The sequence below is a fragment of the Salvelinus fontinalis genome, chromosome 18 (assembly GCF_029448725.1).
Source record: "Salvelinus fontinalis isolate EN_2023a chromosome 18, ASM2944872v1, whole genome shotgun sequence".
NCBI classification, from domain to species: Eukaryota; Metazoa; Chordata; class Actinopteri; order Salmoniformes; family Salmonidae; genus Salvelinus; species Salvelinus fontinalis.
The window spans coordinates 47,063,146-47,207,324 of NC_074682.1; the positions used below are offsets into that span (position 1 = coordinate 47,063,146).

Sequence of the window (144,179 nt, forward strand, 5' to 3'; positions counted from 1 at the left end):
TACACTCGATCAGTTTGTCCTGGCACAAACAGATCTGTGACTAGACTATATCAGCACTTCATTACTTGCATATCATAAACCATAAGTAGGTGTATTGGGAGGGGGAAATGTGTATATTGTCCCAATTGGTCTTCAACCTGTATTCTTGAACTTGTACATTTCAGAAATATTATATTGAAACATTTGAACTGAGGTACATTTTTAGGAAAACCAATATTCTGTTTGCTGAGAACTGTTTTTCAGTACAAGGTGGGTGTGCTGTTTTCATAGTGATGAGATTATTTGAATCCTCTTCATTCGTCGTCCACATCGGTACAGTCGATCAAACCACGTTGAAGTGGGCTCCCATTCATTTCCCTATATATCAGACAAGGACGTTTTGAAAAATGTATAATGGGGTATTTCCGTTCAGATTTGTGTATCAATTGCTATGGTCTATTCATCCAGTTAGTGGCGGTCATGATCAAAAGAGCCTGGACTGGTGTGAAGCTTTTGTTGGGTTTAGTGGTTCTGTTTTTCGCTTTGGGTGTGTAAACGGTGTCACCTGCACATGCTGCCATGACAACTCTGGTCTTTGAATTTTAATTAACTTTATAGTCCCTCAGTTGAATTGAAAAGCAATCTACCGGAGATATGATTCAATTATTTTGTCTGTTTATCATTGAGAGCTCTTCAAACAAACACTGAGCTCCATCCCTCTGTTAATCAACCTGTTCCCAGAGTTTATTTAAGGTGATAGAGTAATTCATGTCAGTTACTAGAAATCTGTGGCAACATACCTGAATAGTCCAAAGGGGTTGAATAAATTCGTAAGTAAACTTTTCTAGTCCTGTTCTATCTTTTTGAGATCAGGGCCCATATTTATAAAGAACAAGGCCTGTTCCTCTCACTGAGAATTAAGTTGTCAAGGATTGCAAACATACTGTACAAAGACCCAAAAACCACTTAACATTTGGTCTCCTATTGATTTTCTCCCATACCTTTATGGTACAGAAGGAAATGTACCTAAGGCGGGCTAGATAAAGTGACCTCGAACTTTGCGTGCTCTGTGATTGTTACCAGAAAACAGCCGACAACTTCTGTGACTCACAATGACAAGTCATGTTATTCCTGCCTCACTGCAAATAATACCCTAACCACCTCTGTTGTAATGGAGTCTTGTGTTGAAACATGTTGGACTATTAGTACAGGTTTCATGTGGCCTTTTGTTAATCTTAGACTCAAACAATCATCAGTCATTAACTTGATTACATTCAATGGACATATACAGTATGCTTAGTACTTTGCATTGAAAACTGAACAGGTAATGCCGTTTGGTTTATTACAAGTAGAACTAAATGTTTTTAAGACTTCCTTGAGCTGTCACCGACTCATCCTGCATCAGTGACTCAGGAACTAAACTCGGCAAAAAAAGAAACGTCCCTTTTTCAGGACCCTGTCTTTCAAAATAATTCGTAAAAATCCAAATAACTTCACAGATCTGCATTGTAAAGGGTTTAAACACTGTTTCCCATGCTTGTTCAATGAACCATAAACAATTAATGAACATGCATCTGTGTAACGGTCGTTAAGACACTATCAGCTTACAAACGTTTGGCAATTAAGGTCACAGTTATGAAAACTTAGGACAGTAAAGAGGCCTTTCTACTGACTCTGAAAAACACCAAAAGAAAGATGCCCAGGGTCCCTGCTCATCTGTGTAAACATGCCTTAGGCATGCTGCAAGGAGGCATGAGGACTGCAGATGTGGCCAGGGCAATAAATTGCAATGTCCGTACTGTGAGACGCCCAAGACAGAGCTACAGGGAGACAGGACGGACAGCGCTACAGGGAGACAGGATGGACAGCTGATCTTCCTCGCAGTGGCAGACCACGTGAAACAACACCTGCACAGGATCGGTACATCCGAGCATCACACCTGCGAGATAGGAGTTACACCAGGAACGCACAATCCCTCCATCAGTGCTCACACTGTCCGCAATAGGCTGAGAAAGGCTGGACTGAGGGCTTGTAGGCCTGTTGTAAGGCAGGTCCTCACCAGATATCACTGGCAACAACGTTGTCTATGGGCACAAACCCACCGTCGCTGAACCAGACAGGACTGGCAAAAAGTGCTCTTCACTGACGAGTCATGGTTTTGTCACACCAGGGGTGATGGTCGGATTTGCGTTTATCGTCGAAGGAATGAGCGTTACACCGAGGCCTCTGGAGCGGTTTGGAGGTGGAGGGTCCGTCATGGTCTGGGGCGGTGTGTCACAGCATCATCGGACTGAGCTTGTTGTCATTGCAGGCAATCTCCTGACATGACCCTCCAGCATGACAACGCCACCAGCCATATTGCTAGTTCTGTGCGGCATTTCCTGCAAGACAGGAATGTCAGTGTTCTGCCATGGCCAGCAAAGAGCCCGGATCTCAATCCCATTGAGCACATCTGGGACCTGTTGGATCAGAGGGTGAGGGCTAGGGCCATTCCCCCTAGAAATGTCTGGGAACTTGCAAGTGCCTTGGTGGATGAGTAGGGTAACATCTCACAGCAAGAACTGGCAAATCTGGTCCTGTCCATGAGGAGGAGACTTTTGATTTTGACACCCCCTTTGTTCAGGGACACATTATTCCATTTCGGTTAGTCACATGTCTGTGGATCTTTTTCAGTTGTTGATTCTTGTTATGTTCATACACATATTTACACATGTTAAGTTTGCTGAAAATAAACACAATAAACACATAAACACAAGATGGCGAGAGGACATTTATTTTTATGCTGAGTTTATATCTAGTATGAGTGGAGTGATCATTTCTTATTTCTGCGTAATGTACCTCTTCCTGTGATTCTCTCTATGGTTCGAACAATGACAGGGTGCGGTGTATGGACTCAAGCGTCCTCTGCTGGTGCTTTCAAACTTGCTCATGAAAAGTCAAGGTTCTATATAGAGTGATGCATTTTACATAGGCCTAATAAAGATCTTACGAATGCTTCCTTGAGTCTTTATAAGATGCATTTATACGCTAGTTTTAAAGAGCAATATTCATAAATCGCTCTGCCATTTCCCGGTTGATCAAATTCTATTTTTTCAGTTTGTGGCAAAACAAGCAATGTGTAGAGAATCATTGTGCAAACTGCTGTGAAATGTATTTTCAGTAACCAAAAATATTTTCAGTTGTTTGAAGCTGGTGCACAAAGCCGGGAATCATAGAAATAGTGCAGATCTACTGATTTCTTTAGACTTGCGTTCAATGAGAGTGACAGATCTATAATTCCAGTTTCTAATGTAATTTGGTTGGGTGGCACAAAAAGTTGCACATTACAGCTTTAAAGTGTGACCATTCTACCGACCATTCTATGTGAGCGTTAGATGACTAATAGCAAATAAGTACAGATGTAAAATGAGTAACAATTTCAGCTACAAACTCGTTTTCTGTCATCTCAATGTTTCACCGTTTTATCATTGTTGTCCAGTAGGGGACAGTACAATTTCACTAGTACCTGGTGTCCACGAAGAGCTGAAAAATTCTTTGCATAGAGACCAAACCATCCCCATATTTGTAATCCTACTGAGTTTGTTTTTAATTTACCCATATTATGTGGAGCCATTCACTCAGTTTGTTGTACTGTCTGGGAACATGTTACCCATAAACAAATGGACCCTTCACCTCATCTGGACAAAAATGTGTTTGCAATGAATCCTGGGACAGAGTGTAATTTTTTAGAGGAGGAGGAGGGATGGCTTGATGGAGGAGGAGGTGGGGAGGAGGACGAGGTGGGGAGGGAAGAAGAGAGGGGAGTGAGTGAGCTCTTACGCCCCGACAATATCACAAGGGTGCTCAGCCTCAGATCTGTGTCAAGCACAGAGCGAGAGACCATGCCAGGGAGCGCGATCTCTCTCTGGGTCTCTCTCTCTCTCTGTGTGTGTATGTGTGTCACTTTCTCCTTTGACCTACTATTGCCACAGCAGATGCTGTCCTTCTTGTCATTTGAGTGACAGTTACACCTTACCATCATGGCCTTCGTTTTCAAATACAAGCTTGCAGGGTTAAAGGGATGATTGGGCCATATGTGAAATGTCTATGGACAAAGAGAGAGTGCAATCCATGCTTTGGTTTAGTTAAACTAGCCACTGCCACCAACTGCTAAAATGACAATTTTGTAACCAAAGGCCAGTACTAGTCAATGTCCCCCAATTAGCAAACTTCATATTTCATGCCCAAATCATCTCTAAAAGGGATGTTGTAGCTGACTTTGAGATGATGACTAAAATACTGCTTGCTCTGCAGTAAAGATGGCAAAAACAGTATTAATGATTGACGTATTTTTTTCTCTGTGTATTTGAAACTGGTTTGCAGTTGTCTTTTCTCCTCATCCCTGCTCTCCCGCCGCTTCCAGTTCTCTGACAGATGTGGTCTGACACAGCAGAATGAAGCACTGACAATAAGTATTATGGTGGAATGCAGACACTGCCCTGGCTTGCTAGTCTATCATGCCAATAACCAAAACAATGTTAGAGATTTACATTCCCAAGAACAAAAATGGCAAATATCGAAGACGCTTATCATTTTTTTTGTCTCTCTTGTGTTATGTAACAGGTCGACTTTGGAGGCAGGGCAAAGGTAAAGATATGTTAGAAACGTTTGTATGCTCCAACTATGTGATGTTTAGTGTCTATAACAGTCAAATCATTGAATCTCTGGGAGGGAAAGCTACACGAAGGGTAGTCCAAATCAACAAGCGCATTACTTTTTAAAGCACATAATGTACAGTATGGTGTGGTTTTGCTTTTATTTCATAAGTCTTGTTTTGTTTTAAATAGCCAAACGGATTATTGATTGTGGAGCAAGAACATTTCAACACCTTTCCTAAAGGCCTTGTTTACAGTTTTTTGAGAATCTATCATGGCTTTATTACTCTGTCCTCCCACCAACCATGTTTATTGGTTAAGAAATGTAACCTTGTATTTAATAATCTCTCCCATTACAATTACACTTTCCCTTAAGTTCCTCACAGCAGTGTTTTCCAAAATGATGGGTCCAGACGTACTGGTGGGTTATTTTTCGGTCGCAGCTTTCTCTCCTGGGCCATAGACTACTTTCAGAGTAAGTGGAAAAAAGTGGTTGTTTGATCACTCACTTGGTTCCTAACCCACACTGGCTCCTTTCAGGACCTTCTGCCCTGAGACCCAGGGGGAAGCGAACATACCAAATGTCTGGATGGTCATTTGATCAGCAAACACAAATGATTCAGTCTGTCTAACAGCCGCATGTCCATGTAATGTGTCTCCCTAATATATGTACATTGACTGGTATGCTGTAACTACAGCTAGATGGTTGTATATATATCCACACCATTGGTAAGAGGGTTATATATATATATACACATGCTGCAGGTATGTGAGATGTAAGTATGCTAATAACCATGTCTACACTGTAATTACATTATACTTGCTTATGTAGCTTACATGTAATAAGTGCTACATCATTATCTTCCTTTATTACTGATGTTTAGTCAGCCACTAGAGGTAGCTGCAGAAAAATAAACCCATGCCAAATACTGATACATTTCTAAAAGGCCTATACATATTGAAAGGCTGGTCATGGCTCAGATCAAGACCATTATAACAGAAACCCTAGACCCACTCCAATTTGCATACCGCCCCAACAGATCCACAGATGACACAATCTCTATTGCACTCCACACTGTCCCTTTCCCTACCTGGACAAAATAATGCTATTCATTGACTACAGCTCACGGTTCAACACCATAGTGCCCTTAAAGCTCATCACTAAGCTAAGGACCCTGGGACTAAACACCTTCCTCAGCAACTGGATCCTGGACTTCCTGACAGGCCGCCCCCAGGTGGTAAGGGTAGGTAACAACACATCTGCCACGCTGATCCTCCAAACGGGGGCCCCTCAGGTGTGCGTGCTCAGTCCCATCCTGTACTCCCTGTTCACTGCATGGCCAAGCACGACTCCAACACCGTCATTAAGTTTGAAGATGACACAACAGTGGTAGGCCTGATCACCGACAACGACGAGACAGCCTATAGGGAGGAGGTCAGAGACCTGGCCGGGTGGTGCCAGGATAACAACCTCTCCCTCAACGTGATCAAGACAAAGGAGATGATTGTGGACTACAGGAAAAGGAGGGCCGAGCACGCCCCCATTCTCATTGACGGGGCTGTAGTGGAGCAGGTTGAGAACTGTGTGTCCACATCACCAACATGTGGACACACGGTGTCCACATCACCAACAAACTATCATGGTCCAAACACACCAAGACAGTCATGAAGAAGGCACGACAAAACTTATTCCCTCTCAGGAGACTGAAAAGATTTGGCATGGGTCCTTAGATCTTCAAAAGGTTCTAGAGCTGAACCATCGAGAGCATCCTGACTGGTTGCATCCCCGCCTGGTATGGCAACTGCTCAGCCTCCGACTGCAAGGCACTACAGAGGTTAGTGCATACGGCCCATTACATCACTGGTGCCAGGACCTCTATACCAGTGGTAGAAGAGGAAAGCCCTAAAAATGCCAAAGACTCCAGCCACCCTAGTCATAGACTGTTCTCTCTGCTACCGCACGGCAAGCTGTACCGGAGCGCCAAGTCTAGGTCCAAGAGGCTTCTTAACAGATTCTATCCCCAAGCCATAAGATTCCTGAACAGCTAATCAAATGGCTACCGGAACTATTTGCATTGACCCCCCCCCCCCCCCCCCCCCCCTCCCTGCTGCTGCTACTCTCTGATTATTATCTATGCATAGTCACTCTTACCTCTACTAAGTATGTATATTACCTCGACTAACCGGTGCCCCCGCACATTGACTCTGTACCGGTACCCCCTGTATATAGCCTTGTTGTCACGCCCTGGCCTTTATATCTTTGTTTTCATTATTATTTTAGTTAGGTCAGGGTGTGACATGGGTAAGTTTGTGTGTTTTTTGTATTGTCTAGGGTGTTGTATGGTTTAGAGGGTTAAGGTGTATAGATGGTTTAATGTTGTATGTAGTTGTCTAGGAAAGTCTATGGTTGCCTGAATGGGTTCCCAATTAGAGACAGCTGATTTCTGTTGTCTCTGATTGGGAGCCATATTTAAGGTAGCCATAGGCTTTAGCTGTTTGTGGGTAATTGTCTATGTCGATGTTCTATGTTGCATGTATGCACTAGTTCATTCTTAGCTTCACGGTCGTCAGTTTTGTTATTTTTGTTAAAGTGGTTTCGTTTTGTCTTTGTTCTCTTCTAAATAAAAGAAGATGTTCTTTTCACGTGCTGCGCCTTGGTCCTCACTCTCTACCTTTGACGGTCGTGACAGAATTACCCACCAATGCGGGATCAAGCGGCATGTCAAGCGGCAACAGGATCCACCTACACAGGATTCATGGACATGGGAGGAGATACTGGATGGTAAGGGGCCTTGGGCACAACCGGGAGAATATCGCCTTCCTCGTGAAGAGCTGGAGGCAGCTAAAGCCGAGAGGAGGCGATATGAGGAAGCAGCACAGAAACAAGGCTGGAAGCCCGTGAGTACAACCCAAAAATTTCTTGGGGGGGGGCCTTAAAGGGAGTGTGGCGAAGTCAGGTAGGAAACCTGCGCCTACTCCCTGTACTTACCGTGGAGAGCGAGAGTACGGGCAGACACCGTGTTACGCAGTAGAGCGCATGGTGTCTCCTGTATGCGTGCATAGCCCGGTTCGGTACATTCCAGCTCCACGTATCGGCAGGGCTAGATTGAGCGTTGAGCCATATGTCATGAAGCCGGCCCAACGCATCTGATCACCAGTGCGTTGGGCCGGTGTCTCCTCGGGCCGGCATACATGGCACCAGCCTTACGCATGGTGTCCCCGGTTCGCCTACATAGCCCGGTGCGGGTTATTCCACCTCCCCGCACTGGTCGGGGACGGGGAGCATACAACCAGGTAAGGTTGGGCAGGCTCAGTGCTCAAGGGAGCCAGTACGCATGCACGGTCCGGTATTTCCGGCGCCACCTCCCCGCCCCTACCCAGTACCACCAGTGCCTCCTCCACGCACTAGCCCTATGGTGCGTGTCTCCAGCCCTTTACCACCGGTGCCTACACCACGCACCAAGCCTCCTGTGTGTCCCCAGAGTCCTGTGCGTCCTGTTGCTGCTCCCCGCACTAGCCCTGAGGTGCGTGTCCCCAGCCCGGTACCACCAGTTCCGGCACCACGCACTAGGCCTAATGTGCGTCCCCAGGGTCCAGTATGCCCTGTTCCTTCTCCCCGCACTAGCCCTGAGATGCGTGTCCCCAGCCCGGTAACACCAGTTCCGGCACCACGCACCAGGCCTACAGTGCGCCTCAGCCGGCCAGAGTCTGCCGTCTGCACAGCGATGCCTGAACTGCCCGTCTGCCAAGCGCCATCTGAGCCATCAGTCTACCCAGCGCCATCTGAGCCATCCGTCTACCCAGCGCCATCCGTCTACCCAGTGCCATCTGAGCCATCCGTCTACCCAGCGCCATCTGAGCCATCCGTCTACCCAGCGCCATCTGAGCCATCCGTCTACCCAGCGCCATCTGAGCCATCCGTCTACCCAGCGCCATCTGAGCCATCCGTCTACCCAGCGCCATCTGAGCCATCCGTCTACCCAGCGCCATCTGAGCCATCCGTCTACCCAGCGCCATCTGAGCCATCCGTCTACCCAGCGCCATCTGAGCCATCCGTCTACCCAGCGCCATCTGAGCCATCCGTCTACCCAGCGCCATCAGAGCCATCCGTCTACCCAGCGCCATTAGAGCCGCCCGTCTGTCCCGAGCCATTAGAGCCGCCCGTCTGTCCCGAGCCGTCAGAGCCGTTCGTCAGTCAGGAGCCGCTAGAGCCATTCGTCAGTCAGGATCTGCCAGAGCCGCCAACCAGACAGGATCTGCCAGAGCCGCCAACCAGACAGGATCTGCCAGAGCCGCCAACCAGACAGGATCTGCCAGAGCCGCCAACCAGACAGGATCTGCCAGAGCCGTCAACCAGACAGGATCTGCCAGAGCCGCCAACCAGACAGGATCTGCCAGAGCCGTCAGCCAGCCATGAGCAGCCAGATCCGTCAGCCAGCCATGAGCAGCCAGATCCGTCAGCAAGCCATGAGCAGCCAGATCCGTCAGCCAGCCATGAGCAGCCAGATCCGTCAGCCAGCCATGAGCAGCCAGATCCGTCAGCCAGCCATGAGCAGCCAGATCCGTCAGCCAGCCATGAGCAGCCAGATCCGTCAGCCAACCATGAGCCGTCCAGCCAGGATCCACCAGAGCCGTCCAGCCAGGTTCCGCCAGAGCCGTCATCCAGCCAGGATCCGTTCCTCAGTCCGGAGCTGCCGTCCCTCAGTCCGGAGCTGCCGTCCCTCAGTCCGGAGCTGCCGTCCCTCAGTCCGGAGCTGCCGTCCCTCAGTCCGGAGCTGCCGTCCCTCAGTCCGGAGCTGCCGTCCCTCAGTCCGGAGCTGCCGTCCCTCAGTCCGGAGCTGCCGTCCCTCAGTCCGGAGCTGCCCCTTATCCTGGTGCTACCCCTTATCCTGGTGCTTCTCCTTAGTACGGAGCTGCCCCTTGGTACGGAGCTGCCCCTTGGTACGGAGCTGCCCCTTGGTACGGAGCTGCCCCTTCATCCAGTGGGGTTAATGTGGAGGGTGGCCATTTGGAGGAAGCTACGGAGGCGGGTAGTGACTGTGGTGGGGTGGGGACCACGACCAGTGCCGGAGCCGCCACCGTGGACGGAAGCCCACCCAGACCCTCCCCTAGACTGTGTGCTGGTGCGCCCGGAGTTCGCACCTTAAGGGGGGGGGGGTTATGTCACGCCCTGGCCTTTATATCTTTGTTTTCATTATTATTTTAGTTAGGTCAGGGTGTGACATGGGGAAGTTTGTGTGTTTTTTGTATTGTCTAGGGTGTTGTATGATTTAGAGGGTTAAGGTGTATAGATGGTTTAATGTTGTATGTAGTTGTCTAGGAAAGTCTATGGTTGCCTGAATGGGTTCCCAATTAGAAACAGCTAATTTCTGTTGTCTCTGATTGGGAGCCATATTTAAGGTAGCCATAGGCTTTAGCTGTTTGTGGGTAATTGTCTGTGTCGATGTTCTATGTTGCATGTATGCACTAGTTCATTCTTAGCTTCACGGTCGTCAGTTTTGTTATTTTTGTTAAAGTGGTTTCGTTTTGTGTTTGTTCTCTTCTAAATAAAAGATGTTCATTTCACGCGCTGCGCCTTGGTCCTCACTCTCTACCTTTGACGTTCGTGACACTTGTTACTGTTATTTTTTTGTTGCTCTTTAATTATTTGTTATTTAAATGTTTTTACTTCAGTTTATTTAGTAAATACTTTCTTGGCTTGTAAGTAAGCATTTCACTGTAAGGTGTGTACACGTGTTGTATTCGGCGCATGTGACATAAAATGTTAATTGAAATATCACTGTAGTAGTGAACGGTGGTGTATTGCCCAGAACTGATTGTTACCTGGGTATATGTAACAATGTCTACACTGTAATTACCCTACTTGCTTATGTAGCTTGCGTGCAATAGGTGCTAGATCATTAACATCTAGCTGCAGAAAAAATAAACCCAGGCCTATTCAAATATCACTGTAGTCATTCATTTTATACCAGGAATTAATTTGCATTGGTTCATTGAATATGCTTCATATTTCTTTCCCAATTTCACCAACTAAACTTTTGTGGGTGTAAGTATATTGAACAAAAATATAAACGCAACATGCAACAATTTCAGAGATTTTACTGAGTTAAGGAAATCAGTCAATTTAAATGAATGCATTAGGCCCTAATCTATGGATTTCACATGACTGGGCAGGGGAGCAGGGGTCCAGCCAATCAGAATTAATTTCCCCCCACAAAATGGCTTTATTACAGACAGAGACACTCCTCTGTCTGAAGTTTTTATTTCTGCTCATGTTGCTATATTTTTGTTCAGTATAACATATGATTACCCATGCCACGTGCCAGCCATGTTTCTGGAAAGTAAAGAGTTAACAAAAAAGCAAACGTTTGGAAAGAAGCTTCAACGGGCATATAAAACCCTTCATCATAAAAATACATGTATGTTTTTCCCCTGGCCAGTTGTGTCTGCAACTAATTATTTGCCTGCTTCACATACGGTAAAGTGTCGCTTCTTTTGTTGCAACTTTTCAACGGCGCAGAACATGCGTGGATGTACATCAAAATGACGAATTGCACAAGTAACAACCAGCAATTTTACTTGAAGAAGAGGCTGTTCTATATGTACCCGGGCAATGTTCTCAAATGTCCAAATCCCTAACATTACTTGAGCGTGGAACGGTCATTTTTTCGCATGAATTACAAACGGATTTGGGTCGGCTTTGTCGTTCCTTAAGATTCAGGATGAGAAAACCCAAAGTTAATCGGATGGTTCTTGCGATGTGCTTGGGGTGTTTTATAATGGTTATACTCTATTTTCAGAGCAACTTGAAACCAGGTGAGTCGAAAACCCTGCACGAACGTTTTATATGTCGACGTTAATATGGGTTCATAGTTTCACCATGTGTTGTGCATACAGAGTACCGTTAGAACATACACTATGTATATTTAAAGCTCTCAAATGGCATGCCCTACATTGGGATTTTTTTTCTTCTTCATATTAATAAGTATCCTAATTGTACAGTAATAGGCACTCAATATTTCCCAACATCAATTCATTCCTGCCATCCGTATTCTCATAGTGTTCCTGAATGGTCCAGTCTCAGCCCTGACTTCAATCTGCTTAAACTACTGAAGAGAATGTTTGAATATTGCTGTTCATGAATGATTCCCAAACAAATGTACTGAGCTTGAGCAATGTTTACTAAAACAAATGTTGCCCTACGAGAGTAAAGGTTGGTAGAATCGTATTCAAAATGATTCACAGCTGTCTGTAATGGCTGCCAAAGGTGCTGCCACCAAGTATTTAGCAGGCAGCTCTTTTTACATTTTTTAATTACATTATACATTATTATATATATATATATATATTAGGTAGCCTAGTGGAACTAGCGTTGGATTAGTAACCGAAAGGTTGCAAGATCGAATCCCAGAGCTGACAAGGTAAAAATCTCATTCTCCCACTGAACAAGGCAGTTAACCCACTGTTCCTAGGCCGTGATTGAAAATAAGAATTTGTTCTTAACAGACTTTCCTAGTGAAATAAAGGTAGAATGAAAAATAATGCCATTTGGTAAAATGATCATGTGGTTTTCATTATTGGACTCCCATATTCAAAGATCGTTCAAAACCAGTAAGTGAACATGAGAAAAACCTAACCTAATTTACCACGTTTTTTGTACTAATTGTGTATAAAATGGGAAAATACGTTGTAAAATGTTTAAGATTGATTAAATTACATAATTTAAGATTGATTCAATTACTTAATGTTGTTTTACAATTAAGGAACTTTTGAAAAATATGCTCTCCTGAGTGGTTGAGTTGCCCGTTAAATGAATGCTATTAAAGGTGCTCTATGCAGAAATTGCTCCACCATTTCCTGGTTGCAAAAATTCGCCTAAAAGTTCGCCTAATTTTAGTTTGTGACAAAACAAGTAAATATAGAGTAGGGAATCATTGTACCTTCTAAACCACTGTAAAATATATTTTCCATAACCAAAAATATCGTTTTTTCAGCTCTTTGAAGCTGGTTGTAACGTCCTGACCAGAGTTCTTATGTGTTTTGCTTGTTTAGTGTTGGTCAGGACGTGAGCTGGGTGGGAATTCTACGTTGTGTGTCTAGTTCGTCTGTTTCTGTGTCCAGCCTAATATGGTTCTCAATCAGAGGCAGCTGTCAATCGTTGTCCCTGATTGAGAATCATATATAGGTGGCTTGTTTTGTGTTGGGGATTGTGGGTGGTTGTTTCCTGTCTCTGTGTTTGTGTTCTGCACCAGATAGGACTCTTTCGGTTTGCCACACTTTGTTATTTTGTTCGTTGTAAGTGTTCACTGTTTTTGTTTAATTAAACATGTTGAGCACTGGCTACGCTGCGTGTTGGTCCGATCCCTGTTTCACCCCCTCTTCTAGTGAAAAGAGGGAAGGCTGCCGTTACACTGGTGTATAAAACCAGAAGTAAAAGGCTTAAAAAACTAAACATAAGAAGAGGAAGCATAGAAATTAGGCACATAGAACAGATGTACAGTGTCTTAGACTTGCTTTCAATGAGAATGACAGATCTATAAATTATATTGTCACGTTCCTGACCTATTGTTACTTTTTCTTTTATTTATTTAGTTGGTCAGGGCGTGAGTTGGGGTGGGTTGTCTTTGTGTGTTTTTGTATTGTCTAGGGTGTTGTATGGTTTAGGGGGTTAAGTAGAGTAGATGGGTTAGTGTTTAGTATAGGTGTCTAGGAAAGTCTATGGTTGCCTGAATTGGTTCTCAATCAGAGACAGCTGGTTATTATTGTCTCTGATTGGGAGCCATATTTAAGGCAGTCATAGGCTTTAGCTGTTTGTGGGTAATTGTCTATGTTGAACGTTTGTTGCTTGTCTGTGCACTTACGTTATTTAGCTTCACGGTCGTTTTTTGTTTAGTTTGTATTCAGTGTTCGTTTCGTGTTTTTTCCTTTCTCTCAATAAAAGAGAAATGTATTTTGCACACGCTGCGCCTTGGTCCTCTCTCTCTCACGAAGACGATCGTGACATATATTTACATGTGAATTTGGTCGGGTCGCTCAAAAACGTACATATTGCAGCTTTGAGTTAAATCTAGTGATAATGGCGAAATATTGTAATTAGATTTTGTTTGTGCAAATACAAAAAACCTTTCAAATCCATATCATTATCTTATCTTCAATATGTTTCACAATATCCTTCAGGACATGTCATTTTATTGGTATTCTAAGCATATAAAATGTAAACACATTCATTTACATGCTTTCTAATATTTATATTTTGACAGAAATGTATAATTTTATTACTTGAAGTCTGTCCTCATTTACTAGGCCTACATGAAGCAGACATACTGTAAATGAATGTGTCATATTTGAGATGATTTAATGCAAATTCCAATACAACATTCTGTTTACTCTAATTGGGCAACTCAGCCGGCTGGTTGAGATGTTTGAGATGCATTATTTATCAATGTTTAAGTCATGCAAACAAAAAGTCTTAATTTATGATCTATACTGAGGCTAAATACACACTTTACAGAAAAAATATTTGTCAGATATTTTTTTTCTTGGTGTGCCAGTTAAAGGGTTTATTCTGGGGTGTAAAGACACTCAATCAAGGCATCCTCATTTTGTATTTATTAGTAATTTGGAAAATGTTCTATAATTTTTATTTTCCTTTGAAAATGTGAAGTAGGTTGTGTCGATCTATAGGGAAAAAATCAAATGTAATCCCTTTTTTAGATTACATTTTAAGGCAGCAAAATGTGAAGACTGCAACGTTTGTGTAGACTTTAAATAGCGACTGTATGCCCATTTACTTAGTAATTTGACTTAAGTGAGAAAGTTTGTCATTTTGCAGACTTGGCCTACACCACACTACAGATATAAACACATCTTCCAATGCCTTGCTGTTAGTGAGTAAACCACAGAGATGGTGTGTTTATAGTGTGTGTTAGTTATTGTTGTATTGCGTCTCCACCCCACTCTCAACAGCTTTCATTAATGTTTTACCTCCTGGCAAAACCTGTCCCCATTTCCCTTTGGGATGTGGACCAGAATGGAGGAAAACTTTGATTACTAGTCTGATTGGTTCAGTGTTTCCTCTGCTATGTGGAATAATGTGGTGAGAGTTTCCAGCTGTTTCTGCATTTATTTTACTGCGAGGCCTATCCCACTTTGGTCCTTCTTTGCCAATACAATTGCCATATTCAGACATGCCCAGCCATACTGAGACCAAGTAAGCTTTAAAGAGTACATTTTTGGGCTTTTTATCAAACTTTTGAAAAGAATGGTCACCTCTGCCTGTTGCTCTACTTGTTACAACATTGTTTTTAAGAACTTTTCCCATTTATTAGTGAAAATGGTGCCGGAGAAGAAGGCAGACGTTTTACGTGTCCCCAACCGATTGTGTTTTTTGTTTGTTTATTTGCGTTGTTCGTAACGTATTTTTAAAATGTTGCCGCTACCGTCTCTTATGACCTAAAATAACTTCTGGATATCAGGACTGTGATTACTCACCACGGACTGGCAGAATCCTTTTTTTACTTTAACGAGTCTGACGAGCCCTACGCGAACGATATACTGCTTTCACGGGAACAAGCCCAGATCCCTGCTATTTGCGTGAATAGGAGGCAGAGAAAAAGGGGCCAGAGGGCGGGCTGCCTTCTGAGAATTTGTAGGCGATCGAATAAACCCCCACTTCCTTCCATTCTACTAGCAAACGTGCAATCTTTGGAGAATAAAATGAATTACCTCCGCGCAAGAGTAAACTACCAACAGGACATTCAAAACTGTAATATCTTGTGCTTCACGGAGTCGTGGCTGAACGACGACACTATCAACATACAGGTACAGCTGGCTGGTTATACGCTGTACCGTCAGGATAGAACAGCGGCGTCTGGTAAGACAATGGGCTATGTATTTTTGTAAATAACAGCTGGTGCACAATATCTATGGAAGTCTCGAGCTATTGCTTGCCTGAGGTAGAGTATCTCATGATAAGCTGTAGACCACACTATCTACCTAGAGAGTTTTCATCTGTATTTTTCGTAGCTGTTTACATACCACTACAGTCAGAGGCTGGCATTTAGACAACATTGAATGAGCTGTTATCCGCCATAAGCAAAGAAGAAAACGCTCACTCAGAGGCGGCGCTCCTAGTAGCCGGGGACTTTAATGCAGGGAAACTTAAATCCGTTTTACCAAATTTCTATCAGCATGTTAAATGTGCAACCAGAGGGAGAAAAAAAATCTGGACAACCTTTACTCCACACACAGAGACGCATATAAAGCTCTCCCTCGCCCTCCATTTGGAAAATCTGACCATAATTCCATCCTCCCGATTCCTACTTACAAGTAAAAATCAAAGCAGGAAGCACCAGTGACTAGATCAATAAAAAAGTGGTCAGAGGGGGCCTCCCGGGTGGCGCAGTGGTCTAGAGCACTGCATCGCAGTGCTAACTGCGCCACCAGAGTCTCTGGGTTCGCCCCCAGGCTCTGTCGCAGCCGGCCGCGACCGGGAGGTCCGCGGGGCGACGCACAATTGGGCTAGCGTCGTCCGGGTAAGGGAGGGTTTGGCCGGTAGGGATTTCCTTGTCTCATCGCGCTCCAGCGACTCCTGTGGCGGGCTGGGCGCAGTGCGTGCTAACCAAGGGGGCCAGGTGCACGGTGTTTCCTCCGACACATTGGTGCGGCTGGCTTCCGGGTTGGAGGCGCGCTGTGTTAAAGAAGCAGTGCGGCTTGGTTGGGTTGTGCTTCGGAGGACGCATGACTTTCGACCTTCGTCTCTCCCGAGCCCGTACGGGAGTTGTAGCGATGAGACAAGATAGTAATTACTAGCGATTGGATACCACGAAAATTGGGGAGAAAAGGGGATAAAAAATAAAAAAAATAAAATAAAAAAAGTGGTCAGAGGAAGCAGACGCTAAGCTACAGGTCTGTTTTGCTAGCACAGACTGGAATATATTCCGGGATTCCTCCGATGGCATTGAGGAGTACACCACATCAGTCATTGGCTTTATCAATGAGTGCATCGATGACGTTGTCCCCACAGTGACCGTACGTGCATACCCCAACCAGAAGCCATGGATTACAGGCAACATCCGCACTGAGCTAAAGGCTAGAGCTGCTGCTTTCAAGGAGCGGGACTCTAACCCGGAAGCTTATAAGAAATCCCGCTATGCACTCCGACGAACCATCAAACAGGCAAAGCGCCAATACAGGACTAAGATCGAATCGTACTACGCCGGCTCTGACGCTCGTCGGATTTGGCAGGGCTTGCAAACTATTACAGACTACAAAGGGAAGCACAGCCGAGAGCTGCCCAGTGACACGAGCCTACCAGACAAGTTAAACTACTTCTATCATTGCTTCGAGGCAAATAACACTGAAACATGCATGAGAGCACCAGCTGTTCCAGACGACTGTGTGATCACGCTCCACGCAGACCTTTAAACAGGTCAACATTCACAAGGCCGCAGGGCCAGATGGATTACCAGGACGTGTACTGTGAGCATGCGCTGACCAACTGGTAAGTGTCTTCACTGACAATTTCAACCTCTCCCTGTCCGAGTCTGTAATGCCAACATGTTTTAAGCAGACCACCATAGTGCCTGTGCCCAAGAACTCCAAGGTAACCTGCCTAAATGACTACCGACCCGTAACACTCACGTCCATAGCCATGAAGTGCTTTGAAAGGCTGGTCATGGCTCACATCAACACCATTATCCCAGAAATCCTAGACCCACTCCAATTTGCATACCATCCCAACAGATCCACAGATAATACAATCTCTATTGCACTCCACACTGCCCTTTCCCACCTGGACAAAAGAAACACCTATGTGAGAATGCAATTCATAGACTACAGCTCAGCGTTCAACACCATAGTGCCCTCAAAGCTCATCAATAAGCTAAGGACCCTGGGACTAAACACCTCCCTCTGCAACTGGATCCTGGACTTCCTGACGGGCCGCCCCCAGGTGGTAAGGGTAGGTAACAACCCATACGCCTCGCTGATCCTCAACACAGGGGCCCCTCAGGGGTGTGTGCTCAGTCTCCTCCTGTACTTCCTGTTCACTCATGACTGCACGGCCAGGCACGACTCCAACACCATCATTAAGTTTGCAGATGACACAACAGTGGTAGGCCTGATCACCGACAACAACGAGACAGCTTATAAGGAGGAGGTCAGAGACCTGGCCGTGTGGTACCAGGACAACAACCTCTCCCTCAATGTGATCAAGACGAAGGCGATGATTGTGGACTACAGGAAGAAGAGGACCGAGCACACCCCCATTCTCATCGGGGCTGCAGTGGAGCAGGTTGAGAGCTTCAAGTTCCTTGGTATCCACATCACCAACAAACTAACATGGTCCAAGCACACCAAGACAGTCGTGAAGAGGGCATAACAAAACCTATTCCCCCTCAGGAGACTGAAAGGATTTGGCATGGGTCCTCAAACATCACCACAAAATCTACGGGAATAGCTTGAAAATTCAAGACCCTTGGGTGTTGCCTTAGATTTACGTTAGAAGTGCACATCCCAAGAAGGCTCAAGGTCATTGGCCACAGATAAAATGATGTCAAATCATATATCTACTGTAGCTTTAATTGGACTGATCATGTCAACATCATACTTTCAAAATCTTAGTTAGCAAGCTAGACAAGCAGTTATCATCATGAGTCAAGTCGACAATCTCCTGGCAAATCCTTTTCAACCCTTGTCATATGAAGAGAAATTCTCGATGAAACGTATCGGTGCTTATCGGCCATTGGACATAAACATTACACAACAAGTTGGAAATCGAGTGGTTTGGAAGGAATCAGTGGCTAACTGCAAGTGTTGCAAAGCAATCACTAGCCTGCTATTCAGTGGAGAGGGTGTGTGGTCCAAGTCTGGTTTTAAGGGTGTCTTTTCCAAACTTAAAAAGGATAAACATTCACATGCAACACCATGGACCAGAAGAGGTTGAATACATTGGCCATTCTGTCAAACCAGCATGACTTCTGCCACGTTCAAAACAACTGGGAATTCTCAGACTTCAAGTGAGATCAAGACAACTGGGAACTCTGTCACGTCCTGATCATAGTGCTTATGTGTTTTGCTTGTTTTAGTTTTGGTCAGGACATGAGCTGGGTGGGCATTCTATGTTGTGTGTCTAGTTTGTCTGTTTCTGTGTTCGGCCTAATATGGTTCTCAATCAGAGGCAGCTGTCAATCGTTGTCCCTGATTGAGAATCATATATAGGTGGCTTGTTTTGTGTTGGGATTTTGTGGGTGGTTGTTTCCTGTCTTTGTGTTGTCTCTGCACCAGATAGGGCTGTATCGGTTTGCCACATTTGTTATTTTGTATTTGTAAGTGTTCACGGTTTATTCGTCTAAACATGTTGAGCACTGGCTACGCTGCGTGTTGGTCCGATCTCTGCTACACCTCCTCTTCTCTTGAAGAGAAGGAAGGCTGCCGTTACAAACTCGGGGAAAAAATCTAGCTCCGGCTTGGAAAATATGTTTTGAATTGTCATCCAACTCGGAATTCCATGTCGTGAACTCTGGCCTCTTTCTAGAGCTCTGACCTGAAGATCACTGACGTCATGATTCAACTTTGTTTTTTTCCAAGTTTTCAGTTCTCTTGAAAGCACCGTAAATCCAGAGAATGCCAGACTTTGACAAAGTTTGATGACAAAATTTGCCCACAATATGGACCACCTTCCACCTTCCTGTTAAAGTGATTACAGCACAACAAGGGGAGTCCAAACATGTGTTGTATGCTGCTGCGTAAATTATGTGATATTGTAGCTAAGAAAGTAATAGGTATGTGTTGTGTAGTAAGCTGTTAGTAGCCCATGTGTCTCACCATAATAATTTTGTCCCTTTCCCCTCATAAGTTAGCCTACTGTTCTGACTTGGTGGTGCACATGTAGCTCATAACCTGTTTTAGAGAAATGTAATCATTGATTATTGTAAGAGCTTTCATTGTCTGCTTATATGCCCCCTTTATTTATCCTACGGTTCTGACTTGGTGTACAGGGATAATACTGTAAGAACAGCCCATGTTCTGAATTCTGTTGTTATACAGTACAAAAGTGCTGAACAAATAGTTATATTGACTACATCCATCTTAGCTCACTCATTAATATCTTAATCGAAATTACTGACTGCCTCTTATCCACTCATCTTATGCCATAGTATGTACTATGTACATTTCAATTTTCTGTAGAAACCACATTTGTTTAAGCAAGTCAGCCCTGTCAGCTATGTCTTTTTCAAAAGCAGTAAATGAGGCTGAATTAACTTTTTCGCTGCCAGACAAGGCTCTGCCAGACAAGGCTTTTTCGCTGCCAAATAGCTAGGTGTAGCGGTGGTAAGGATTCATTCCATTGTGCTGGAAAGAAAACTCTGCTGTTGGAACAGCTTTATGTAGGCCCGAACAGTTTGTGGGCACCATTTGTCACAGTTATAGTGCAATTAATGTGTTGTTTAGTGTTGTGTAGTGGCTTTCCTGGGATTTTTGGGGGGGTTCTATCTTACACAATGAAGCTGGTCCCCACCTCATACATGCCTTGCCTGGGCTTGACTCAAGGGCATTACGGTTATATAAGATGTACCTGCTCGACACGCGAGTGTCACGAACAACTGCAGCACCACAGACTATTAAAAATCCCCTTAGGGACAAATCTGTACATTCTGTTTCCTGTCAGAAGAGTAGGAGCACAGTCTTGAAATATGTTCCAGTTTTTTAAGTGTTTGGCATTGTTTGACTTCAGTCTAGAATGTAGTGTCCCACAAGCGATAACGACTGACTGTCTCTCATTAAGTCTCGATGGCACTCAGTGTCCCAGGTGAAATCAGTACTGCCTGGGATTTCCGTCAGATCTGTAGCCATCTTGGAATATTGATGACAGCTCGATTAAGCCCCACTGTTCTTTCCCCCTGCCAGCTGCATATTCATGATGACCAAGCACTCCAGGATTAGATTATTTTGTGATTCCAGAAGACTTATTTCTTCACTCACTCTAGGCTTGGTTCATAGTTGGCCTCCATTACTTCCAGCTGCTCTCACCAAGGCACAAACCCCACGTAGGATTTGATTATCTTCTCACACACAGAGGACTACTGGGAATGCCAATCGGAATTCTCTCCAGATTTTTGTCTTGCATAATTTGTATGTGCTTCGTAAGCTTTTTATTTTGATCTACGGTCAGTCTTGCACTGTCACCCAAATGTTAGTTTTGACGTTAAAAATGTTTCAAGATCTGTGGTCACCTTATCTGCCCATGCTGACTTAACCTTGATCTGGGAAATTGCTGAGTGCGTTAATTAGATGTAAATTCCCCTGTTTTGGGCACCTGTGATGTTCTGGTACAGGTTCTGACTGACATTTTCACTTTTTCACTCGGAATGGCCGATTAATTAGGGACGATTTCAAGTTTTCATAACAATCGGAAATCGATATTTAAATATATATATATATATATATATATATTTTTTTTTTACACCTTTATTTAACTAGGCAAGTCAGTTAAGAACACGTTCTTATTTTCAATGACGGACTAGGAACGGTGGGTTAACTGCCTTGTTCAGGGGCAGAACCACAGATTTTTACCTTGTCAGCTCAGGGATGCAATCTTGCAACCTTACAGTTAACTAGTCCAATGCTCTAACCACCTGCCTCTCATTGCACTCCACGAGGAGACTGCCTGTTACGCGAATGCAGTAAGAAGCCAAGGTAAGTTGCTAGCTAGCATTAAACTTATCTTATAAAAAGAATCAATCAATCATAATCACTAGTTAACTACACATGGTTGATGATATTACTAGTTTATCTAGCGTGTCCTGCTTTGCATATAATCGATGCGGTGCGCATTCGCGGAAAAAGGACTGTCGTTGCTCCAACATGTTCCTAACCATAAACATCAATGCCTTTCTTAAAATCAATACACAGAAGTATATATTTGTCTACCTGCATATTTAGCTAAAAGAAATCCAGGTTAGCAGGCAATATTAACCAGGTGAAATTGTGTCACTTCTCTTGCGTTCATTGCACGCAGAGTCAGGGTATATACGATAATAATAAACGTTTTGTTTTCGAAATGATAGTTTCCGGATTCTACCATATTAATGACCAAAGGCTCGTATTTCTGTGTGTTATTATGTTAAAATTAAGTCTATGATTTGATATTTGATAGATCAGTCTGACTGAGCGATAGTAGGCAGCAGCAGGCTCGTAAGCATTCATTCAAACAGCACTTTCTTGCGTTTTGCCAGCAGCTCTTCACAGGTGCTTCAAGCATTGCGCTGTTTATGACTTCAAGCCTATCAACTCCCGAGATTAGGCTGGTGTAACCAATGTGAAATGGCTAGCTAGTTAGCGGGGTGCGTGCTAATAGCGTTTCAAACGTCACTCGCTCTGAGACTTGGAGTAGTTGTTCCCCTTGCTCTGCATGGGTAACGCTGCTTCGAGGGTGGCTGTTGTCGATGTGTTCCTCGTTCGAGCCCAGGTAGGAGCGAGGAGAGGGGCGGAAGCTATACACTGGCAATACTAAAGTGCCTATAAGAACATCCAATAGTCAAAGGTATATGGAATTCAAATGGTATAGAGAGAAATAGTCCTATAAATACTATATTAACTACAACCTAAAACCTCTTACCTTGGAATATTGAAGTCTCATGTTAAAAGGAACCACCAGCTTTCATATGTTCTCATGTTCTGAGCAAGGAACTTAAAAGTTTTTTTACATGGCACATATTGCACTTTTACTTTCTCCTCCAACACTTTGTTTTTGCATTATTTAAACCAAATTGAACATGTTTCATTATTTATTTGAGGCTAAATTGATTTTTATTGATGTATTATATTAAGTTAAAATAAGTGTTCATTCAGTATTGTTGTAATTGTCATTATTACAGATACATTTTAAAAATCGTCCGATTAATCGGTATCGGCTTTTTTGGTCCTCCAATAATCGGTATCGGTATCGGCGTTGAAAAATCATAATCGGTCGACCTATAGTATAAATCGATATGTGGAAACCATAGATTCTCATGGACACAACACAGTATGTCTTTTCTGCACTTGTGAAGCAGGATGGGAAATCTGACACCACTTGAAGCTGGGATGTCCCTCCTATAATTTCATTCACTCTTCCAACTGTCCTTCAACCCTTGGCTGGACCTTACGTTACAGCCACCAACAACGCATATGCCTGGAATCCTTACATCATAACGCAACAGGAGATAGTGGTTTTGTCGCGGTAGCACATTCAGAGATCGATTTATAGCCATTCATCTAAAATAATTCATACACTCTGCATAGAAGGACAATGTAAATATGAGATGAAATGCGTGTTCCTAACGAGTTCAGGAAGCCAAGCTAAAGCTCTGTGTGACATTCACAGCGGTGGGAGCAGACGTTTTGATCGAGAGACCTTTAGAAAATATGCACATTTTCTCTAACACTAAATATAGAAATATGTATTTTACAGTTATATGGAAGGTGAAATTGTATAGTTAGTCGTTTATAAATTGATTGTTGTATTTAGAAAAATTATGTAATTTCAAGCCTTATTTTTACAGCTTTGTTAAAAAGGCTATACATCATAAAATGTTATTTTCATATTTTTTTTAATCATATTTGTACTGTGTACTTGAGCTTGTGTCCTCAAAAGTGACTACATCGCAGCAATTTATTTAAAAAAAATTCCAGGAAGTTGAGATTTTAACCTTTCTTGGAGTTTGTAGCATTACTAGTTATTGTTTATAGACCTCTCATGATGAATAATTACTTTTGGGGATTACATTATATTTTCGATTACATTTGGATACATTTTAAGACTTAAGAGCCTTGTTCTCCTCACTTGGCGAAACACTTGACTCCTGATCAGCACATGACAGGCATAGCACACAAGGTGTTCCCAGGACAGCCTTGCGAGCAATCAATCCATGAATTAAAGACTTAAACCTTGGTGATCACCCAATCACCACCTGGAAGACCCTCCTTGTGGAACACCATGGCCTGATTTGCTTTTTGGGCCTCTTCCTGCCTAGCAGCTTTGCTACTCTTTTTACCCCTGCGGATTTGCTTATAGGAAAACAGCCCCCACATGTTCTGTAATCCACACAATGTGTCTCTAGGACCAAGACCAAGAAGATACCTGTACCACATCTGCTAACACTCTGTTTTAAGACTCTCACTCTTGTTAAACAGATACCACACACGTGCCCGTGCATACGCACGAACACCCTTCACACACATTGCGGCAACAGCAGGGATCGGCCTCCACACAGCACAGTGTGTCTCTCACTAAAGCGCACTCTCTTTGGCAGACCTGGAGAGCCTGTGGAGGGGGAGGGGGGCCCCTGCTTCCCGAGGGACTTCCACACAGAGCAGTGTTCATGGCAGGGACAGGAGTAACGCACATTGGCCTTTCTATATTCTGCATCTACTAAGCCATTGCTAATGTACCAGAGAGGGAAAGAGGGAATCAGCATGGGGCCTAGTCAAGAGGAAACCAATAGCACTTAACAGATGGCATTAAATAGGTTTAGGGGGAGTGCTATAAACCCCTTTGTAGGGTAGACGGGTGTCTACTTGGCTTTCACTGTTTACATTTTTCTCACTTAGCTAGTAGATGATCTTATTCTGAGTGATAGTCCATGAATTAGATCTTCAGCAGTTCGGATTGCAATGCTTGACAATGAAACGACATAGAAACAGGTGTAAGTGCTAGGCTCTAATGTGTACCTACTCTGTAATTAGCTGATGCATCAGAGGAATAGCTACAAACAGTGATTAGATTTTTTTGTGTGTAATTTTCAATGGTTGTTGAATGATAATATCAGGAAGGTAAGGTACAAAGAGCACTTATTGGTTCAATGTGTCGTCTCTGCTTGTTCCTGGAGTACAGTAGCTAAAGTCACTTTCTGCCAGGTTATTTAGACTGACAGTACATTCAAAAATAGTACTGACGTTGCCTGTACTTCTGGCATTTTAATTAGAAAAAGTAAATAAAAGGTTTGGGAGTGGTCATATTTAAAATGTCTGCTGCCTGGACTCACAGCCGCAGTTTCCATAAGGAAGTGTTAATGTGTTTAGAAAACACGATAAAAAATGTATGTACAGTAACACTTCACCACAAAATGTATGTACAGTAACACTTCACCACAAAATGTATGTACAGTAACACTTCACCACAAAATGTATGTACAGTAACACTTCACCACAAAATGTATGTACAGTAACACTTCACCACAAAATGCCCCACACTTTCGCAAATGCTGAGCAAGGGCCAGGCTGAAGTGACAAAGCCCCTTCCATTGACAATGAGGCAACATGTTTTTGTGATTAGCCAACAAATAAAGCCAACAAGTAAACCCATGTCTGTTGAGAAAGTAACCTTTAAACGGTCGTCTGCATGGAAATAGTTGTTTCTCTACACAAATAACATTTGTACAATCTGTACAATGAGAAAGTTAAAATTGGCATGCAGTTATTCAGATCTAGTTTGCCAAATTAGCAGCTGTTGGGTTGAATGCAGATGGCAAATCTAGAGACTTGGTTTAATATGTATCGTTCCATCTATTTCTTCTCACACTCTCCCCTCTCCCTCATGGTGGTGCATAGCTCAGGTTATCCCCAGGTACAGTGGGTTACAGTTTACAGTATATATATTTCATGCATGCCTTGCTGTGGCATGGAGCGTGTCAGTGGGTTCACTGTTTACATGCAGCTTGACACTCAGACTTGCCAAGTCTCACACGAGTGTGGAGAGGGAGAGACACACACATCGCCTGTCTGCAATTTTCCTTGCCACACACACTACATTTTCCCTCCATACTCTCTATTGATCTTACAAATAGTATTACGTTACATTTATACATGGTGGAACTACCACAAGAGGCTTAAACAGCCTTGTAGACCACGGTGTCTGTCACATTAAACTAAACAATGCATTCAAATTCAAATCAAATCAAGTTTATTTTATATAGCCCTTCGTACATCAGCTAATATCTCGAAGTGCTGTACAGAAACCCAGCCTAAAACCCCAAACAGCAAGCAATGCAGGTGTAGAAGCACGGTGGCTAGGAAAAACTCCCTAGAAAGGCCAAAACCTAGGAAGAAACCTAGAGAGGAACCAGGCTATGAGGGGAGGCCAGTCCTCTTCTGGCTGTGCCGGGTGGAGATTATAACAGAACATGGCCAAGATGTTCAAAATGTTCATAAGTGACAAGCATGGTCAAATAATAATCAGGAATACATGTCAGTTGGCTTTTCATAGCCGATCATTAAGAGTTGAAAACAGCAGGTCTGGGACAGGTAGGGGTTCCATAACCGCAGGCAGAACAGTTGAAACTGGAATAGCAGCAAGGCCAGGTGGACTGGGGACAGCAAAGAGTCATCATGCCCGGTAGTCCTGACGTATGGTCCTAGGGCTCAGGTCCTCCGAGAGAGAGAAAGAAAGAGAGAAGGAGAGAATTAGAGAGAGCCAAGATTTTCAAAATGTTCATAAATGACAAGCATGGTCAAATAATAATCAGGAATAAATGTCAGTTGGCTTTTCATAGCCGATCATTAAGAGTTGAAAGCAGCAGGTCTGGGACAGGTAGGGGTTCCATAACCGCAGGCAGAACAGTTGAAACTGGAACAGCAGCAAGGCCAGGTGGACTGGGGACAGCAAGGAGTCATCATGCCCGGTAGTCCTGACGTATGGTCCTAGGGCTCAGGTTCTCCGAGAGAGAGAAGGAGAGAATTAGAGAGAGCATACTTAAATTCACACAGGACACTGGATAAGACAGGAGAAGTACTCCAGATATAACCAACTGACCCTAGCCCCCCGACACATAAACTACTGCAGCATAAATACTGGAGGCTGAGACAGGAGGGGTCAGGAGACACTGTGGCCCCATCCGATGATACCCCCGGACAGGGCCAAACAGGAAGGATATAACCCCACCCACTTTGCCAAAGCACAGCCCCCGCACCACTAGAGGGATATCTTCAACCACCAACTTACAATCCTGAGACAAGGCCGAGTATAGCCCACAAAGATCTCCACCACAGCACAAACCAAGGGGGGGTGCCAACCCAGACAGGAAGATCACGTCAGTAACTCAACCCACTCAAGTGACGCACCCCTCCTAGGGACGGCATGAAAGAGCACCAGTAAGCCAGTGACTCAGCCCCTGTAATAGGGTTAGAGGCAGAGAATCCCAGTGGAGAGAGGGGAACCGGCCAGGCAGAGACAGCAAGGGCGGTTCGTTGCTCCAGAGCCTTTCCGTTCACCTTCACACTCCTGGGCCAGACTACACTCAATCATATGACCTACTGAAGAGATAAGTCTTCAGTAAAGACTTAAAGGTTGAGACCGAGTCTGCGTCTCTCACATGGGTAGGCAGACCGTTCCATAAAAATTGAGATCTATAGGAGAAAGCCCTCCCTCCAGCTGTTTGCTTAGAAATTCTAGGGACAATTAGGAGGCCTGTGTCTTGTGACCGTAGCGTACGTGTAGGTATGTACGGCAGGACCAACTCGGAAAGATAGGTAGGAGCAAGCCCATATAACGCTTTATAGGTTAACAGTAAAGCCTTGAAATCAGCCCTTGCCTTAACAGGAAGTCAGTGTAGGGAAGCTAGCACTGGAGTAATATGATCAAATTTCTTGGTTCTAGTCAGGATTCTAGCAGCCGTATTTAGCACTAACTGAAGTTTATTTAGTGCTTTATCCGGGTAGCCGGAAAGTAGAGCATTGCAGTAGTCTAACCTAGAAGTAACAAATGCATGGATACATTTTTCTGCATCATTTTTGGACAGAAAATTTCAGATTTTTGCAATGTTACGTAGATGGAAAAAAGCTGTCCTTGAAACAGTCTTGATATGTTCGTCAAAAGAGAGATCAGGGTCAAGAGTAACGCCGAGGTCCTTCACAGTTTTATTTGAGACGACTTTACAACCATCAAGATTAATTGTCAGATTTAACAGAAGATCTCTTTGTTTCTTGGGACCTAGAACAAGCATCTCTGTTTTGTCCGAGTTTAAAAGTAGAACTTTTTCAGCCATCCACTTCCTTATGTCTGAAACACAGGCTTCTAGCGAGGGCAATTTTGGGGCTTCACCATGTTTCATTGAAATGTACAGCTGTGTGTCATCCGCATAGCAGTGAAAGTTAACATTCATGTTTTCGAATAACATCCCCAAGAGATAAAATATATAGGGAAAACAATAGTGGTCCTAAAACGGAACCTTGAGGAACACCGAAATGTACAGTTGATTTGTCAGAGGACAAACCATTCACAGAGACAAACTGATATCTTTCCGACAGATAAGATCTAAACCAGGCCAGAACTTGTCCGTGTAGGCCAATTTGGGTTTCCTGTCTCTCCAAAAGAATGTGGTGATCGACGGTGTCAAAGGCAGCACTAAGGTCTAGTAGCACGAGGACAGATGCAGAGCCTCGGTCTGACGCCAATTAAAGGTCATTTACCACCTTCACAAGTGCAGTCTCAGTGCTATGATGGGGTCTAAAACCAGACTGAAGCATTTCGTATACATTGTTTGTCTTCAGGAAGGCAGTGAGTTGCTGCGCAACAGCTTTTTCTAAAACTTTTGAAAGGAATGGAAGATTCGATATAGGCCAGTAGTTTTTTATAAGGTTTGGCTTTTTCAAGAGAGGCTTTATTACTGCCACTTTTAGTGAGTTTGGTACACATCCGGTGGATAGAGAGCCGTTTATTATGTTCAACATAGGAGGGCCAAGCACATGAAGCAGCTCTTTCAGTAGTTTAGTTGGAATAGGATCCAGTATGCAGCTTGAAGGTTTAGAGGCCATGATTATTTTCATCATTGTGTCAAAAGATATAGTACTAAAACACTTAAGTGTCTCTCCCGATCCCAGGCCCTGGCAGAGCTGTGCAGATCCAGGACAGCTAAGCCCTGGAGGAATACGCAGATTTAAAGAGGAGTCCGTAATTTGCTTTCTAATGATCATGATCTTTTCCTCAAAGAAGTTCATGAACTTATTACTGCTGAAGTGAAAGCCATCCTCTCTTGGGGAATGCTGCTTTTTAGTTTGCTTTGCAACAGTATCAAAAATAAATTTTGGATTGTTCTTATTTTCCTCAATTAAGTTGGAAAAGTAGGATGATCGAGCAGCAGTGAGGGCTCTTCGATACTGCACGGTACTGTCTTTCCAAGCTAATCGGAAGAATTCCAGTTTGGTGTGGCGCCATTTCCGTTCCAATTTTCTGGAAGCTTGCTTCAGAGCTCGGGTATTTTCTGTATACCAGGGAGCTAGTTTCTTATGACAAATGTTTTTCGTTTTTAGGGGTTCAACTGCATCTAGGGTATTGCGCAAGGTTAAATTGAGTTCCTCAGTTAGGTGGTTGACTGATGTTTGTCCTCTGACGTCCTTGGGTAGGCAGAAGGAGTCTGGAAGGGCATCAAGGAATTTTTGTGTTGTCTGAGAATTTATAGCACAACTTTTGATGCTCCTTGGTTGGGGTCTGAGCAGATTATTTGTTGCGATTGCAAACGTAATAAAATGGTGGTCCGATAGTCCAGGATTATGAGGAAAAACATTAAGATCTACAACATTTATTCCATGGGACAAAACTAGGTCCAGAGTATGACTGTGGCAGTGAGTAGGTCCAGAGACATGTTGGACAAAACCCACTGAGTCAATGATGGCTCCGAAAGCCTTTTGGAGTGGGTCTGTGGACTTCTCCATATGAATATTAAAATCACCAAAAATTAGAATATGATCTGCTATGACTACAAGGTCCGATAGGAATTCAGGGAACTCAGAGAGGAATGCTGTATATGGCCCAGGAGGCCTGTAAACAGTAGCTATAAAAAGTGATTGAGTAGGCTGCATAGATTTCATGACTAGAAGCTCAAAAGACGAAAACGTCATTGTTTTTTTGTAAATTGAAATTTGCTATCGTAAATGTTAGCAACACCTCCGCCTTTGCGGGATGCACGGGGGATATGGTCACTAGTATAACCAGGAGGAGAGACCTCATTTAACACAGTAAATTCATCAGGCTTAAGCCATGTTTCAGTCAGGCCAATCACATCAAGATTGTGATCAGTGATTAGTTCATTGACTATAACTGCCTTTGAAGTGAGGGATCTAACATTAAGTAACCCTATTTTGAGATGTGAGGTATCACGATCTCTTTCAATAATGGCAGGAATGGAGGAGGTCTTTATCCTAATGAGATTGCTAAGGCGAACACCGCTATGTTTAGTTTTGCCCAACCTAGGTCGAGGCACAGACACAGTCTCAATGGGGATGGCTGAGCTGACTACACTGACTGTGCTAGTGGCAGACTCCACTTAGCTGGCAGGCTGGCTAACAGCCTGCTGCCTGGCCTGCACCCTATTTCATTGTGGAGCTAGAGGAGTTAGAGCCCTGTCTATGTTGGTAGATAAGATGAGAGCACCCCTCCAGCTAGGATGGAGTCCGTCACTCCTCAGCAGGTCAGACTTGGTCCTGTTTGTGGGTGAGTCCCAGAAAGAGGGCCAATTATCTACAAATTCTATCTAGGAGGGGCAGAAAACAGTTTTGAACCAGCGATTGAGTTGTGAGACTCTGCTGTAGAGCTCGTCACTCCCCCTAACTGGGAGGGGGCCAGAGACAATTACTCAATGCCGACACATCTTTCTAGCTGATTTACACGCTGAAGCTATGTTGCGCTTGGTGACCTCTGACTGTTTCATCCTAACATCGTTGGTGCCGACGTGGATAACAATATCTCTATACTCTCTACACTCGCCAGTTTTAGCTTTAGCCAGCACCATCTTCAGATTAGCCTTAACGTCGGTAGCCCTGCCCCCTGGTAAACAGTGTATGATCGCTGGGTGATTCGTTTTAAGTCTAATACTGCGGGTAATGGAGTCGCCAATGATTAGGCTTTTCAATTTGTCAGAGCTAATGGTGGGAGCCTTCGGCGTCTCAGACCCCGTAACGGGAGGAGTAGAGACAAGAGAAGACTCGGCCTCAGACTCCGACTCGCTACTTAATGGGGAAAACCGGTTGAAAGTTTCTGTCGGCTGAATGAGCGACACCAGTTGAGCATTCCTACAGCATTTCCCTCCAGAAGCCATGAGAAAGTTGTCCGGCTGCGGGGACTGTGCGGGGGGATTTATACTAACGTTACTATCTGTACTTACTGGTGGCACAGACGCTGTTTCATCCTTTCATACACTGAAATTACCCTTGCCTAACGATTGCGTCTGAAGCTGGGCTTGCAGCACAGCTATCCTCGCCATAAGGCGATCGTTCTCCTGTATATTATGAGTACAGCGACTGCAATTAGAAGACATCATGTTAATGTTACTACTTAGCTTCGGCTGTTGAAAGTGCTGACGAACCATGTCCAGATAAAGCGTCCGGAGTGAAAAAGTTGAATGAGGGAAAAAACTAAAAACAAACAAAAAAAATAATATATATATATATATATATATATATATATATATATATATATATATATATATATATAAACGGTAATTAAAAAGAAAAAAAACAAACGTAAAGTTGTCAGCTAGTAAAGTAAGGTTGGCAACAAAACGCACAGCAACACGTCTGCAAATTCAAGAGGAAGTTGATAAATTGATAAATTGCCATTGTGTTCGTTGTCCGTAGCTTATGCCTGCCGATACCATAACCCCACCGGCACCATGGAGCACTCTGTTCACAACGTTGACATCAGTAAACCACTTGCCCACACGATGCCATACTGCCGGGTACAGTTGAAACCGGGATTTATCCGTGAAGAGCACACTTCTCCAGCGTGCCAGTGGCCATCGAAGGTGAGCATTTGCCTACTGAAGTCAGTTATGATACCGAATTGCAGTCAGTTCAAGACCCTGGTGAGGACGACGAGCACGCTGATGACAGTCGACAGTTTTTGACAGTTTGTGCAGAAATTCTTCGGTTGTCCAAACCCACAGTTTCATCATCTGTCCGATGTGGAGGTCCTGGGCTGGCGTTGTTACAGTTGTGAGGCCAGTTTAGGGTAGCGAAATGAACATTAAATTCTCTGCCAACAGCTCTGATGGGCATTCCTGCAGTCAGCATGCCAATTGCACGCTCCCTCAAATGTTCCCTCAACTTGAGACATATGTGTCATTATTTTGTGTGACAAAACTGCACATTTTAGATTTGAATTTTATTGTCCCCAGCACAAGGTGCACCTGTGTAATAATCATGCTGTTTAATCAGCTTCTTGATATACCACACCTGTCAGGTAGATGGATTATATTGGCATGGGAGAAATGCTGACTAACAGGGATGTAAACAAATTTGTGCACAACATTTGAAATAAATAAGCTTTTTTTGTGTATGGAACATTTTTGTGAGCTTTTATTTTAGCTCATGAAACATGGGACCAACACTTTACATGTTGCGTTTATATTTTTGTTCAGTGAATATACATTATTTTAATAGGACACTGTAAAGTCCATTATTTCTCTGAATTAGGCTGTTTGAGAAGATCTGAATCCTAAGCAACCTGCATACACATTATTTCAAGTACACTAGACCAACATAGCTACTGTATTACGTAAAAGCTGTGTGCTGGAAAACCTTGGTAGAGCATGGGTGGAGTAGGCATTGTGGCGCTTGTGAATTTCTTTTAGTTTTTGGCATTAAACCAATGCCTACTTCTCACTTAAAATGTCTATTTTTTAATTTCCATGTTTTTTACACCGGAAGGAGATTTTCTGTTAAAGGGTCATTATACAACATTTCCATATGCCAAGCCATATTTGTAATTTTTTTACAAACAAAAGTATCATTGGCAGTGCTATTGTAACTTTTAATTTGGCCTCTGCCAAAAGGTGGTGTGTGTGCATAACTGCAAGTTTTGTGGGTTTAAACCCTGGTCTGCTGGATGTTACCCTCTAATAACTAAAATCAGTTTTGAACTAACTGTTATAGTATGTTTAGCATTTACCAGGGATAGTCCAAAGTAATTGTCTGCAGTTTTCAGAAGGCAAATAGCTCAATTGATTGTGACAGTTTTACATTGTAAAATATGACTCAATTCCCATTGAAAAGAGAAGTGTTTAAGTCATTGACTTTTTTCATGCCACAGCAGCATCATCCAATTGGATATAATGATACTTAACCTGATGGGTATTTAAAGAGCTTGGAGTTCAACTGTGTTGTAAATATTGTGATGGCATGCGAATGGTTGATTGGATTGGGCTCGGGCAAGATTATGGTTGCTATCAGAGCCGGGCAATTCGATGTGATAGCATGAATGCTAACAAGACTAACATTGTCCTTAGCTCTTTTTTATCTACATTTAATTTCACATTGTTCCAGGGGCACTGTACTACTATGGCATACCCTGTAAAACAACACATATCACTGCACCTATCCGGTGTATGTGACAATAAAACATCTATATGAATTATTGATGCACCCAGCCCTTCCTCTTCTGTCTGTGTGTGTTTAACTTAATCCACACAGCAGTTAGGTGTCACTTTCCTCCCTCTCTCTGAATGTATGCCTTTTGGGTTAATCCGTCTATAGCACATTAAGTTGCGTTGTTTACAGAACTGTTGAGGTAAAAAGTCCATTTGAGAAATCCTTGGGGCTTTGCGGGTTTATCTTGTCCGAAAGTAATTTTTCCAGAATAAACACAACAGTCACCATGAAATCATACCCTGACTCATGCAATAACTGCCTTCCAATAACTTTTATGTGAAAGTTAAAGCAAGGCTCATAAAGTTTGCTCTTAATACGGGTAAATTGCATAGTCATTTGCGTCGCAGTACCATACTCACAAGCGTGGAATCAAGGCTAGCGTTGGGTCCACATACAGATGCCACTTAATTAAAAATGGGAGAATCTTTCCTTTATCCTTTTTGTGCATCTCTGAGCGATTACTGTTCTAGGAGGCAGAAATATAGCCACTATGATGAGTTTTGCATCATATCATAGGTCTCTAAAGCCCTGCTTACATTGGCAGTGACTCAATTTTTATTTTTTTTGCACGTCCAATTCTAATCCGTTTTTTTTTCTGGCAGTCTGAACAGCCAAAAAGCACATGGAATCAGATATTTCAAGCCACATTTCAAACCACCTATGAATAGAAATCTGATTCCTTGCCATGCGACTCAAATCTGATTTATTTGCCCTCAAGTGGTTTTTAGACTTATTTGGCATATCTTATTGGTTAGCTAGCTACTCTGTTGACAGTTTCAGAAGAACATATGGTATTTAACTACCTTGTAAATTGTTTAGTTAACGAACAAATTAGTGAATGTGCTAGATAGCTAAACAGCTACCTAGCTAGCTGACTGCTGTGGCTAGCCAAAAAGGACTCATTCTGAAAGTAGGATGCTTTTATCCTTTGAGGGTTTAAAAGTGTTCTTACACTATGATTTTAAACATTCAAAGCAACTGGGAAGCATCCATGCAGTGGTGGAAAAATGACCCAATTGTAATACTTGAGTAAAGGTATTTGGTTTTAAATATACTTAAGTATCAAAAGTACATTTAATTGCTAACATATACTTAAGTATTAAATCATTTCAAATTCTTTATATAAAGCAAACCAGACAGCATCCATTTTCTTTTTTCTTTTTTTATGGATAGGGAAAGGGGGATACCTAGTTAGTTTTACAGTTGAATGCATTCAACTGAAATGTTTCTTTCCGCATTGAATCCAACCCCTCTGAGTCAGAGATTTGTGGGGGGGCTGCCTTAATTGACATCTACGTCATCGGCGCCCGGGGAACAGTGGGTGTCGTACTGCCTTGCTCAGGGGCAGTACGACAGACTTTTACCTTGTCAGCTTGGGGATTACTGGCCCAACGCTCCTACCCACCAGGCTACCTGCTGCCCCCGCCAGGCTACCTGCCGATAGCAAGGGGTATCCTCAGACATAATTTACAAATGAAGCACGTGTGTTTAGTAAGTCCGCCAGATCAGAGGCAGTAGGGATGACCGTGGATGTTCTCTTGATAAGTGTGAATTAGACAATTTCCTATCCTGCTAATCATTCAAAGTATTTTTTTGTGTCAGGGAAATGTTATGGAGTCAAAAGTACTTCATTTCCTTTAGGAATGTAGTGAAGTCAAAGTTGTCAAATATAAATTGTTATTTACCCCAAAAGCCTACTAAAGTAGTACTTTCAAGTATTTTTACTTAAGTAGTTTACACCACTGCATCCATGACAGGTATTGTTGTCACCATAGCTTGCTACATTACTTTTGAGGGATCATAAATAGTAGCACCACCACCAATCAGCCTACCCCATTGTGCCACACCCATTGTTATTATGGCAACTAGCATTAGTCACTTCTAACTTGCTGTTTGGACAGTGAGTATACCAAAAGTGATTTAAAAAACTAAACTGATTTGAGCATTAAGGCTTGCACTGTGAACAAGGCTTAAGTGCCTCCGTATAGCTTTACTCTAGAGTAAACATGGCAGGTTTGAGAAGCGCCTCTGTATAGCTTTACTCTAGAGTAAACATGGCAGGTTTGAGAAGCGCCTCTGTATAGCTTTACTCTAGAGTAAACATGGCAGGTTTGAGAAGCGCCTCTGTATAGCGTTCCTCTAGAGTAAACATGGCAGGTTTGAGAAGCGCCTCTGTATAGCGTTCCTCTAGAGTTTAAACTCTTTGCCTTTGAACTTGAGACTGACTGCTTTTAAAGTCTTAACAGGACTGAGTTGGTACCAGTCATATTGACAGGAACAGTGCAGGTCATTAAAGCAGGTGAGAAGATATTAAAAGCAAGCGAGCTGGGAATGATTTGACTTTGCTGCTTCTAAGAATCATTTAGGAATTTTCAATTGTGAAGCCTATGCTTAAGCATACGGTCCGAGGAGGTTTGGTATATGGCCAATATACCACGGCTAAGGGCTGTTCTTATGCATGACGCATCGCGGATTGCCTGGACACAGCCCTTAGCCGAGGTATATTGGTCATATATCACAAACCCCCGAGGTGCCTTATTGCTATTATAAACTGGTTACCAACATACTTAGAGGAGTAAAAAGAAATGTTTTGTCATACCTGTGGTATATGGTCTGATACACCACGGCTGTCAGCCAATCAGCACTCAGGCTCGAACCACCCAGTTTATAAAAGGTTTATATAGACCACACCATATGTCCTTCGTACTGCTAGATTTCATGGTCTGGTTACAGTATGTGCTTCCGCTGTTTGCAATGCCCCTCAAACTTAACATAAACATGAACTGTCTTGCTTTTGCCAAATGAGCCAAACATATAGGAACATATGGGATGACTATATAAACATATTTTCTGAATGTTGATGTCCTCTTGTGCTGATAGATCTCGGGTGTGATGTGAGTAGACTACACATGCAATACTGGTTGAATCAAGCACTAGTGATAACGTTTCATTTTAGACCAATCTACCATGGTTGGGTCAGAGGACAGTTGGGTATGTAGGAAGACCTTGTGCAATCAGTAGCAGGCTCTTCAGTCTAAATCTCTCCACCAGACTGGTGCATGAGTTGGAAATGTTGTTCTCTGTTTGATCTTGTACAGTGTGTGTGTGTGTGGCGCCAGTGACACATCAGTCTGTTTTGCCCAGTCGCAGAAGAATGGTGGTGTCACGTTCCTGACCTGTTTTCTTTTGTCTTGTATTTATTTAGTTGGTCAGGGCGTGAGTTGGGTGGGTTTGTCTATGTTTGATTTTCTATGTTGGGATGTTTGTGTTCGGCCGGGTATGATTCTCAATCAGAGGCAGCTGTCAATCGTTGTCCCTGATTGAGAATCATACTAAGGCAGCCAGGGTTTCACGTGTGTTTTGTGAGTGTTTGTGCCACACAGGACTGTTTCGGTTTTGTCACGTTTGTTGGTTGTTTTGTATTTTGAAGTGTTTTGTTGACTTTAATTAAATAATGAACACTAACCACTCTGCGTTTTGGTCCTCTCCTGTCAGCGAGGACAGCCGTTACAGGTGGAATCTGTCCATTTCAACAAGACCCATTTTTCATGAGCTGAAATAAAAAAATCTCAGATGTTTCATTCACTCAAAAACCTTATTTGTTTACATCCCTGTTAGTGAGCTTTTCTCCTTTTCCAAGATAATTCATCCACCTGACAGGTGTAGTATATCCAGAAGCTTGTGCTGGGGACAATAAAAGGCCACTCTAAAATGTGCAGTTGTGTCACACAACACAATGCCACATACGTCAAGTTTGTTTTGAGGGAGCGTGCAATTGGCATGCTGACTGCAGGAATGTCCAACCAAGCTGTTGGCAGCTAATCAGCTAATTGAATGTTCATTTATCCACCATAAGCCGCCTCCAACGTTGGTGTTTTTCTGTCTTTTAAGGATAAAATGGCACCGTAAGAAATGGCAGCAGTTTTACGGGCGCCCAACCAATTGTGCAATTATGTGGTTTTATTCACGTTATTTGTAACTTATTTTGTACATAATGTTTCTGCCACCATATCTTACGGCCAAAAATAGCTTTTGCATATCAGGACAGCGATAACTCACCTCGAAGTAGAGAAAGATTTTTTTCTTCAACAAGCAGGACACACGGGATATACTGCTAACACCCGACAAGGCCAACATCCCCGTTATTGGCAAGAGGAAGAGACACAGGTACAGAGAACATAGAGCAGGGTGCCTCGTAAGGATCCGCAGAAGGCGAGTGGGAAAGCTGCCGTTATCGTCAATATTACTCGTCAATGTGCAATCATTGGACAATAAATTCGAAGAGGTACGTGGTATATCCTACCAACGGGACATCAAAAACTGTAATATCTTATGTTTCACGGAATGTTTGCGGAATCGCAAACAGGAAACCGCTCACCCATAGGCGGCGCTCCTAGTGGCCGGAGACTTTAATGCAGGGAAACTTAAATCAGTTTTACCTAATTTCTATCAACATATTAAATGTGCACACAAGAGGGAAAATTCTAGATCACCTGTACTCCACACACAGAGACGCGTACAAAGCTCTCTCTCTCGCCCTCCATTTGGTAAATCTGACCATAATTCTATCCTTCTGATTCCTGCTTACAAGCAAAAATTAAAGCAGGAAGCACCAGTGACTCAGTCTATTAAAAAAGTGGTCAGATGAAGTAGATGCTAAACTACAGGACTGTTTTACGATCACAGACTGGAACATGTTCTGGGATTCTTCCGACGGCATTGAGGAGTACATCACATCAGTCACTGGCTTTATCAATAAGTGCATTGAGGATGTCATCCCCACAGTGACTGTATGTACATATCCCACCAGAAACCATGGATTACAGGCAACATTTGCACTGAGCTGAAGGGTAGAGCTGCCACTTTCAAGCTGCGGGACTCTAACCCGGAAGCTTATAAAAAATCCTGCTATGCCCTCTGACGAACTATCAAACAGGCAAAGCGTCAATATAGGGCTAAGATTGAATCATGCTACACCGGCTCCGACGCTCGTCTTATGTGGCAGGGCTTGCAAACTATTACAGACTACAAAGGGAAGCACAGCCACGAGCTGCCCAGTGGCACGAGCCTACCAGACGACCTAAATCACTTCTATGCTCGCGTCGAGGCAAGCAACACTGAGGCATGCATGAGAGCATCAGCTGTTCCGGATGACTGTGTGATCACACTCTCCGAAGCCGACGTGAGTAAGACCTTTAAACAGGTAAACATTCACAAGGCTGCTGGGCCAGACAGATTACCAGAACGTGTGCTCCGGGCATGTGCTGACCAACTAGCAGGTGTCTTCCCTGACATTTTCAACATGTCCCTGATTGAGTCTGTAATACCAACATGTTTCAAGCAGACCACCATAGTCCCTGTGCCCAAGAACACTAAGGCAACCTGCCTAAATGACTACAGACCCGTAGCACTCACATCCGTAGCCATGAAATGCTTTGAAAGGCTGGTAAAGACTAACATCAACACCATTATCCCAGAAACCCTAGACCCACTCCAATTTGCACACCGCCCCAACAGATCCACAGATGATGTAATCTGTTTTGCACTCCACACTGCCCTTTCCCACCTGGACAAAAGGAACACCTATGTGAGAATGCTATTCGTTGACTACAGCTCAGCGTTCAACACCATAGTACTCTCAAAGCTCATCACTTAGCTAAGGATCCTGGGACTAAACACCTCCCTCTGCAACTGGATCCTGGACTTCCTGACGGGCTGCCACCAGGTGGTGAGGGTAGGTAGCAACACATCTGACACGCTGATCCTCAACACTGGAGCCCCTCAAGGGTGCGTGCTCAGTCCCCTCCTGTACTCCCAGTTCACCCACGACTGCTTGGCCAGGCACGACTCCAACACCATCATTAAGTTTGCAGATGACACAACAGTCGTAGGCCTGATCACCGACAACGATGAGGCAGCCTATAGGGAAGAGGTCAGAGACCTGGCCGGGTGGTGCCAGAATAACAACCTATCCCTCAACGTAACCAAGACTAAGGAGATGATTGTGGACTACAGGAAGAAGAGGACCGAGCACGCCCCCATTCTGTAGTGGAGCAGGTTGAGAGCTTCAAGTTCCTTGGTGTCCACATCAACAACAAATTAGAAAGGTCCAAACACACCAAGACAGTCATGAAGAGGGCACGAAAAAGCCTATTCCCCCTCAGGAAACTAAAAAGATTTGGCATGGGTCCTGAGATCCTCAAAAGGTTCTACAGCTGCAACATCGAGAGCATCCTGACTGTTTGCATCACTGCCTGGTACGGCAACTGCAAGGGACTACAGAGGGTAGTGCGTATGGCCCAGTACATCACTGGGCTAAGCTGCCTGCCCTCCAGGACCTCTTCACCAGGCGGTGTCAGAGGAAGGCCCTAAAAATTGTCAAAGACCCCAACCACCCCAGTCATAGACTGTTCTCTCTACTACCGCATGGCAAGCAGTACCGGAGTGCCAAATCTATGACCAAAAGGCTTCTCAACAGTTTTTATCTCCAAGCCATAAGACTCCTGAACAGGTAATCAAATGGCCACCCAGCCTTTTTGCACCCCAACCCCTGTTTATCATATATGCATAGTCACTTTAACTATACATTCATGTACATACTACCTCAATTAGCCCGACCAACCGGTGCCCCCGCACATTGGTTACCCGGACTATCTGCATTGTGTCCCACCATCCACCACCCGCCAACCCCTCTTTTACGCTACTGCTAATCTCTGTTTATCATATATACATCGTCACTTTAACCATACCTACATGTACATACTACCTCAATCAGCCCGACTAACCGGTGCCTGTATATAACCTCGCTATTGTTATTTTTCACTGTCTTTTTTACTGTTGTTTTTATTTCTTTACTTATCTATTGTTCACCTAATACCTTTTTTTAACTTAGAAATTGCACTGTTGGTTAATTAAAGCCTGTAAGTAAGCATTTCACTGTCTACACCTGTTGTATTTGAAGCACGTGACACATAAACTTTGATTTGATTTTTAATAAAGCCCTTTTTTGGGGAAAGACTCATTCTGATTGGCTGGGCCTGGCTCACCAGTGGCTGGCCCTATGCCCTCCAAGGCTGACCCATAGCTGCGCCCCTGCCCAATCATGTGAAATCCATAGATTTGGATTAATGAATTTATATAAATTGACTGATTTCCTTCTATGAACTGTAACTCAGTAAAAACATTTAGCATTTTATAATTTTGTTCAGTATAGTTGTCACGGCTCTTTTCGGAATGCATGGACCAAAACGCAGTGTGGTAAGTGTTCATGATGTTTTATTAATCCAAAAACACTCGAACAAAATAACAAAGAGAAAAAAAACGAAAAAACAGTTCTGTCAGGTGCAGACACTAAACAGAAAATAACTACCCACAAAACCCAAACGAAAAAGGACAACTTATATATGATCCCCAATCAGAGACAACGATAGACAGCTGCCTATTATTGGGAACCACACCAACATAGAAATAAAGAAACTAGAATGCCCATCCTAGTCACACCCTGGCCTAACCAAAATAGAAAATAAAAACCTCTCTATGGCCAGGGCGTGTCAAGTTACTGAAGTCTTGCTATTTAATTTTAATTCATAATCATGTCAGTAGCTGAATTCTCCATTCTTGTACATTCCCTTAAAGGTAACACATTTTGTCTTCTATGCCATTTATTATGTAGGGTTTTTGAAGTTATGCTTGATGGTACCGAAATGCAGAACATGATCTCAGCCATGCCCTGTCTGTCTGCACCCTCACCTACCCCTCCCCTGCCCTGAGGGACCATATCTGTGACTCTTTGTCTCTTCCCAGCTAACAAATAATGTTCTGAGACCCATAAGTGTCTTAGAGCTTGGTGGGAGCATGGTTGTCCTTTGGTTATTTTGCATATAACCTTCCCACAACGTTCTGGGAATGGTGCAAGATAATTGCTTAGCTTTGGAACATTCTCAGCACATTTAAGAAACTTGACAAAATAACATTATTTTGAAATACGTTAAATAACGTATTTCATTACTTCAGCAGAATGTACTGTAAGCAGTGTTATTGAAAGTCTTCTTGAAACATTCAGTGAAAGTTAAGATATTCAAAACACTCAAAATAACCTATAATCTTCATTCTCAGAACGTTATTAAAACCTCCCAGGAAAACTTTAAAGGAACCAGATTATAATGTTCTCAGAACCTCCCAGCAACCGAAAAACAAAAGTCCCAGATTTTCACTTCCATTCTCTGAACGTTTAAAAAATATACAGTTTTACTGGTCAGGAAACTCATGGCTTCGATCCCAGAACCAATGGGAAACCAAAAACTTAGGCTCCCACAACTACCAAGGAACTAAAAGAGCAACAGCATATGAAACGACAACAACAACAATCTAAACGCCATGTCATGTTTCTTAAAGGAACTCTAAAGTAGTCACAGAGGTTTTCTACCTCTGTTTATACTCCATCTGCCCTCTTGGTTTTCTCTCATTGCTATGCCTCAGTACCCATGTGGTTTCGGGATTTTCCCTTTTTTCCCTCTCCTCAACTACTTCCATAAAGGAGAGCTGTTTTCTGCAGTGTTGCTGCGTTGTATGTTTAGTGGAGCGCTACAGTAAGAGGTACATTAGTAGTCTGAATGGATGCACAGTCTTTTTTGAGGCCTGGTTTCTTCTCTTCCTCTTCTGTGTGTTTCTATGACAACCTGTAGTGTTGTATAATATGTTGTTTTGGGTGTGCACCTGTGTGTTGGCGTTTAATGACCCTCAGGTGTGTACAGTTGAGCAATAAGGCCCAAGGAGGATGTGGTATATTGCCAATATACCACGGCTAAGGGCTGTTCTTATGCACGACACAATGCAGAGTGCCTGGATACAGAGCTTAGCCATGGTATATTGGCCATATACCACAAACCCCTGAGGTGCCTTATAGCTATTAAAAACGGGTTACCAACGTAATTATAGCAGTAAAATGAAACGTTTTGTCATACCCTAGGTATACGGTCTGATATACCACGGCTGTCAGCCAATCACCATTCGGGACTCGAACCACCCAGTTTATAATATGTAATAAATGCCCCATTGGCGAGTTTCTCCTCTGGTTTCCCTGAGATTCTCAATGGTACTTGTCTTTGTCTTTGTTATTAGGATGTAGGAAAGTGTCAGGTTGTTGTTGCATTCATACCTTCACATTTAACATGGTTAATGATTATCCCCCTCAGGAAGTTGTAATTTAGCTCGCTTATCAAGCATTTGGCTCAACATAAAATTGACATGACATTTGCATTTAGATGAGAAAATCAGTATTAACCTGCCGTACCTCATGGGTTGCCACAATGGCATTCCATGTACTGTATATACCAAATCAGAATGGAGCAGAGATACAGACTCCGATGGTCTTGAGTGTGTACTGTAGGTAATATGCCTGTGTTGACCTTGACGTGTGTACCCGTCTGCATTTTCTCAGCCTCAGCACAGGGTAGTGGGAGGAGCAGCGGCCAGGGGAAGTCATGGAGGAGTCCACTCCAGACGCTCTATGACAGTGACCAGGTAAGTCCTGCCCACTACCAGGTAGGATTCACGTTGATGACCACTGAACTTGTTTTGGTCATGTTTTATGAGTTAGAATAGGTGATTTGTGAAAATAAAATAATTGGTAAGCTATTCAGTACTTACTGCTTACTTGCTAAAAGTCTCTTATCAGTGTTTCCCCTGTATTAATTTAGCTGCCCCCACTCCAAAAATGTATAAATGTTTTATTTTATATATAAATAAATAAATAATTGTCGGGATGGTGAAACATTTTCAGTGTAAACTTAAATGACTAAAACCAGATAAAGTATATATAAAAATAATGGAGCAAAATATTTTTTTTTTAAATAAGATCATCTTTGAGAACTAACAATCACCAAAATAAAAACTAGACAGTCAGGGAGAATCTAAAATGTTAAACATTTCATTGCATGGGGGCCCAGCTGATTTTGTTACGTTTGAGTCACTCCGAATAAGCCATGACAAAATGTGTATAATTGCAGGAAATTAGCTTTAAAACAGCAAAATGCTCTGTGTGTTGTGGCCCTGAAAAAAGTCCTAGAGTTAACACTGCTTATAATGTGATGGTGTTAACAACTGGAAATAAGAGTTCTCTTGTCAGCTTTCCTCAACCAATATGTAACGGCAGTCTAAGTCGTCCTCCTCCTCAGACGAGGAGAGGCGAGAAGGATCTGAGGACCAATGTGCAGCGTGGTAATTTTCCATGATTTAATTAACACAAAACAAGACACTATACAAAATGACAAAACAAACTAACCGTCACAGTCCTAGCTGGTGCAGACAAAACACAAAGACAGGAAACATACCTGAACATGCGAACTAACATAAAACGAAGAACGCACGAACAGACTAAACAAAACGAAACAGTACCATGTGGTGCACAGACACAGCAACAATCACCCACAAACAAACACTGAGAACAGCCTACCTTAATATGGTTCTCAATCAGAGGAAACGTCAAACACCTGCCTCTAATTGAGAACCATATCAGGCAACACACTTAACCCAACATAGCAACACATAACATAGAATGCCCACCCCAACTCACGCCCTGACCAACTAAACACATACAAAAACAACAGAAAACAGGTCAGGAACGTGACACAATATTACATTTTTCAAGCAACTGCAGTATGATGATTAACATCTTTGGCATCTATGGGAATTTTGGCAGTGTAAGCCCCTAATAAAATATATTTCCAATCCATGTTTAGAATAATTCTGCTTCTGAAGTTACTGGTTTGTCTGTAAAAGCAGATTTAGATGAAATCATCATTATTATCACCAATGCTTCTACAGATGTTCCTCATGCTCCAAGGGTTTGGCTGTCTCACAATCTGTACTAATTTCAAGCCTTTCAAACTGTCTCCTGTAGTTACTAGTGACTGTCAGTGATTGATACAGGTGCAACCCTTGACCTTTCTGATGTTTTTGTTTACCGTCTAGTTAGGGTTGGCCAATTCCAGTAACTTTTCCAAAATGACCAGGTTTTCCAGAAATCCTGTTTGGATAATTCCTGGAATCAGGAGGGAATAAGCAGGAAATCTGGCAATCCCCCAACCAGGGTATCTGGAAATGTTGGGAAAGTCACCGGGATTTTGCAAGACTTTGTCTACTACAGTACTTTGAAGTTCCTCATCAAACAAAAGCCCTGACTTGACGATTCCAGACTGCAGTCAGACATTGGTTAGCAAAATTAAATTATTTTGGACAGGCACTTGATTGAAAAATATAAAACTGTCTCTTATAAAAAATTATAACCCTGGATTTGCCAGGATTTGCCTCTATCACCCGCCTCTCCTTCCCACCGTTGTATCTAGTTGGCTGGATGTCCTTTGGGTGGTGGACCATTGTTGATACACACGGTAAACTGTTGAGCGTGAACCCAGCAGCGTTGCAGTTCTTGACCCACTCAAACCAGTGCACCTGGCACCTACTACCATACTCCATTCAAAAGCACTTAAATATTTTGTCTTGCCCATTCACCCTCTGAGTGGCACACATACACAAGCCATGTCTCAATTATCTCAAGGCTAAAAAATCCTTCTTTAACCTGTCTCCTCCCCTTCATCTACACTGATTGAAGTGGATTAAACAAGTGACGTCAATAAGGGATCATAGCTTTCACCTGGATTCACCTGGTCAGTCTGTCATGGAAAGAGCGAGCAGGTGTTCTTAATTTTTTATATACTATGTGTATGTAGCCTATAGAGTTGAATAGACTACTTAAGTATCCCATGTCATTCAACTTCAAAACAAATGTGTACAGTCAGTGTGTCACTATGACGGATTGAAATTTTGGTGTCAACTGAGGCCAAAGGATGAGCCCTGGGCCACAAACTCTCTACAATTATACAGTATGACATTACATAGGGACTGTTCCAGAACTAAGACTTGGAGAGAGCGTGAGAGAAATTAGCTTGGCTAGGGTACAGATAAAAAAAATTCTATAGGAGTGAGCTGTTACCAATTATATCTCAGGGAGGGGAGTCCAAGGCCCATGCAAAAGGACTGAAGAACTCCTAAAGACATCATTTACTTTAAATCGCTGGCGGTTTTATTTTTCTTATTTTGCACTTATCTCGTCCAAAGTGGAACCCTGTGGTGTTGCGATACTCTGAGGAAAAGTGTTTGAATTTATGAAGACAGATAGCAAAACTGGAAGATCTTTATAACCAATTGTATTAATTTTACTTCTCTGTATATGCCTACAATAATATTTTGTTGGATCACTTAAGGGTGTAATTACTTCTTACAAGAAGTTTAACCTAAGCAAATGTTTTACAATGTATGTAGAGTTGACCTTGCATGCGTCAGTTACCCCTAGGTTTACAAGGAGTACGTTGTATCTACTTGAGGTAAATCGTAGCCAACAGGGACGACTCCAGATAAAAGTATGTGCCATTAAAATAAATTTTGCTCCACAAATGAAGATACACTATCAGTGATAATGAATGACATTGACAAGTTACCTTGTGCCTCTGATGACAAAGATAAAGTAATAGTTGACTTGAGGTTTTACTTGAACTTCTGCCGTGACAAAATTGTTTGATAGAAAGATGTAACTACCCAGCTACACAGTGAGTGAAGCCTCCGTTAGCATCGGTGTTGCCTGCTCCAGTGTGTCCTTGATATTTCAGTGTCAACAGTGTCTTCTCAAACCAGGACAGAGGATGACACATGCCATCAGACACTGAGGCAAACTGAGAGCCTCCGCATTTGGCTGAGTAAATGGAAGGAGTAAATACAGGAGAGAGTAAATACAGGAAGGAAGACACGTTGAACTGGCTGAACTGTAGTGTTAGTACAGCGGTGTGTGGATGGGAGAGATTGAATGTGATTAGGACATCCAGCTGCAGTGTTTGTGTGTGTGTTACAAGAGGGAGAGAGATGGGTCAATAAAACTCAACTATGAAGTTTGACAAACAATAAGATACTTTAGAGAAGCTGTTATTTACTGTCATTCAGGACGAACATACTCTTCTCTTGGTTGCAGACAGACGTAATGCACACATTTTCAGATTATTTTCTACCTCTCCTCACATTCTCTTAATTTCTTGGAAGACGTCAGCATGACGTCAAAACGCCAGTCACCTGTTCGTATCCTGTACAATGGATTAAAGTGAGCTAAATTCAATCTCTGCTTCTGTTTGATGAGTGCTCCAACTCCTTTCTACCTCTAATTTGTCCTTTTGGAAATGTTTCTTGCTAAGCCCTTCTCATGATTTTTGTCATTGTTGTTGAGCACCCCTCCTTTCCTTTGTATGCTGAAGCATGAAGGTCCACCTGAACTCTCAATTTTCTGGAGATTAACTACATTGGACAGATTATGCCCATTATGGTTAATCTCCCAGACATTTATACTACTGCATAAGCATGTAGCTAATTCTTTTTCAGAATAATTTTTTTCTGTGGGGGTAAATTCAAGGTGTTGATTTAATTATATGAAGTGACATTGGAATGCGAGGAGTGTTTCAGCCCCTGTAAGTAACTTCCTAATGTCAATAAACAGAGGAGGTCCAAGCCTGACTTTTGAAAGGTGTTTTTTTCTTCTTCTCATAGTCATAGACAAAGGCCCCCGTCCAGAAACAACCCCCAGCCTCTACAAGGCACAGGTAGATCAGAAAGGATTGGATGGGTATACGCAATATGTTCCTCCTAGCTAGCCTGTCTGAGGGAAAGGTGGAGCTACAACCATTTTGTTTTTCCCAGCTAGCCTATCTGAGGGTTAGATTTAGAATAAGGGTTAAGTTTAGGGTTAGGATAAGGGTTAAGGTTAGGGTTATTGTTAGGGTTTGTAGATAGTTAGCTTAAATGTTAGATGGTATGTAGAGCATCTACAGATGGACTATCCAAATAAAGTTTTACCCTACAACCATATTGCAATATCTTCCTCTCAGCTAGCCTATCTGAGGACAAGGTGGCGCTACAACCATATTGCTTATCTATCAAATTACTTTAGATATGCAGTGCCTTCGGAAAGTATTCAAACCCCTTGACTTTTTCCACATTTTGTTACGTTAGTCTTATTCTAAACTTGACTAAATCATTTCCCACCCCTCAACAATCTACACACAATACCCCATAATGACAAAGTGAAAACATGTTTTTAGAAATGTTTGCACATTTATACAAAATAAAAAACAGATACCTTATTTACGTAAGTATTCAGACACTTTGCAATGAGACTAGAAATTGACCTCAGAAGCATCCTGTTTCCTATTGATCATCCTTCAGATGTGCTTTTCCATGGTTTGAAAAGGCACACACCTGTCTATATACAGTTGAAGGCTGTACAAACAAGTCTGTACAAACAATAGTACGCAAGTTTAAACACCATGGGACCACGCAGCCGTCATACCGCTCAGGAAGGAGACGCGTTCTGTCTCCTAGAGATGACAACAACAGCAAAGGACCTTGTGAAGATGCTGGAGGAAACAGGTACAAAAGTATCTATATCCACAGTAGAACGAGTCCTATATTGACATAACCTGAAAGGCCGCTCAGCAAAGAAGAAGCCACTGCTCCAAAACCGCCATAAAAAAGCCAGAGTACGGTTTGCAACTGCACATGGGGACAAATATCGTGCTTTTTGAAGAAATGTCCTCTGGTCTGATGAAACAAAAATTGAACTGTTTGGCCATAATGACCATCGTTATGTTTGGAGGAAAAAGTGGGAGGCTTGCAAGCCGAAGAACACCATCCCAACCGTGAAGCACGGGGTGGCAGCATCATGTTGTTGGGGTGCTTTGCTGCAGGAGGGACTGATGCACTTCACAAAATAGATGGCATCATGAGGTAGGAAAATTGTGTGGATATATTGAAGCAATATCTCAAGACATCAGACATCAGTCGCAAATGGGTCTTCCAAATGGACAATCACCCCAAGCATACTTCCAAGGTTGTGGCAAAATGGCTTAAGGACAACAAAGTCAAGGTATTGGAGTGGCCATCACAAAGCCCTGACCTCAATCCTATAGAAAATGTGTGGGCAGAACTGGAAAAGTGTGTGTGAGCAAAGAGGCCTACAAACCTGACTCAGTTACACCAGCTCTGTCAGGAATGGGCCAAAATTCACCGAACTTATTGTGGGAAGCTTGTGGAAGGCTACCTGAAACATTTGACCCAAGTTAAACAATTTAAAGGCAATGCTAGCAAATACGAATTGAGTGTATGTAAACTTCTGACCAACTGAGAATGTGATGAAAGAAATAAAAGCTGAAATAAATCATTCTCTCCTCTATTATTCTGACATTTCACATTCTTAAAATAAAGTGGTGATCTTAACTGACCTAAGACAGACAGGAAATTGTTATGAGGAAGAAATGTCAGGAATTGTGAAAAACTGAGTTTTAATGTATTTAGCTAAGGTGTATGTAAATTTCCGACTTCAGCTGTATGGCCCCACAGTTGACAGTGCATGTCAGAGTAAAAACCAAACCATGAGGTCAAAGGAATTGTCCGTAGAGCTCCGAGACAGGATTGTATCGAGGCACAGATCTGGGGAAGAGTACCAACACATTTCTGCAGCATTGAAGGTCCCCAAGAACACAGTGGCTTCTATCATTCTTAAATGGAATAAGTTTGGAACTACCAAGACTCTTCCTAGATTTGGCTGCCCGGCCAAACTGAGCAATCGGGGAGAAGGGCCTTGGTCAGGGACATGACCAAGAACCTGACGGTCACTCTGACAGAGCTTCAGAGTTCCTCTGTGGAGATGGGAGAACCTTCCAGAAGGACAACCATCTCTGCATCATTCCACCAATCAGGCCTTTATGGTAGAGTGGCCAGACGGAAACCACTCAGTAAAAGGCAGATGACAGCCCGCTTGGATTTTGCCAATAGGCACGTAAAGACCGAGACCATGAGAAACAAGATTCTCTGGACTGATGAAACCAAGATGAAACTCTTTTGCCTGAATGCCAAGCCTCACGCCTGGAGGAAACCTGGCACCATCCCTGCGGTGAAGCATGGTGGTGGCAGCATCTTGCTGTGGGGATGTTTTTCAGCGGCAGGGACTGGTAGATGAGTCAAGATTGAGGGAAAGATGAACAGAGCAAAGTACAGAGATCCTTGATGAAAACCTGCTCCAGAGTGCTCAGGACCTAAGACTAGGGCAAAGGTTTACTACCTTCCAACAGGACAACAACCCTAAGCACACAGCCAAGATAACGTAGGAGTGGTTTCGGGACAAGTCTCTGAATGTCCTTGAGTGCACCAGCCAGAGCCCGGACTTGAACCCGATCGAACATCTCTGGAGAGACCTGAAAATAGCAGCAACGCTCCCCATCCAACCTGACAGAGCTTGAGAGGATCTGCAGAGAAGAATTGGAGAAACTCTCCAAATACAGGTGTGCCAAGCTTATAGCGTCATACCCAAGAAGACTCAAGGCTGTTATCGCTGCCAAAGGTGCTTCAACAAAGTACTGAGTAAAGGGTCTGAATACTTATGCAAACGTGATATTTCAGTTTTTTTTTAATTCACATTAACAACATTTTCTAAAAACTTTATTTTTCTTTGTCATTATGGGGTATTATGTGTAGATTCACGAGGGAAAAAACGATTTAATTCATTTTCGAATAAGGCTGTAATGTAACAAAATGTGGAAAAGTCAAGGGGTCTGAATAATTTCCGAATGCACTGTACATGAAGTGCCATAGGTGTTAGTTCTGGAGCCAACACTATTTAGTTTCTGAGCCAAACTCCTTTAGTTCCTGAGCCAAACTCCTTTAGTTCTGGAGCCAACACTATTTAGTTCCTGAGCCAAACTCATTTAGTTCTTGAGCCAAAACACTTTAGTTCTGGAGACAAAACATATTAGTTCTGGAGACAAAACCCTTTATAGATTGTTCAGCACTTGTGCTCAGCCTCCTGACATGACATATTTTTGGTGTTCTCCAGACCAGTTTCCTGTCTTCTATCTAATGAGGTACAATGTTGAAACTTGTTCATGTGTTAACATGTTAAAATATGTCAGTGTGTTCAGTGACATGGATATAAAAATGTATCCCCGAGCAATAATCACTTGCCATCTCATTTCCTATTCTCCTCAAGCTCAATTAACTGTTAAACCACGCTGAGCCGTGTACCATTTGTGTCAGTGTCTGGAATCCTCTCCTCTCTTACAGCTGGAGCAGTCGACGGTGCAGGTGACCCACCAGGGTCGGCGGGAGCTGCTGGAGGACGCCTGCCGCTCGTACACGCGCAAGCGTCGCGTGCTCATCCCCGAGGACCTCAAGCACGTCATTGTGGATGACCAACACGGCTTGCTCTACTGCTACGTGCCCAAGGTGGCCTGCACCAACTGGAAGCGTGTCCTAATGGTCCTGACAGGCGCCGCTGGCCCCCACCGCGACCCCCTCGCCATCCCCGCCAATGAGGCCCACGTGCCTGGCAACCTGCGTACCCTCTCTGAGTATTCCACCTCTCAGATCAACCAGCGGCTGCGCTCCTACCTAAAGTTTGTGTTCGTGCGTGAGCCCTTTGAGCGGCTCGTTTCGGCTTACCGCAACAAGTTTACACGCAGCTACAACACGGCCTTCCACAAGCGCTACGGCACCAAGATCATCCGCCGGCACCGGCCCAACCCACAGGCCGAAGCGCTGGAGCGGGGAGACGACGTCTCCTTCGACGAGTTTGTCTACTACCTGGTGGACCCGGCCACACAGCGCGAGGAGCCCTTCAACGAGCACTGGGAGCGCGTGCACTCGCTTTGCCACCCCTGCCTCATCCACTACGACGTGGTGGGCAAGTACGAGACGCTGGAGCAGGACTCCCGCTACGTGCTGCAGCTGGCTGGGGTGGAGGGCCAGGTGACTTTCCCTGCCTCGGCCAAGAACACCAGGACTACGGGAGACATGGCCGCCCAGTTCTTCAACAACATCAGCCCCTTCTATCAGAAGAAGCTGTATAACCTCTACCACATGGACTTCCTGCTGTTCAACTACTCCACGCCGGAGTACCTGAAGTTTTGATGACGTTACGCTTCTTAGGAGGAGCCTTAGTTTGAACCATCTAGCATAAGCACTACGTCATGTAGTTGGAAGCGTGACATTGTGCCCGGCACCACTAGCTTATTGCTTGTGATGTATAGCTGATGTCAGCTCTTCTGGCGGCTTTTAACAGCTGTTGCTTATAACAACATTATGTATAACCTGTGACAGAGGGTTCAAAAGAAGTGGTACAGACACTTTTAACATGGGTCCCGGGACTCTTCAAAGCACAGTAATGTTTATTACGGAGAGGACTAACCTGGTGAAATATAAGGAACTAAAGATATCTTTCATATCAAAAGTGAGAGTGGCTTTAAGATGAGACAATGGGGAATAGACACTTAAGATGAAGATGTTGTACTCTTAGCAATGAGCCGATAGAGATTAAATGATTGCTTCTGTATGTGTAAAATGCACCTCAAGTGCACATTAACTCAAAATGACCAAACTTTGACACTACCAACAAACTTTGGTTACAATTATTCTTTTTTCTTTCAAAGTTTATTTTGTCACCACCATTCTACAGTAAGACTAAAAGGAGCGCAGGCTATCTGAAGTAATAGGGGTGCTGAACGTCTCTCTATTAGGGCCTTACGACTTAAAGGTGTATGACATCCCCGGGAAATTAGTGTTTTCCTTATACTGTAGAGAGTTGACTCTCATTGGACGGTTTATTTATTGTGATATTTGTGTCCCAATGTCAACAAACTGCAGATAGACCACACATTTAGACATTAGGAATAACTACCATAACCTCAGACAGTCAAATAAACACATTTAAGCAGTTTTTGTGTGTCTGTGTCTGGAATGCTGGCGTAGCAGTCAACACAATGGGTAACAATCCATCTTTGCAACATGTTGAATTTACTGTGTATGTTTGAAATATTGAGGTCAAATCATGCCGTTTTATAGGTCCTGTGAACAAAGGTATGAGAAGAGAGCCCTTTCACTGCATTCAAAACAGAGTTGTGTCCAATTGTACAGGTAATAGTTTTATCAGTCTTGATGTCAATACTCTTCACATTATGCTAGTACCAACAGTGACCCTTCTGGAGGCTTGGACACCTGTCTGATAAAGTCTACCGAAGACAAGGCCCCAACATGGGGCTTACTTTGATAGTTCAGTGAAATTACATTTGTTGGCAGTGGCTAGTTTAACAAAACCAAAAGTGTGTAATGCTGTCACTCCTTGTCCACAAACCGCTTTCAAGGTAAATAAATCAATATCGTAACATGTAATTTTTTCCAAACTATCCCTTTAAGTAAAAGTCTAGCCATTTGTCACAGGCTTCACTCAATCTGGATACCTGTCATGTTCTCTGACATAATGTCAACACGGCACTTCTAGGGTATGTGCTCCACAGCTGAGAGACACGAACCTTGACCCCCACACGGTTCTATCCCTACAGCACGGGCATCGCTTTATGAAAACTGTGGTTTTGGTAACGTTTGTGTGAGAAATAACTGTTGAGGTGTTCAGCACAGGTATTTATGTCTTTATGTCGTCCCCCCCCGTCCCGTCCCGAAGCAGAGGATCGGCCTGGGTGCCGTGGTGTTGAAATACAGGGTTGCCACAAGGACGTGTTTGAATATTGCTGGTGGTGAGGTCACATTTTATTGATCTGTTTTGTAGAATCACATGACATGCATTGAATCTACTGTAAGATATGTGGGGTCATAAAATGAAAGACAGGCATTGTATGTGAATGGTTTTATTCCAACAATGGAACACATTGATACAATTGGGTTACTAAAATAACTTGCTCTCTAGGTACAATCTGACTATTGTTCATGTAACAGTTTAACTTTAGTCCGTCCCCTCGCCCCGACCCGGGCGCAAACCAGGGACCCTCTGCACACATCAACAACAGTCACCCACGAAGCATCGTTACCCATCGCTCCACAAAAGCCGTGGCCCTTGCAGAGCAAGGGGAACCACTACTTCAAGGTCTCAAAGCGAGTGACGTCACCGATTGAAACGCTATTAGCGCGCACCACCGCTAACTAGCTAGCCATTTCACATCGGTTACACTAACACGTACATACTAAGTCAACATGTCGAACTGTTTAAATCTTTGGTGAAAGTTATATTGTTTGTGTCATTGCAGAGCATCAAATGTGATTTAAGCCTGTTTTTAAAAGTATATATTAATTGACTTAAAAGGACCCATTTATTTGAAGAGATAAGCATAACACTTTTGGCACAAAAAAGTTAGAACAAAATGTGGGCAACAGTGGTACAGTATGTGTTAGAGACGTTGATACAAACATTCACTTTCAAACCAATTCACTCCAGCAGACTAATTGCCGATCAAGCAACATTGCCGATGTCATTACTTGACTAATAACAAGAAAATAAATACTGCACATGACTCCTGTAGTTTCTACAGTAATGTTTTAAAGGCACAAATGAAAATAGCAGTGGTCGATCATTGAAATTGTGACACATGGATTTATCCCATGTCCTCTATTGGTTTATAGTGTGTATATCCCGTGAGTGCATTAGTACATTTATTGTGACTAAACTCACAAGTGAACCATTTTTGAGCATGAGGATAAATGTATAGACAGTCAGCAAACAAACAAGCGCAGACAACATTATTGCTTTAGTACAGTGCATTTGCCATTTTACCATTAAAGCGTTTACAGAGGACATCTCAACAGGTAGCTTCTATGTGGTTACTGGGTGCTGAAAGACTGTCGAGCTACAGTATACAGCATCTCCCTTATCAGCATTCATTTCTTAAGCCCTGTTGATACCTGGTTCTAACATGCCGCCTTTTCCCTGATCTTTTCCACATTCTGATTGTGCAGACTTTTAAAAGACGCATTGTGATCAGATCTTATAAGTGTAAACGGACAAGATCAGGACGAAGGACGTATGTTAACGGCAGGCATAAACAGGGCTTCTGTGGAGCCAAGAGACTGTATGTGAAGTCAAGCTTGGTGGTTGTCGGAGGCCTGTGAAACTACAGTGTGTAGGCCACGTTGTTAAATCTAAACTTCAGTCGCACTAGACATGGTGGGCTGGTATAGATTGAATGGCCCTGAAGATCAGGGCCAGGAAGCCGGTCCCCAACAGATCCCCCAGAGCCGTGAGGTACGGGATAGAGTAGTTATCCGGGTCCAGCCCCCTCCGCCACATCCAGCGCACCATCAGGTCAGCCAGGTACAGCAGAATCACAACCTGTGAATCAGTTGACAGCACGATGAGTAACTCACTAGTGCAGGTAACTGAGGGAAGTTGGACAGTGCAGAAGCTGTAATACAATGTCCCTTCACCCTGGGAAAGATGTATAGGCCATGTTCAATAGCTTCTCTGTTATACTGTCTAGTAACATCCCATTATTATGTAGATTACTGGCAACCCACACTGTATGTGAACAAGTAAAAATATGTTGAGGTCATGTGAACAATAAACATTAAGGGCAAAAACACGTACATGGGTCACACTGCCTGTATACATTTATTTTTGTTTTTTCAAGTATCTAAAAAGTGGCTAATGACACCACAGGTCATATCAACTCTACTGAAAAATATGTTTCATCTGATAAGTAGCAGGACTACAGATGTATCGGTATACTGGTCAGCATTTTCAGCGACGTGTGGTTTGAATTGCAGCGCCGGAGTTTGGCAAGAGGGCTGAAAACAGTAAATCTCGTATTAACATTTCTACTAAGGCCGTTGTTTATATCGGCAATGGCTCTCGTAGTGTAAAACTATGATTTTGCTCAAACCAAACCCTCAATGTGTGAGATCCAAACAAAAGAGAGGCGTAATGTAAAGGAACATCTGTCCGTGAAATTGACATTTCAAAAGTTAGTTACTTTAAGGAGCAGTTCTATCTCTGTGGATCTAACCCCAGAAGTTGTGGAAAACGGTTAAAGACCTGGAGAATAAACCCTTCTCCTCACAGCTGCCCATGTCACTTAAAGTTTACGATGTGGTTGTTACTGATGTGGTTGTTGTTTAATGACCACTTCATTAAGTCAGGATTTCTATTTGACTGAGCCATGCCTCCTTGCCCGTCCAACATTTCCTCATCTCCCACCCCTTCTAATGCGACTAGCCCCGATGCTTCTCCCTCTTTTACCCCTGCCCCGATACAAAGTTTCTCCCTGCAGGCAGTCACTGACTCCGAGGTGCTAGAGGAGCTCCTGTAACTTGACCCCAAAAAACCATCTGGGTCAGATGGTTTATACCCTTTCTTCTTTAAGGTTGCTGCCCCTTCATCACCAAGCCTATCTCTGACCTTTTTAATCTGTCTCTCCTCTCTGGGGAGGTTCCCATTGCTTGGAAGGCTGCCACGCTTCATCCTTTATTTAAAGGGGAGATCAAGCTGATCCTAACTGTTATAGGCCTATTTCTATTTTGCCCTGTTTATCAAAAGTGTTGGAAAAACTTGTCAATAATCAACTGACTGGCTTTCTTGATGTCTATAGTATTCTCTTGGGTTTGCAATCTGGTTTCCGCTCAGGTTATGGATGTGTCACTGCAACCTTAAAGGTCCTCAATGATGTCACCATTGCCCTTAATTCTAAGCAATGTTGTGCTGCTTTTTTATTGACTTGGCCAAAGCTTTTGATACGGTAGACCATTCGTGACTCTGAGGGGTCTTTGGCCTGGTTTGATAACTATCTCTCTCAAGAGTGCAGTGTATAAAGTCAGAAAATCTGCTGTCTCAGCCACTGCCTGTCACCAAGAGAGTACCCCTAGGCTCAATCAAACTAACCCTGATTCAGATGACCATCCTACCCATTACGGAGACATAATTTATAGATCAGCAGGTAAGGGTGCTCTCGAGTGGCTAGATGTTCTTTACCATTCGGGCCATCAGATTTGCACCAATGCTCCTTATAGGACACATCACTGCACTCTACAGTCCTCTGTAAACTGGTAATCTCTCAAGACCCACAAACAAACAAACACTCAAAGACTCAATCATGGACTCTCTTACTGACAGTTGTGGCTGCTTGCGTGATGTATTGTTGTCTCTACCTTCTTGCCCTTTGTGCTGTTGTCTGTGCCCAATAATGTTTGTACCATGTTTTGTGCTGCTACCATGTTGTGTTGTTGTCATGTTGTGTTGCTACCATGCTGTGTTGTCATGTGTTGCTGCCTTGCTATATTGTTGTCTTAGGTCTCTCTTAATGTAGTGTTCTCTCTTGTCGTAATGTGTGTTTTGTTCTATATTTATGTTATTTATTTTATTTTTTAATCCCAGCCCCCGTCCCCGCAGGAGGTCTTTTGCCTTTTGGTAGGCCGTCATTGTAAATAAGAATTAGCTCTTAACTGACTTGCCTAGTTAAATAAAGGTAAAATAAAATAAATACATATAATTGACATAAAATTGACATGAACTTTCTCTTAATTTATCACAAAGTTCACAGGTTTATGGCAATACAGACTTACGACTTTATTTTTGCAGTGTCACTATGGAATAACTAGGTTCAATTAAATTCAATAGAATAAAATACTATAGCATAGAAGTATCAAAATAAAATTCCCCAGGGGCCATATTCAGTCTTCACCAAGGCCAGTACTTTTTTTAAATTCATTTTTCATCATATGTCACCTTTTAAAGTAGGAGTGGTACAGTGTGTCATGTCTGTGGTACATATGAATTTGACCTCTGACCTGTAGCAGGGCCGCACACAGGTAAAGGCAGACAAAGGCAGGCCTGAGGGCGCCATGGCGACTGTTACGGGTTAGTAATATTGTGTGTAGATGTGTACAGTGTTCATTTGACCCCCTCTGCTTGTTTTGTGTTTCTTTTAAGTTTGTTTGACTGGTTAGCTGAGGAGCTGAAGTCAGGTAGGGGTCACGCCAGTGTTGTGAAGAACAGGCAAGGGTCAGGGCAGTGTTGTGAGCTGAAGGTCAGGCAAGGGTCAGGGCAGTGTTGTGAGCTGAAGGTCAGGCAGGGGTCAGGGAAGTGTTGTGAGCTGAAGGTCAGGCAGGGGTCAGGGAAGTGTTGTGAGCAAAAGGTCAGGCAGGGGTCAGGGAAGTGTTGTGAGCTGAAGGTCAGGCAGGGGTCAGGGAAGTGTTGTGAGCTAAAGGTCAGGCAGGGGTCAGGGCAGTGTTGTGAGCTGAAGGTCAGGCAGGAGTAGTGTTGTGAGCAAAAGGTCAGGCAGGGGTCAGGGAAGTGTTGTGAGCAAAAGGTCAGGCAGGGGTCAGGGAAGTGTTGTGAGCTGAAGGTCAGGCAGGGGTCAGGGAAGTGTTGTGAGCTAAAGGTCAGGCAGGGGTCAGGGCAGTGTTGTGAGCTGAAGGTCAGGCAGGAGTAGTGTTGTGAGCAAAAGGTCAGGCAGGGGTCAGGGCAGTGTTGTGAGCTGAAGGTCAGGCAGGGGCAGTGTTGTGAGCTAAAGGTCAGGCAGGAGTAGTGTTGTGAGCAAAAGGTCAGGCAGGGGTCAGGGCAGTGTTGTGAGCTAAAGGTCAGGCAGGGGCAGTGTTGTGAGCTAAAGGTCAGGCATGGGTCAGGGCAGTGTTGTGAGCTGAAGGTCAGGCAGGGGAAGTGTTGTGAGCTAAAGGTCAGGCAGGGGTCAGGGCAGTGTTGTGAGCTGAAGGTCAGGCAGGAGTAGTGTTGTGAGCAAAAGGTCAGGCAGGGGTCAGGGCAGTGTTGTGAGCTGAAGGTCAGGCAGGGGCAGTGTTGTGAGCTAAAGGTCAGGCAGGAGTAGTGTTGTGAGCAAAAGGTCAGGCAGGGGTCAGGGCAGTGTTGTGAGCTAAAGGTCAGGCAGGGGCAGTGTTGTGAGCTAAAGGTCAGGCATGGGTCAGGGCAGTGTTGTGAGCTGAAGGTCAGGCAGGGGAAGTGTTGTGAGCTAAAGGTCAGGCATGGGTCAGGGCAGTGTTGTGAGCTGAAGGTCAGGCAGGGGCAGTGTTGTGAGCTAAAGGTCAGGCATGGGTCAGGGCAGTGTTGTGAGCTGAAGGTCAGGCAGGGGAAGTGTTGTGAGCTGAAGGTCAGGCAGGGGTCAGGGATGTGTTGTGAGCTGAAGGTCAGGCAGGGGTCAGGGCAGTGTTGTGAGCTGAAGGTCAGGCAGGAGTAGTGTTGTGAGCAAATGGTCAGGCAGGGGTCAGGGAAGTGTTGTGAGCTGAAGGTCAGGCAGGGGTCAGGGATGTGTTGTGAGCTGAAGGTCAGGCAGGGGTCAGGGCAGTGTTGTGAGCTGAAGGTCAGGCAGGGGTCAGGGCAGTGTTGTGAGCTGAAGGTCAGGCAGGGGTCAGGGCAGTGTTGTGAGCTGAAGGTCAGGCAGGGGCAGTGTTGTGTCATCTTGTGTGTTTGAAGTTGAAGTGTGTTTTGACTGCTGACCTAAGGAGCAGAAGGTCAGGCAGGGGCCAGGCCAGTGTTGTGTCATCTGGAAGGGCAGGGTCCCTGGCATACTCCAGTAGTGTAGGTAGGTGGAGATGCGGCTGGCATGGATGGCTACCAGGTTACCTCCCACACCTGGGTGAAGGGAAGGAGCCGAACAGTCGTTGAAATACCAGTAGGCATTTTTATAATCACATTTTGTTGAAGTTGTATGTTGGTCCTTTGTAGCTCAGTTGGTAGAGCATGGTGCTTCTAACACCAGGATACTAGGTTTGATTCCTGGGACCACCCATATGTAAAATCTATACACACATGACTGTAAGTCACTTTGGATAAAAGCGTCTCTATATGGAATATTATAATTAGTTATTTACATATTTAGGCTTGAGCTTTGGGTTTAGTAAATTATAGGTATTTATAAGGGTATGATGAAACGCCTTCAAGGTAATTTTAGTTGATTTTGTTTTTCTGCAACTCTTTCTAGTTAATTATGTAGGGATAATTCTGATGTGAATGTAATGGCATATCTTTAAAGTGAGTTTGTGTGCAGAGATAGCATGATCTTGTGTCCATTGGAGGTAAGGAGGATGGAGGGAGAGAGGTGGAGAAGTACAGAAAGATTGATAGGCAGAAGGAAAGAGGGAAGAAGAGAGAACAAGATTGGGAGGAAGAGGGAGAAAGGTAAGAGAAGAATAAACAAGGAGGGAGGGAAAAAGAGAGTGCGAAAGAGAGAAAAAAACACTGAATTGCAATGCAAATGTACTTCCTGTCTTGAAATGCCGATTAATGCGAAAAGCTTTGCTAGCGCTAGCTGAGGCTGGCAAAGATATAGAGGAAGTCCTCTGAAGCAGACAGTACATAGTTGTCATTCTAAAGAGGTTTATGTAAACCTTATGGTTAGTCTTCTCCAGCGATGGTGGCTAGCCGTGGGCAACAAACATTGCCATGCTAGTCTTAGGCTGTGTTTACACAGGCAGCCCAATTCTGATCGTTTTTTCACTAATTGGTCTTATGACCAATCAGATCAGCTCTGAAAAAAATATGCTGTGAAAAGATCTGCTGTAATTGGTCCTAAAGACCAATGAGTGGAAAAAATATCAGAATTGGGATACTTATTCAGTTGCACAACTGAATGCATTCACGTGTCTTCTGCATTTAACCCAACCCCTCTGGATCAGACATGTTGGGGGGGGGGCTACCTTAATCGATGTCATCAGCGCCTAGGAATCAGTTGTTGTTGGGGGTTAATTACCTTACTCAAGGGCAGAACGGCAGATTATTTTCACTGGCAGCTCAGGGATTCACACCAGCAACCTTTCAGTTACTGGCCCAAAACCCTTAACCGCTAGGCTACCTGCCGCCCTTAAAACGTTACACTTTAAAATGACATTGTTTACAATAGTGCAGAGGCTTCATGTAATTAGTCACACAAGTTACAGTAATTTACTGTCATACTTCAAAGACTGTTTAAATGTAACAGGACAAGAACCACGCCTGTCTATTATTTTGTCAAACATGCCATCTATCTTTCCACCAAGACAACCAGATGTTGTCTTCTAAGGAAAGGAGTACCAGATTTGACATTTAAGCTTACATCATATGTTACAGTAGTGGACAGGTTAGGGATGAGTGGAACTTAATGCTCTTTTCATAACCACTTGAGACCAATAAAGCTATGGCTTCTCGACTCGTACCCATGTCCAAATGAGGTTTCATGGCGGTTTTACAAGATACATATCTAGCAATGGTAAGCAGCATTGCAAATGGGGTAAACCTGTTTCTAGTTTTGCCCATGCAGCTGTTTCTTAGATGGCTCCTTGTGGATATTTGTTAGTAAGGAGGAAGTAAGAACTCTTCAACATTTAAATAATATTGAGACAAAATTGAAATCTGAGCATTGAATTACACACATGCCCCACTCTTTGATCTGAGGAGTTAGGTTCGGTCCACTCACCGTTGATTACGGGAGTGAACACCGCCATGCCCTCAAAGTTCGGGTCGCTCACTGTCTTATCCAGTATCAGGCCCCCAATACTGTGGTTTACAAGGATACAATGGGACACAAACGTCACACAACATGTTCAAAGTTGTAGATTGTCTAAGGGGCATGTGATAAGTTCCACTCTGTGTCCTCCATCTGCACTGATCTGAAAGGAAAGGATAGGTGAAAGTGATATGGTGCATTTATGCCTACTGAGCAGTAGCTGTCACCTGTCCAGTTCTGTAAAATCAGTTTGGATAAAGGTGACAAAAGGCCTTCAAGTTGCGCTTGTAACTGCAAGTGAATATACTGCATGTTTGTTTCTTTGAAATTTAGTTGAAAGCTCATGGATTGAACATTGATAGAATGCTGACAGCCCCAGGCATTTACCTGCTGATGGACATGGCCATGATGACGGGCTGCCACCCAGACCTCAGCACCTCTCTGATTGGAGGAGAGTGCCGGGCGATGACCACCCACAGCGGAATGAGAACCAGGAAAAAGCCACACACCAGAGTAGGCAGGTACCACATCTCTGGAAGACAGGAAAGGTAGTGTGTGTGTGTCTGTGTCTGTGTCTGTGTCTGGTGTGTGAGAAAGTGGGCACATTCCACATACACATTTTCTATGCAGGTAGAAAAGAAGTGTTACATCTGCAAGACATATTGTATGTCAACATGATAAAATGATCCTATAATCTGGGCAGACCTGAATGGAAATTTCTGGAGCCCACCCTGTGTACTGTGTTGGACATTTATTAAGCAGACCTGAACTAACTAGTCGTGAAAGAAACTGGGCTGCCCTCTACCGATGACACAATTGAAGTACCGAATATTAATTTTCTTTCGAGAGAGTTGAGGATATTTCATTTGGAAACTAATAAGATATTTTTTTTTGACTACAAAGATCAATATGATTTTTTTTTTATGCCTGGAAAGGAAAATTAATGTGAAATGAAATAATGGTGAAGTTATGTAAGATATCTTGTTGGTGCTCATAGTCTAGTCCAGTTGGAAATAATGAGAGATCAGTTTCAAACCAACACATTCTATTAAATACTTTGAACATTTGAAAGAACTGGCCTACTGTCTGATTCTTTACCCTTCTCGTCAAAGAGTGCTTCATGGATATAAATGGAACGGATTGGTGTAAGAAATATTGTGGAAACTCCATCTAGTCCACCCCATGCATACATCAATTCAAAATGTTTAAATCCATGAGGGGGAGTGAACAAGTGTAGGGAATCAGAACCCAGGCATAATGGAAATGGCTCCACCAAGGTTTTGCTCAATATTGCATCCAGCCCTAGGAATCATCAATATGGGCCTGGTCAGTGATAGGGGTTAAGGTTCAGATAACATTTGGGCCTATTAGATGTCAAACATCCTTTCTTACTTTTATATATATTTTTCGACTGGACAGAAAATCAGGGTGACAGACAATGAAAAAGCAATGACGGGTAGGATGGGGGCAAACAGTGGCTGAGCCGAGGCTCGAACCCCGCCGCCGGGGGAGCATATGTGGTCTGGGAGTCGAGTGTTACCGCTCGACCAGACTCCGGCACATACCAGTTATTCTGCTGTGAGTGATCTGACCTTTAAACCGGAAGAGGAAGCTGCTGACCCCAGCCAACAGAGAGAGGGTGATGAGGTCACCCAGGCTGGCAGCGATGGGCGTGGCCACGTTGTCAGGGTTGATTCCCACCTTCCTGGAGCCAATGATCACTCCCACCATCACCAGGCCTACCGACACAGAGAGCGGACTTTAGATCTAGAATAATCTAGTTGTAGATGCATTTGTTGGATTAAAAACCCTATTGTCAAAATCAAAACTCAGGAATCCATAATAATTCAAAAATGCCCAGATATAAAACATTATTCTTTAAAATGCCCACTGAGATTGCCATCTTAATTTTGTACTCTGATTTAGCTATGCTAAGAAACACTAACTTAATTAACATCTGAACGATGGAAGTGACACTACCTAACACTATCACTGGCTAGTGGCATGACAGCTATTGTGGCTTTGTCTGGTTGACTTGCCCAATGACAGGGCTGCTACAAAGGCTGTGGTGATGCTGCTGGCACATAAAACAGCAGCCTGCAGCAGGTCTACACGACCCCTGGTCATCGCGCCCAACCCCACTGCAGCTACCGCAGCCAGGAAACCCACCACTGTGGCCTGGACCTATGGAGGGAGAGAGAGAGAATAGGAGTGGTAGGGAGGGGAGGGGAGGGGGAGCAGAGAGAGAGGGAGAGGGGAGCAGAGAGAGAGGGGAGCAGGTAGAGAGGGAGAACAGAAGATGCAGCAAGGGAAGAGAGAGAGAGAGAGAAGGAGAGAGAGAGAAGGGAGGGAAAGGGAGAGAGTGGAAAAGGAGCAAGCGAAGGGAAGGGAGAGCAGGAGAGGCAGGCAGCGAAGGGGAGAAAGAATGAACAGAAGAGGCAGCAAGGGAAGAGGAGAAGGGGGCAGGAAATAAAGAAGGGAGATGTAGGGGGATAGAGGGAGGGAGGGAGAATGACACTGAGTCATTGCCTTGATACAGTGAACCCTCTTGTGGCCTCTGTTGGATTCACAGATAAAGGTACTTTATAAAAACGTGACAGCACTGGTTTGATAAAATGCCATTGGCTGTGTTTGCTGAAGGAGAGGTCAGTGTCACCTGAATGAGAGCCAGGTTGCTACACACTATCCTCCACTGCTGCTTTGGATCATCCAGCTGCCGAGTGTTCGCCTGATAGGGACATAAACCGTTTATAAAGGAACGGGAGAAATACTTAACATTTTAAATGAGAGTGAGTTTGTATGTAAAATCTATTTTTAGTTTTACATTCAAACATGTTGTGGCAGTGTTGAGTATGTGTGTGTCAGCAGTGTCTGTGTGTGTGTGTGCATGCATGCCTACGTGCGTGCGTGTGTACACTTACTGCTGTAGACAGTCTGGATGCCAGTGTCATCTCCAGGTTGCCTTTCAGTCCCACCAGGGCTGGCACCAAGATAAACACCTCTGTGATCTCCCTAAACACCTCCCAATGCTGAAACATACACAATGACCTCTTTAAACATGTCCCAGTTCTAAAACATGAATAATGATCTCCCTAAACAGTTCCCAGTGCTGAAACATACACAATTACCTCTTTAAACATGTCCCAGTTATAAAACATGAATAATGATCTCCCTAAACAGTTCCCAGTGCTGAAACATACACAATGACCTCTTTAAACATGTCCCAGTTCTAAAACATGAATAATGATCTCCCTAAACAGTTCCCAGTGCTGAAACATACACAATGATCTCCTCAAGCACCTCCCAGTGCTGAAACATAACAATCCCTCCCAACACTGCCAGCCTGGTTGCCAAATATACAGTACTCATGCATTAGCCAACTGCTTGGTCGTTGTCGTGCCAAAACAGAAAGGAGTTGGATCAAGCACAAACAGATCTGGCAACCAGAATAATTCACTGTAACAGGAACAGACGATTACCGCTATTATATCATTTCTTTATTCAGATGAAAACCCTAATCTGTTGCTGTTGTCATCCCATTATAATCTAATAACAATAATCTGAACATGTTTAGTATTAGTGACACTAAAATGACAGTCTTACTCTAACTTAGTGGCATACAATAACTCTTGTTGATTACAGGTGAACAATTTTTTTTTTTTTTTACGTTTTCATTTCCAATTGAAAAGGAACAAAATCCCTGAGCTTTCAAGGCTGACTTCAGTCAAAGTCACTACCCAACCCACCAACCTATTCCATTATTCAGGGAGTCAGTCACGCCATGTGACTGCTGGGATCTTTCCAAAAGGTGAACCAGGGAAAGAGCTATTTTGCTGGTCTATACTTATTTGCCTATATGTCATTTGTGCTACTCTACTATCTATACACAATGCCTATCTGCATATTTTATAGAATGCACTTTGAAGGGCAAGGTACTGACCTCATCAGTCAAGTGGGTCATCCATCCTCAAAATTTACCACGGAGTATAGCCACAAGTTAGCCTGAGTCCTAGTTCTGTTGGTGCTGTCGTGCCAACTCTTATTGACAATGACATAGGAGTTTGCAAGACAGCACAAGCAGATCTGGGACTCGGGCTAAGCTTCAAGTGCATGATCTATTTGATATTAACACACATTTTCAAATGGCTGCAGCACTCTCGTGTCCTTGGATGCTCTTTCTAGCTGTCATTTATAGCCACTGTCAGGGATCTTCTGACTGCTCTTTGAAACAGCTTTGAAGTCCCCAGATAGATTTGCTGCTATCCTCCTGTCATCTGTTTATCAGTCTCTCCTATATTTTCCATACCATGCATGTCAAAGCACCTCCTACATTTAAATTGGCCTCTTTATCATGCTACATTTCCCACAGTTCTCAATGCTTTCTTGATAGTTCCTTCCTACATTTTTCATAGCAAACAGCTTGGCTTCTCTCGTGACACAAGCGTCACGTTGCCGGAGATGACTCAATAGTGCCTGCGTCCCAAATGGCAACCTAGTCCCTATATAGTGCACTACTTTCGACCAGAGTCCCTGGTCAAAAGTAGTGCACTATAAAGGGGATCGCTGATACAAAGCAATCTGCCAATGTAGACACCTAAACCTCTGTGGCAGTGCATCTCTCTCACCTGTTTTTGCTTAGATTGAAGGGGATTTACTCAACACATCACAGCATGCCCGGATAAATACAACACACACACAAACAAACACATACACACACACTCAAAGTTAGCCCATACTTGAACCAAGTCCATGACTATGCCTGCCGCCACCATGCCCAGGCCGGCCACCACGTAAGGCAGTAGGATCTGAGCCAAGATGAGCCAGGCACTCTCAGGCAGATAGCCATGGGGGGAGCGGGTCAGCTTACAGGTGAAGACCCTCAGCTTCTTCCCCTGGTAGCACAGCTCTAGCTCTAAATGGGTGACTACCATGGTCTCCGCAGGTCCCAGTTACCCCATCTGGAAAGTCACCAGTAGTGGTTAAGGGAGTGACAGCTGCCCCTTTTCACACCAATCTCCACCACTAATGTCTTCTCTGTGGTATGTTCTCCTTTTTGATAGTTTAGTTTAGTGAATGGAAGTTTCTTCTGAGGAGGGAAGCCTGGTTTTGACGACAACAAGAGGGGAGATTCCTTCCAGTCGACAGCAGCAAATCGCCAAACGCTCTTTAACCAATCCACTGGGCTCGACGTATTTCAGAGGCTTTAGAATGACAGTTTGTTTGTCCTTCTGAATGAGAATGACATTAGAATGACAGCTTGTCCTTCCATCTTTAGTCAACGTTGCTAAGATAACACAACAAAGATAGAATGCCAATGGTGGAGAAGGCTGAAGAACGACATAGACTGCCTTTGACCTCTGGGGTGGAGGTCACATACACACGCAGATATGGGTCCTCCAGATAGGGGTGTCTGCCAGGACTCTTCTGACACCCGACGCAGACAGACAGACAGACAGACACAAACACTCACACACACACTCCTCACGCTTCGCTCTTCAGTAGGCGAGCTGCCGAGGAGCTCCGCTGGAAGCAGCCGGTGCGTTTGCCGCCGCGGGGTCTGAAAAACGTCCACGTCCTCTGAGACAAGGACAACCAGAAGGCTGCTAACTTTTTCTCTGCCCTCCCCAGCCGCTGCTCGTGATGCCTCTGCTCGTCCCACTGCCCTGTGTGAGCAGCCTGGCTGGCCTGGAGTCCCTTTCTCATGTTGGGCTGGAGAGACGTGACGTGTTGCGCTGGTTGGTGAGTCGCAGATGAGAAACGAGGTGATAATAGATGACGGTCCGTGGTTCTAAGGCTCGGGAAGGCAAAGGACTGCAGGGTGACATTGAGTGAGGATGATAAGGTGTGAGTCCCGAGGCGAAGCGTTAAGAGTACCTGTCCAGTCGCTGGCAGGGTTTTCCTCTCTGGGAGGCAAACAAATTGGGTCGTGATGATATTTCTGTGCAAGTGGGAGAGAAGGAGGGGGTGCTGCTGTCGTCTGTGCGAGCAGGGCTATCAGACTGAAACGGATGGGAGAGAATGAGGGGATGCTGCTGTCGTCTGTGCGAGCAGGGCTATCAGACTGAAACGGATGGGAGAGAAGGAGGGGATGCTGCTGTCGTCTGTGCGAGCAGGGCTATCAGACTGAAACGGGTGGGAGAGAAGGAGGGGATGCTGCTGTCGTCTGTGCGAGCAGGGCTATCAGACTGAAACGGATGGGAGAGAAGGAGGGGATGCTGCTGTCGTCTGTGCGAGCAGGGCTATCAGACTGAAACGGGTGGGAGAGAAGGAGGGGATGCTGCTGTCGTCTGTGCGAGCAGGGCTATCAGACTGAAACGGGTGGGAGAGAAGGAGGGGGTGCTGCTGTCGTCTGTGCGAGCAGGGCTATCAGACTGAAACGGATGGGAGAGGAGGGGGTGCTGCTGTCGTCTGTGATTTTATCGGGTTTTGGCTCTTTCTACCTGTTATTATTATTAGACAGTCTCTCACCCCCCTCACCCCCTGTCTTTTTCTCTATATATCCCCCTTTCCTTCTCACTTAAATTCAGATTGAAACACCACATTGACTTGAGAGACATTTAGTAAATATTTGCCAAACACTGGAAGTGACGTAAATATCAATAGCTTCTTAATCATTCATGACCATGACAGACATTTGAGACCTGCATGCTGTTATCCAGAGAGAGAAGGAACCGAGTTCCCCCCCACACACACATACACACACGCACACACTGAAAGTGACTCAGCTGAGGCGTCCCTGAGACGTGGCGTGGACAGTCTGTTGCCTCCTGCTCCGCCACTGACACCTTGTTGGAATTTAGAAGCCCCGTTTATACCTGGTTCTAACTTGTATCCTTTGTCCTGATCTTGTACACATTTTGATTGTCTACACCTGTCTAAAAATGTGGACAATCAAAAGACACATTGCGATCAGATCATCCTGCCCACTTCCTGAGGTAGTCAGACACGCATTGTGTCTGGATATCTTACAAGTGTAGACATATCTGGGCAGAGAAACCATTTAAATCATCATCATTATTCTGCCCTCTAAAATCATTGACAGATGGCACTATTGACTGATTACATCAACAAGTGTCTTACAGTAAATAAATATGACTTTGAATGAATAGCTGTGAACACATTTGCATAAAGGAAGGAACCAGGAAGTCACAATGCAGAGACAGTGGATGGATAACAGACACAGTTTAATACCATGAGTAGCAGTGTAGGCTGCTGAGGGGAGGATGGCTCATAATAATGGCTGGAAAGGAGCTAATGGAATGGCATCAAACACATGGAACCCATGTGTTGGATACCATTCTATTCATTCCACTCTAGCCATTACCACGAGCCTGTACTCCACAATTAAGGTGCCACCAACCTCCAGTGATGAGTAGACACATTTCTGGAAATGTGGGCACAATCAGAATGTAGACCAGATCAGGACAAAGGACCCATGTTAGCTCCAGGTTTAAACGGAGCTAAACTGTAAACTCATGACTATGGGACACGTTTATAATTGAGAGAATATTTGTTGCTTATACCCACAAGATAATGGCAATAAAAATATAATTACTTCATTAATCATTCTATTTATATGATAATGCCTGCTCTGATTTTCCAATTGTTGACTTGAAATGTCAAAATTCCTACCACTTTAGGATCTATGGCCCTATCCACACACAGGTTGTACAACTAATGTACAGCGCATTTGACACAATGGTTTGGTACAACTGCTATTTTTGTGATACATTTATGTGCAGACAAGCTTTCAGTTGTATACACACAACCATTGTGCAGTCTCCACAATGCTTGTGTAATTATTTTTGTGAAGAAAATCGATCAAAACCACTGTCAAATGTGCTGTACAACAGTTGTACAACTTGGGTGTGAACCTGGCCTATTTGAGCCATATAACCCTCAGTGTGTGTGCAGTGAAAACAAAGTTTAGTGAAACTTACAAGCTATACCTGTAGTAGTCCACACTGACATATTGATAGCAATGGCCTTTGGGTTTGTTGTTATATGGCAAGTCTATGGGACTCACTATGACAGGCTAGACAACCCATTACACACCTTGAGTTGGATCCAGGATTACATAATGAAATCCAAGGAAAGACTGTCTGGCACTTGCTATGCAGAGCTTGTCTTTAGACCGAGGTTGTTGTAGACGTGGTTGCATTTTTTTATTAGGAACTGTACAGATCGAGACGAATGCGATGCATTTGTGTATGTTATACTGTACTACCTTCTCTGTCGGACTGTGGTCCGTCAACAGTTTAATGCTTTGCCATATGTAAACTCTTCATTAAGATGGACAACAATAATGAGTAAAAACACAGATAGCCTGTTTGTCACTTCCAACCTGAAAGGGACTGGCCAAAGGGCAGACCGGGCAAATGCCCGGTGGGCCAGTCCATCTTTAGGCCGGTGGGCCAGTCTTATGAGGGGGAAAAAAGGGGGAGAAGTGTAACTGTCCACACTAATAGGCCTCTGTCATCCCGTTGTACCAAGAATGACATGTTCCTAGTGGTGGCGTGCCATTGAGGTCCCTGTGACCCCCCCACAATGTCCCAACTTCTCTCTGAGCTGTGACCTTCACATTTTAACATGGAAATTCCGCGATATGGATTGAATGCAGCCCTTACATTCCCTTCACCCACCTGTACAGTATCCAGAACTATGCCTGCAGTCATCATCCCCAGCCCGACCTGACGTTACGGCGCCACCACCTGTAGACAGATCCTCCTGGAGCTCTCTGTTGGACTTGTCTTTCTCCTCATCTATCTTATTATTAGTCCAAGACAGGGCAGGAGATCTCCATTGAAGATCATTGTTGGTGTGTGAAACTGTCTTTGTGATTTTAATGAATCAGGAAAACTAGTAAAAAGGTGCTTGTTCAAGCTCTGATATGGAGATCATCATTCATAAAGTCCCATTGTCATCCAGTATTGTCCATGAACACAACACATCTATTGTGTAGACCAGGTATTCCCAAACTGGGGCGCAATGCTATCGGGCGTACGCCAAATAAAAATGTGATCAACATGAATAAAAAATAAAATAAAATAAACATTTGACTTTTTTTTCTCTCCACATTTTCAAACAGTCCATTTATATTTTCTAACAGAGCTATACATTTGGGTGAGCTTTTTTTAATCGTCTGAGTAGCCTCGTTTCACTGCCAAAAATAAAATGAAACCATCTAGTGTTCAGCGAAATAACAACACAATGTCAAATACAGGTAGCCTAGTGAAATAATTAACATCCAATCACATTCCACTAACGGTCCGTATGTAGCCAAACGTAGCTGCTGCTCATGTTGGTATCTGTACTGATGGCGCAAAAGCCATAACAGGGAGACATAGTGAAGTGGTAATACGCGTGTAAGCAGTTGCTCCCGACACCAATTGGGTACACTGCAGCATCCACCAAGAGGCTCTTGCTACCAAGGAACTGCCTGACAACTTGAAAGACGTTTTGGACACTACAGTGAAAATGGTTAACTTTGTTAAAGCAAGGCCCCTGAACTCTCGTGTATTTTCTGCACTATGCAATCATATGGGCAGTGACCATGTAACGCTTTTACAACATACAGAAGTGCGCTGGTTATCAAGGGGAAAAGTATTGACACGTTTTTTTTTAATTGAGAGACAAGCTTAAACTTTTCTTTACTGACCATCATTTTCACTTGTCTGACCACTTGCATAAATAACGAGTTTCTCACATGACTGGCTTATCTGGGTGATGTTTTTTCTCGCCTGAATGATCTGAATCCTTGATTACAGGGACTCTCTTCAACTATATTCAATGTGCGGGACAAAATTTAGGCTATGATTAAGAAGTTGGAGCTCGTCTTTGTTAATGTCTGCACTAACAAAGACAACACACAGGTCTTTCCATCATTGTATGATTTTTTGTGTGCAAATTAACTCAAGCTTACGGACAATGTCAAATGTGATATAGCGAAGCACCTGAGTGAGTTGGGTACGCAATCAAGCACGTACTTTTCCGAAACGGATGATACAACTGGATTCATTATCCCTTTCATGCCCTGCCTCCAGTCCACTTACAGATATCTGAACAAGAGAGCCTCATCAAAATTGCAACAAGCGGTTCTGTGAAAACTGAATTTAATCAGAAGCCACTGCCAGATTTCTGTATTGGGCTGCGCACAGACTATCCTGCCTTGGCAAATCGCGATGTTAAGACACTGATGCCCTTTGCAACCACGTACCTATGTGAGAGTGGATTCTCAGCCCTCACTAGCATGAAAACTAAATACAGGATCAGACTGTGTGTGGAAAATGATTTAAGACTGAGACTCTCTCCAATATAACCCAACATTGCAGAGTTATGTGCATCCTTTCAAGCACACCCTTCTCATGAACATGTGGTGAGTCATTCACCATTTTTGATGAACAAATAAAGTTTTATATGTAAAATGGTTAAATAAAGACCAAAATGATTGATTATTATATTATTATTTGTGCCCTGGTCCTGTAAGAGATCTTTGTCAATTCCCACAAGCAGGGTTGTAACAAAATACACACTCATTCTTATGTTAAATGTATCGTATAGTGTGTGTGGCAGGCTTACAATGATGGCAAAAAACAACATTTGAGAGTGCGTTGACCCTGGTGCTAGAGGGGGTACACACACACACAATGTTTGAAGAGGTACAAGACTATAAAAGGGAACCACTGGTGTTGACATTTTCAAACATTGTTGGTAGATTTACCAGTGTTGACCAACTGCTACAACATAATGTGAATATTTCTTATTTCTAAGAGGGGGATATCATTTCACATGGAATTTCTCATCCATAAAAATATTACATTTCATAAGTAATTGTGCTAAACAGCACTAAGAAATATTAGAGGGTTAATCACATTTCAGAAAGACTGAATTACAAGTAGAATTGTTCATCAGGGCATGTGGAGGTATTACGTTTCCTTTCTACCTCGTCTATCATTCACATTTAGTTCAGGAATTTGCTTAGTGACATATGGTCTGATTATAAAGAGAGAATACCCACTGGGCAAAAACTGTTTGGAATCAACATTGTTTCCAAGCCATTTAAAAAAATATATATAATAATGTGTTAACGTTGAATCAACAGGAAAAAAATGATTGGATTGGCAAAAACAGATTTCTTTTTTTTACCAAACTTTTAACCTAAATCCAATGACATGGTGAATTTTTTGGGTTGAATTCGCGTTAGTTGACAACTCAACCAAAGGTAAATCAAAACTAGATGTTGAGCTGACGTCTGTGCCCAGTGGGTAGCTACCACACATCTCTCTATATACAACTCTGTAAAAAATTTAGTAAAACCAGAGAAACTGATAATTTTTCAGTGGTCTGTTAATTTTTTACAGAGCTGTATATTTAGTACTCTACAGTGACAGCCTTGGTCTTCAGGTATTCGTTAAGAGCCTCTTGTCCTGTTGGAGAAAGCCAGTGATGTTGAGACAGGATATACATGCAATTGAATTGGCATTCCTAGAAAATGCATCTTTGGACTTTTCCCATTCTAGTAATTCTACTCCCACATGAAAAAATACTATAGTATACATACTATATAGTATTTACTGTAGTGTTTTGCCAATATTACTGGAGTATTTACAACAGTGTTTTAGTTTTATTATTTTTGATATAGAAGTAGGGCTTTCTCTTTGAGGAAACCTACTGTAGAAATACTAAAAGAGCTAATTTTCCATAACCTGTAGGTAGGTATTACTGAACCTGCAGAGCTTCTGCCCTATTTCTATAACCTGTAGGGAACACAATATGGTCTATAGTTAGCATGTAGGTTTCTCACTTATGGGTGGCACAAATTGGGATATTGGGGAATCAGCAGGGTATATAGGGTATACACAAATGAAATACTATAGTATTTACTATAGTTAAAAAAGTGTAGTGTTTTTGCTGTGTTTACTAGTATTCTACAGTTTACTAGAGAATTCTATAGTAAGTACTGTTGTATTCTATAGTAAACTGTAGTATTTTTCCATGTGGGCTTCTATGATTAATCTAACCTGTGTGGAAACAATGTCCCAGAATCAGCAGGTCTTACCCAGGTCTTTGCCAAAGCCGGACTGCTTGAAGCCGCCGAAGGGAGCAGCCACGTCCGTCTTGTTGTAGGTGTTGACAAAGACGGTGCCGGCGTTGAGCTTCTCGCTGACATACAGCGCCTTGCTGATGTCACGGGTGAACACTCCTGATGCCAGGCCATACTCAGTGGCATTGGCCCTCCGCAGAACCTCGTCCACATCCCTTGAGAGAGAGAGAAAGGGATGAACAGAGCGGTCGAGAAAGGTCGGAGGAGAGCTAGTCAGAGGAGCAATGCACAAGATTTGAAACCCATGCCGACTCAGGTATGTAAGTGTTCTGGGTTCAGCTGAACCACACAGGGCACCCATCTGACAATGGCAAACACTGACCCGCTCTTGAACTTGGAGAGGATCATGACGGGGCCAAACGACTCCTCTATAGCAATGAACATGTGGTCCTGGACATCGGTGAAGATGGTGGGCTCAAAGAAGAATCCTGGAGAAAGGTACCACAGGGAAAGATATAGTAAACAACTTATTTACTATTTTAGTCATTTTGTAGCTGATAGGCATCCCTTGAAATGATAAATGGTAACACCACAAATGGTCACAGTATGACATCCAATTCCATTTCTGAACGGACTGGAATTGGAGTGACATTTTCCCCTAACTCTGCCTCACAGCTAATATTAGTCAAATCTACAGCGCTATGAACTGAAAAAATAAGTCTAACCTGGGCGGGAGACCTGTTTTCCCCCATACACCAGAGTGGCGCCTTCCCTCACGCCTGTCTGGCAGTACTCCACCAGCTTGTCCATGTGGGCCTTGTGGTTCTGGGGTCCGTGGTCTGTGGAGCGGTCCAGAGGATCTCCGATCTTCATCTTCTTAACCTCCTCCACCTGAGATGAGGTAGTTAGCAGATGGCTAAGTCAGCATAGCACTGTGAGATTCAAATCAAATCTAATTGTATTGGTCACATACACATATTTAGCAGATGATATTGCGGGTGTAGTGAAATGTTTGTCTTCCTAGCTCTAGTGCAGTAGTATCTAACAATTCACACAAATCTAATGTAAAAGTAATAAGAAATATATAAATATTAGGACGAGCAATGTAGGAGTGGCATTGACTAAAATAAAGTAGAATAGAATTCAGTATATACATATGAAATGAGTAAAGCAGTAGTATGTAAACATTATTAAAGTGACTAGTGTTCCATTTTAAAGTGACCAGTGATTCCATGTCTATGTATATAGGGCAGCAGCCTCTAAGGTAAACTGTCGAATAACCGGGTGGTAGCCTGCTAATGATGGCTATTTAGCAGTCTCATGGCCTTGAGGTGTTTTTCAGTCTCTCGGTCCCAGCTTTGATGCACCTGTACTGACCTCGCCTTCTGGATGGTAGCGAGGTGAACAGACCTTGGCTTGGGTGGTTGATGTCCTTGCTGATCTTTTTGGCCTTCCTGTGACATCGGGTGCTGTAAGTGTCCTGGAGGGCAGGCAGTGTACCCCCAGTGATGCGTTGGGCAGACCGCACCACTCTCTGGAGAGCCCAGCAGTTGCGGGCAGTCCAGTTGCCGTACCAGGCGGTGTGCATCTGTAAAAGTTTGTGAGGGTGTTAGGGGCCAAGCCAAATTTCTTCAGCCTCTTGAGGTTGAAGATACGCTGTTGCACCTTCTTCACCACACTGTCTGTGTGGGTGGACCATTTCAGATCGTCAGTGTACGCCGAGGAACTTGACGCTTTTCACCTTCTCTCCTGTCGCCCCGCCGATGTGGATAGGGGCATGCTCTCTCTGCTGCTTCCTGGAGTCCACGATCAGCTCCTTCATTTTGTTGACGTTGAGGGAGAGGCTATTTTCCTGGCACCACTCCGCCAGAGCCCTCACCTCCTCCCTGTAGGCTGTCTTGTCATTGGTAATCAGGCCTACAACTGTTGTGTTGTCTGTAAACTTGATGATTGAGTTGACTGCGTGGCCACGCACGCCTCCATGGGTGAACAGGGAGTACAGGAGGGGGCTGAGCACGCACCCTTGTGGGGCCCCTGTGTTGAGGATCAGCATAATGGAGGTGTTGTTTCCTACGTTTTCCCCAAGACCACCACCTGGGGGCGGCACGTCAAGAAGTCCAGGACCCCGTTGCACAGGGTGGGGCTCAGACCCAGGGCCCCGAGCTAAATGATGAGCTTGGAGGGTACTATGGTGTTGAAGGCTGAGCTATAGTCAATGAACAGCATTCTTACATAAGTATTCCTCTTGTCCAGATGGGATAGGGCAGTGTGCAGTGCAATGGCGATTGCATCGTCTCTGGTACTATTGGGGCGGTATGCAAATTGGAGTGGGTCTAGGGTGTCAGGTAAGATAGAGGTGAGGTGATATGAGCCTTAACTAGCCTCTCAAAGCACTTCATGATGACAGAAGTGATAAGGAAGAGGATGGCTAAGTTAGCACAGCTCTGTGAAATAAGTTAACGGATGGCTGAGTTAGAATAGCCCTGTGTGATAAGGTAGCGAGCGGTGGCTAAGTTAGCATAGCACTGTGAGATAAGGTAGCGAGCGGGTGACTAAGTTAGCATTGAGACACGTACCACTCTCTTGACATACTGGTCATGGATGTTCTCTTCCACAAAGAGTCTGCCTGCTGCAATGCAGTTCTCTCCCTTGTTGAAGAATACAGCGCTCATTCCCTAAAATACACAAATAAATACAGTGAAATTGATGCCTTACAATATTCTGAAATATTCATATTTTATATTCTTTGATATACATATTTTTGTATTAATGTTATGTAGTGACCAGCATTGAATTGAAGGCCCACTGACCATGCGAACGGCCTTGTCCATGTCACAGTCACTAAAGATGATGAGTGGAGATTTACCCCCCAGTTCTAGGGACACCTTCTTCACATTACTGACTGCACAGCTGAGATAGAGGAACGCACAAAAACAGGTGTTAATACACAAACACACACATACTGCACTACAGTAGTCACCAACCAGTGGATCGCGATAAACTGGTCGATCTCCAAGCCATTCCTAGTTGATCACAAAACATTTCTGTTAAGGCCTTTCCTTAAGGCATTCCTATTTTTTAAATTTGTTTTGCGCTGCATTAAACATTTATGGCAATTTAGCTAGCTAGCTTGCAGTTGCTAGCTAATTTGTCCTATTTACACAAGGTCCTCTACTTCGACAATAAATCCACACATAAAACTGTCAACCGAATAATTTCTTGTCATCTCTCCTCCTTCCAGGCTTTTTCTTATTTGGACTTTACATTGTGATTGGCAACTAACTTTCATAAGGTGTATTACCACCACCGACCTCCGTTCGTCTTTCAGTCACACACGTGGGTATAACCAATGATATATGGTACGTGGGTATCAGCTTGTATAAACCAATGAGGAGATGGGAGAGGCAGGACTCAGCGTCACAAATAGAACTGACTTCTATTTTAATGCTTGGCAATGCAGACGCTCGTTGGTGCAATAATGTAGTTAGCATGTTAGCGGTGTGGTCGGCATGTTAGCGGTGTGGTCGGCATGTTAGCGGGGTAGTCGGCATGTTAGCGGGGTAGTCAGCATGTTAGCGGGGTAGTCAGCATGTTAGCGGGGTAGTCAGCATGTTAGCGGTGTAGTCAGCATGTTAGCGGGGTAGTCAGCATGTTAGCGGGGTAATCAGCATGTTAGCGGTGTAGTCAGCATGTTAGCGGGGTAGTCAGCATGTTAGCGGGGTAATCAGCATGTTAGCGGTGTAGTCAGCATGTTAGCGGGGTAGTCAGCATGTTAGCGGGGTAGTCAGCATGTTAGCGGTGTAGTCAGCATGTTAGCGGGAAAGTCAGCATCTTAGCGGGGTAATCAGCATGTTAGCGGGGTAGTCAGCATGTTAGCGGGGTAGTCAGCATGTTAGCGGGGTAGTCAGCATGTTAGCGGGGTAGTCAGCATGTTAGCGGTGTAGTCAGCATGTTAGCGGTGTAGTCAGCATGTTAGCGGGAAAGTCAGCATCTTAGCGGGGTAATCAGCATGTTAGCGGTGTAGTCAGCATGTTAGCGGGATAGTCAGCATGTTAGCGGGGTAGTCAGCATGTTAGCGGGGTAGTCAGCATGTTAGCGGGAAAGTCAGCATGTTAGCGGGGAATTCAGCATGTTAGCGGGGAAGTCAGCATGTTAGCGGGGAAGTCAGCATGTTAGCGGTGTAGTCAGCATGTTAGCGGGGAAGTCAGCATGTTAGCGGTGTAGTCAGCATGTTAGCGGTGTAGTCAGCGTGTTAGCGGTGTGGTCAGCATGTTAGCGGTGTGGTCAGCATGTTAGCGGTGTGGTCAGCATGTTAGCGGGGTAATCAGCATGTTAGCGGGGTAGTCAGCATGTTAGCGGTGTAGTCAGCATGTTAGCGGGGTAGTCAGCATGTTAGCGGGGTAGTCAGCATGTTAGCGGGGTAGTCAGCATGTTAGCGGTGTAGTCAGCATGTTAGCGGTGTAGTCAGCATGTTAGCGGTGTAGTCAGCATGTTAGCGGGGTAGTCAGCATGTTAGCGGGGTAGTCAGCATGTTAGCGGTGTAGTCAGCATGTTAGCGGGGTAGTCAGCATGTTAGCGGGGTAGTCAGCATGTTAGCGGGGTAGTCAGCATGTTAGCGGGGTAGTCAGCATGTTAGCGGGGTAGTCAGCATGTTAGCGGGGTAGTCAGCATGTTAGCGGGGTAGTCAGCATGTTAGCGGGGTAGTCAGCATGTTAGCGGTGTAGTCAGCATGTTAGCGGGGTAGTCAGCATGTTAGCGGGGTAGTCAGCATGTTAGGGGGTTTTAAGTCATGTAAAAAATAATAATAATCTGAGCGGTAGATCTTGTCTTGAATTTTGACTCAGAAAGTGATTTTGACTGGTGACCACTGCTGTACTACATACACATAAACAGTATGCTATTATCGGCCAAAGTCATGGCAAACCACCCAGAACCTAAAGTCATGACCTCTCTGGACTGAGGTTGCCACAACAGTGACCACTCACCTCTTCATGATGTGTTTCCCTATCTCAGTGGAGCCAGTAAAGCCAAGCTTCCGGACGTCCGGGTGGTCGGACAGACGCTGGCCCACCAGAGCACCTGACAGACAGCAGAAGAGGAACCAGCACACCGTCAGCATCACAACAAAACCTTGTATCTCCTATAAGTCAACTTTTCAGTCATCTGGGAAAAAATGCTGCACCTTCTCAGGTTCTCTATTGCAGGGGGTGAGAGGACAACTGAGATGCAGCCAAAAACCAGGTGTGTAAAGAAAAGATAGGCGCACCTCTTTTGATATGAACATTTCTATAAAACAATGATCAAAAACAGAAAAGCATGTTTACCTGATCCAGGGAGGATGTTGATCACTCCCTTGGGGAATCCTGCCCTCGCAGCCAATTCAGCAAACTTCACTGCTGTCAGTGGAGTCACCTAGGGACCATAGGAATATACACACAACCAAAATGATTGAACATGCTAGCTTTAGGCAATTCATATACCTTGACAAATGCAGGTATCTCAGGCATACTGTATCAAATGGATTGAAATCAGTTGTACCCCTGTAAAAAGACTGCTTCTGTAACTGTATTGATGGACATGCTAACAATAGTCAGGAGTTGGCTAAACCCCATAGGCCAATCAATCAAATGTATTATATAAAGCCCATTTTACATTAGCAGTTGTACATTAGCAGTTGCAAAAAGTGCTTTACAGCAACCCAGCCTAAAACCCCAAAGAGCAAGCAATGCAGAGGGAAACGCACGGTGACTAGGAAAAAGTCCCTAGAAGGCTGGAATCTATGAAGAATCCTAGAGAGGAACCAGGCTCTGAGGGGTGGCCAGTCTTCTGGCTGTACAGGGTACAGATTTAATAGTAAATGTTGCCATATCGCTTTTCAAAACGATCAAATGGATCACGCAAACTAAATGCTCCATTGGAGAAGGGGTTGAAACCCGTGGAGAATGCTGAGGGGAGGACGGCTCATAATAACAGCTGGAACGGAGCAAATGGAATGGCATCAAACATTTTCTGTACAGTATACAATTTAGTGTCTGGACACCAGTGCACTGCCCCCTAGTGCACAGTACAGTACAGAACATTTTACAATATTCCTTTGTTCCCCTCTTTAGTGAAAACATATGAACGGGATTGTGATGCTCCTTACTTGGGCAGGTTTGAGGACCACAGTGTTACCAGCAGCCAGACAGGCAGCTGTTTTCCAGGCCAACATCATGAGAGGGTAGTTCCAGGGAATTACGATAGCACACACTCTGAGAGTTAAAATGACAAATATGCTTATTCTCAAAATCTTGTTTTGACCCAAAAATTGATTGGCTGTGTATTTGCATGTGGCTGGTGTATCTCACCCGATTGGTTCTTTCTTGGTGAAGGTAAGGTTGCGATTGGGTCGGGCCTGGTTGATAGGGATGGTGCAGCCCTGTAGAAGGAGACAGTCACTGATCATGAACATAAACTTAAACATCAAATCAAATCTAAGTTTCTTGGTCGCATAGAAAGTTAAGTGGATGTTATAGCGGGTGCAGCGAAATGCTTGAGTTGCCAGTTCCTCAACAATGCAGTAGAATGTCAAAAGAAAAATTTAAAAATCTAGAAATATCAGAACAAATTCATATTACAATCCAAATAACACTACAACAATAACCCAGAAGAATAATTAGAAGCTTATAAAGTTATATTGCCTTATAAACATATACACTGAGTGTACAAAACATTAGGAACACCTGCTCTTTCCTTGACATAGACGGACCAGGTGAATCCAGGTGAAAGCTATGATCCCTTATTGATGTCACTTGTTAAATCAGTGTAGATGAAGGGAAGGAGACAGGTTAAAGAAGTATTTTTGGTGTCAACATGGGCCATCATCCTTGTGGAACGACTGGCCCCTTACCTGTGGTATTCAGACTAGGTAACAAGTCTTTAATTAAAGGCCCAATGCAGTCAGAAACGTGATTTTCCAGTGTTTTATATATATTTCCACACTATGAGGTTGTTAGAATAATATTGTGAACATTAGGATAATGCTGTTTTAGTGTACAAGCTGTTTCAAAGGACTGCCTGACATTTCAGCCTGTTTTGGTGGGATGGAGTTTTGGCCTTTGATGGTGACATCGCCATGTGGTAAATTAGTTAATAGACCAATAAGAAAGAGTTTCAAACCGGTCTTCCAATAACAGCTCATTTCCAGTTTTCCCTCCCCACTCAGACCACTCCAAGACAGTCCTAGCTAAATTCTTGCTTGAGAAATTGCCCTTTATTAAGAACCTATTTTTGTTTCATTTTGACCATTTAATAATTAAAGTACTTAATTGTTACCTAGAAACGATGTGATATTGAGATAAAAACAGCTGCATTGGATCTTTAAAGCATATGCTTCTTTGTTGCACAAAATGAAAAACAGTGGGCAATATTGACAATGTTGTGATATCCCCCACTCTCTCACCTGGATCTTGTCACACCAGCCAGCGAAGTAGCGGAAGGTCTGGATGGACATGCCCACATGGGTCTTCAAGGCCAGTGTGTATACGGCCCCAGAGTCCATGGACTCTATAGTGGCTAACTCCTCTTGGTGCTCCTCCATCAGGTCAGCCAGCCTGTAGGGGGCAGTGAAGGGTTAAATAGTTTCATTTAAACATCTCCTACAGCAACGCGTTAGTAATTTAACACTGGAAAATGCACCTTAACGGAAAATATTACACAAATCAAAAAGTGAAGTGTGACCTCACGTACGTCTTCAAAAAACATCTATATATTATCCTGTGTATCTTATAGACCCAGCGATACATGGTTGAATGCCTTGTATAGTTGCCTGCATTTGAATGTTTCAAAGACCACCTGTATTATTATATGTGCCTGGGTCTTAGTCTTGTGTTGCATCAGAAATGGAGCCCTATTTGATATGGAACCTATGGGCCCTATTCCCTATGGACCCAGGTTAAAAGTACTGCGCTATAATAGGATGCTATTTTACATGCTCGTTTCTAATAGACTGACTTATATAGGAGTCTGCCTCTGTCTCTGGGGTTTATCTTTCCCCACTCTCCCTCCTCGAACGCCTCCTTGGCGGCCGCTACAGCTCGGTCCACGTCACTGGATTGAGCTAAAGACACATCACAGATAGCCTAAAGAGAGAGCGAGAGAGATGGGAAACACACACACAAACACACATACTGTAAGAGTGATATAGTCACTTAATTTGTCATCGTCTGAGACTAACCAAATTGGTGCGAGCAGATCAAGTTATTAAGAACTTTAGGAAAACCATGGATCAGACATTAATGGACAGGTGAAAGCTAGCTCCCTACTGTTCCATCTGTGGGGTTGATGGTCTTGTAGGTCTTCCCTCCCTCTGCGTCCACAAACTCCCCGTTGATGAAGAGCTGGTGGGGCATCCGGATGGTCATGTTGTTGATGTTCTTCTCCACCTGGTTACAGGACATTTACATTACGCTACCTAATCAAAAGGCCTTTCAAGGCTTGTTGTGTTCTTCCTTAGTGATCATGTTACTAACGCAGGAGACTGAAATAAGAACTGGAACGCCCTCCAAAGTTTCACTCCTGTTCCTAATGGCCTACATTAGATTAGAGTATTAAGGATAATCCAGGCCCTGCAGTACCTAGCTCCACTCCTATTCCCCAGGCGCTCTCTTTTGATGACTTCTGTAACCGTAATAGCCTTGGTTTCATGCATGTTAACATTAGAAGCCTCCTCCCTAAGTTTGTTTTGTTCACTGCTTTAGCACACTCTGCCAACCCAGATGTTTTAGCCGTGTCTGAATCCTGGCTTAGGAAGACCACCAAAAATTCTGACATTTTCATCCCTAACTACAAGATTTTCAGACAAGATAGAACGGCCAAAGGGGGCGGTGTTGCAATCTACTGCAAGGATTGCCTGCAGAGTTCTGTTTTACTATCCAGGTCTGTTCCGAAACAATTTGAACTCCTACTTTTAAAAATCCACCTCTCTAAAAACAAGTCTCTCACTGTTGCCGCCTGCTATAGACCACCCTCTGCCCCCAGCTGTGCTCTGGACACCATATGTGAACTGATTGCCCCCCATCTATCTTCAGAGCTTGTGCTGCTAGGCGACCTAAATTGGAACATGCTTAACACCCCAGCCATCCTACAATCTAAGCTTGATGCCCTCAATCTCACACAAATTATCAATGAACCTACCAGGTATCACCCCAATTCCGTAAACACGGGTACCCTCATAGACATCATCCTAACCAACTTGCCCTCCAAATACACCTCTGCTGTTTTCAACCAAGATCTCAGCGATCACTGCCTCATTGCCTGTATCCGTAATGGGTCAGCGATCAAACGACCTCCACTCATCACTGTCAAACGCTCCCTGAAACACTTCAGCGAGCAGGCCTTTCTAATCGACCTGGCCGAGGTATCCTGGAAGGATATTGATCTCATCCCGTCAGTAGAGGATGCCTGGATATTTTTTTAAAATGCCTTCCTCACCATCTTGAATAAGCATGCCCCATTCAAGAAATTTAGAACCAGGAACAGATATAGCCCTTGGTTCTCTCCTGACCTGACTGCCCTTAACCAACAGAAAAACATCCTATGGCGTTCTGCATTAGCATCGAACAGCCCCCGTGATATGCAACTTTTCAGGGAAGCTAGAAACCAGTATACACAGGCAGTTAGAAAAGCCAAGGCTAGCTTTTTCAAGCAGAAATTTGCTTCCTGCAACACAAACTCAAAAAAGTTCTGGGACACTGTAAAGTCCATGGAGAATAAGAACACCTCCTCCCAGCTTCCAACTGCACTGAAGATAGGAAATACTGTCACCACCGACAAATCCATTATAATTGAGAATTTCAATAAGCATTTTTCTACGGCTGGCCATGCTTTCCACCTGGCTACCCCTACCCCTACCCCGGTCAACAGCACTGCCCTCCCCTCTGCTACTCGCCCAAGCCTTCCCCATTTCTCTTTCTCCCAAATACAGTCAGCTGATGTTCTGAAAGAGCTGCAAAATCTGGACCCTTACAAATCAGCCGGGCTAGATAATCTGGACCCTTTCTTTCTAAAACTATCTGCTGAAATTGTTGCCACCCCTATTACCAGCCTTTTCAACCTCTCTTTCGTGTCGTCTGAGATTCCCAAAGATTGGAAAGCAGCTGCGGTTATCCCCCTCTTCAAAGGGGGAGACACTCTAGACCCAAACTGCTACAGACCTATATCTATCCTACCCTGCCTTTCTAAGGTCTTCGAAAGCCAAGTCAACAAACAGATTACCGACCATCTCGAATCCCACCATACCTTCTCCGCTATGCAATCTGGTTTCAGAGCTGGTCATGGGTGCACCTCAGCCACGCTCAAGGTCATAAACGATATCTTCTTGGTCATAAACGATATCTTAACCGCTATCGATAGGAAACAGTACTGTGCAGCCATATTCATTGACCTGGCCAAGGCTTTTGACTCTGTCAATCACCACATCCTCATCGGCAGACTCGACAGCCTTGGTTTCTCTAATGATTGCCTCGCCTGGTTCACCAACTACTTCTCTGATCGAGTTCAGTGTGTCAAATCGGAGGGTCTGTTGTCCGGACCTCTGGCAGTCTCTATGGGGGTGCCACAGGGTTCAATTCTTGGACCGACTCTCTTCTCTGTATACATCAATGATGTCGCTCTTGCTGCTGGTGAGTCTCTGATCCACCTCTACGCAGACGACACTATTCTGTATACTTCTGGCCCTTCTCTTGACACTGTGTTAACAACCCTCCAGGCGAGCTTCAATGCCATACAACTCTCCTTCCGTGGCCTCCAATTGCTCTTAAATACAAGTAAAACTAAATGCATGCTCTTCAACCGATCGCTGCCTGCACCTGCCCGCCTGTCCAGCATCACTACTCTGGACGGCTCTGACTTAGAATATGTGGACAACTACAAATACCTAGGTGTCTGGTTAGACTGTAAACTCTCTTTCCAGACTCACATCAAGCATCTCCAATCCAAAGTTAAATCTAGAATCGGCTTCCTATTCCGCAACAAAGCATCCTTCACTCATGCTGCCAAACATACCCTTGTAAAACTGACCATCCTACCAATCCTCGACTTCGGTGATGTCATTTACAAAATAGCCTCCAAAACCCTACTCAATAAATTGGATGCAGTCTATCACAGTGCCATCCGTTTTGTCACCAAAGCCCCATATACTACCCACCACTGAGACCTGTACGCTCTCGTTGGCTGGCCCTCGCTTCACACTCGTCGCCAAACCCACTGGCTCCAGGTCATCTACAAGACCCTGCTAGGTAAAGTCCCCCCTTATCTCAGCTCGCTGGTCACCATAGCAACGCCCACCCGTAGCACGCGCTCCAGCAGGTATATCTCTCTGGTCACCCCCAAAACCAATTCTTCCTTTGGCCGCCTCTCCTTCCAGTTCTCTGCTGCCAATGACTGGAACGAACTACAAAAATCTCTGAAACTGGAAACACTTATCTCCCTCACTAGCTTTAAGCACCAGCTGTCAGAGCAGCTCATAGATTACTGCACCTGTACATAGCCCATCTATAATTTAGCCCAAACAACTACCTCTTTACCTACTGTATTTATTTATTTTGCTCTTTTGCACCCCATTATTTCTATCTCTACTTTGCACCTTCTTCCACTGCAAACCAACCATTCCAGTGTTATTTTTTATTTTTTACTTGCTATATTGTATTTACTTCGCCACCATGGCCTTTTTATATATTTTTTATTTATTTATATATATATTTTGTTTGCCTTCACCTCCCTTATCTCACCTCACTTGCTCATATTGTATATAGACTTATTTTCACTGTATTATTGACTGTATGTTTGTTTTACTCCATGTGTAACTATGTGTTGTTGTATGTGTCGAACTGCTTTGCTTTATCTTGGCCAGGTCGCAATTGTAAATGAGAACGTGTTCTCAATTTGCCTACCTGGTTAAATAAAGGTGAAATAAATCAAATAAATAAATAAAAATGCTGATTCTGGTGGTAATAATGATGATGATGGTTATGATAATGATGAAGATAGAGGATCATAGTAATAATGACGATGATGATGGTGACTCTTACGTAGTCAACGACCAGCTCCTCCTCGTCGTCCTCCCCTCGGAGCTTCCTCACACACATCTGGATGAAGTCCTGGAAGGTGGTGTTCATGTACACATCCTCATTCTGCAGCTGACACCCACTGGCCCTCAGCTTCACCTCCTCCACCAGCCTGACAACATAACATAGGATTAACTTTGTTGTACCAGAAGTAAAATATCATACTTTTTCATCAACGTCTAATTTTATGTATGCTTTGGAGTTATTTACTTACTGCAGAGAGAGGGGGAGATGGGGGGGAGTGGGTGATGGGGCTAGGGAAAGGTGGGGGGTGAGAGGGTGTGGAGAGCGAGAGGGAGGGAGGGAAGCAAAGGAGGTGGTAGGGATGAAATAGGTGGTAGGGGTGAGATAGTGATGAAGGAGGTTGTAGGAGTGAGGCAGGGATGAAGGAGGTGGTAGGGATGAGAGTGATGAAGGAGGTGGTAGGGGTGAGGTAAGGATGAAGGAGGTGGTAGGGATGAGGCAGGGATGAAGGAGGTGGTAGGAGTGAAGGAGGTGGTACGGGTGAGGTAGGATGTGGTAGGGATGTAGGAGATGGTAGGGGTGAGGTAGTGATGAAGGAGGTGGTAGGGGTGAGGTGGTGATGAAGGGAGTGGTAGGGGTGAAGTGAGTTGATAGGGGTGAAGGAGTTGGTAGGGGTGAGGTAGGAGGGAAGAAGGTGGTAGGGGTGAGGTAGGGATGAAGGAGGTGGTAGGGGTGAGGTAGGATGTGGTAGGGATGTAGGAGATGGTAGGGGTGAGGTAGTGATGAAGGAGGTGGTAGGGGTGAGGTATGGATGAAGGGAGTGGTGAATGGGGAAGAGGTGGCGTTCAACTCCAGCTGCTGTAATGCGTTTCCCTTTTCATCGTAATCATTGATAGAAAAAACATTTCCCACTTGGTGTACTGTCTAAAACCCATTGACTTGCACCCTTCGACCTTTTAGATGTCCATGCTGGTGTGTTGTTTACCTGACCACGTCCATAGAAGCAGCCCCAGACTTGAAGAAGTCAGTGGAGTCCTCGATAGCATCCACGTTAGTAAGGATGCTCTTCCACACACCCTGTCAATGGGACAGGACAACACTGTAAACACTGGTCTGGAGTCAGTTTATCAAGGGTTAAGGTGAGAGATAAACATTTACATTTACAACCTTGTTCAAATTAGCTGAAAAATCAGTGTAAGACAGACAGATTCAATAGTAAAGTGTTAGTACTTTTTTATTTTCTTACCCTCATTTGCTCAGCGAAGGCCTTCTCCTCCTCAGTGAGCTCCACAGAAGCGCAGCTCCCCGAGCTGAAGTACCTTGCCGCTGCGATCATCTTCCCATCCTCAAACTGCAGGTTCTTCACTAGCAACTGGACAGACAAACATCATGCTGTTCAACATGTCTGCATGCACTGGTTTAGTTTGTTTCAAACAGTTCAAAGTCATGCCATTATAATACACTGAATCAGGATTCAACTATCTATTCAGCTGGCTTCACATTAGGGAAAGGGGGATACCTAGTCATGCAGTACTAGGACAGTGACCAGAGACGTTCTTACTGTCTTTGGAGCTACCAAAATGTTAACCAATAGCCAGGGTGCAGCACAAGTTCCTGTCTGGGTGGTGGGTTTGGAAGAAATAGCGATTTGAGAGTCAAAAATTAAAGATAAGGAGACGTATACTTGGATTACGGAGAAAGAATGGAGAGAGAGGGGCAGAGGTCGAAGAGAGAGAGGAAGGAAGAGGGTGAAGTTGAATTGGTAAAAAAAAAAAGGGGGAGATGGTTTAGTTGAAGAAGAATGGTAGAAAAGTGTAAGCAGTGAGCTGTAACCCGGATCAAAGACAGGAGGAGAAATGGAAGTCGAAGAAACCTTGTCGATGTTTGTACCATGTTTTGTGCTGCTACCATGTTGTGCTGCTGCCATGTTGTGTTGCTACCATGTAGTTGTCTTGTTGTGTTGCTACCATCCTGTGTTTCCATGTGTTGCTGCCATGCTATGTTGTTGTCTTACACTCGCTTTATGTAGTGATGTGGTGTCTCTCTTGTCGTGATGTGTGTTTTGTCCTATTTTATTTGATCTTTTATTTTTAATCCCAGCCCCTATCCCCGCAGAAAGCCTTTTGGTAGGCGGGCATTGTGAACTGACTTGCCTAGTTAAATAAAAAATAAAAATACTTCGTTTCCACTCCGGACAACAGGTGGCGATATAGTGCGGTATTGGGTTGCCGTGAATGCACTGTAAAATAGTAGAGTTAGCAGTGTTTACTTCCGGGCTCTCGGACTGGCACATTTCACAAGGATAAAAAAAAGCTTTCAATTTATTTACCTTGCAAATAAAATACAAGCAACAGGGTATTTACAATATGTCAAAAATGCAATTGCTCAATATGTTTCTGCGCGAACGGTTGACAGCGGCTGCTGTAGAGATATTTGGAGTAGTTGAAAAGACGATAGTGGAGTATCAAGAAGAAATCACCCGTTCGAAGGAAGAGAACGAATGTTTACAGAAAATGTTGGATATGGTCATTAAACCTCAAGTCAAGTTACATAGAGCAGGTTTGTAACGGCGTCTATGTCAATGTACTGTTTTGACTGGCTTGTAGTCTACTCTCTGTCACTGCCCTCGCGATGCTTGCTATGATTAAAAATATCGTCCCCAGGGTCAGGGATCATCAACTGAATTCAGCCGCGGGCCGATTGTTGGTCAGGGGGCCGGAACTTAATTAAAAATCATTTGTAAATTGCAACTTGACAGCAAGAAGCCCAAACAGATAATACTTGACTAAAACATAATCATTTCAAACTTTGCTTTTGTACATTTGTGTACGATCACATATACACTACATGACTATAAGTATGTGGACACCTGCTCGTCGAACATCTCATTCCAAAATCATGAGCATTAATATGGAGTTAGTCCCCCCTTTGCTGCTACAACAGCCTCCACTCTTCTGGGAAGGCTTTCCACTAGATGTTGGAACATTGCTGCAGGGGCTTCCATTCAGCCACAAGAGCATTAGTGAGGTTGGGCACTGATGTTGGGTGATTACGCCTGCTCGCAGTCGGCATTCCAATTCAACCCAAAGGTGTAAGATAGGGTTGAGGTCAGGGCTCTGTGCAGGCCAGTCAAGTTCATCCATAACAATCTCGACAAACCATTTCTGTATGGACCTCGCTTTGTGCACGGAGGCATTGTCATGCTGAAACAGGACCTCGCTTTGTGCACGGGGGCATTGTCATGCTGAAACAGGAAAGGGCCTTCCCCAAACTGTTGCCATAAAGTTGGAAGCACGGAATCGTTTTGACTCTAGAATGTTATTGTATGCTATAGTGTTAACATTTCCCTTCACTGGAACTAAGGGGCCTAACCCAAACCATTATTCCTCATCCACCAAACTTTACAGTTGGCACTATGCATTCGGGGAGGTAGCGTTCTCCTGGAATCCGCCAAACCCAGATTCGTCCATTGGACTGACAGATGGTGAAGCGCGATTCATCACTCCAGAGAACGCATTTCCACTGCTCCAGAGTCTATTGGCGGCATGCTTTTCACCACCCCAGCCAACGCGCTTGGCATTGTGCATGGTGATCTTAGGCTTGTGTGCGGCTGCTCGGCCATGGAAACCGATTTCATGACGCTCCCGACGAATAGTTATTTTGCTGACGATGCTTCCAAAGGCAGTTTGGAACTCGGTAGTGAGTGTTACAACAGATGAAAGACTACTTTTACTCGCTTCAGCACTCGGCGGTCCCGTTTTGTGAGCTTGTGTGGTCTACCACATTGTGGCTGAGCCGTTGTTGCTCCTAGACGTTTCCACTTCCAATAATAGCACTTAAAGTTGACAAGGGCAGAAATGTGACTAACTGACTTGTTGGAAAGGTGGCATCCTATGACGGTGCCACGTTGAAAGTCACTGAGCTCTTCAGTAAGGCCATACTACTGCCAATGTTTGTCTACGGGGATTGCATGGCTGTGTGCTTGATTTTATACACCTGTGGCTGAAATAGCCAAATCCACTCATTTGAAGGAGTGTCCACATACTAGTGTTTGTATTATGCGGGGTAATACTTTGGAACATATTTAAGGTCATGTCCAACAATTTAAAAAATGTAAAGTTTTTGCACTGAAAACTTTGGGGGCGAGGGAAATAAAATCACCTACGGGCCAAATTCGTCCCACGGGATGGCAGTTGGGGAACCCTGGCCTAGTCAGACGTTATTATTGTTCCAGCTGGCTGGAACCGTGCCTTCAGAATGTATTCACACCCCTTGACTTTTTCCACATTTGGTTGTTTTACAGCCTGAATTTAAAATGGCTGAAATGTACATTTTGTTTTACTGGCCTACACACAATACCCCATAATGTCAAAGTGGAATTATGTTTTTAGACATTTTTACAAATAAAACATTTAAAAGCTGAAATGTCTTGAATCAACAAGTATTCAACCCTTTTGTTATCGGGGAAACTATACTTAAGTTAAGGGGCAAAAATGTGCTTTACAAGTCACATAAGTTGCATGGACTCACACATAAGTACTTAACAGGATGTTTGACTGACTACCTCATCTCTGTACCCTACACGTATAATTATCTGTAAGGTCCCTCAGTTGAGTAGTGGATTTAAAACACAGATTAAACTACAAAGACCAGGGAGGTTTTCCAATGCCTCGCAAAGAAGTGAATCTATTGGTAGATGAATAAAAAAAATAAAAAAGCAGACATTGAATATCCCTTTGAGCATGGTGAAGTTATTCATTACACTTTGGATGGTGTACAAACACCTAGTCACTACAAGGATACAGGTTTCCTTCCTAACTCAGTTGTCGGAGAGGAAGGAATCCGCTCAGGGATTTCACCATGAGGACAATGGTGACTTTATAATACACTGAACAAAAATATAAAACGCAACATGTAAAGTGTTGGTCCCGTGTTTCATGAGCTGAAATAAAAGATCCCAGAAACTTTCTATGTACAAAGTCTATTTCTCTCAAATTTAGTGCACAAATTTGTTTACATCTGGTTGAGATGCTTTTCCAACAGTCTTGAAGGAGTTCCCACATATGCTGAGGTCTTGTTGGCTGCTTTTCCTTCACTCTGCGGTCCAACTCATCCCAAACCATCTCAATTGGTTTAAGGTCGTGTGATCTGTTGCAGCACTCCATCACTCTCCTTCTTGGTCAAATAGCCCTTACACAGCCTGGAAGTGTGTTTTGCGTCATTGTCCTGTTGAAAAATAAATGATAGTCCCACTAAGCGCAAACTAGATGGGATGGCTTATCACTGCAGAATGCTGTGGTAGCCATGCTGGTTAAGTGTGCCTTGAATTCTAAATAAATCTGTGTCACCAGCAAAGAACCATCACACCTCCTCCATGCTTCATGCTGGGAACCACACATGCGGAGATCATCCGTTTACCTACTCTGCGTCTCACATAGACACGATGATTGGAACAAAAAAATCTCAAATTTGGACTCATCAGACCAAAAGGACAGATTTCCACCAGTCTAGTGTCCATTGCTTGTGTTTCTTGGCCCAAGCAAGTCTCTTCTTCTTATTGGTGTCCTTTAGTAGTGGTTTCTTTGCAGCAATTCGACCATGAAGGCCTGATTCACTCAGTCGTCTCTTAACAGTTGAGATGTGTCCGTTACTTGAACTCTGAAGCATTTATTGGGCTGCAATCAGAGTTGCAGTTAACTCTAATGAACTTATCAACTGCAGCAGAGGTAACTCTGGCTCTTCCTTTCCTGTGGCGGTCCTAATAGAGCCAGTTTCATCATAGCACTTGATGGTTTTTGCGACTGCATTTGAAGAAACTTTCGAAGTTCTAGAAATGTTCCGGATTGACTGACCTTCGTGTCTTAAAGTAATGATGGACTGTCATTTTTCTTTGCTTATTTGAACTGTTCCTGACATAATATGGACTTGTTTTTTTACCAAATAGGGCTATCGTCTGTATACCCTCCTACCTTGTCACAACACAACTGATAGGCTCAAACGCATTAAGGAAAGCAATTCCACAAATTAACTTAACAAGGTACACCTGTTAATTGAAATACATTCCAGATGACTACCTCATGAAGGTGGTTGAGAGAATGCCAAGAGAGTGCAAAGCTGTCAAAGGCTGGCTACTTTCTAGAATCTCAAATATAAAATATTTTGATTTAACACTTTTTTTGGTTACTACATGATTCCATATGTGTTATTTCTTAGTTTTGATGTCCTCACTATTATTCTACAATGTAGAAAATAGTAAAAATAAAGAAAAACCCTGTAATGAGTAGGTGTGTCCAAACTTTTGACTGGTACTGCATGTTGTCTTCCAAGTAAGGAATTGAGGAAGTATCGCCAAGTAAAGATTGGTCAAAAATATCCTGTGCTACGCTTAACATTACCTACTTCACAACACCGATCAGCAACCTGGAACAGTAATAATGGCTGTCTTTGTAATAGCTAGCTTGCTGCAAGCCTATAATGTCTGTCACCTTACTTGTCAGTTGTCCCCTGTTACCGGTCAATCAACTTGCTAGAACCCAATATCGTTGCAAGATTTGGTTTTCGTAATTAAGCATGCATTGTTACATAAGGTCCAATGTAGCCATTTTTATCCCAATATCAAATAATTTCTGGGTAACAGTTAAGTACCTTTCTGTGATTGTTTCTTTAAGACCATTTATTTGAAAACAAACAAAAAAGCTTCTTAGGAAAGAGCAATTTCTCAAACAAGAATTTAGCTAGGACTGACTAGGAGTGGTCTGAGTGGGGAGGGTAAAACTGAAAACTAGCTGTTATTGGCAGAGAGGTTTGGAACTCTTTCTTATTGGTCTATTAACTCATTTACGGCATGGTGACATTTACGGCAGTCTTTTCAAATGGCTCTTACACTAAAAAAGGCATTCATCATTTTCATAATTTCACAGTATTATTCCAACGTCATAGTGTGGAAATATACACTTACCTACCCCCCCTCCCTCAGAACAGCCTCAATTCGTCAGGTCATGGACCTGGTGTCAAAAGTGGTGTCAAAAGCGTTCCACAGGGATGCTGGCCTATGTTGACTCCAATGCTTCCTACAGTTGTGTCAAGTTGGCTGGATGTCCTTTGGGTGGTGGACCATTGTTGATACATACGGGAAGCTGTTGACCGTGAAACCCAGCATCATTGCAGTTCTGGACACAAACCGATTGTGTATGTGTGCCATTCAGGGGGTGAAAAAGTGCGTTTGAACGGGGTATGGTAGTCGGTGCCAGGCGCACCGGTTTGTGTCAGGAACTGCAATGCTGCTGAGTTTCTCACGCATATACCGGTATTTATACCGGTATTTATGCACGGACCAGTTTGGGTTTTTACTTTACCTTCTATAACGGTATTTTAATGTTTGGTTTGTTAAATGTGATACGCTGTGTGTAATGTCCATTTTTATAGTTTACTCTGGTACTTGAGTCATCCCTCCGGTCTCTCTCTCGCCATGCCGCTTTCCGCACAGACCTGTCACTCAAGGAGCGCATTTGTTGTTGCACCCAAAATACATCCAGCCAACTTAGTAAACTGTGGCAAGCATTGAAGTCAACATGGGCCAGCATCCCTGTGGAATGCTTTCGACACCTTGTAGAGTCCATTCCCCAACGAATTGAGGCTGTTCTATTGGCAAAAGGGGGAGTGCAACACAATATTAGGAAGATGTTCCTAAATGTTTTGTACACTCAGTGTATATAAAATAAAGGAAAATCACATTTTTGAATGCACTTGGCCTTTAAACATTGAAAATATTAATGTCTATCTATTGAATAACATTTTTTTGCCTGTCCTTCCCTCCAGACCCTAGGCAGCTCCATGTCTCTGAAGAAGAGGTTCCCCTTGAGCAGGAGTGGAGGAGGGAAAGTTCAGAGCTCACACAAAGTACAGAGGAACATGACCTTAGGACCAATCTGGGAGAAGAGCAAATGCAAGGGCCTGCTGAGACTCATGGTCATAACATAGAGTTCGGGTTCACTCCTCCTTGTGTGAAAGGTGATTTTGTCCAGGACCCTTGGCCCTCACACCTTTTCCAAACCCAAATTGTGGAGGACAATGAGATGAATAATCTATCAAGCACCCTAGTGGAACACATTAAAACAGAACCTGATGGAGGAGAGGACTATGGCGTACTAACGAGTGACCCACAGCTCATGTTTGCAGTAAACGCACACTGTTCTGCAGCTCCGAGTGAAAACATGCATGGAACAGAGATTGGAGGCCATCTGCAACGGAAAACAAAGACAGGAAGACCATTCAGACATATAGGAACGCTGTCTGAACTTAAGAAGAGACGTGCTTTGTATGAGCGATTTCGTTGCCATGTCTGTGGAAAAGGGTTCCCAGCAAGGAATGGTCTGGGAGACCACATGACAACTCATACAGGGGAGAGACCACACAGCTGTCACCTCTGTGGGAAAGGTTTCAAAGTGAAGAGTCATCTGAAAGAGCATATCAGGGTTCACACAGGAGAGAAACCCTTTGTCTGCCCAGTCTGTGGGAAAGCGTTCAGGCAGGATGCACATATGAAAGGACATTTGAGGGGGACTCACAAGGAGAAACCATACAGATGCCATGATTGTGGTGAAAGCTTCAGTCAGATGGGAGAGATGCAAGTGCATAGGACAGTGTGCTGTGGTCCAATTGTCCTGGGCCCAAATTTGATGTAACTTTCACTCCCTTGATGCCTTCGGTGACCAGGACGTTTTAGACTTGCAGCCATGATAAGGACCATTCAAATGTGTTATATAACAAACAAAGGAAGAATGATCTGTCCACAGTTATAACAGTTTGAGAGCGCATCTCCTATATTTGTCAAAATTCATAAATGGGAGGGAGTTTCCAGAAAGCATGTAGCCTATGTGGTTGTCTGTATGTGGTGGTTGGCAAGTTTCAGTGTCCCATGAAAAATAGTTGTCAATTTAAGTAGTTCTCTGGTACCTCATATTGTTTAAATATACCCAAAAAATATTTGTGGAGCACTTTGAGTCCCTGATTGAGAGGTATGTGACCCATTTTGTGGGCTGTGTCTAATATCAATAATATTCTGTATATCTTGGATACAATTTTCCCCCTCCTGTTAGCTTTCTATGTGTTTTTGTGAGTGGAAGACATTCTCAATTTTGGAGAATCTCTCATAAGATGGGTAAAAGTCCTTTATGTAAAATAATAAATAAATGGTTACTTCTCTGAGAACTTTGAATTGTCAAGAGGTGTAAAACAAGGTTGCCCTCTGTCACCATAACTATTTATTATGGCCATTGAACTGTTAGCTTTAAAAGATAACATTAATGGGCTAAAAAATTAAGGAATTAGAGACAAGAGTATCAATAGGCCAATGATTGAAGTTATCTTGAAGTTATCTTGAGTCCTCAATCTTCAACCTTGAAGGGCCTCGTTGAGGACCTGGATAACTTCTCCAAAAAGTGTTAGATTATGGATTGGGTCTCTAAAAGAAACTATAAATTGCCATGTGGTCTCCCAATTAAATGGGCAGTTGGTGAAGTTGCTTTGCTTGGTGTGCATATCCTGGAAAAGTTAAGCAACTAATTGATTAAAAAAAAATAATCTTGAAACTGTGGAGAGGGAAAAACCTATCCATTTACAAGAAGATTACCCTGATTAATTATATAGTGATATTGCAGTTTAAATATTTATTCTTGGCTCTACTGACTCCAGGAGAATCCTTTTTCAAATCATGCGTGAAGAAAAACATCACTTTCACAAATACCATACCCCCCCAAAACAATTATAACCTTCCATTCTTGTAATATCTTGGTGATAAGATATTTGTGCGTGTAACTTACTCACTCATCACTATTCACGATTCAATCAGGACTATGCGTAATCATGGTAGCATCCAAATTAATGTAGAAGGGTTTAGAAACATTTTATTCTTATTTACAATAAATGTGACTCCAAAATGACACAATAATATATTTAATTTCTGTTGGGCACAAAATTATCTGAAACACAAACAAAACAAATAGAAAATGCATCCAACAAGTTTGTAGAGTCACAAGCGTGATGTAATCATTGCATGCTAGCAATATGGGACCAAATACTACACTTTTGACACTAATACACAAGTGAATTTGTCCCAATACTTTTGGTTCCCTACAATGGGACTATGTTCAAAAAGTGCAGTAATTTCTAAACGGTTCACCCGATATGGATGAAAATACCCTCAAATTAAAGCTGACAGTCATTGTATCATTTCAAATCCAAAGTGCTGGAGTGCCAAAACAACAAAAACATGTGTCACAACAATTGACACAATTTCGTTCATTTCAATTTAAGCTATTATATAAAATACTTGCTACAAGAATAATGCTCAATATATGGGGCATTAAATAATCAGCCTTGTGCAGACTCTGCCACGAGGAAACGGAATAAAGATAAAATTTTCTGATACTGTTCCTCGGTGGCTTGCTTTTGGAGTCAGGTCCAGGAATGATTGTTCTATCATAATATCAGGGTTCAGATGGACCTGCAAACTGTTGTTGTTAGAGGATCTGAAAAACCTTGATCAGTGAGTGGGAAATATCATTATACTCTTGGGTAAACAAATGTATTTTTAGGGCACTATCGGTAGAAATGTTACAAATAGAGAAGTTATGGACCCTCGTAATTCAGTAAAATGGATGGATTTAATGCAAAAATAAATAGCATACTGGGGAAAATCTGGGGCGGCAGCCTAGTGGTTAGAGCTTTGGGCCAGTAGCCGAAAGGTTGCTAGATCGAATCCCCGAGCTGATAAGGTAAAAATCTGTCGTTCTGCCCCTGAACTAGGGCCGTCCTAGGCCGTCAATGTAAATAATATTAAATAAAGGTTAAATAAATTTTACAAATCTGTGGCATCGGAGGGTTGGAGTTAATGAATGGTGGATTGGCTACTGTGGGTGAAAATCCATCACTTGAAGAAAGAGGAAATTAGGAATATATGTAAAATTATTTAACTACAGGTACTGTAGATGTGAGCGAAAATAGCTGTAAATAGCAGCAGAAGTATTGTTGTCCGTTAATTTACTCCAATCAGAGTAGGGATGATAGGGTAGGGGGGAAAAAAGTTTGATTATACTATATATAAAATTTTAAAAGCCAGAGTCATATACTGTAGATTTTAGACCTGAGCCCTATACTACAAATGTAGTTTGAGGGGTTAGCGAGGTAACTTTGGTCAATGCTGAGTTCAACTTGGGATAACCCAGTACCACAAATGTGGCTCACATTTTAGCCTGGTAAATTTCTTTGGCATTGAGTCCTTCAGATCTAACCTGCTCCGGGGCAGGCTAAATACATTTATTCTGAATGAAGTGTCTGAGCCGTGAATCGAGGACCAATTAAATAATTTGAGGAAGACAACTGATTTAAATATTGTATTAATCAAATGTTTTTATTTGTAAAAAAATAAAAATTGTCATGTTAAAATACCTAGCACATTACACTTAATAATTACAAATGCATTTGAAACTTCACACACGGTAAAACTTATGACTTAACAATTATTTTTATCATATGAGTGGGAAATAAGGTGATCGTGCATTGATAACCACACCTGTCACGACTTCCCCCGAAGTCGGCTCCTCTCCTTGTTTGGGCGGCGTTCGGCGATCGACGTCACCGGCTTTCTAGCCATCGCCGCTCCATTTTTCATATGTCCATTTGTTTTGTCCTGTTCCATACACACCTGGTTTTCATTCCCCAATCGATCTACATGTATGTAGTCCTCTGTTCCCCATCATGTCTTTGTGTGTAATTGTTCATTGTTAACGGTGTATGTTCACGTGCGATACTTTTATAGTTTATGTTCTGTGTTTTTGGGCACATGTCATTTTTTGTGCCTATTGTTGAACGGAATAAAAGTGCGCCTGTTTGCTCTCCTGCACCGGACTTCGCCTCCCTTACACAGCCTTAACAGAATTACACACCAAACGAGTCAGCAGGAGCAGGTACCCCGGTTAGAGGAGTCGAGGAGCGCGTCCAGGAACATTCAGCTATGTTAAATTATCTTGGTGCCATGATGGATCGCATTGTCCAGACTATGGACCGCTGGGAGAGACAGGAGTTCTCCCCAGTGCCTCGACCAGCACAACCGGGGTTCCCTCTACCCGTCACATCCGGAACCAGTCCCAGTGGGATACGCCTCTCCCTTCCCAGGGAGTATGATGGGACGGCAGCACAGTGTCAGTGATTCCTATTACAACTGGACCTCTACCTGGCCACTGTGCACCCAGCTCCCTCGGGAAGGGAGACAGTTTCTGAAGAGCTCTGGAGTGGGCAAACACCGTGTGGGGAGAAGTAGACGCGTCGTTAGACCACTTCGAGGAGTTCACCCGTCTTCGACCATCTGCCCGAGGGTAGAGCGCCGGGGGAACGGCTCTTCCATTTAAGGCAGGGGACGAGGAGCGCCCAGGATTTTGTCCTGGAATTCCGGACCTTGGCCGCCGGAGCAGGCTGGAACGACAGGACCCTCATCGACCACTATCGGTGCAGCCTGCGTGAGGACGTCCGACGTGAGCTGGCCTGCAGGGATGCCACCATCTCCTTTGACCAACTGGTGGATTTGTCCATCCGGTTGGATAACCTGCTGGTCACCCGCGGACGTCCAGAGGGGGCTCTGTTGGTGCCATCTTCCTGCTCCGGTGCCCATGGAGTTGGGAGGGGCTGCTCGTAGGGAGACTGGAGGAGGAGCCATCACGTGCACCATCTGTGGCCGCAGAGGGCACACTGCCGGTCGGTGCCGTGTTGGTTCCTCTGGGAGTCGAGGCAACAGGCAGGGCACTCTGGCGTCACCCCAGGTGACTCATCCAGAGTCGGGGCCCCCTCGATCGTATTAGCCCCTCGTTCTGTGTCTCTCAGGCCGGTGGTGGCTGGTCCACTCCAGGAATCTGAGGTGCGGGAGGTCCCGCCACCCCTTTTGGACATCGAGGGGGCCCCAGCGTACATCGTTCGTTCCATCCTGGATTCGAGGCGTCGGCCTTCAGTACTTCGTGGAGTGGGATGGGTACGGTCCGGAGGAGAGTTGCTGGGTTCCGGTTGCGGATGTTTTGGATCCCGAACTGCTGCGGGAGTTTCACCGTCACCGGCCGGATCGCACTGCCGCTGGAGCCGCGCGTCAAGGGGGGGGGGGGGGGGTACTGTCACGACTTCCACCGAAGTCGGCTTCTCTCCTTGTTCGGGCGGCGTTCGGCGTCACCGGGTTTTTAGCCATCGCCGCTCCATTTTTCATATGTCCATTTGTTTTGTCCTGTTCCATACACACCTGGTTTTCATTCCCCAATCAATCTACATGTATGTAGTCCTCTGTTCCCCATCATGTCTTTGTGTGTAATTGTTCATTGTTAACGGTGTATGTTCACGCGTGATACATTTCTAGTTTATGTTCCGTGTTTTGGGGCACTTATGTCATTTTTTTGTGCCTATTGTTGAACGGAATAAAAGTGCGCCTGTTTACTCTACTCTGCTCTCCTGCACCTGACTTCGCCTCCCTTACACAGCCTTAACAACACCAAAGTAATAAAATAACATTTCATTTTGATTTCAGCACTGACGTGGACATGGATTGATGTTTCAGCATTGTTTCAATTAAGAGTTTGACTAGCCACATGCGACGTGCACGGGCAGTTACAAGCCTGCTAGAGTTAACGGCAGGCGGAAGAGAAATATCCACAGTAGTAGTATGGATGAAGCCTGAGCTGGAATGGGACGCTAACTGAACCTGGCTAGCTTTAGAAAACCCTGCGTAGATCTAGTTTGCTTCGTAGTATAACCCCTTTCAAAGAATGTAAGTTCTCAAATTGAGAACTTTGTTACGAAAATATTGACTATTATTGAAGGGAATTAAGTTTGTGTACACCTATTAATTATTAAAAACCAATTTGTTCACTGAAAGTGTGCTTTGTTTTTTAAACATGCATGTAGGGTAACTGTATAAATTCACTTTTATAAAGTCCTAATTGCAAAGTCAAAGTCCTAGCTATTGCAGGCTGATTTTGAGCACTGTTAAAACTCCAGGGGCGTGCACGGGATGGAAAACCTTTCGCAATGTAAAACAGAAATGTGATTTTTTTTATACATTTTCTTCAATTTGTTGTACCTAATGAACAGGTAGACTCTCCCTGTCTTCACAATGAGACACATGGAGTTTGTATGTGGGCAGGTCACCAACTATTTTATTTAGCTCCACTTGTATTACAATTTATGACCAGTAGAGGCCAGAAAAGCCTGGGTCATATCGAGACCGAGACTGTGTGCAGTAGACTCGGGTCATATCCTATAAAACTCCAGGGTCAACCCAGATTGGTCAAATAAAACACTTTATTGCAGGACTCATTCTGGGCTTGGATACATTACTTCTTGCACATATACCCTGTATGTGTATTTACAACCCAATAGCATAACATGACAACAAATATGGGCATAAAAATACATTCAGAATGTATAAACCTGTAAAACACGTACAGTATGTCCTTATACTATTTCCCCTAAAGTAATGTGAGATCGTGGGGAACAAACAAATTTAGAGCTGATTGAGGAGAAGTCCCCGGAACTAATTCATCTTCCTGGAAATTCCATGGCATTCAGCCCATAGAGCTGACTGAAAAGAGGTAAGACAATGGAGCTACTAAACACATTAGTCTCCCTATGATTCATTAACACTGGGCTGCCTCTCAACTCTCTCTCTCGTCCAGTCAGTCTCTAACACACTCTCACTCAAAACCCCCCTATCCTCTTTCTCTCAATTAAAATTCTAGGAGCTTTATTGGCATGGGAAACATATTTTTACATTGCCAAAGCAAGTGAAATAAACAAAAAAGGAAGAGTCTCTGTCTACCCTCTCGCTCTGCTACATATTACATAACACCACACAAAGAGCTTTTCAGCGCAGGCCAAAGGTCATTGGCCCAGCTCTGACAAAAAAAGTACAGTACTAACAGACCAGTTATTTCCCCTGCTAATAAGGTGGAACAGCCAGTCACCATGAGATGGCAGGGTATGATCACCACATTATGCAGCTCACCCTGCACTATCAGCTCCAATGTAAATAACATGAGTAAGTCTACCTCTGATATGCTTCCCAGTAAAGCATTAAAAACAATCAAACAACCCAGAAAAGTGCTAAAAATAGCCCATATTAACATATGTAGCATAAGAAACAAGGTCCATGAAGTCAATAACTTGCTTCTAACAGATAACATTCATATTATGTCTCTGAAACTCACTTAGATAATACCTTTGATGATAGTGGTAGCAATACATGGTTATAACATCTACCGAAAAGACAGAAATGCCAACGGAGGTGGTGTTGCGGTCTTTATTCAGAACCACATTCCTATAAAGCTTAGAGACAATCTAATGTTAAATACTGTTGAAATAATATGGCTACAGGTTCATCTGCCTCACCTAAAGCGAATTATTGTGGGAAGCTGCTATAGACCACCAAGTGCTAACAGTCAGTATCTGGATAATATGTGTGAAATGCTTGAATGTATGTGATATCAATAGAGAAGTATATTTTCTGGGTGATTTAAATATTGACTGGCAATTATCAAGCTGCCCACTCAGGAAAAAACGTCAAACTGTAACCAGTGCCTGCAACCTGGATCAGGTTGTCAGTCAACCTACCAGGGTAGTTACAAACAGCACAGGAATGAAATCATCAACATGTGTTGATCACATTTTTACTAACGCTGCAGATATTTGCTTTAAAGCAGTATCCAAATCCATAGGATGTAGTGATCACAATATAATAGCCATATCTAGGAACACCAAAGTTCCAAATGCTGGGCCTAATATAGTGTATAAGAGGTCCTACAATAAGTTTTGTAGTGATTCATATGTTGATGATGTAAATCATATTTGCTGGTCTGTGGTGTGTAATGAGGAGCAACCAGATGCTGCACTTGACGCATTTATAAAACTACTTATTCCAGTTACTACTAAGCACGCACCCATTAATAAAATAACTGTAAAAACTGTTAAATCCCCTTGGATTGATGAGGAATTGAAAAATTGTATGGTTGAGAGGGATGAGGCAAAAGTTATGGCAATTAAGTCTGGCAGCCCAACTGATTGGCAAACGTACTGCAAATTAAGAAATCATGTGACTAAACTAAAGAAAAAGAAACTACACTATGAAACAGAAATTATATAAAGAATGACAGTAAAAAGCTTTGGGGCACCTTCAATTTTGGGAGGAAAAGCCAACTCGGCTCCTTCATTTATTGATTCAGATGGCTCATTCATCACAAAGCCCACTGATATTGCAAAATACTTTTAATTACTTTTTCATTGGCAAGATAAGCAAACTTAGGGATGACATGCCAGCAACAAATGCTGACACTACACATCCAAGTATATAGGACCAAATTATGAAAGACAAGAATTGTACTTTTGATTTCCGTAAAGTCACTGTGGAAGAGGGGGGAAAAGTATTGTTGTCTATCAACAATGACAAGCCAACAGGGTCTGACAATCTGGATGGAAAATTACTGAGGATAATAGCAGACGATATTGCCACTCCTATTTGCCACATCTTCAATTTAAGCCTACTAGAAAGCGTGTGCCCTCAGGCCTGGAGGGAACTTCTGGGAAAAAATGTGTTTGATCAGATACAATGCTATTTTACAGTAAACCAATTGACAACAGAATTTCAGCATTCTTATAGGGAAGGACACTCAACCGGCACCGCACTTACACAAATGACTGATGATTGGCTGAGAGAAATTGATGATAAAATGATTGTGGGGGCTGTCTTGTTAGACTTCAGTGCAGCTTTTGACATTATTGATCATAGTTTGCTGCTGGAAAAACATATGTGTTATGGCTTTACACCCCCTGCTATAATGGGGATAAAGAGTTACTTGTCTAACAGAACACAGAAGGTGTTCTTTAATGGAATCCTATCAAATATAATCCAGTTAGAATCAGGAATTCCCCAGGGTAGCTGTTTAGGCCCCTTGCTTTTATCAATTATTACTAACGACATACCACTGACTTTGAGTAAAGCCAGAGTTTCTATGTATGCGGATGACTCAACACTATACACGTCAGCTACTACAATGATGACTGAAATGACTGCAACACACAACATAGAGCTGCAGTTAGCTTCAGAGTGTCTGGCAAGGAATAAGTTAGCCCGAAATATTTCTAAAACTAAAAGCATTGTATTTGGAACATAACACTCACTAAACCCTAAACCTCAACTAAATCTTGTAATAAATAATATGTAAATCAAGCAAGTTTAGATGACTAAACTGCTTGGAGTAACACTAGATTGTAAACTGTCATGGTCAAAACATATTGATGCAGTAGTAGCTAAGATGGGGAGAAGTCTTTCTATAATAAAGCGAAGCTCTGCCTTCTTCTTAACAACACTATCAACAAGGCAGGTTCTACAGGCCCTAGTTGTGTCACACCTTGACTACTGTTCAGTTGTGTGGTCAGGTGCCACAAAAAAGGACTTAGGAAAATTGCAATTGTCTCAGAACAGGGCACCACGGCTGGCCCTTGGATGTACACAGAGAGCTAAAATGAATAAAAAGCATTTGTCAATCTCTCCTGGCTGAAAGTAGAGGAGAGATTGACTTCATCACTACTTTTATTTATGAGAAGTATTGACATGTTGAATGCACCGAGCTGTCTGTTTGAACTACTGGTGCAAAGCTCAGAAACCCATACATACCCCACAAGACATGACACAAGAGGTCTCTTCACAGTCCCCAAGTCCAGAACAGACTTGGGGAGGCACACCGTACTACATAGAGCCATGACTACATGGAACTCTATTCCACATCAAGTAACTGACGCAGGCAGTAAAATTAGATTTAAAAAACAGCTTTTAAAAAAACACCTTATGGAACTGGGTCTGTGAAGCAACACAAACATTTGCACAGACACATGCATATACACACACATACGATAACATACGCACTATACATACACATGGATTTAGTACTGTAGATATGTGGTAGTGGTGGAGTAGGGGCCTGAGGGCACACAGTGTGTTGTGAAATCTGAATGTATTGTAATGTTTTAAAATTGCATAAACTGCCTTAATTTTGCTGGACCCCAAGAAAAGCAGCAGCTAATGGGGATCCATAATAAATACACATACAAATACTACAAACTGTGCCATAAAAGCCCTGACCTGAAGGCCAGGTAGTATAGCATGTCTGCATGCAGGGATGCTACATACACCTATGTTTATAGTCCAAAAGTTAGAAACAAATGTTTCTTCTTCCAAAGCTTACAACCAAAGGAAAATCTGTGGTCTTATGAAATTGTGATATGAAATTAGGCTTTAAAAACAATCAAGAATCCCTGGTAGTGGCAGTAATATAATTATAATCTTTAAATGATGTTTGTGTAACATTAAGCGACCTACCGTTTTGCCGTCGTTGCCAAACAGCATCAGGCCCGCCTTAGCGACCAGACCGGGTTGACTGGCACCAGGGATCTCCAGGGGCTGCCCAATAGCAGTGGCACCACTGTCTAGCAGAGAAGAACCATAGAACGTCACCTTCTAGAGGAAAGACAGGAGAGACCACAGTGGAATCAGCCTTTGGGTGGAGCTCAATAGTCTAGACTGGCCTCCTTTCCTTTTCTCCTACACCTCATCTGCACTGATGTGACTGAACAGGTGAGAACACGGCTATATTATTCACATTTTATTAGACAGTTAGAAACAGGAAGGGTGGACACAGGGATTTGAACACCGGTCTCTGGGGGGGGGGGGAGCAGGAGCATTACAGTTAGACCACAGGCTCTGCATGTACTTTACTGTCTTTATTGTCCCCTTGGGGGAAATGTGTTGCCGTATCACGTACTTGTTTCAAAATGCTGTTTAATTAAAGGACAATACACATTCATGACATGTATACACAGTAGATACAGTAAGAAGCCCAGCCTGCTGGTCTCAGTGAATGGATAGTGGTCTCAGTGAATGGATAGGGACATTAGCATGAGCTATTTAGGAAAGGAAAGGGGGAAACCTAGTCAGTTGTACAACTGAAATGTGTCTTAATTTAACCCAACCCCTCTGAATCAGAGAGGTGCGGGGAACTGCCTTAATCGACATCCACATCATCGGCGCCCGAGGAACTGTGGGTTAACTGCATTGCTCAGGGGCAGAACGACAGATTTTACCTTGTCAGCTCGGAGATTCGATCAAGCAACTTTTCGGATACTGGCCCAACGCTCCTAACCGCCAGGCTACCTGCCGCCCCCAAAGGGATAACACATTTGGTAAAAATGATTGTTTAGTGCTGTTTTTACTGCAGGGGGGTGCCCTATACCTGCACCCAGAGGGGAATAGTTCAAAGTCCAGGTACAGGGGGTAGCTTGGGTCTAAAATTATTTTGTGAGCCTTGCTGAGGGCCCTGACCTTGAAGAACTCATCGAGCCTGTCTGTTTGACTTCAAGTACCTTGCTTGCTGTGGTGATAATCCTTCTCAGCATGTTCTTTTGGCTGGCTGGCAGACAGTGGCATTACCGAACCAACAAACAATACGCTCAGTAAACAACTATATTCTTACCTGTCCATCAACCTCTGCCCAGGCTCCAGGCACTTTGTCATTTCCTCTGATCCAGTTGTGTAGGGCCTGTGCAGACTGGTTCCAGTCAATCTACAGAAAAACACAAATCATAATAACTAATTACCTGAAATCAACATAGACATGCATATCTGAAACAAACAATAGGAAATATGTGGTCCTATGTAATATGTAATCTCAGTATGTAATATGTGGTCCTATGTAATATGTAATCTCAGTATGTAATATGTGGTCCTATGTAATATGTAATCTCAGTATGTAATATGTGGTCCTATGTAATATGTAATCTCAGTATGTAATATGGGGTCCTATGTAATATTTAGTCTCAAAATAGTGTTACAGGAGTGCTTGAGCGGTCTACTGATCTTGTGGTTAGAAGCAAGATGGCAGGAGCAGTGTGTGTAGAGAATTTAGTTAGGGTCTTGGCCTACCTTGGCATTGTCTTTCTTCTGAATCCCCTCATAGGTGGCTCCCTCCTCTGGCTGGACGATCTTTGGAGCATTCCCTGCTGCGATCAGCCTCACTGCATCCACCTGTGAACCAGGTAAACTTGACAAACATGCTCAAAGATTCCCAACAGTACGGAATGGGTCTCACCCTCCATGTGTTGTTGTACTATGCTGCACTTTCTTTTTGCATACATGAAACTCTCTGCTTCAAACAATATTTGTTGATTTGGCTGGCCCTATGTGACAGACAGAGAAAACTCTGCATTCCTCAGAGTACTGAAGTGTGGCCTTGTTGTATCTCTTTGACTTACTGTGCCTTTCACTCCCTCAGGGAAGAGGAACCGCTTGTAAATGGTGTTGACAGTGTCCTCAGGCTCCACATCACACTCCCTTTGCAGCAGGATTGGTCCAGTGTCCAGTCCGTCATCCGCCCAGAAAACTGTGAACCCACCTTTCTTGTCCCCGTGGATCAAGGTCCTGTTGTCAAACCCATGGAGAGGGTAAAGTAGGCCTAACATACGCAAGCTAGTGACGTTTTTTAGTTTACCCATGCAAGCCTCTCACCTCTTTTGTCCAATCAGCAGCTTTATGTTTTAACCATGTGTAAATCAACCAACCAAACAATCAGTCAACCAACAAACTAAGCCATCAATAATCAATCAGATAAACAAACAAATTACAAACATTTTGCCTGCTGTGGAAACAAGATAAAAAAATCAACTAACCAAAACACCAACCAACCAACCCACTAGTGACCCAAAAACACCACCCAACCAACATCCATCCGTTTGTCCATCCACCCAACCAACATCCATCCGTTTGTCCATCCACCCAACCAACATCCATCCGTTTGTCCATCCACCCAACCAACATCCATCCGTTTGTCCAAGCAGCCACCGACTCACCAGTTGATGGCGGAGGCCCCCCTGTGTCGGGGCAGCAGGGAGGGGTGGTAGATGATGGAACCGTGGGCCGGGTGGTCGATGACCTCCATGGGGATGAATTGGGAGCAGAAGGGCATGACGTTGAGCTCGGCCCCCGTGGCCTTGTAGACCTGCACCACCTCCGGGATGCCTTTCCCCTTCAGGCGCCAGCGTGGGAACTTGAAGACGTTCACGCCATCCTTCTCAGCCTCCGCGCCTGTAGGTGTAGAGGGGAGAAGACAGGAGTGATGTTTCTCCCATACCGTATGTAATTCAAGTCAAATTGCCATGGTCTAAGGGGCTTGCCCAACCATTATAGTAATTCTATGATTTCAAGTTAATATCAAATGTGAAATGCCTTTCTTGCAAGCTCTAAAACCAACAGTGCAGTGATCAATGTCAATGTAGTACAAAAAAATAACAAGGTAGAACAAAAATTCACAGGAAAGTAAGAAGCTATATACAGGATCAGTTCCAGTAGCATATTTACAATGTGCAGGGATACTGGAGTGATAGATATAGATATGTATAGGGGTAAGGTGACTAGGCATCTGGATGTATGATAAACAGAGTAGTAGCAGTGTAAATGAAGATTGTATGTGAGTGTGTGTGTAGAGTCAGTATAAATGTGTGTACATGTTATGTGTGTGTTGGAGTGTCAGTGTGCGTGAGTGTGTATTCCTGTGAGTGTGGATAGAGCATATAAATACAAGGGCCAACTCAGAAAGTCTGTGTAGCCATTTTGTTAGCTATTTAACAGTCTTATGGCTTGGGGATAGAAGCTGTTCAGGAGCCTGTTGGTGTCAGACTTGATGCACCGGTACCACTTGCCATGCGGAAACAGTGAGAACACTCCTTGGCTTGGGTGGTTGGAGTCTTTACTGATTTCACACCGCCTGATGTAGAGGTCCTGGATGGCAGGGAGCTCAGCCCCAGTGATGTACCTCCAGTGATGTACTGGGCTGTTTGGGGCAATTTCATGGAAACGGAATTACGCCAAAACATATATTTTTCACTTTAAAATGTATACCAAACAAAAAAAAACATTTGTTTCAACATTTACCAAACAATACAACTCTATGCACAAGTACTAGTTTTAACAATTTCCACAGAACATTTTACAAAAACACATTTACAGGAAGAACTGTGTAGATACAAAGTTTGATAACAGAAGATTTTTACCTTAATTATCTTTTTTTTACTGTGCAAATTGTTCAAAGTAGTCATTTTGCATAGAGTTGTATGGTTTGTTAAACTTTGAAATCAAAGTTGTTGTTTTTTTGTTTAAAGTGAAAAATCGGAGTCACAGCGTAATTCCGTTACCATGGAATTACGCTTTGTCCTTGGCCCTTTGTAAGTTCTTTGTAAGCAACTGTCGTCCTTACTGGCGTTGCACAAAGTATGTACTTCCAAAAAAGATCTAAATAACAATGATCTATTATTTTTAACCAAGTGTGCATGCCCACCTCCAATAAAATCCCTCATTATGCACAGGTCGACTTATCCAGCAGCATTACAGTATCCCGAAATATAATTTATTTTATTTAGACTTTTTTTTGGAAGTACATACCATGCGTAATGGCAGTAATGACTAGAGTTGCTCTGCGAAACTCCATATTTGGACATTATAATGTTTGCAGAGCTGCTTAATAGGACTTTGAATTGATGGATCCTAGGTGTCAGAGGAGATCCCATCATATTCTTCATCTCCTCAAGCCCAGGTTCTGGTTCAGGTTGGTTAGGGAAAAGTAAGTGTGCCACTGAATAGAGTTCACAAAGTCAATCATGTCAGATCAGGCTACATCAAGGGACACGTATTTAATGTATTCAAACAGGGTCCTTGACTCCTTTTAGGTAGGGGAATTTCACTAGAACTTCAATAGAGCCAATGTAAATGGTAATTACCATGGGCAGACTGTATGTTTATACTTGTTTATTTTGATTAAGAAAATGCATTGAGGACAGCGGACATGGGGGAAAGGATTGGTGTGATCCCACTGGGCACAATGTCTCTTCCACGTTGGTTCAACGTAATTTCATTAAAATGACGTGGAAACAACCAGTGTGTGCCGAGTTGAATGTATCTAATGTCTACTTTGGTCTGGGGTGAACAACAGGACCTTGTTTCCTTTCAACATTTTAAGAAGAATCCATTGATTTTCTCTTATAGTTTGGGACAGGACTGTTCTTTGACTGATAATGTGAGAGTTCAAACTTCACTTGACATTAAAAATATTATATTATGTTTGCCCTCACAATATGTGTTCTCTGTGTAGTCTTTGGTTTACTTTATGTACTCTGGTGTGAGGACAAAACCTGATAGAAAAGGGTAGAAAATTCAATATGCATACTGTTTATCCAAAGGCATTGAGCGGGTTCTTGATATCCAAGTAAAAAAGTAAGACTCCCACCACTATGAGAATGTCTCTCTTTTGTGTTTCATATGCAAATTAATTTTGCATTATAGCAGTGTAGAGACAGAGGGTCTTGTTTTTGCTGAGGAAAAAAGGTGCTGTCATGCCTGCTCACCTAGAGGGTCGGCTTTGCCATCCTTGTCAGGTATAGTGAACACTCCAACGATGGTGTGGCCCTCCTTCCTCAACTCCTTGTACACCTCCAGGCCAAAAACACTCTGACCAATCACAGCTATCCTCATCATGAGCGATCACAAACTACTGGCAGAAAAAGGAAACACCACAGAAAAACAGCAAAAGAGCATTTTACTTTCTTCAAGCACTTCTCGAGATTTATAACAGAAGCATTTGAATATGATCAATTTCAATATAACCAAATTATATTTATGTCATCCAGAAGTTTTCCATTTTCATTTGTGTAAAATCAGGCAAATAGATCAGCAAATATCAGATCCATTTGTTAGATAAGGTCATGAAAAGTGGTTGACAGTGGGCGCGTTTGAATGGTAAGGCTCAAGCAACCGACTGTAGACGAATGTCGAGGATTCAATTCGTTAGAGGTTCAACTGCGACAGCCGAAAGTCAGACATTTGATGTGGTTTTCCAACAGCAAGGCTCAGATCAATATGGCAGTGTTGACATTATTTATACAAGCTGTTCTTTATAATGTCTCTAACCCCCATATCACACTCACAAACTGAACATATATGTGTGTACATTGTACAATCAATTAGTGAGAGAAAGACTCATATCACATTAATGTATATGTATATCTACTGCATCTGTATACACAAATTGTGACAAAGTTGGTTCTTGTTTCAGTCATGTCTTTTATCACGTTTGCATGGGTCAAACAAAAAACCCAAATGATTAGAGCCTCCCACAATGCAGGCCATGGTTGCAGGAGGAAGTTGGTGAATAGCAACTGCAGAAACTTGCAGTCGACTGCAATCAAAACTTCATGACCTGTGAACACACGATTTTTGTAAAGTTCATACAGTCGACAAAATAGATGCAAATCAGATAATTTTTTTCTTCCCAATAATGCAACACACTTTGAAAGGCAGTGTCCAACGATGGTCACCGGCTAGGCAAAAGTGACCCGCTGGAACACGCCCAATGACTTTCACTCAAAAAGGGTATTTTTTCTCCATATTTTATAACTGGGGTCGCACTTATTCCAACCAATCACGTTGCAGAGCAGATCCCTGCCTTTGGAGGATTGACCAATAGAATCGACGTAGCTCTACAGTACACTAGACTTCTATGTGCAAAAAGCCTAAATATATCTTCCCGACAATGAAAAATGTACAGAAAAAAAAACTTTGAACATATTTTTGATGATGCACAGTGAAGTTTGACTTTTGCAGTAAACTCTCCGATAGAAAACACACATGAAAGTTGCTACACCACAAAGTGAGAACTTTTCTGACAGCGGTCATATGAGTTTATTACAGTGTGAGCAAGCTACCTTGCAGGTTGGCAACATTGCAAACCTTTATAAAGTAATGTATAAACACAACGATGTCAAGTACGTAAAGCTAGGCGCGCGACCCAGAACCAAACGTCAAATTCTAGAACATTGTGCACTGTGCAATCTTGAGATAGCAAATCTCAACACATAGAAATATGCAGTTGAATATTAAAAATGATCATTACCCTTACGTTAATGCTGGCAAAAGTCTCCCCTACTGGCGTGCAGAGAGGGATCGTGTGGACACCGTTGCTCTTTATTTCGGGCCGAGAATGTCAGAAGGTTGGTTGCTGCATGTGAGCGACTGTAACAGCCATTAGGAATTACACAACAGTTGAAATCGTGGGATATGATAGGGCGGTCTAGCCGCAAGGGGAGGTCGTAAACTTAATCAGTGTATGGTATTTATTTCAGTAGAACTTAATATGGAATCATACTTTTCCCAGACCAGTTGAGAAGTGTGTGTGGTATAGTTTATGACAGTAGTTTGTGACAGTCTCTAAAATGTAATTTAATAATTAACATTATTACATAAAATGTAATCATTTCCTCATTGGTTCATATCTATACCATAAAACAGGTTGTTATAGAGACAGAAAGATAGGACAGCAATGGTCAGTAGGTTATAGCTTAGTTTACCACTCCCATTTACCATAAACTCCTGCAAATGTCAATAAAGTTAAAGCTACAACATGTAACTTTTGGGGCGCCCCAACCAAATTCACATAGAAATGTGAGTTATAGATATTTCATTATCATTGAAAGCAAGTCTAAGAAAGGGTAGATCTGTTCTATGTGTTCTATTTCTACAATATGCTTCCGTTCTTAAGTTAAGTTTTTGTGTCTTTTACTTTTAGTTTTGTACACCAGATTCAAACAGCTGAAAATACAATATTTTGGTGTATAGAAAATATATTTCAAAGTAGTTTAGATGGTACAATGATTCCCTCCACAATGACTGCTTGTTTTGTCACAAACTGAAGTTAGGCAAACTATTAGAATTTTTGCAACCAGGAAATAGTGGAGCGATTTTTGCATAGTGTATCTTTAATAATTGTCATCATATTGGTCAATTAACTGTATTGACCTTCGCAGGAAGTTATTCAAGGTTCACACAAATTGCAGGTTTGTGCTACCGCCATTAATTAATGAAAAAGTATGATAATAGCTCAGGTGATTGGGGCATAGTTGTACCAATGTTAGTATTGTAGCAACCACACAGGTTAAGTTAGGACATTACAACTCTACTAATAGTATTGGCATTTCCCACAGTTCGTTGTGTGCTAGCCATCAGAGCAGGGTCACTAAAATACAAGGGACAGTCACTGTGACTCAACTGTATCCTTTTTCTCGTGTTGAAAACCTCAGGCCATAGTGCTTGCGTCACATACAGCGTCTGATTGTAACCCAGTTTAGTTAGAGCCAGTTTACACTAGTAACCCGTTATCATTAGGGTTAATGAGTGATAGGAATGGAGTCACCTGACTGCATCAGACCAGCACAGCAGACAGTGGTGGTGATATACAGTGGAAAGAAAAAGTATGTGAACCCTTTGGAATTACCTGGATTACCTGCATAAATTGGTGATCTCTCACATAAAGCCCAGATTGGTGAAGTGCTGTAGAGACTGGTGTCCTTCTGGCAAGTTCTTCCATCTTAGCCAAGAAACAGAGTGGTTATTAGGTTTTTGGTCACCTCCCTGACCAAGGTACTTCTTACCTGTTTGGTCAGATGACCAGCTCTAGGCAGAGGCTGGGTAGTTACATATTTTTTTTAATTTCCCAATGAAGGAGACCACTGGGTTCTTGGAAATGTTCAACACTCTAGAAATTGTTTTAGACTTTCCCCAGATATTAAAAAATATATATATTTCACCTTTATTTAATTAAGTGGTAGGCCAGTTGAGAACAAGTTCTCATTTACAACTGCGACCTGGCCAAGATAAAGCAAAGCAGTGCGATAAAAACAACAACACAGAGTTACACATGGGATAAACAAATGTATAGTCAATAACACAAAAGAAAAATCTATGTACAGTGTGTGCAAATGTAGTAAGATTAGGGAGGTAAGGCAATAAATAGGCCATAGTGGCGAAATAATTACAATTTAGCATTAACACTGGATTGATAGATGTGCAGATGATGATGTGCAAGTAGAGATACTGGGGTGCAAAAGAGCAAAAAAAATAAGTAAATAACAATATGGGGATGAGGTAGTTGGGTGTGCTATTTACAGATGGGCTGTGTACAGGTACAGTGATCGGTAAGCTGCTCTGACAGCTGATGCTTAAAGTTAGAGAGGGAGAAATTAGTCTCCAGCTTCCGTGATTTTTGCAATTCGTTCCAGTCATTGGCAGCAGAGAACTGGAAGGAAAGGCGGCCAAATTAGTTGTTGGATTTGGGGATGACCAGTCAAATATACCTGCTGGAGTGTGTGCTATGGGTGGGTGTTGCTATGGTGACCAGTGAGCTGAGATAAGGGGGAGCTTTACCTAGCATAGACTTATAGATGACCTGGAGCCAGTGGGTTTGGCGACGAATATGTAGCGAGGGCCAGACAACGAGAGCATACAGGTTGCAGTGGTGGGTAGTATATGGGGCTTTGTGAGTCTGGAAGGAGAGTTTACAGTCTAACCAGACATCTAGAATATGTGGACAACTACAAATACCTATGTCAGAACCGTCCAGAGTAGTGATGCTAGTTGGACAGGCGGGTGTGGGCAGCAATCGGTTAGAGAGCATGCATTTAGTTTTGCTTGCATTTAAGAGCAGTTAGAGGTCACGGAAGGAGAGTTGTATGGCGTTGAAGCTCGTCTGGAGGTTAGTTAACACAGTGTCCGAAGAGGGGCCAGAAGTATACAGAAGGGTGTCATCTGCGTAGAGGTGGATCAGAGAATCACCAGCAGTAAGAGCGACATCATTGATATATACAGAGAAAAGAGTCGGCCTGAGAATTGAACCATGTGGCACCCCATAGAGACTGCCAGAGGTCCGGACAACAAGCCCTCCGATTTGACAATTTGACACACTGAACTCTATCTGAGAAATAGTTGGTGAACCAGGCGAGGCAGTCATTTGAGAAACCAAGACTATTGAGTCTGCTGATAAGAATGTAGTGATTGACAGAGTCGGAAGCCTTGGCCAGGTCGATGAAGAGGGCGGCACAGTACTGTCTTTTATCGATGGCGGTTATGATATCTTTTAGGACCTTGAGTGCGGCTGAGGTGGAGAAGTGGAGAAGGTATGGTGCGATTCGAAATGACCGTTGATCTGTTTTGTTAACTTGGCTTTCGAAGACTTTAGAAAGGTAGGGCAGGATGGATCTAGGTCTATAGGTCTATAACAGTTTGGGTCTAGAGTGTCTCCCCCTTTGAAGAGGGGGATGACCGTGGCAGCTTTCAAATCTTTGAGGATCTCAGACGATACAAAAGAGAGGTTGAACAGGCTAGTAATAGGGGTTGCAACAATTTCGGCAGATAATTTTAGAAAGAGAGGGTCCAGATTTTCTAACACAGTTGATTTGTAGGGATCCAGATTTTGTAGCTCTTTCAGAACATCAGCTATCTGGATTTGGGTGAAGGAGAAGCAGGGGGGGCTTGGGCAAGTTGCTGTGGGGGGTGCAGAGCTGTTGGCCGGGGTAGGGATAGCCAGGTGGAAAGCATGGCCAGCCGTAGAATTGAATTGAATTGAAATTCTCGATTATTGTAGATTTATCGGTGGTGACAGTGTTTCCTAGCCTCAGTGCAGTGGGCAGCCGGGAGGAGGTGCTCTTTTTCTCCATGGACTTTACAGTGCTACAGGAGGCAAATTTATGTTTGAAAAAGCTAGCCTTAGCTTTCCTAACTGACTGTGTATATTGGTTCCTGACTTCCCTGAAAAGTGACATATCTCGGGGGCTGTTCGATGCTAATGCAGTACGCCACAGGATGTTTTTGTGCTGGTTAAGGGCAGTCAAGTCTGGAGTGAACCAAGGGCTATATCTGTTCTTAGTTCTACTTTTTTTGAATGGGGCATGCTTATTTAAGATGGTGATGAAAGCACTTTTAAAGAACAACCAGGCATCCTCTACTGACGGGATGAGGTCAATAACCTTCCAGGATACCCGGGCCAGGTCGATTTAAAAAGGCTTGCTCGCTGAAGTGTTTTAGGGTGCCTTTGACAGTGGATGAGGGCTGGTAGTTTGACCACAGATCCATTACGGATGCAGGCAATGAGGCAGTGATCGCTGAGATCCTAGTTGAAGACAGCAGAGGTGTATTTAGAGGGCAAGTTGGTCAGGATGATATCTATGAGGGTGCCCATGTTTACGGATTTAGGGTTGTACCTGGTAGGTTCCTTGATAATTTGTGTGAGATTGAGGGTATCTAGCTTAGATTGTAGAACAGCCGGGGTGTTAAGCATATCCTAGTTTAGGTCACCTAACAGTACGAACTCTGAAGATAGATGCGGGTCAATCAATTCACATACTGTATGGTGTCCAGGGCACAGCTGGGGGCTGAGGGGGGTCTATAACAAGCGGCAACAGTGAGTGACTTTAGTCTGGAAAAGTGGATTTTTAAAAGTAGAAGCTGAAACTGTTTGGGCACAGATCTGGATAGTGTGAAAGAACTCTGCAGGCTATCTCTGCAGTAGATTGCAACTCCGTTCCCTTTGGCAGTTCTACCTTGTCGGAAAATATTGTAGTCGGGGATGGAAATCTCTGAATTTTTGGTGGCCTTCCTGAGACAGTATTCAGTATTCAGGACATCAGGGTTGGCGGAGTGTGCTAAAGCAGTGAATAAAACAAACTTAGGGAGGAGGCTTCTGATGTTACAACCTTCTTAGGGATAGGCGTCCTTAAGAAATAAACTACAATATTTCATACGGAAAGAAGTAGGTTCAATAGAAAAGTAAAATTAGTAAGCGTGCGTCCTCTTCATTATAAGAGCCTGGGAGCTAAAAAAAAAAAGAATTCCGGTTGATTTTTCTTTGGAATTTCACCTACCATATCAATTGTGTTATAGTCTCAGACAGAAACTTCAAAGTGTTTTCTATTCAATGCTACCAATTATATGCATATCCTGGCTTCTGGGCCTGAGTAACAGGCAGTTTACTTTGGGCACGTCAGTCAGGTGGAAATTCAGGAAAATAGACCCTAGCTCTAAGATTAACATGCATGAAACCAAGGCTTTTACGGTTACAGAAGTCAACAAATGAGAGTGCCTGGGGAATAGGTGTGGTGCTGGCGGCTACAATGCCTGGGTTAACCTCTACATCACCAGAGGAACAGAGGAGGAGTAGGATAAGGGTAAAGCTAAAGGCTATAAGAACTGGTCGTCTAGTGCGTTGGGAACAGAGAATAAAAGGAGCCGATTTCTGGGCTTGGTAGAATAGATTCAGGGCATAATGTACAGACAGACAAGGGTATGGTAGGATGTGAGTACAGTGAAGGTAAACCTAGGCATTGAGTGACGATGAGAGAGGTTGTGTCTCTGGAGGTACCAGTTAAGCCAGGTGAGGTCTCCGCATGTGTGGGGGGTTAGACAAAAGAGCTATCTAAGGCATGTTGAGTGGGACTGGGGGCTCTACAGTGAAATAAAACAATAATAACTAACCGAAACAGCAGTAAACAAGGCATATTGACATTAGGGAGAGGCATGTGTAGTCGAGTGATCATAGGGTCCAATGAGCAGCAATAGGTGAGTCAGGGAGCCGTTTGGTAGTCGCTTCGACGCTAGGCGAGCGGGAGACACGGCGTTCAGAATGGTAGCGGGCCTGGGCTAGCAGATGGGTCTTTGGCGACATCGCAACGGAAAAGCCTCTTGAAACCACATCGGAACATTACGTTGGCAGACCAGTTGTGATGAATCGATCGAGGCTCCGTGTCGGCAATAAAGGGTCCAGGCCAGTTGACAAAAGAGGTATTGTAGCCCAATAATTAGCTGGTATACCTCTTCGGCTAGACGAGAGATGGGCCTAGCTCGAGGCTAGCTCAAGGCTAACTGGTGCTTGCTTCGGGACAGAGGCGTTAGCCAGCAATAGCCACTCGGTTGCAGCTAGCTAGCTGAGATTATCCGTTGTAATGGTCCAGAGCTTGCGGCAGGAATCCGGTGATGTGGTAAAGAAAAGCAGTCCGATATGCTCTGGGTTGATATCGCGCTATGCAGACTGGCATGTATTGACCGAGCTAAATCTGGCTGGTGTCCGAGCTAAAGGTGGCTAACCACTAGCTGTGGCTAACTGACTACTAGCTAGTCGCTAGTTAGCTGGCTAGCTGCTGATGGGGGTTCCAGTTAGAAAATATAAAAATAGCAGATCCGTACCACATTGCTTGAGGCGGGTTGCAGGAAAGTGTATTCAGTTCGTAGATGGAAAGTGAGATTAAAATATATACGAAAAAACCAAGAACCCAACTATTTACACGGGACAAGAAAAACACACGTCCGACTGCTACACCATCTTGGATTACTTGGCTATATGCCTCATGAAATGATATCTTGGAGAACATCGGACAGTTCCTTGGACTTCATGGTAAAGTTTCTGCTCTGACATGCACTGTCAACTGTGGGACCTTAAATATATATTTGTGTTTCACCAAGCACTTGAATTGGCAACAATTGGATTTCAGCCACAGAGGGACAACACTGGTCTGGCAGATTTTTGTTACATATATTTCAGCCACAGAGGGACAACACTGGTCTGACAGGTTTTTGTTACATATATTTCAGCCACAGAGAGGCAACACTGGTCTGACAAGCTGGATGTTACATCTATTTCAGCCACAGAGAAGCAACACTGGTCTGACAACCTGGATGTTACATCTATTTCAGCCACAGAGAAGCAACACTGGTCTGACAACCTGGATGTTACATATATTTCAGCCACAGGGGGCAACACTGGTCTGACAACCTGGATGTTACATCTATTTCAGCCACAGAGAAGCAACACTGGTCTGACAACCTGGATGTTACATCTATTTCAGCCACAGAGAGGCAACACTGGTCTGACAACCTGGATATTACATATATTTCAGCCACAGAGGGACAACACTGGTCTGACAAGCTGGATGTTATATCTATTTCACCCACAGAGAGGCAATACTGGTCTGACAACCTGGATGTTACATCTATTTCAGCCACAGAGAAGCAACACTGGTCTGACAACCTGGATGTTACATCTATTTCAGCCACAGAGAGGCAACACTGGTCTGACAACCTGGATATTACATATATTTCAGCCACAGAGGGGAAACACTGGTCTGACAACCTGAATGTTATATCTATTTCAGACACAGAGGGACAACACTGGTCTGACAAGCTGGATGTTATATCTATTTCACCCACAGAGAGGCAACACTGGTCTGACAACCTGGATATTACATATATTTCAGCCACAGAGAGGCAACACTTGTCTGACAACCTGGATATTACATATATTTCAGCCACAGAGGGGAAACACTGGTCTGACAACCTGGATATTACATATATTTCAGCCACAGAGGGACAGCAATGGTCTGACAGGCTGGATGTTAAAGGGCCTTCAGAAGCTATTCACACCCCTTGACTTTTTCCACATTTTGTTGTGTTACAGCCTGAATTTAAAATGTATTAAATTGCTATTTTTTTGTTGTTGTCAATGGCCTACACACAATAAACCCCTTCAGGAGACTGAACATGTTTGGCATGGGTCCTCAGATCCTCAAAAAGTCATACAGCTGCACCATCGATAGCATCCTGACTGGTTGCATCTCTGCCTGGTATGGCAACTGCTCGGCCTCCGACCGCAAGGCACTACAGAGGGTAGCGTGTATGGCCCAGTACATCACTGTGGTCAAGCTTCCTGCTGTCCATGATCTCTATATCAGGCGGTGTTAGAGTAAGGCCCTAAATATTGCCAAAGACTCCAGCCAAATCAAATCTAATTTTCAAATCAAGCCAATTTTTATTTGTCACATTCGCCAAATACAACAAGTGTAGACCTTACAGTGAAATGCTTACTTACAAGCCCTTAACAAACAATGCAGTTTTAAGAAAAATAAGTGTTCATAAAAAATAAAAGAAACAAATAATTAAAGAGTAGCAGTAAAATAACAATAGCGAGGCATTATACAGGGGGTACCGGTACAGAGTCAGTGTGCGGGGGCACCGGTTAGTCGAGGTAATTGAGGTAATATGTACATGTAGGTAGAGTTAAAGTGACAATGCATAGATAATAAACAGAGAGTAGCAGCAGCGTAAAAGGGTGTTCTGGGTAGCCCTTTGATTAGCTATTCAGGAGTCTTATGGCTTGGGGTAGAAGCTGTTTTGCACTCAAAAAGGATTCCAATTAAATAAATACATTTCAAGTTTTATATTATCAGCTATGTATTTTAGCGATGTACAAATAGTTGTTGTACAAATAGTGGGGGAAGATAAATATACAGATACATATTGGTTGTATTTACAATGTTTTGTGCTCCACTGGTTGCTCTTTTCTCATGGCAATGGGCCACAAATCTTGCTGCTGTGACTTCACATTACGATATTTTGCCTAACAGATATGGGAGGTTATCAAAGTTTGATTTGTTTTAAAATTCATTGTGGGTCCGTGTGATCTGTGGGAAATATACATCTCTAATGTGGTCATACATTTGGCAGAAGGATAGGAAGTGCCACTCAGTTTCCACCTCATTTTGTGGACAGTGGGCACACATCCTGTCTTCTCTTGAGAAGACCTCTTTTAATAGCAATGCTATGCTCACTGAGTCTGTACATAGCAGTGTTGTGTTCGAGACCACCTAAAGCGAGACCGATTGAAGACCAAGACCAGAGCAAATCGAGTCAGTCATGACCAAGACCAGAAAAATGTGAGTCCAATTCAAGACCATGATTGTAATTGTGTCAAATCACCACCGTAATAAGAGTTCAAAATGTCCAGTATTTCTGTGTTCATATTTCAGAACAACATGTGGATGTAGACAGTCAGAATAGTGAACAAATACATACTGAGGGAAAATAGAGCCACTCTACAAATTATTACTAACCCAAACACAGTGGAGAACAATGGGCCTTCTACACCTTCAGAGAAGGGCTAAGGATTTATAAAATAATGATTATAATTATGATAATTATATTATTATTTTCAATTATGTTCTGATTTAATCTCTTCAGTTTGTATTATTATTTATTTTTGTACACCCCCTTTTCCTCCACTATTTTGTGATATCCAATTGCAATCCAATTACGATCTTGTCTCATTGCTGCAGCTCCCCAACAAGCTAGGGAGAGGCGAAGGTCAAGTCATGCATCCTCGTAAACATGACCTGCCAAACCGCGCTTCTTAACACTCGCCCACTTAACCCGGAAGCCAGCCGCACCAATGTTTCAAATGAAAAACCGTTCAACTGACAACAAAGTCAGCCTGCAGGCGCCCGGCCTGCCACAAGGAGTCGCTAGAGTACGATGAGCCAAGTAAAGCCCCTCAGGCCAAACACTCCCCTAACCTGGACCAGTTGTGCGCCACCCTATGGGACTCCAGGTCATGACCGGTTGTGACACATTCTGGGTAGGTCTGTAGTGATGCCTCAAGCACTGTGATGCAGTGCCTTAGACCACTGCGCCACTCGGGAGGCCCTAATCACTTCAGTTTTTGTTGGAAAGGAAAGGGTTAACGATGAAGAGAAAAAATATCCAATCAGGATTTTTCCTTGCTGGTCTCTGGGGGGATAAATCTAGCTGGCTAAGTCATTAATTGGCTATGACATCAGAAGCTAGATAAAGGCATTTGCCGTTCAACTGTATTAGGGCAACATTCTGGAGTGACAGTGGAATCAATCAATCATATTTTGACTTAATGGGCGACCGTTTTTACAAAAACGTATGAAAACTTCTGCCTTCTTGAAGGCCAACATGTCACTGCGCAATAGCGAGCAGTAGTTTTCCCATGGTCTAGCTAGCTAGCTTTTGTTGTCGGCTAGTTTACATTTACTTTTCAAGAATAACTTTCAACAAGAAGTTAAGTTTCAAATGATCACCATCTGGTGAGTGGAACAGTGTTTTTTTATTGCAGCGCGCTTGCTGCTGTTAGCCATCTCTTTGATAATAACATGTGTGTGTGAAAAATTATTTAATTTAAAGTGGAACTGAAAGCATTTTAGCAAAAAGAATCTAATTAAAATCTGGTCATATACACCCCCAGGAAGAATATGATACTTAAAAAAAAAAAACTTACACGTGACCACTTAGATATGGTCATTTTTCACGTTTTCATAAATTCTTAGAATGTTTGGGAATTACGTATACTAATGCATTTGTGAAAATTCTATAGTAATATAGAGTGGGAAAGCAGCAGTGCATTTGGACAATTAATAGACACTGCAGCAAATAAAACCGAATAAAAACATCTGTCTTGTCCAGGACCGAAGTCTACACAGACCAGTGCTGTGCGCTATAGCCAATCAGAACTACAGTAGGCCTTTATACAAACAAGCCATTTGCCACACGGGCCTGCCATCATTCACTTTGAACTGGACTTTGTGTTTATAGGTAGTTGCAACAGCGTGACTTTAGATCATTACAACGCATTCACCAAAAGCTACAAAATGCACCTGAATGGATTTCTGCAAATATGTAAATACCATGGAGTCCTCTTAAATTGAGTCCTATTGATCAAACAACCATGAAAAGGTAGACTCTCTATCCTTCAGTTATGCACATCAACAACAACAAGATTGACAATTAATGCTAGCCAGAGCAAGATGAGCTAAAATCTAACGAATGAACATTAGATAAACACTCTCAAACTTTTTCAGCTAGTTGGCTGTCAATTGCCTGCCAATGCATGCTTGTCTCAACCAAACACCGAAGCTAAATGGCTAAAGCTACTTCCAGACACAAATGAGAGAACACCTCACTCTAACCATTTTACTCGCAGCAGCAGAGCTGGTTAGGCTGTTAATATGTTATCTAGAGCGTTCTTGACTAACTATGACCTTTTTATGCCTACGTTTTCTGATACCGGTCATATTCAGTTAGTAATGCACATTCAGAAATTCATCAGTTGTTCTGTGCTCTGGCATACTCAGACGAGAGTGCTCTGAAATCGGAGTAGATAGTAGATCGGAGTTTGTGAGCGCAAGAGATATGCTAACTGGATAACAGTTATTCAAGTGGATAACTGGATAACAGTTAACAGTCGTTCAAGTTCTTTCTAGCTAACCAGATTACAGCTGCATCTCTAGCTGTGTATAGCCATCGAAAAAACAATATGAGGGGATAAAGTCAGTCACTCACCCACTCCTCCAATGGCATGACATCCTCCTAGCCGCTAGCTAGCTCTGTGTTTTAAGCTTGCTACATAAATAGATATACTAGCCTATTAGCCACATTATGACTGACTTGTGATCATTGCCCTTGCTAGTTTGATTGTATTGACATTCCCAGCCTTAGTTACAGTGCCTTTGGAAAGTACAGTTTTCAGACCCAATGACTTTTTCCAAATTTTGTTACGTTACAGCCTTATTCTAAAATGGATTATATTTTTTTTAATCCTCAGCAATCTACACACAATACCCCATAATGACAAAACCAAAACATTTTTTTTGAATTTTTAGTAAATAAAATCAGAAATAACTTATTTACATAAGTATTCAGACTGTTTGCTATGAGACATGAAATTAAATTTTGAGGTCAGGTGCAGGTCAGGTGCATCCTGTTTCCATTGATCATCCTTGAGATGTTTCTACAACTTGATTGGAGTCCACCTATGGTAAATTCAATTGATTTGACATGATTTGGAATGGCACACACCTGTCTATATACGGTCCCACAACTGACAATGCTTGTCAGAGCAAAATCCAAGCCATGAGGTTGAAGGAATTGTCTATAGAGCTCCGAGACAGGATTGTGTTGAGGCACAGATCTGGGGAAGGATACCAAAAAATGTCTGTCAGTGGCTTCCATCATTCTGAAATGGAAGAAGTTTGGAACCACCAAGACTCTTATTAGAGCTGGCAGCCTGGCCAAACTGAGCAATCAGGGGAGAAGGGCCTTAGTCAGGGAGGTGACCAAGAACCCGATGGTCACTCTGACAGAGCCCCAGAGTTTATCTGTGGAGATGGGAGAACCATCCAGAAAGTCAACCATCTCTGCAGCACTCCACCAATCAGGCCTTTATGGTAGAGTGGCCAGACGGAAGCCACTCTTCAGTTAAAGGCACATGACAGCCCGCTTGGAATTTGCCAAATGGCACCTAAATGACTCTCAGGCCATGAGAAACAAGATTCTCTGGTCTGATGAAACCAAGATTAAACTCTTTGGGTAGAATGCCGAGTGTCACCTCTGGAGGAAACCTGGCACCATCCCTACGGTGAAACATGGTGGTGACAGCATCATCCTGTGGGGAGGTTTTTCAGTGGCAGGTACTGGGAGACTAGTCAGGATCAAGGGAAAGATGAACGAAGCAAGGTACAGAGAGATCCTTGATGAAACCTGCTTGAGTGCTCAGGACCTCAGACTGGGGTGAAGGTTCACCTTCCTACAGGACAACGACCCTAAGCACACAGCCAAGACAACGCAGGAGTGGCTTCGGGACAAGTCTCTGAATCTCCTTGAGTGGCCCAACCAGAGCCTGGACTTGAACCCGATCGAACATCTCTGGAGAGACCTGACAATAGCTGTGCAGCGACGCTCCCCATCCAACATGACAAAGCTTGAGAGGATCTGCAGAGATGAATGGAAAAAAATTACCAAATATAGGTGTACCAAGCTTGTAGCGTCATACCCAAGAAGACTCAAGGCTGTAATTGCTGCCGAAGGTGCTTCAACAAAGTACTGAGTAAAGGGTCTGAATACTTATGTAAATGTGATATTTGCGTTTTGTAAAAACATGTTTTGGCTTTGTCAATATTTAATCAATTTCAGAACATGGCTGTAACGTAACAAAATGTGGAAAAAGTCAAGGGGTCTGAATACTTTACAAATGCACAAAACATTAAGATGACATGAGACATGGACTGTGTACGTGTGTTATTCAGAGGGTGAATGGGCAAGACAACATATTTAAGTGGATATGAACAGGGTATGGTAGTAGGTGCTAGCCACACCGGTTTGTATCAAGAATGGTCCACCACCCAAAGGACATCCAGCCAACTGTGGGAAGCATTGTAGGTGTGATGGTGTGTGGTGCTTTGCTGGTGACACTGTCAGTGATTCATTTAGAATTCAAGGCACACTTAACCAGCATGGATACCACAGTATTCTGCAACGATACGCCATCCCATCTGGTTTGCGTTTAGTGGGACTATAATTTTTTTCCCAACAGGACAATAACCCAAAACACACCTCCAGGCAGTGTAAGGGCTATTTAACCAAGACATAGAGTGATGGAGTGCTGCATCAGATGACCTGGCCTCCACAATCACCTGACGTCAACCCAATTGAGATGGTTTGGGATGAATTGGACCGCAGATTGAAGGAAAAGCAGCCAAACAGTGCTCAGCATATGTGGGAACTCCTTCTAGAATGTTGGAAATGCATTCCTCATGAAGCTGGTTGAGAAAATGCCAAGAGTGTGCAAAGCTGTCATCAAGGCAAAGGGTGGCTACTTTGAAGAATCTCAAATATAAAATATATTTTGATTTGTTTAACACTGTTTTGATTATTACATGATTCCATATGTGTTATTTCATAGTTTGATATCTTCACTATTATTCTACAATATAGAACATTTAAAAAAATATAGAAAACACTGGAATGAGTTGGTGTGTCCAAACTTTTGAATGGTACTGTATATCCATTGATTATAACTTATAAATGCCTTATGAGCTTTGTTCAACTGTCACACTCCATGAGAACCCAAAATATAAGCTTGTTTTACGCCAATTTTTGTAAACATTGTGCATGTAAACAACCAATGTAAAGCCTCATAACATGGTTAAAACAATAACTTTGATATCATGGATATAAATTTATAAATCTGAGAGTAGTTACATTTCTTCAGGCCCATCCCTCAGCTTTTGACTAAAACAGAGGCAGGGCATCTGTTTTTTTGTTTCATTTATTGTTTCATCTGTGGATTTGCCCTTTAAACAGCTGCATATTATCAAGATATCAAAGTGTCACCAACAAAAAGGTCAACAATAGGCCTATAGCAAATGCAGCATATGGCATTAATTTTTCACATGTCAATAGCACTTTTCAGTAGTGCTCAAAGCATGCCATTCCATGAACGCAGCATTTATTTTTCAACTGGAATCAATGAGCCTAATCAGTCCTCCATGACCACAAAATCATAAACAGCAGAGTAGGGCTAGTTAATGTCCTTAGTTTTGGGGTTATGCTCAGGTAAAACAATTTGGCTAATCTATACTTCCATATTTTCAAATCCTATTCTTGAAGATCAAGGTGTATGACATTTATTGGAATGACTGGAATTCTGATAGACTTTGGATTTTAAATATAAAGATATAATTTAATCATATTATTTTATCCTGCAATAGATGTAATTACAATGCTAACATACATTTATTTTCTTCTTCTAATGCCACTTAAGGGGAAAGTAATCTAAAAGTAACTGAATGTAATCAGATTGGACGTTACTGAGTTTGGGTAATCCAAAAGTTACGCTACTGATTACAATTTTGAACAAGCAACTAGTAACTGTACGGATTACATTTAGAAAGTAACTTGCCCAACCCTGCTCGGGGGGCATATTGGTTAGGGAATACTGTCACCTCCAGGTAGGTGTTTGTCCCCCTGTGTGCTGAGAGTGTCAGGTTCTTGTCCAGTTCTGGCATTTAGGTCACCACAGACTAGTACAAGTCCCTGGGCCTGGAAGTGGTTGATCTCCCCTCTAGGATGGAGAAGCTGTCATTATTAAAGTATGGGGATTCTATTGGGGGGATATAGGTAGCACACAGATGTAAAATGCTCCTGTTTTTATTAATTGAACTGAGTGGGTTATGTCTGATCTATACCAAATTTGCATACCCCCTGAGCCTTTTCAATGTTTCACTCCTGGTAGTTTGGTGGATTTGACTTCCAGCTCACTGTAACCTAGAGGGCAACAATGTATACCATGTTTATTTGGTGAAGTCTAGGTTCCTGCTCTTTAGGTCAAAGGCAGATGACCTCAGACCTTGCATATTCCAGGATGAGATGATAAAAGCTTTGCGTTCCATAGTGTCCAGTATTGTTATTCGTGTGGTTTAGTTTCGGACCATTAGGTTATATCTATTTCAGCCACAGAGGGGCAACACTGTATCAGAAAAGAACGCCATTGTCTCCTTCCAATTTAGTTTATGTTATAATCTCAAATAACAGGACATTAATACCGTAAGCATGTTTAAAGACTCAACAGTAGAGTGAAGTAGCCCCAGGAGTTGAACCTCAAATCTCTCTTTTAAATCCAAACCCTTGCAGCATGTGGATTGTTTTGGTTAGGGTTATAGATGTGTTGTGGTTATGGATTGTTTTGCTTGGGGTTATAGAGGAATCGCTGACATCAAAACCCAGGAATTGAAGAGTGTCCACAGATCTGCTCTGTTTATATCCACAGTAAATCAGTACCTTAGTGCATGTGTGTGTCCGTGTGTGTGTGTGTATTCAACTCTTTGGGGTTCCAGTAAAGAGTGAGGGGTTACAGTAAACTCTTCGGGGTTACAGTAAAGAGGGAGGTAGTATGAGTATTTGAACACTTCAGAACACGATTTTAGCATGTAAATCTTGGTGGGGAGAGAAAAAGTGGGATGTATGCCAGCAAAGTCACAACACAACACTAAACAATACATTAATTGCACTATAACGGTGACAAACGGTGGCAACAAATTGTTATGGCCTACATAAAGCTGTCCCAACAGCAGTCCCAACATCTTACCACTGTTACACGTGGCTATCAGAGGAGCCTTGTCTGGCAGAAAAACAGTTCATTCCGCCTCATTTACTGCCTTTTAAGAAAACATGTAGCTGATATGGCTGACAAATGTGTTTTTTACACAACATACACGTAGTATTCTTAGCTACAGTACACATATCTCCCTTGCATATTACATAATTTATGCAGCAGCATACAATACATTTTTGGACTCACCTTGTTGTTCTGTGCTCATTTGAACAGGAATGTGGCCCTTCATGGGCAAATTTTGTCATCAAAGTCTGGCATTCTCTGTATTTATGGTGCTTTTAAAACAAATGGGAACACAGGGGGGAAAACAAGGTTGAATCATGATGACGTCATTGATCTTCAGGTCGTAACTCTAGAAAGAGGCCGGAATTACAATTCCGAGTTGGATGACCATTCAAAATGTATTTTCCCAGTCGGAGCTTGTTTATTCCCAACTTCCTAGTGTCTTGAACTCACTGAAGTGAAGTTTTTGCAGATCCGAGTTGCTTCATTGGGGTGGCAGGTAGCTTAGTGGTTAGAGTGTTGGGCCAGTAACCGAAAGGTTGCTGGATCGAATCCCCGAGCTGACAAGGTAAAAATCTGTTGTTCTGCCCCTGAACAAGGCAGTCAGCCTACCGGGGAACAGTGGGTTGTAATTTTAAATAATAATTTGTTAACTGACTTCCCTAATGACTTCCCTATGTATATAATAATTGACTGCATGGCCAATGTTGGATGTTTATCATTTTAAACTTGGAAAAGAGCCCCTTAACAGGCATGCCCCCCTTTGGCAGCGATTACAGCCTCAAGTCTGCTTGGGTATGACGCTACAAGCTTGGCACACCTGTATTTGGGGAGTTTCTCCCATTCTTCTCTGCATATCCTCTCAAGATCTGCCAGGTTGGATGGGGAGTGTTGCTGCACAGCTATATTTAGGTCTCTCCAGAGATGTTCGATCGGGTTCAAGTCCAGGCTCTGACTGGGCCACTGAAAGACATTCAGAGACTTGTCACGAAGCTACTCCTGCGTTGTCTTGGCTGTGTGCTTAGAGTCGTTGTCCTTTTGGAAGGTTAACCTTCGCCTCAGTCTGAGGTCCTGAGCGCTCTGTAGCAGGTTTTCATCAAGGATCTGTCTGTGCTTTGCTCCGTTCATCTTTGCCTCAATCCTGACTAATCAAGTGGACTCTAATCAAGTTGCAGAAACATCTCAAGGATGATCAATGGAAACAGGATGCACCTGAGCTCAATTTCGAGTCTCATACCAAAGGCTCTGAAAACTTACGTTAAAACCTCTTTGCTTTGTCATTATGGGGTATTGTGTGTAGATTGCTGATGAAAATGTTTTATTTAATTCATTTTAGAATAAGGCTGTAACATAAAAGGTGGAAAAAGTCAAGGGGTTTGAATACTTTCCAAAGGCACTGTATGTGTGAAATATATCTAAATAGCCCCATTCCATCCTGTCATATTATAGTTGAATTATGAGATATACATTATATATGAACAGTATACATATGGGCCTAATCGTGTAATAGGAGTTAATCATTTATGCTTTCATAAAAAATGAAATTAAAGCCACAAACTTTGATACAGGCCTCTCTCATCTTTTTAAGTGGGAGAACTTGCACAATTGGTGGCTGACTAAATACTTTTTTGCCCCACTATGTGCATTAATGAAAACACTTTAATAAAATGTTTAGATGCTATTTTTTATTACTGTAGCAAACTGTAATGGCAGCTTTCCTCCTCTTCACGAGAAGAGAGGGTGTAACAGGGATCGGACCAACAAGCAGCGTAGCCAGTGCTCAACATGTTTAATAAAACGATAAAACAGTGAACACTTAACACGATACTAAATACAAAATGTGGCAAACCAATACAGTCCTAGCTGGTGCAGAGAAAACACAAAGACAGGAAACAACCACCCACAAACCCCAACACAAAACAAGCCACCTATATATGATTCCCAATCAGAGACAACACAACACACCTGCCTCTGATTGAGAACCATATTAGGCCAAACATAGAAACAGACAAACTAGACACACAACATAGAATGCCCACCCAGCTCACGTCCTGACCAAGGTAGCTCAGGACAGAGAGGTAGCTCAGGACTGAATGGCAGCTCAGGACTGAATGGCAGCTCATGACTGGCGGGCAGCTCATGATTGGAGGGCAGCTCATGACTGGAGGGCATGCAGCTCAGATGGCGCTGGGCAGGCAGGCAGCTCAGATGGCGCTGGGCAGGTAGGCAGCTCAGATGGCGCTGGGCAGGCAGGCAGCTCAGATGGCGCTGGGCAGGCAGGCAGCTCAGATGGCGCTGGGCAGGCAGGCAACTCAGATGGCGCTGGGCAGGCAGGCAGCTCAGACGGCGCTGGGCAGGCGGATGGCTCAGACGGCTCCAGCGGCTCCTGACTGACGGGCGGCTCTAACCTGCTGAGGCGCACAGTAGGCCTGGTGCGTGGTGCCGGAACTGGTGGTACCGGACTGGAGACACGCACCATTAGGCGAGTGCGGGGAGCAGGAACAGGGCACACTGGACTCTCAAGGCGCACTATAGGCCTGGTGCGTGGTACCGGCACTGGTGGTACCGGGCTGAGGGCACGCACCTCAGGGCGAGTGCGGGGAGAAGGAACAGTGCGTACAGGTTGACTTTTGTTTTTACAAATAACGATTCAAATACTTAAAACCTCTTAAATGTAACTACATGTAATCTAAAATGTAATCTACGTAATCCCCAAAAGTTATTATTTACCATGAGAGGGCCATAAACAATAACTAGTAATGCTGCATACTCCAAGAAAGGCTGAAATCACACCTTTCTGGTAAAAATAGTTATACATTGCTGAGATGTAGTCACAGGACACAAGCTCAAGTACACAGTACAAATATGATAAAAATAGGAAATATATTTCCTACTCTACAAAACTGAATGAATAAGGCTTGAAATTAGTTATGCTTTTCTAAATATAGTATAATCAATTTATAAATGACTAACTATACGATTTCACCTTCCATATAACTGTAACATACATATTTGTATATTTAGTGTTAGAGAAAATGTGCATATTTTCTAAAGGTCTCTCGATCAAAACGTCTGTCCCCACCGCTGTGAATGTCACACAGAGCTTTAGCTTGGCTTCCTGAACTCGTTAGGAACTCGTCTCATACTAATCTCGTCCATCTATGACAAACAGAAAGTGTTTTCTGTTTAAAATCTATGAATTATTTTAGATTAATGACTATAAACAAATCTCTGAATGTACTACAACGACGAAACCACTCTCTCCTGCTACACTACCATGTAAGGGTTGCAGGCATGTGCTTTGTCGGTGGCTGAGATGTACGGTTCACCCAGCAGTTAATAGACAGTCGGAATTAAATCGTAGGAGGGACATCCCAGCTTCAAGTGGTTTCAGATTTCAAATCATACATCAAACAGACGCAAAAATATACTACTTTGTGGGAACCAGGGCTATTGCTCAATGCAAGCCATTTTGATCTACGGTGTCCACAGATTGAATTATAAGAAAGAATGACGGTCGGAACCGGTACCAGAACCATGCAGACCCCCTAAACATAGGATTTTATATCTATAAAGTACTTGTTTTGGGCTGAGTATTTGAACACATGTATTTGAACCCAGCAGGTGGGGGTTGAACCTCATTTATTGCATTTCTATACAATAAAAACACTTTTAAATGCTATTTGGAGAACAGCCAAAACAAGCAAAATTATCCCAACCGTTATCACCTTGGCTGCCAACTAGCTATACATTTGTAATGTTATATTGCTGAAAGGGGGAAATATGATAAATGATTCACACTGACATGTAGCATCAGTGGCGAAACAAAAATGTATGACGTTTTTGTTTTTACTGTATTGTTTGCGTTTTGATTGCATTTTTATATAGGCCTATAGAAAAGATAGGCCATGTGGAGATGTTCAATTTGAAACGTATCTCTTTTTTCGCCCTAACTTGTTAGATAAGATTAGTACCGATTTAATCAGGGGACCCAACATGGGGCAAGTTTGGGAACCCCTTTACTAACCTCTCTTTCTGTCTCTTCTGCTTCTCCTGCATGCATTGCAGCCTGCCCCAGCTTCACTACTGAGCGCCACATCATTGTCTGTCTCAGTAGCCTACTCTCTGTAAAGCAAAGTTAGTATGAGAACTTAGTTGCGTATATTTTGCTCCTGCTGAGGTAGGCTCCATTTAATATTAGCTTCTTACTTCATCCTTCTAGTTGAGTAAGTAATACTAGCCAGAGCCCTTCAACGTTACTTCAATAGAGTTGGCGGTGGTGCGAAAGGGCTGTGTTTTGATGAAAAAACAACAACTGGTCAATCAGAACTCGTTCCATGGATAAAAATATATGGTTGCTTGGTTATTTACAGTATTTTATGTATTGCCTTGAATCAACTCCAATTCCAACGTTAGTCTGTTATAGTTTGTTAAATAGCTTACAGAAACTAAATAACAAAATGTAGACCTATCCTATCTTTACTAAATACAGTATGTTAACTTGAACCTGTTTGCAGATTACATTGTTCTAAGTAAATGTTTGGCTTCAATGTGGAAATATATACATAGAATTCGCACTGATATAGCGTCTAGGCTATGCTTGGTTTTTAATCAAGTAAAATGAAATGGGGGAAAAACATTAGTGTTTTATGTTTCTAAATACGAAGTATACAGGCACCAAAATAACATATTTTTTCCATGCGCATATGGGCACAGTGCGTCACGGCTGGATAGGCTGCGTTTCCGCTGTCAAAAGTCATGCCATCACCAACTCCATAACCGTACAGCTAAAATATCCCTACCAGCGCTGCCTGAAATTAGCACTTTGGATCAAGATTTTAAGGACACGCCTCAAATATTTCCACCTCTCCCATCTGAGCGCAAGCGTGCTGATGTTAGACAGGTAAATTGTCGAACCTGTCGTTAGAGCTGGAAAATGCCAGTGCGCATCATGAAATTGCAAAATAACGTGCGTTTGACACTAGCGCCGCCTTAACGCCAGCCGAAAATAGAGCCCATACAATCCCATGTACTGTATATCATTATTGAGGAAAGCTGGCTGTTGTTTTTGTGAACATTTCAAGGAGACCCCCTTTCACTAAATTGTGGAGCAGTTACAACAATCCACAATGGTTTGATTTGTACCTATAATTTTGGAGGTTGCAACGTATTGCATAACTTGATTATGTGTTTTTCACCATGGTTACTGTACTGTGAAGCTATAACATTATATTTTTTAATCCCTCACGCACACACGTCTGGGGCATATCAGTCTGCTCTGTTCCACATGTGTTTGTGATTTAAGCTCCGGTGCTGTCCTTGCTCCTGTACCAGTCATTCCAGTCTATCTTCTCTGCTCCAGTTTCAGACCTATACACTACTGTATAGTACTCCTCTCAGTCTCATCAAGCAGTTTCAGACCTATACAGTACTGTACAGTACTCCTCTCAGTCTCATCAAGCAGTTTCAGACCTATACAGTACGGTACAGTACTCCTCTCAGTCTCATCAAGCAGTTTCAGACCTATACAGTACTGTACAGTACTCCTCTCAGTCTCATCAAGCAGTTTCAGACCTATACACTACTGTATAGTACTCCTCTCAGTCTCATCAAGCAGTTTCAGACCTATACAGTACTGTACAGTACTCCTCTCAGTCTCATCAAGCAGTTTCAGACCTATACAGTACGGTACAGTACTCCTCTCAGTCTCATCAAGCAGTTTCAGACCTATACAGTACTGTACAGTACTCCTCTCAGTCTCATCAAGCAGTTTCAGACCTATACAGTACGGTACAGTACTCCTCTCAGTCTCATCAAGCAGTTTCAGACCTATACAGTACTGTACAGTACTCCTCTCAGTCTCATCAAGCAGTTTCAGACCTATACACTACTGTACAGTACTCCTCTCAGTCTCATCAAGCAGTTTCAGACCTATACACTACTGTACAGTACTCCTCTCAGTCTCATCAAGCAGTTTCAGACCAAACAGTACTGTACAGTACTCCTCTGTCTCATCAAGCAGTTTCAGACCTATACAGTCTGTACAGTACTCCTCTGTCTCATCAAGCAGTTTCAGACCTATACACTACTGTACAGTACTCCTCTCAGTCTCATCAAGCAGTTTCAGACCTATACAGTACTGTACATTACTCCTCTCAGTCTCATCAAGCAGTTTCAGACCTATACAGTACTGTACAGTACTCCTCTCAGTCTCATCAAGCAGTTTCAGACCTATACAGTACTGTACAGTACTCCTCTCAGACTCATCAAGCCGTTTCAGACATATACAGTACTGTACAATACTCCTCTGAGTCTCATCAAGCAGTTTCAGACCTATACAGTACTGTACAGTACTCCTCTCAGTCTCATCAAGCACTGTCGTTTTTCATGTACAAGCAGTGGTGCTATGACAGCACCTAACTGCAGGGGCCAGTCATTGGTAATGTAGTTATAACCATCATGCTCAATGACCAACATGACAGGTCTATGAAGTTCAAATGAAAGACCCTCCCTGGTGATAATCAACTCCTGTTATGAGTCAGAGGATACATTTTGTTTAGTTGGAATGTAGGCTATCGTTGACAATAGATAGAGGCATGCTTGTGTCATGTGGTATTTATTTACTCTGGATTGGTGATCCAGGGCTCATTTACTTTTGGAATGACATATGTGAGTATAAGACTGTGTCTTTGTTTACCCTCTACAAATACGGTATACACTCATCTCAATCCTGTCCCTCAATGCCCATGCAGTGACAAGAAGACATGACCTCATACCCGTGTTTCCATGGCAAGGCACATCCACGGCGACACAGTAACCCCTACACACGGTGTACAGTGCGTGTTCTGTTTTCATCCCTCTCCTTAATTTAGTTGTAGTTTTTAAAGCGCAAATTCATTGTCAGCGCAGAGCAGAGTAGCTGGCTTCCAGTTCAGGTTGTGGATAAGAGTAAACAGGAGAGTGCTTCTCTGCAGGACAGAGAGACCTGTCTGGGAGAGAGAGAACCCTCAGAGCTTCGCTATCAGTGGTGCTACGATGAGGTGACCACTCCAACACAAACAAACATCTGGGAAGATCGTGGAATTACATAACAAACCTCAGTCAATTACATGAAAAGGCATCTGTGCAATTCTGCTACTCCAAGGTATTTGCCACATGTGTAGGTGTGTGTGTGTGTGTGTGTGTGTGTGTGTGTGTGTGTGTGTGTGTGTGTGTGTGTGTGTGTGTGTGTGTGTGTGTGTGTGTGTGTGTGTGTGTGTGTGTGTGTGTGTGTGTGTGTGTGTGTGTGTGTGTGTGTGTGTGTGTGTGTGTGTGAGCCTGTGTACATATCCATACATTCATTCATGAAACTGGCGCCTCTCCTCCAAGGTTTCCGCTTGGTGTTAATGATTACAGCACATTCCTAGATGATTCTTGGAGGTGAGGTTGACCCACTATACTCTAAAGCTCATGGGTTTCATTCCTAGATGATTCCTGGTGTCACGCCCTGACCATAGAGACCTTTTGTTTCTCTATGGTGTAGTAGGTCAGGGCGGGACTAGGGGGTATTCTAGTTAATAATTTCTATGTTCTGTTCTAGTTTATATTTTCTATGTTGGTGTTTTGTATGATTCCCAATTAGAGGCAGCTGGTAATCGTTGTCTCTAATTGGGGATCATATTTAAGTAGCTATTGTAACGTTCGTCTGGTGGTGTATTAACGGACCAAGGCGCAGCGGGTGATGAATACATACTGACTTTAATGAACAGACGAAAACACTGACAAAACACTAGAACAAACTACAAAACAATAAACGAAGGCAACAGACCTTAAACAAACGAACTTACATATATACGAAGGACGCAAGAACAGGAACAGACTACCTAAAACGAACGAACAAACGAACGAAACAGTCCCATGTGGATTACACAGACACAGGAACAATCACCCACAAACAAACAGTGAGAACAACCTACCTTAATATGACTCTCAATCAGAGGAAACGCCAAACACCTGCCTCTAATTGAGAGCCATACCAGGCAACCCATTAACCCAACATAGAAAACACATAACATAGACTACCCACCCAAACTCACGCCCTGACCAATTAAACACACCAAACAACAGAAAACAGGTCAGGAACGTGACAGCTATTTTTCCCACATGTGTTTGTGGGATATTGTTTTGTGTTTGTGCATCACGTAGTCACGTTTAGTTGTTTGTTTATTTGATATATTTTGTTATGTTTAAGTTTCTCTTTGTATTAAATATGTGGAATTCAACATCCGCTGCGCCTTGGTCCCGTTCTTACGACAGCCGTGACACCTGGAGGTGAGGTTGACCCGTAGTACTGTAACAATCAAGGTTTTCCAAGTCTTTTGGCCCTGACTCATTCCGCCAACCTCTCCTTTTCCTCGCCACCAAACTACACTACAGTGGCCAGGCCCAAGAACAGTCATTGTGGTTCTCAGAACGCTGTGCAAAAGTAATTTTTCTGATAACTAAAAGAAAAGTTTGAGGAAACGTTGAGGAAACGTTGTGTTTGTTGGGCTATGTCTATTTTAACCAAACCCCCCCTCTACATCCTACCCCATCAGACACATCTTCCTTACCCTTATTTCATTAGTGTCCTTTCTAGTAGCCATATGCTGAAACTATCCACAAAGGAATATAGCAAAGCGAACTAACTGAAAGTCAACTTCAATCCAACGTCCCAGCAACTTTAGCTCAGTACAGTGTCATAACAAAGCCTTTTTGAGATCTTCCAATTAAGACGGTCTCTGTAATATTGGTTTCATTTCTCAAAGTTATGTAAGCTTGGTTCTACTTTGCAGCGACATGACAATGGTTGATTTATTTGAGACCCAGTCCTCTTTCAGACCTCTTGGAGTTCAAAGTCTGCCTTGGAGGAAAGTTGTAGCGGTGCATATTCATCTCAAAACCCACTGTACCGAAGAAGAAATGTAAAAACAACCAATTAATCATTGATTCAGATACAAGGTTAAGATCTTCTCAGACTGGTCAGACATCTCCGTGGTTACAGAACCATGCAGCTCTGCTTTTAGTGAAGGCTGTCGAAGGTGTGGCTCAATGACAGTGGTGGTGAGTTCTCTCTGGTACGCATCATTGATAATTGCTACGTAGAGAGCGCCGCCTTTGCATTAAGTGCTAATAGACCATGAGTGGCTAAAATGTTTTGAGCCATGCAGGCCTTCATCCATCCATCTGAGAGATGTGCCTTTGGGGACCAAAAAATTTATTCCCATTTAAAAATGTTTTTTCCCTAATCCTTAAACTAATCTTAACCCTAACCTTAAACCCAAACCCCTAACCTGAACCCTAAAACTGAACTTAACTCTTAACCCTAATTCTAACCCTAACCCTGATTGTAACCCTAATCCTAAACCTAACCCCTAAGCCTAAAATAGCCTTTTTCCTTGTTGGGACCAGCGAAATGTCCACACAAATGTCCTCAATTCCAAATGACACAACGACTAGGTTCCAGTTTAACAACGCTTACTTCACTGTATCTCCACAGAACATAGTTGCCATCACACTCCAAAAGAGAGGGAAACTTCTGCGCAGGTGCACTAATGATTGAGAGCGAGAGCACTGTAAAAATAGAAGTATAGGGATACATAAAAACATGAACTTCGAGCTGGGCGATATGGCCAAAATATCATATCATGGTAATTTTCACATTTTTGACGGTGTGACAGTATTTGACGGTATTTTATGTTTTTGATTAATAAAAAAAGTTCTACATTTGCTTTATGAGTAATGCGTGACCATAGGGTGGCAACACGTATATTCTTAATTATTTCAATGGGTCTTTCTCCATTCGGATTGTTTTATACTGTTACATTTACATTTACATTTAAGTCATTTAGCAGACGCTCTTATCCAGAGCGACTTACAAATTGGTGCATTCACCTTATGATATCCAGTGGAACAACCACTTTACAATAGTGCATCTAACTCTTTTAAGGGGGGGGGGGGGTTAGAAGGATTACTTTATCCTATCCTAGGTATTCCTTAAAGAGGTGGGGTTTCAGGTGTCTCCGGAAGGTTAAATTCAACTTCAACCTAAAATCATTTCTGCATTTCCTGCAGTCATTTGAGATCATTTCCACACTGCCATGATATGGGCAAAAAAACTAGGCCTTATTTTTAACCAAATGTTGCAATTGCAATTTAGATCAAAACACTTGGGTGAACTTTTGGAATCATGGAAATAGAATGTTTATTCAAATTCTATAGTTAGTATATAAATAATAGTGGGAACTTTGAATACAGTGTTTGACATGACAACAAATGAAAATGCCATGGACGAGTTATTGTGACAGGGTAGGAACCAAATTGATGTTCAGTGTTTCCTAGGGGAGCCTATAATCTTTGGCTACATTAAATCTTTATTCACGTAGCCAACATATTCATGCTTCGCCTATTCCTCTTTGATTTAGCAGATACTGTTGCACAAACAACATGCTGATTTAAGCCTCCACCAGTACTGGTATCAGGCTGTATTAGCTAGCTAAGTTTGCTCTGACTCCTCTGCTGGAGGTCATTTTGCAGGGCTCAGGCAGTGCTCCACCTTGCACAAAGGCGGAGGTAGCGGTCCTGCTGCTGGGTTGTTGCCCTCCTACGGCCTCCTCCACGTCTCCTGATGTACTGGCCTGTCTCCTGGTAGCGCCTCCATGCTCTGGACACTACGCTGACAGACACAGCAAACCTTCTTGCCACAGCTCGCATTGATGTGCCATCCTGGATGAGCTGCACTACCTGAGCCACTTGTGTGGGTTGTAGACTCCGTCTCATGCTACCACTAGAGTGAGAGCACCGCCAGCATTCAAAAGTGACCAAAACATCAGCCAGGAAGCATAGGAACTGAGAAGTGGTCTGTGGTCACCACCTGCAGAATCACTCCTTTATTGGGGGTGTCTTGCTAATTGCCTATAATTTCCACCTTTTGTCTATTCCATTTGCACAACAGCATGTGAAATTTATTGTCAATCAGTGTTGCTTCCTAAGTGGACAGTTTGATTTCACAGAAGTGTGATTGACTTGGAGTTACATTGTGTTGTTTAAGTGTTCCCTTTATTTTTTTGAGCAGTGTATTAAGATCAGAGTGGAAACAACATCGTTGTCGACATTGTTGCATGTGCTGTATCGACCATGCAGACTGAACAAAAGTGTCTCGTGGTCAATCAACAACAAATGCGCTCCTTGAGTGACGGGGTGGGACTAGGTCTGTGTGGAAAGCGGCATGGAGCGAGAGTAGAGAGGGATGACTCAAGTAGTGGAGTAAACTATACAAATAGACGTTACACACGGCATATCACATTTAACAAACCAAACATTCAAATACCGTTATATAAGGTAAAGTAAAAACCCAAACCGGTCCGTGCTTCAACACCGTTATATTGTAAAATACGGTATACCGCCCAGCCAGCCCTACATGAACTTAACACACACTTGTCCGAATTGTCCTTGTTTTACTATCCTTGTGAGGACTTTCAGTACCCACATGGATAGTTAAACCAAACCACACACCCACCCACACACACAAAGAACACAGGCTGAGAGTTGTTCATTTACTGTAGCTATGCCATTTACTTATGCCTCAGGGCCTCTTTTTCTCCACACAAGTTCCCTTGGAAGCATGTGTGTGTGTGTTTATGTATCATACTGTATTTAGACCTGCAGTCCTTTTCAGTACTGGGTATTCTAGAAATACCATTCCATTAAAAGGCTTTCCTTTCCACGATTCCTTTCCAGGAAAGGAACACAACTGGTCATCATAACCATGATAGAGTGAACGTTGCATAAAGCACCAGGAATAGTCTCTTTTTTTTTGCCACTGAAACCACCACATGTGTCTACATGACGTCCAGCTGGAGTCTTACAGTTTTAAAAAACTAAGACAACTAATCCACTTGTGACATGAATGACCTAATTGAGATTATTTCCAGGTACTAACTGTAGTATGGAAAGACAACACAAGAGAGCTTAACAGCTCTAATAAAAGAGGAACAACATTGATTACATTTAACCCTAACACCACTAACAAGGCCCTTTAATAAAAATAAGGCTCCCCCTCCCCTTAGCCCGTCCCCACGATTTACTTCTCATTAATTGTAAGTGTTAGCGATAGACAACACTTGTTGTAACTCAGAAATGTTAGCTAGGCTAACTGGCTTTTACCCTCTCATTGACCTATGGTTGGGCTCTCGGGCCCAACTGGAGTAGGTCTTGGCAGGGGCGCAACTTTGGTTTTAGAAGTGGGGGGACAAAACTTTTTTTTTGGAGGGGGGGGGGGGATAAACACGCCAAGCAGCCTACCCAACTGCTCAGAGGCGTCCGCATGGTCCTAAAGCACACCGTGTCCTGTTTTGTATCACATTCATATGATTAAACTGTGGGGGTCCCCCCTGTCCCTAATGAAAGTTACGCCCCTGGGTCTGTGGGCCTTCCTGGGAAACACCAACATCATTGAACTGGGAGAAAAAAAGGCTAATTCTAACTGGTGATTGATTAACCTACCAGGAAGCCCTAAAGACCTAAAGGGGAAACAGGGAGGCCTCAGCAGCCAGCGGCCTTCCACCTCACATGGCAGCAGTGCTAAAATAGGATATGACAGAGTTAAGACATGGAGGGAGAACTTTGAGGGGTTATTGCTTCAGGCTGAGATGCATGTGTGTTATGCACTGCAGTCCCAGTATAAATTAAATAAAAATGAATATTTAATTCACTCAGTTCTTAAACAATGACTTGAGGGCAACCAGGGATATTATCTTGTAAACAATGTAATTTTGAAGGGGGGTAAACACCTCTGCTAGCATAGACATCAGAAATTATCGTTGTACAAGTTAAAAACATAACTATTTTGTTCTGTTTCTGTTGCTCTGACTGTAAAATACATAGACTAATGTTTTCAGACTTGCCTCTCAGTTTAGTTTTACCACAGATCGTCATACTCACTAAAATAAATATGCTAAATCGCTGTCTGTTGACTAGTATTTACCTCACTCTTCAAGGGCGTTCTGTTTAGGGAATGGCTCCTGATCCGGGACTGGATCTGTTTTTCTTTCCGAGGCTCCATATCCGTGAGTCTGCAAATTCTCGCAGTATCTCGTGGGAACTTGAGACAGTTTTTCACAGTTTTAGTGGCTATTGTAGTTGTCATTGTTTAGTTTTGCTTAGTGACAATACTAATTTCTTCTTTTTGGTATTTAACTATGCAGTTAACCCGGTCCAGGTTTGTAAAATAAACCGAAGTCTCATGTTCCCGCGAGATACTGTGAAAATTTGCAAACTCACCGATACAGAGCCTCAGAAATAAAACATCCGGTCACGGATCAGCAGCCACTGCCTTCTGTTTAATACAAGTTGGTGGAATAGTGGAATAGGGTTATTCAGTCACTGAATTGACTGAACAGAAATGTAGATGTATTGTGTAAGTGTTTTGCGAGGGAAAGTGCAGCCAACACATTGAAATAAAGATTAAGAATATATTTAATGAGCTGCATCTTTCTTCAGCCTTGTAGACAAACACACTGCCAATAATCAAGTTTATTAGGCTTAAATATATTATATTGATGTGTCAGCCTACACTTGAATATATACCATTTCATATGCATTATTAGAATCAACCACTTCATCACATTATTATTTGAATTGAGGACCAGCAGTGAACCATTTTTTTCCTTAGCAAAAAAGCTTGACGCGAGGGGGCTTCATACTCACTGCTACTGTAGTCCTATGCCACCTGACAGCGATTGTAATGGAGCTTCATGACAGCTATTTGACAAGACCATAAGGCTCTTCGACTTTTTACGATGTACAATAAACTTATGTTGCATGGACCTCCTTGATCTTTTCCCCGTAAAAGCACATGGATGTGTGTGAAATGGATAAGCAAAAACATGCAATTCTGTCATACATGTGAAAACATGCCTTTTGAATTTTGTGTAACGTTATTAGCCTTGTCAAGGATACTTCATGCCAGGTCATGTTATGGGAACATCGTAGAGTTTTATCACGTGCAACTACGTCCACGATTTTAATTGGCTGATGTGTGTTTTGAGAGAGAGAATACGTTTAAACTTAAACCTTTTTAAATGTTCGCAAGTATGGACCCAATGTGTGTAGAGAAGAGAGATTTATGGGACATTATGGGGCTACTCAGGACGCTGACACGAGACTTCTGTGTATTGTTCTCCTCGAAGGGAAACAGCTGAGGAACCTGAGCTAGTTTCCTGAAGCTCTGCAGACGTTAGGGCTGGGATTCAATCCAAAGCATTTTGTAGAACGCCTATTAAAGCCAATGCTTCTGCCGTTCGCAGAAATCACATTGACGTAAATTACTTTTAAAGGTCATGCACTCTACAATGTGCTTCGTATTGAATCCCGGCCTTGGTCCGATTCTGATGTGAATAGAACCGTGATTCAAACAAAACACACTGTGGAGACATCGCCCTGAACTTGACTTTTACAGGTCATTTACACTAAAGCCACCACAACGATCTCCACAAACATTATTTCTTTATTTCACCTTTATTTAACCAGGTAGGCTAGTTGAGAACAAGTTCTCATTTGCAACTGCGACCTGGCCAAGATAAAGCATAGCAATTCGACACATACAACAACACAGAGTTACACATGGAATAAACAAAACATACAGTCAATAATACAGTAGAAAAAAAGAAAACAGTGCAAATGAGGTAAGATAAGGGAGTTAAGGCAATAGATAGGCCATGGTGGCGAAGTAATTACAATATAGCAATTAAACACTGGAATGGTAGATGTGCAGAAGATGAATGCAAGTAGAGATACTAGGGTGCAAAGGAGCAAGATAAATAAATAAATACAGTATGGGGTTGAGGTAGATAGATGGGCTGTTTACAGATGGGTGCAGTGATCTGTGAGCGGCTCTGACAGCTTGTGCTTAAAGCTAGTTCGGGAGATATGAGTCTCCAGTCAGTTCGTTCCAGTCATTGGCAGCAGAGAACTGGAAGGAAAGGCAACCAAAGGAGGAATTGGCTGAGCGCGTGCTACGAGTGAGTGCTGCTATGGTGACCAGTGAGCTGAGATAAGGCAGGGCTTTACCTAGCAGAGACTTGTAGATAACCTGTAGCCAGTGGGTTTGGCGAGGAGTATGAAGCGAGGGTCAACCAACGAGAGCGTACAGGTCGCAGTGGTGGGTAGTGAATGGGGCTTTAGTGACATTGCCTTTGTGTCATTCTGTTATGACTATTTGTCAGGATTTTGTGTCTCAAAAAGACAAGTCTTGATGTGTTGCAGTTCAGTAATAAATCTGATCACAGATCTTTGAAGATCTTCTAAGAAGTGACGTTCTGAAATGATCAGGGTCAACACGTTTTCAGTGTTGATCTTTTCAGGGATATTACTGCTATTGTCTCTGTAAGTTCTCTACAATTGTAACTTTCTCATGACAACACAATGGAGAATTACTTACAGATACTTTTCAAAGTCTTTGCACACTTTGATGTCATAAACCTTTCTCGTCTGTGCCCATCCTACAGTAATCCCCCAGACTGACTGGCATCATGGAAACATGAGAGTGTGCCAGCATGTGAGACTCTCGTGAGAAGGCATCCCATGTCAGCTGATAAGGGAGCTGGGAAGCGGGACAGGGGCTTGTTGACGCCCTCATGTCACACCACACAGAGATAGGCAGGCAAACACACACAAACAACACACACACCCCTTGTGGTGTAAACAATGAGAACATCACAGGCTTCAAAAAAGACACAGACTTTTTCAACAAATTCCATACTCCAGTTATTAATCAAGAGTCTATGTCTGCACCCTCGCGGAAATTGCAGCTTTTTATATAGTTAAAAAATGTGTGTTTGAGATAGAGACTTCCGGGGTCTTGCATTGGATTTGTCTCAAACCACTGAATCCGCCAATGTCGGCCATTATCTTGTGCTGTGGACGGGGGCAAAGTCAAAAGCGGTGATTGTGAGACTAGGGAAGATCTTCCGAGGTTTGACCCATTCTGAAAAGACTCTCAGGAACATGCACGTGTTGTCTGTTTCGCTTTACGACACTCACAATCCTCGCAGGACCCAAGGACGCCCACGTCTCAACTCCCCACGTCTCAACTCCCCACAAAATGACTTTGTGTTGAAGTGACAGGAAGTGAATGGGGTTTTTCTATGTAGAAGATAATACACGAGTAGTGATTATTTTTCATCCCTGATGTTTTCCTACTTCCTTCTGATTTATCTCGTATTGTATTTCTGTGTTATTGCATTTCTATGTGCTAACTTGTTTACATCCCTGTTGGTGAGCCTTCCTCCTTTGCCAAGATATTCCATCCATATGTGTGGCATATCAAGAAGCTGATTAAACAGCATGATCATTACACAGGTGCACCTTGTGCTGGGGACAATAAAAGGCCACTCTAAAATGTGCAGTTTTGTCACACAACACAATGCTAAAGATGTTTCAAGTTTTGAGGGAGTGTGCAATTGGCATGCTGTCTACAGGAATGTCCACCAGAGCTGTTTCCAGATAATTTTATGTTAATTTCTCTACCATAAGCCACCTCCAACATTGTTTTAGAGAATTTTGTAGTCCAACCGGCCTAACAACCGCAGACCACGTGTATAGCGTCGTGTGGGCGACCGGTTTGCTGATGTCAACGTTGTGAACCGAGTGCCCCATGGTGGCGATGTGGTTATGGTATGGGCAGGCATAAGAGATCCTGAGGCCCATTGTCGTGCCATTCATCCACCGCTATCACCTCATGTTTCAGCATGATAACGCAGGGCCCCATGTCGCAAGGATCTGTACACAATTCCTGGAAGTTGAAAATGTCCCAGTTCTTCCATTGAAGTCATTCGGTAAAAAAAAAATGGTGTGAAGGTAAAATACATTATGCATGAAGTTACTATTTCTCTATTAATTCTCTATTAATTTGGAGAAATAACATAATATTTTAATAAAAACACAAAAGATCAGGTCAATGTATCTATTACAATGCAGGAATTATTGTTTATTTCCTTACATTTACTAGACCTACACCATAAACTCCTGCTATAATACTCTGTGCTCCCATCAATTTTATATTGAAACTCCATCTGGTATTTTATCTGAGGAGTGAGGAGAAATGACAGCAAATACCCTGGAACAAATACAACTGGAAAATCTATCTTGGGTGTGTGTCTAGAGAGAATAGAGGTCACTTTGCCAGGTATAACACAATCCTGGTTTGCATTGTTCTACGTAGTTTCTCAATGTGATCTCTTCCCTCACCTAACTAACTCTTCCCTCACCTAACTAACTCTTCCCTCACCTAACTAACTCTTCCCTCACCTAACTAACTCTTCCCTCACCTAACTAACTCTTCCCTCACCTAACTAACTCTTCCCTCACCTAACTAACTCTTCCCTCACCTAACTAACTCTTCCCTCACCTAACTAACTCTTCCCTCACCTAACTAACTCTTCCCTCACCTAACTAACTCTTCCCTCACCTAACTAACTCTTCCCTCACCTAACTGGCTAAGACCCAAGCCTCTCAATTATAGAAGTCTCATAGGACAAACTTGAATGAGAGTGGATGTCATAGAAGACTGCTGAAATATTAGAAATGAAATGAGAAACAGTGATTTTCTTTATTGCTTTATTGATTCCATGTCACAGCATTGCAGTTCTTGCCAGTTGAGTGATATGATTCTTGACTTCAAAATACCAGTGTTACACAAGTACCACAACATAACATTGTAATAACATTTGTAATAAGCAAGTATTGTAAATGATTGGTGCAACACAGCAACTCCAAATCCCTGTCCATTTTCATTTGTGAAAAGATACACATTTTGGACAGACAATTTCACAGTACTTGCCTATTTTGCATATTCTTTAAATTGTCAAGTTGAAAATCTTATCCTATATACTGTACATCAAGTTATGAGAAAAAGTCATGAGAATGGGTGGCCAAATCCACTTCCACATGAACAACATTGTAATATTACGTAATATTTTGATGATGATATGACCATATGCTTAGCTCCTTTTGAGAAGAGGTATCGTATTTCTAAAGCAGCACTGACTAGGGATTCAGAAACCATCCAGGCTTTTCCTGAACTCCCCTGGCATCCCTGGAAAAGGACAGGCTGGGGAGGGGACCATGTTTGGTGACACTCTGTCTGGCATTACTCATCTCATATGTATATACAGTTTTCTGTGCTATTCTACGGTATTTCATTCACTTAATAATGTTTACATATCTTGCATTACTCATCTCATATGTATATACTGTATTCTATACTATTCAATACTACAGAATATACTATTCTTAGTCCGTTCCGCTCTGACATCGCTGGTCCATATGTATATAGTCTTAATTCATTCCTACTGAGATTTGTGTGTGTTGGGTATATGTTGTGTCATTTGTTAGATATTACTGCACTGTCGGAGCTAAAAGCGCAAGCTTTTCGCTACACCTGCAATAACATCTGCTGATCACGTGTATGTGACCAATAACATTTGATTTGATTTGACTAAACAAAAGGAAGTGATGCGGGTGAGAGAAAGGAATGGGGATAAGATAGTAGAGGTGGTGGAAGCTGACTACAGCTGGGGATGTCATTGTAAACTAGCACACCCCCCAGTACACACTGCACCACAGGACAGCACTGTTACTTTATGGTCCTTCCAGAAAAACCGCTATAGCATCATCTGAGAGGATTTGACAGGCATTGTAAGCAACATTCCATCTAGCCAGTCAGAGGTCAGAGGGCAACATGGAGCTTCAGCACAACCATATTGTTTATCCAATCCTTTGAGATCTATAGAGGCCAGGGGTTGTTTCTGGACTGGGCTCTACACTGCTCAGGTGATGTTCTAGATAGACAGTGAGGGCTAGTACACACACTACTTTAACAGGCAGTGAGTGTTGATATCAAATCAAAAACAAATCAAATTTTATTTGTCACATGCGCCGAATACAGCAGGTGTAGACCTTACCGTGAAATGCTTACTTAAAAGCCCTTAACCAACAATTCAGTTCAAAAAATAGAGTTTAGTAAATATCTACTAAATAAACTACAG

At 43.1% G+C, this 144,179-nt stretch overlaps 4 protein-coding genes and 1 non-coding gene across 11 annotated transcripts; 2 read left to right on the forward strand and 3 right to left on the reverse strand.

The window, feature by feature from the left end:
- The first annotated feature begins 10,968 nt into the window (after positions 1-10,968).
- On the forward strand, positions 10,969-51,819 carry LOC129815651 (carbohydrate sulfotransferase 11-like). The gene is made up of 3 exons (XM_055869644.1): positions 10,969-11,429; positions 42,454-42,536; positions 50,169-51,819. The coding sequence occupies exons 1-3, from the start codon at positions 11,237-11,239 to the stop codon at positions 51,012-51,014; spliced, it is 1,122 nt and encodes a 373-aa protein (XP_055725619.1). The 5' UTR covers positions 10,969-11,236; the 3' UTR covers positions 51,015-51,819.
- A 909-nt stretch (positions 51,820-52,728) lies between these two features.
- Positions 52,729-70,658, reverse strand: LOC129815652 (solute carrier family 41 member 3-like). 4 transcript variants are annotated; one of them, XM_055869646.1, is made up of 9 exons: positions 65,050-70,658; positions 63,235-63,342; positions 62,970-63,041; positions 62,353-62,497; positions 61,906-62,052; positions 60,701-60,845; positions 60,284-60,363; positions 58,330-58,464; positions 52,729-54,219 (listed from the first exon to the last, which is right to left on the reverse strand). In XM_055869646.1, the coding sequence occupies exons 1-9, from the start codon at positions 65,242-65,244 to the stop codon at positions 54,194-54,196; spliced, it is 1,053 nt and encodes a 350-aa protein (XP_055725621.1). In that variant the 5' UTR covers positions 65,245-70,658; the 3' UTR covers positions 52,729-54,193. The 4 variants fall into 4 exon arrangements, with proteins under 4 accessions (XP_055725621.1, XP_055725622.1, XP_055725620.1 ...); XM_055869647.1 differs by lacking the exon at positions 58,330-58,464; XM_055869645.1 differs by having other exon boundaries at positions 52,729-58,464.
- A 102-nt stretch (positions 70,659-70,760) lies between these two features.
- LOC129815650 (cytosolic 10-formyltetrahydrofolate dehydrogenase-like) lies at positions 70,761-109,591 on the reverse strand. Of its 4 annotated transcripts, none has more exons than XM_055869642.1 (23): positions 109,447-109,591; positions 107,897-108,039; positions 105,350-105,584; positions 104,756-104,921; positions 104,427-104,528; positions 103,978-104,067; positions 102,828-102,965; positions 85,671-85,796; positions 85,410-85,501; positions 84,425-84,572; positions 80,660-80,779; positions 80,349-80,476; positions 79,798-79,948; positions 78,704-78,774; positions 78,502-78,607; positions 77,681-77,768; positions 77,342-77,435; positions 75,167-75,266; positions 74,933-75,031; positions 73,082-73,247; positions 72,739-72,844; positions 72,372-72,571; positions 70,761-71,739 (listed from the first exon to the last, which is right to left on the reverse strand). In XM_055869642.1, exons 2-23 carry the CDS (start codon positions 108,024-108,026, stop codon positions 71,684-71,686), a joined length of 2,712 nt encoding a protein of 903 aa, XP_055725617.1. In that variant the 5' UTR covers positions 108,027-108,039; positions 109,447-109,591; the 3' UTR covers positions 70,761-71,683. The 4 variants fall into 4 exon arrangements, with proteins under 4 accessions (XP_055725617.1, XP_055725618.1, XP_055725616.1 ...); XM_055869643.1 differs by having other exon boundaries at positions 107,897-108,042; XM_055869641.1 differs by having other exon boundaries at positions 109,441-109,591.
- On the reverse strand, positions 71,958-72,012 carry LOC129816066 (U7 small nuclear RNA). The gene has a single exon (XR_008753510.1). It is a non-coding gene; the product is annotated as a U7 small nuclear RNA (small nuclear RNA).
- On the forward strand, positions 86,672-97,899 carry LOC129815654 (zinc finger protein 227-like). The gene is made up of 2 exons (XM_055869649.1): positions 86,672-86,983; positions 92,243-97,899. Exons 1-2 carry the CDS (start codon positions 86,791-86,793, stop codon positions 93,106-93,108), a joined length of 1,059 nt encoding a protein of 352 aa, XP_055725624.1. The 5' UTR covers positions 86,672-86,790; the 3' UTR covers positions 93,109-97,899.
- Positions 109,592-144,179: the final 34,588 nt, after the last annotated feature.

Coding starts and splice junctions, on each gene's coding strand:
- LOC129815654 (XM_055869649.1), top strand. CDS start 86,791: ATGTCAAAAATGCAATTGCTCAATATGTTTCTGCGCGAACGGTTGACA. Junction 86,984..92,242: donor AGTCAAGTTACATAGAGCAG/GTTTGTAACGGC, acceptor CCTTCCCTCCAG/ACCCTAGGCAGCTCCATGTC.
- LOC129815650 (XM_055869642.1), bottom strand. CDS start 108,026: ATGATGAGGATAGCTGTGATTGGTCAGAGTGTTTTTGGCCTGGAGGTG. Junction 85,797..102,827: donor TTGGCAACGACGGCAAAACG/GTAGGTCGCTTA, acceptor TTGTCTGTCCAG/TTGCTAGTGAAGAACCTGCA. Junction 78,608..78,703: donor ACCAAGAAAGAACCAATCGG/GTGAGATACACC, acceptor TTTAACTCTCAG/AGTGTGTGCTATCGTAATTC.
- LOC129815652 (XM_055869645.1), bottom strand. CDS start 65,244: ATGGTAGTCACCCATTTAGAGCTAGAGCTGTGCTACCAGGGGAAGAAG. Junction 60,846..61,905: donor CTTCCTCTTCCGGTTTAAAG/GTCAGATCACTC, acceptor CCTGTCTTCCAG/AGATGTGGTACCTGCCTACT. Junction 60,364..60,700: donor ATGGCCATGTCCATCAGCAG/GTAAATGCCTGG, acceptor TGTAAACCACAG/TATTGGGGGCCTGATACTGG.
- LOC129815651 (XM_055869644.1), top strand. CDS start 11,237: ATGTCCAAATCCCTAACATTACTTGAGCGTGGAACGGTCATTTTTTCG. Junction 11,430..42,453: donor TCAGAGCAACTTGAAACCAG/GTGAGTCGAAAA, acceptor GCATTTTCTCAG/CCTCAGCACAGGGTAGTGGG. Junction 42,537..50,168: donor CGCTCTATGACAGTGACCAG/GTAAGTCCTGCC, acceptor CCTCTCTTACAG/CTGGAGCAGTCGACGGTGCA.